The 121,896-nt window shown below is 40.6% G+C and overlaps 1 protein-coding gene across 3 annotated transcripts; it reads right to left on the bottom strand.

Annotated features, from left to right (window-relative positions):
- Nucleotides 1-753: 753 nt before the first annotated feature.
- On the bottom strand, nucleotides 754-70,135 carry LOC126261783 (E3 ubiquitin-protein ligase RNF185-like). Of its 3 annotated transcripts, none has more exons than XM_049958570.1 (7): nucleotides 69,999-70,135; nucleotides 69,780-69,879; nucleotides 69,384-69,596; nucleotides 67,552-67,683; nucleotides 45,150-45,204; nucleotides 15,567-15,681; nucleotides 754-1,083 (listed from the first exon to the last, which is right to left on the bottom strand). In XM_049958570.1, the coding sequence occupies exons 3-7, from the start codon at nucleotides 69,560-69,562 to the stop codon at nucleotides 986-988; spliced, it is 579 nt and encodes a 192-aa protein (XP_049814527.1). In that variant the 5' UTR covers nucleotides 69,563-69,596; nucleotides 69,780-69,879; nucleotides 69,999-70,135; the 3' UTR covers nucleotides 754-985. The 3 variants fall into 3 exon arrangements, with proteins under 3 accessions (XP_049814527.1, XP_049814528.1, XP_049814525.1); XM_049958571.1 differs by lacking the exon at nucleotides 69,999-70,135 and adding an exon at nucleotides 69,963-69,981; XM_049958568.1 differs by lacking the exon at nucleotides 69,999-70,135 and having other exon boundaries at nucleotides 69,780-69,992.
- Between the last annotated feature and the right edge of the window lie 51,761 nt (nucleotides 70,136-121,896).

Raw genomic sequence — 121,896 nt, 5'->3', positions numbered from 1 at the left:
TATTACAAGCAGTATCATCAAACTACAGAGATATCCAAGCTGGAATATTAATTGAAAATATTATCTTAAAAGGTTGTTTAAGTAGAGCTGGGGTGGGGGATGAGCTTTTCACCAATAATAAAGAAGGTCTCAGTTAAAATATTAGTAACTACTCCATACATCTACAGAATACTAACTAAGCAGCCCTGTATATATTTTACGTGAATGTGATGTCTGGAATGCAAGTGGAAATATTTGGCACAAATATATTTCAGATTTATCTTACTGCATAACCAATCCATTGACTTAGTCTGGTAGCAAGGCATAAAATATGAAGGTAATGGAAGCCCAATTTAAAATTCAAATACATAATATTCACAATTTATGAAGGGTTACAAATTATATAATACTGAACACCACTCGATAATCTACAAATAATAAATGCAACATCAACAAAATAAATGGCTGCCCTTAATGGAGTTTAGGATTCTAGTAGCACAATGGATTGCAACTTCATTGTTAGTAAAAATCATAATTTCACTTACAATGGAAAACAAAGAACAGTTTTCTTTGCAATGCCATTCTGTTTTTTATGCCTTGCATATATATGGTAACCTACTATAAAATGACGTATCTTCTTTCAACAAAAAGCTGCTTGAGACAAAATTTTGCATATTCCCAGCCATTTACTGCTAATGCTAATATTATAAAACACTGCATTTATATGCACCTTATTTATATACACCTGAAAAGATGATATGAAAAATCAAGCAATTCAGTTATAAAGAATATTTATCTGTCTATGTTGTGACAATATACATAATAATATATAAGATACATGATAAGAAAAATGTTATACCACCACATATACATTCAGCATTTGACAATTGATAACAATAAAAGTGCTTCATATTTCTCTTTATACATATATAAATATTTGAAAAAATTTAAACAACTTTTACACAAGGCTCTCGCGAAGTGGTTTCTGTGATCAAGAGTGCTGATATTATGCCATCAACAGCCAACATATGAAAATGATTGCAACCCAAAGGAACACTTTCGACAGAAACTGCTCCTCTTCAAACTGGGGTGTTCCACGAGGAGCTAGAAAATACAAAGGAACAAATGCAATTACAACTAAAAATTTACAGCTTTACTACATGCATTAAGACAACTACACAAATATTTACCTAATTTTACTTTACTTTATTAATGTCTTTGAATGAAATGCTAATGAGTTTTCTAATGCTACAGTAATTCCTACTAAAAAGAATTCACACGTATCATCTTCCTGATAGATGAAAAGTGTGTGCTCACGCAAGTGTTCAGGTTCAGGTCTCAGCCTGTCAAGCAATTTTAATGTGTCACAAAGTTTCATAAAGTGCACATTCCAAGGCAGAGTGGTCTATGAAGAGTTACAATTTTGATACTTTTTTCCAAGTGATCCCCCCCCCCCCCCCCCCCCGCCCCCCTTTTAGGGGGAAGACGGTGGCACTCTTATGCTGATATCTTCGTAAATCCATCTCTCTGTCATATTTTGTTCAATGTCACTGACATTTTGCACACTAGATAAGTATCCAATATGCTTTAAATAATTTTTACAGACTTGTTAGTAGAATTTTAATGCTGTGAGAGAATTTTGAATTTTTTTTACATTATTATTTTAAGTAACACTTTTTCGTTATTTCCAGGCAAATTTTTTTATGGTAAAGTAATCTAAAATAATAAATGTACAATTAAGTGCAGTAACGTTTTGGTAAATTATTTCTATTATTTTCTATGATATTTTGGATTTTAATATTTTTTTTGAGGGCATATTTTCCACGTATCAACCATAAAATTGATTATAATGTCCAGATTAAAATTTTGTTCCTCTTAAATATTGTTTCCATGTAAAAGAATAGGTGTGCCAAATTTCAACAAAATCCTTCCAATAATTTCCGATATGTGTGTTCTTGAAAGGAGAAAAACTTAAGTTGCAGAAAATCATTTTAAAGTTTGGATGAAGTATTTAAAATTTTTAAAATCATACCTTTGCTAAAACTACCCATGTCCATATTTCGGTTCTTCATCATCATCATCCTCTGTAGCTCTTAACTCCGCTGCTCCTTTGCCTAACAATTTTTTCTATATTCTCGACTGAAATCTCCACCTTCACGATCCGTTGCTCATCGACGATCCGCAGTATCTGCTCAGTGAAGACTCCAGGTGTAAGATGTAAAGTCTTGCCACATTACCATCATTAAACACTGCTGCAGCTTCCAAAGCAGAAAGCTTCACTACCAAATAGGAAACAAACACAGTCTTTGGACATCTCTTCCAAATAAACTTTGCATTGAAACTTTCATTTTGGTTCTCCGTTTTGCCATGCAGATGTTTTTCTAGCAGTTCTGACGAAGCCAGTCCTTGTCAAGTTGGTTTAATAGTGAATGCAACCTCCAAGGGAAGGTTATTTTTATGGCTGTAAGCTTCCCCATTTTCCTTGCTTTTCAGAAATTTGTACCATTAACTAGAACACAGGCCATGTTGCGGTATAGTGTCTCTTGACAAGTAATGAAACCAAATAGCACATACTACCTTCCGCATACTTTCCAAATCAGTGAGGTTATTTCAAATTACAGCAGCATAATAGACTTGCAGAATGTCAGTTCTCTTCTTTGTTAGTCTGTTTTTACCTCCCAATGGGTTCCCATCCTTTAGTAGCTCGCCTTTATTGTCTGCAACAAGCCATCTAAGACGTCCACCCACCTTCTTCTGAATATGGTCTAAGCACTCCAGATTTTTAATAGTGCAATGATTTCCGTAGGGCTGACTTTAAACTACATTCTTGCAAGCTCTAGAGTCTCCAGCTCCTAAATACTGTGTGTATCTTAACACCATACTTTCGCGAAGACCTATGGAAAATGATTTTCATACCAAAAGCTTCTATACCACCACTGGAGCCTACATTAATTACTGCTATAAACAGCTTTGTGAGCTTCTTGCCATTCTGTTTCTTTACCTGCATCATTGCGTTTCTTGTGCAAGGAACATGCAGAACAATATTTAGACACAGTTGTAAGTCTACCACTTTTTCAGGGTAATTAGTGTTGACTGTTGAAGCTCCATGCAGTGAAGTATGCTCCCCTTCATTCCGGAACCATCACAGGAAACAGCTATATCTATGACATTAGTTGCATCACAGTTTTCTTGAATTGTTCTCTGGACTGCCATTTTCATGCTCTCTTCACTTACTTCTGCAACTGCAATGAGGAGAGTAGTGTACATTGCAGTAAATTTTGGGGGACAACCAGGCACATTAGTAACACCACATAAAAGGTTTATACCATCTGTTCCAATCCCTATACATCTTCACCCATAAGTAAATCTCATATTGGCTTCATACATTCTATTACTGGCCTTTGATGTCTTGAATGGTGTGTCAGCATCACAGTTTCGATATAAAATGTGCTATGTGCAAACCAAACTTTCTCTCTTTCAACCATCCACAAAAAGAGCACGTGCAGGTTTTTTTTAAGTGCCTCTGCCCACAATTCTGAAACCTGTATTTCTGTCATGATTTGTTTCTTCTGGCACATTACTTTTCCCAGGTTTTTGTTTGGATGCACTTCATCAGTTATTCACTTTATATAGGAAATATATATAGACTTTCTATATTTTTTTAATACTTTACCAGACCCTTTGCACTGTTAAAAATGATCAATATATTCAACTTTGCACAAAGAATGACACAATAAATCCAATTTCACTCGAATTCCACTGCTTACGGCTTTAATTATTTTTTTAAACACAATCTGTAGTTTAAATTTCAAGAAAAAAAAATAGAATAATCTCAATTATATTTACTTTCAAATAAGCAAATATAAAAAATTGTGAGTTTTTTCATGATTTCTGCCACCGTCTCCCTCTTTTAAGGGCCCCCATGCATGCGCACACACACACACACACACACACACACACACACACACACACACACACACACACACACACCTGGTGTATACTTGTGGGAGGGGGGGGGGGGTCCTGAGAGAGAGAGAGAGAGAGAGAGAGAGAGAGAGAGATTGGTTGTTTAAAAGTTAACGGAGTTAACAGTGAGTTCGTTAAGTTCCTTGCTCAAGAAAATTCTTCTGCAGTTAATGAGGTCTGCCAGAAATTTGGATGAATTATAAAAGTGATGTAGGAGTGGTAAAACTGATGTCCTAAAAGCAATATTGGTGCTACAGCTGAGAAATAATTGGAAGAGAAGTCAAAGTACATGATCTGGGCTAGTACATGGTTCAAGGCAGCAAGAGAAGCCCTACCCATGTGACCCCCATGCGAAGCCAATTTTGGGTGAAGACAGTTACAGAGTGAAGATTGCCTTCTGGCAGGGAGATTCATAAAGCCCTGTTTATACCAAAGCGAACATGAGTGTGCACAGGTGAACGAGCATTCGCTTGCAATGTGCATCCCATATTCACTATGTAATGTCTGTTGATGTGCTGGAGTATTATGTGTAGACAATGTCAACTGGCAATACTTTTGTGATGAGGATTAGGATCCCACAAACACCTGTGGGGTATGTACTCTTCAACTAAAAGGAAAACAGTATCATCTAGCCATTCCTTCGCTCCGAAATCACTCAACAAAATACTATATCACAGCAGTTTGCACGAAAAAAAAAAAAAAAAAAAAAAAAAAAACATTACACTCTGGAAAAGCAAGTGTCAATTACCGAAGATTGTGTCGAATCGGTGAGGACGTGAACTTCCTTTGATAGTTTGTCCGGAAACCAAGAACAACTAAATCACAAGTGAACACATGCGAATGCAACCTGCACACAATCCAATGTCATGCACATAGCGTTCACACCAGAGTGAATGCGCAATCATTTGTGTGTGCTTTGGTGTAAACAGGGCTTCAGAGTAAAAGTGAGAAGGCTAATAATGTAATGGATATCTGTTGGAATATCTGTTGGACTGACAACAATAAAATAAGGTGAGATAAGTAATCAGGTCAGTGGGTAGATGGGGCAAGGCAACTGTCCCCAGGGCTTCTGTAACAGTGAAAGTGATGATGAGGGGAATAGCATCCACTATTCATCAGAGTGCTACCCCTAAAACAGAAAATAGGGTGTAGCAGGAAAAAATAGGCTCAACGTATCCCCAGGCAGTTAAAACAGAGTAAAATAGGGGCAGTTGGAAAAGGAAGTAGCGTCAATGGTCTGCCAGCAAAGGACATTGATTATTTGCATGTGGCCTATTGCTTGCTTCATGTTCTTCTAAACCAAAGTTAAGCATTGTCCATCCACTTTATTGTAATAAAAACCATTAATGTGATTTGCTTGAACTGTTGTATCGATCCAAGTCCCACATACTGTTCCTGCGTTGTTGCTTGGCTCATGAAATCCTTCCTAACAGCCTTACCATCAAATTACCCATCTCTGATTGTCATCCCTCCTTCCACAATGGCCTCCACCTGTTCAGATTCCAGCAATCCATAGCCCTCACCAACATAGTCCTGCAAAACCATATCAACCAAGCCCAATCCTCCTTGAAGTACCTTCTCTCCATCCGCAAAATTCTCCTGCTACGTAATCCCAAATTCCTGGAACCCATAACACACAGTGAAACTCTTGCCATGCAGGAACTTGAGCAACATGCACAACCTGCAGGAACTTGAGCAACATGCACAACACCACCTCAAAAAGCTCTCCATCCCGCTCACTTCCTATTCCAACCTCGCAGTACCACTGCCCACCACCTCTATAACAACCGCCAAACCTCCCCCATGTCCCCTCACAAATGACAAACCCTGTCTCGCAGACCTACTACACTTACCCCACCCTCCAAAACTCCCTCCCACCACCACACAGAACCCAGAACCTAAACAGACCCGCAACACAGTAATGAACCTTTCCTCCAGAAGCCTTAGTCCCACAGAAAAATCAGTCCTTTCCAAAGGCCTCGCCTTTTGTCCCACTCCCAAATACAATCATGCAGGACTAGTCAAAGACCTTCTCTCCTTCTCCCAGTTCCTACAGTGGAAAAACTTTTTCGCCACCAACCCGACCAATCAGACTCAACCAAAGACCAACACTGAACCTTGCATAACTCAGTGCACTCCTTTATCCAACCATGATCCCCCCCCCCCCCTCCACTGCCTCCATACCACCCCCTGTTAACTTTCCAGAATTTCTTAACCTCGAACCTTGCCTCACCATCATTCCCCAAATCCCTCAACATGCTAACTAATGTTACATCCGCAGAAAGAACCGCAGTCCACCATCTAAAAACTGATCCCAACCTTATAATCCTACCTGCAGACAAAGGCTCCACCACCACTGTTTTGAACTACAAGTGTTATGTGGCAGAAGGACTCCGTCAGCTGTCAGATACTTCCACCTACAAACCTTGCTACTGTGACCCCATTCCAGTAATCCAGCAGGATCTCCGGTCACCACTCAAATCCTTAGGCCCATCCCAGAACCTCTCCCCAGAGTCCATCTCTCTACTTACCCTTACCATTTCCAGCACTCCCACCTTCTACATGCTTCCTAAAGTTCATAAATCCACCACCCAGGATGCCCCATTGTGGCTGCTTACTGTGTGCCCATTGAGAGAATCTTTGCTCTCGTAGACCAACACCTTCAACCTATTACCCGGAACCCATCTTCCTATATAAAAGATACCAACCATTTCCTCCACTGACTCTCCACAGTTCCTGTCCCTTTACCACACAGTGCCCTGCTCGTCTCTATTGAGGCCAACTCTCTGTACACTAACATTTCTAATGCCCATGGCCTTACTGCTATCGAACACCATCTTTAGACGCCCTATGGATTCCAAACCAACTACCTCCTAGTCACCATGACCAACTATATCCTCAACCACAAATACTTCTCCATTGAATGCATTAAGTACAAACAAATTCGGGGTATGGCTATGGGCACCCGCATGGCACCATCCTATGCCAACCTATTCATGGGCCACCTAGAAGAATTCTTCCTAAAATCCCAGAATCCTAAACCCCTCACCTGGTTCAGATTTATTGATGACATCTTTGCTATCAGGACTGAAGGTGAGGACACCTTACTCACATTCCTCCAGAACCTCAACAACTTCTTCCCCATTTGTTTCACCTGGTCCTACTCAACCCAACAAGCCACCTTCGAAGATGCTGACCTCCACCTCAGAGATGGCTACATCAGTACCTCTGTCCATATTAAACCTACTAACCACCAGCAATACCTCCACTTTGACGGCTGCCACCCATTCCATACCAAGAAGTCCCTTCCATACAGCCTAGCCACCTGTGGTCATCGCATCTGCAGTGACGAGCAGTCCCTTTCAAAATATACTGAGGGTCTCACTAAAGCCTTCACTGGCCATAATTACCCTCCCAACCTTGTACAAAAAACAAATCTCCCATGCCTTATCTTTCCAGTCCCCCACCACCTACAAAAGTCCCACAGTCAGGCCACAGAAGAGCATTCCCCTCGTAACTCAGTACCATCCGGGACTGGAGCAACTGAATTACATTCTCTGCCAGAGATTAGATTACCTCTCGTCGTGCCCTGAAATGAGAAATGTTCTGCCCACTATCCTTCTCACCCCTCCTACAGTGGTATTCAGCTGTCCACCGAACCTACACAATATACTCGTCCATCCTTACACAACCCCTGCTCCCAATCCCTTGCCTCATGGCTCATACTCCTGTAATAGACCTAGATGCAAGACCTGTCCCATACATCTTCCTACCACCACCTACTCCAGTCCAGTCACTAACATCATCTATCCCATCAAAGGCAGGGCTACATGTGAAACCAGTCATGTGATATACAAGCAAAGCTGCAACCACTGTGCTGCATTCTATATAGACATGACTATCAACAAGCTGTCTGTCCACATGAATGGCCACCGACAAATTGTGGCCAAAAAAGAAGTGGACCACCCTGTTGTTGAACATGCTGCCAAACATGATATCCCTCATCTCAATGAGTGCTTCACAGCCTGTGCCATATGGATACTTCCCACCACCACCAGATTTTCTGAATTGCGCAGGTGGGAACTCCCTGCAATACATCCTATGTTCCCGTAACCCTCCTGGCCTCAACCTTCATTGGTCACTGTCCTCACCCATCCAGCCCCCTCCCTGCTCCCATTCCAGCACTACACAGCTATCATTTCACCGCCACACCCAGTCTTTTAATTTCTCTCCTTTCTGTTACTTACCCCCCCCCCCTCCCCCTTCCCTTCCCTTCCCAACCTTCTCTCCTGCCCTCCGTCTAAGCTGCAGCACTTCACTGTCTGCCACCCCCACCGTACATCCCTCCCCCTCCTTGCCCCAGCCTTCTCCTTACCCCCGCCCAGTCGCCACTCCCCTCATGCACTGGTGCTGCTGCTTGCAGTGTGGTTTCAGCTGTCTCAGACTGAAGACATGTATGCAAGTTGCATTTACGCGTGTGTGTGTGTGTGTGTGTGTGTGTGTGTATTGCTGACGAAGTCCTTAATGGCTGAAAGCTATAATTGTGTGAATCTTTTTGTTGTGCCTATCGTGACTCAGCATCTCCCCTATATGGTGAGCAGCAACTTTCCTTCTCTAATATTGTTATATTCCATTGTGGATTTTCCACTGTTTGATATATTCAGATCCTTGAGACAGTCAGCAACACCTATCCCGAATGCCTGGATTGCACTGGGCTGATTCCTGAACAGCCACTCAAAGTTGGGGTGGGCTGCTGCACTAATTGTCAATAACTGAGGCAATACTGAAATTTTCAAGGCTTGTCGGGCCAGAAACAGGTGCCACCAAATTCAGTGTGCTGGTTCACCAGCCTCTGCACACAACCTCTGAACTGGGCTGATCCACAATGATCCAGTTGATATCCAAATTCCTCATGGTGGACAGTGTCCAACATCTTGAAGGAAAAAAATATGGGCTGACCCATAAACCACACTACTGTAATCTGACAAATGCCCTCTAAAACTGCAGGAGGCATGATTTGTTAGCTCCACTAGTCTTTTCACTGTGGCATATCAAATTATTCAACGATTTGAAGCCCTCACCTGCAGTTCTTTAAGGAGCCAGGTTAATTTCGAGTCAAATAGTAGGTGCCTGAATGTTATCCTTAAAATGTAAAATACTGCCCCCACTGTGAGCTCTGGTTGGCTAAAACTTCAACAAGCATGGTTAAAATTGACACCCATAGTCTCCTCTGATGAGAACCTAAAACCAGTTTTACTGGCTGGTCAAACTTCCATTCTCCTGATGGTCAACTGTAGCTGCCTCAGTGTTATCGTAAAACCAAAAGAACAGGAGAAGATTGTGAAGTCATCCACAAACAAAGATCCACGATCATTGTAGAGGGCTCCTGACAGTGCAGGAGATGCCACTGATAGCCGTTGTAAATAGTGTGGCATTAGGTACACTGCCTGGGGGGACTCCATTCTCCTGGACACAGACCAGGTATCACCAATGTGATATTGAAAGCAATAGTCCTTGAGGAAGGTCTGAGTAAGACATGGCAGATGTTGACTTAGTACCGGTTTATGAAATTGGTAAAGCATGTTGTACTTCCAAGTGGTGTCATACTCGTTTTCAAGGACAAAAAACACACTTTCCAAAACATGCAGTAACTGGGGAGCAAAAAGTGTTATCTGACCAGAGTTAAAGGCAGATATTATCTGGACACATGAAATGCTTGATAAATTCAACCACTGGAGCAAATGGTAACTGAGGCTGACAGCACATTGGGGCACTGAAGTCACCTTTGAGGAAGAATGCGTGAGGGAGTGCCCAGAAGAGTTCTAGCAGGAGAAGGAGTTTAGTGGTTAACATCCTGTCAGCAATGATGTCATTAGAGATGGGGCACAAGTTTGGAGCTGGGAAGGATGGAGAAGGAAATCGGCTGTGCCATTTCCTGCCATTTGCCTTAAGCGATTTAGGGAAATTGTGAAAAAACCAAATCTGGATGGCTGGACACAAATTTGAACTGTCGTCCTCCTGAATGTGAGTCCAGTATGCTAACCACTGCATGACCTCACTTGCTCGGAAGAGTTTCGTCAGTGCATCTACATCCAACGGATTATAATGTAGAAGACATAAAGAACACACTGTGATTTTAACTGGTGTGAAAAATTGTACTGCAACTGCTTGTATGGCCACGGTAAGAGCAGAGAGGGAGAGGAATCTCATCTGTCACTGATGGAAACAGCCACTCCACCCTTAGCCCTGTCTCCAGGAACATCTTCCTCCCTGTAGGGTGTGGTACCTTAATGCATGTGTGTTGGAGAATTTAAAATGAAGTTTCTTGCAAGTACATATAAAATTGTCTTAATTCTTTTAAATCTAAAGTCCCTGTGGGAGCCACTGATTAGCGTTAGTTGTAGCTCTCCAGTTCTTCTATGTGGATATCAGTGTCCTCAACTGTAAAATTACCAACAGAAAGGGACAGTGCTCGTCAATCCAACGGTTTTGCTACTATTGCTTTCAATTTTGAACAACACTTTATGTGAGTTTTTCCTTACTTATGGCTGGGGTTGCTTGCATGGATGGAGTTGGCAGCTTAGTGGGCCTCTGATGGTGTGCAGTGGTATCTGGCTGAGGCTTCAAGTCCAACACTGACAGATTCTGAATAATTTTGGGTTCCAATGTAGCTTCTCCTTCTTAGGTGCCCTAGTAAGTGCATGTACCATACTTGAATCACTGGTCTGGGTTCGCATGGAGCCACCACGTTGGTGCCTGACATTTTAAGGGATAATGCACAAGAAGTAGCAAACACTGCAGGTTGCAGAGCTTTGAAAGCTTCCTCATCTTCATCATGGGGTATACATCTCAAAACTTTCAACTCTAGCTTTATAGCCCAGCCTTTGGAATTGTTTGTGTCTGTGATCCATTCATTTAAATTAGGCTGAGAGAATATAATTTTATAGTTATGAGCAGTAGACATCAAAATGTGTGTGTGTTTTGGTTCAGTTGAATAATACACTGAAGTGCCAAAGAAACTGGTATAGGCATGCATATTCAAATACAAAGAGATGTAAACAGACAGAATACAGCGCTGCGGCAGGCAATGCCTATGTAAAACAAGAAGTGTCGAGTGCAGTTGTTAGATCGGTTACTGCTGCTACAGCGTCAGGTTATCAAGATTTAAGTGAGTTTGAATGTGGTGTTATAGTTGGCACACGAGCGATGGGACACAGCATCTCCAAAGTGACAAAGTGGGGATTTTCCCATATGCCCGTTTCATTAGTGTATCACGAATATCAGGAATCCGGTAAAACAAGAACGGGACCAACAATGACTGAAGAGAATTGTTCAACTTCACAAAAGTGCAATCCTTCTACAAACTGCTGCAGATTTCAATGCTGGGCCATCAACAAGTGTCAGCGTGTCAACGATTCAATGAAACATCATTGATATGGGCTTTCAGAGCCGAAGGCCCATTCGTGTACCCTTTATGACTGCATGATACAAAGCTTTACGTCTCACCTGGGCCTGTCAACACCGACATTGGACTTTTAATGACTGGAAACATGTTGGCTGGTTGGACAAGTCTCATTTCAAATTGTATTGAGCAGATGGACATGTATGGGTATGGAGACAGCCTCAAGAATCCATGGACCCTGCATGTCAGCAGGAGCTGTTCAAGCTGGTGGAGGCTCTGTAATGGTGCAGAGCGTGTGCAATTGGAGTGATATGGGACCCCTGATATGTCTACATACTATTCTGACAGTTGTCATGTACGTACGCATCCTGTCTGATCACCTGCATCCATTCATGTCCACCCCACACATCCAGAATTGCTACAGAGTGGCTCCAGGAATACTCTTCTGAGTTCAAACACTTCCGCTAACCACCAAACTCCCCAACATGAACATTATTGAGCACTTCTGGGATGCCTTGCAATGTGCGGTTCACAAGAAATCCCCCCCCCCCCCTCCGTACCCTTACAGATTTACGGACAGCCCTGCAGGATTCATAGTGTCAATTCACTCCAGCACTAATTCAAGCATTAGTCGAGTCCATGCCACGTCGTAGTGCAGCACTTCTGCATACTCATAGGGGCCTTACACACTTTTAGGCAGGTGTACCAGTTCCTTTGGCTCTTCAGTGTATTTATAACTACGGTACCAGTTCTGTGACTTTTTTCTATTTTTTAACTTAAATTCTGGTGAAGCAACTTATGATCTTTTCATTTGTACTGCATGCACTTTTACTTTCTGAAGAGAGAACAAATATTAAGTTCTGTATATATCCATACTATCTACTGTTCGTAAACCTTAATAGAGACTGTAGGAAATCTGGTTATCACTAGTAGGATAATGTGATTAAAGATGGGTGAGCTTCCAATTTTGAAAAGCTTCTGGCTATTCACTTTAAGGGCAGATCCTACAAAATTAATTTCAGGTGATGGTCAGTGAAATTGCACAGCTACCAAAGGCTTAAACCACAACAGGCACGTTTAATTACGATGATAATAATAATGGCGTGTGACGAGGGCCTCCCGTCGGGTAGACAGCTCACCTGGTGCAAGTCTTTCGATTTGACGCCACTGCGGCGACTTACGTGTCGATGGGGATGAAATGATGATGATGATGACAACACAACACCCAGTCCCTGAGGGGAGAAAATCTCCGACCCAGCCGGGAATCGAACTCGGGCCCTTAGGATTGACAGTCTGCCGTGCTGACCACTCAGCTACCAGGAGCGGACAATTAAGATGATAAAGGACTGCCTGATTCATGAGCTGAGCCTCCACAATTTCCACATGCAGTCCTCCTGTTAAAGGCCATAGTGGCATGATTAAATCTTTGACACCTGAAACTTAGAATTGAGTTGGGAACAAATGGTAGACTCTTAAGACAGATATGGTCTGCTAGAATATCTTCAAGTAATTCCAGAGTCTTGAACATTAGAAAAAAAGTTGTAGATTTTTTTTCAATGTGCCTTTGACACTCCTCACGTAGTTTTGCATTTTTGTCACACCATATTTTTCTATTCTTCAAGTAACTCCTCAAGGTCCAGCTCTATTATATAAGAGCAGGTAACCATGCCTTTACAGAAGATAAGGGTATTATGCAGCTCAGCCACAACAGGTTTGTCTTGCTTCCCAGAAAGTTAGGGATGTGGTTTGACTAGGAAATTTCAACTAGAAGTGTTCCACTAAGAAGTTGTTTAACACTTTTTTAAGTACTCATACTCTTCAAAGCCTTGTGAATATAAAAATGGGAAATCTTCTTGCAAGTTCTCTCTACTCTCTTGATTACAATGAAAGTGTTATAGCAGACTAGTGCCCTGTTACTATAAATCTGAGACTACTTCTCAGGTGGACTGTCCAACCAAGTCCTCTTTGTTGGGTGGGTGTAGCTACTACCTGACGCTACACCCATCCTGCCAGGAGTAGGTGTGAATTTATGTCACTCCATGGAAATCTGAAGAGCTGCTAGGGAAACATATGTTAACTTAGACAGAGGCCCACCTGCCTGATCAAACCTATAAAGCTCGGGAGGGGGTGCGGGGGAGGGGGGAAGCAGTAGGTACCCCTGGGGTGCCCACTAGGGACTGTTTTAACTTAACAGCTATTCACCTCATCAAAATGTAGCGCTCCTCGAGGCTGAGGTTTATTTTATAGAGGTATATGCCTTTCTTCAGAACCAAGTTGTAAAGTGAAGGTCCCCACTCTCCGAATCTCACACCACTCCACTGACACATTAAAAAAGTGTGAATGCAACATTTGTTTTACATCACTTCAGCCACAGCAAAAGGTCTATTGTACCACATCTCAAAAACTGTGGTTCTAATTTTTTTCATTGGAGGTACTGGTATGGTGTGCCAGTGCATACTGTCACAAATCAAGCACTGCCTGTACGCAACCATTGTTGGAGGAGCTCCCTGGGAAAAACGTAGCCTTCCCTTTCCTAACTTGAGAGATGTACTGGCAGAAGTAAAGCTGTGAGGGTGGGGTGTGAGTTGTGCTTGGGTAGCTCAGATGGTAGAGCACTTGCCCGCGAAAGGCAAAGGTCCCAAGTTTGAGTCTCGGTCTGGCATACAGTTTTAATCTGCCAGGAAGTTTCATATCAGCACACACTCCGCTGCAGAGTGAAAATCTCATTCTTGAGAGACATTCTTCATGAGGCGCATCTGCTAAGGCCTGCTGGCATAGTCCTCAGCATCAGTGAAGCATGCAAACACTTCTACGAGCACTATAGGTGTGTACAATGAGGTTGTGTCCTCCAGGAGGGAGAAACTAGTTGAGATGGATCTACATTCACCATCAGCAACAATTCATGTAGAGTTTGAAACCAACTGTCATTGACAAGGTATGATACTCATCTCTGGCTCTTGTCACTTAGAATCTTTTTATGATCACATGTTACTTGGCAGCGAATAGTACGCCATTCCTTGCAGTCATGTTGGACTGTCTCTGCTGATACAATGGCAAATCGAGCAACTTAGCAACTTACTTCACGGTGTTATGGGGACATCACAACACAATAGATCTTTCTGTCAGTCTTTCGCATCTCCTAATTGAGTCATTTTACTGTGCTGGTTCTATGCAAGCAATTGTCATGTAACGCCACTTCACCGCCGTGACTTTTGTCAGAAATAGAGGGTGGCATGATCACCTGGCACCAGTTCTACACTGTATAAAGTTTTCTAAAGTGAGCTGTGTGCTCTTTTAACTGTGTAATTACGACTTTCGTGCTGTGAGATTCCTATGGCAGTTATTTGCTGGTGTCTTACCATATGTCCTATTACTCTGTCCTTTCTTCTGATTGGTATTTTTCACACATTCCTTTGCTTGTTGATACTGTGGAGCTGTCGGTCATGTCAGAAATTATTTTTACAGATCCACGAGGCACGATGAAGTGCCGTGGTGCTATGAGTAACAACCTCCCCCTTAGCCCCTCTCAGTGCAGCTTTGCCTTGCTGATTAAACCATGTCTCCAGATATCTGAGGGATTTCGGAAGCCAAATATCCAAATATTATGGTGGTCTCTACCAGCCAGAGACCACCAGGGGCCAAGGGTCAAGATAACCTACTACAGAGTCCAGAGAATCATCAGAGGTGAGATGATTAACTGAAAAGGAGTTTTGCAGTGTGGTGCGACAAGTACTTGTGGGTTCCATGGCTAAAGTATAGATCATCAGTCACATGATATTTGTCTTAGGATCCACGGGTGGAGCTGGTTATGGATAGTGTCTGAGACTAATTTCTTCGCTCTTGTACATTGACTATTCAAGACAAGCACAACTGTCATCTTCAGCTCATTAGTTTCTTTCTCTGGGGTGTTCAGGGTAAGTAAATTTGGGTTGTATGGTTTGAGGTTGAAAAGTCTCTACGAAAGCATGCAGGCAACTCTTGATGAAAGATGGAACATTAGCCTCAATGAATGTGTTGTTGTACAATATATTACCAACAAAAGAGTAAGAGTGAATCAATATGTCTGGCAATACATTGCAGAATCAAATGTGATCTCAAAAAACAGTTTGAAATTCATTAGTATGCGAGTCTATACAGTTCCTACATACTTTTCTACAACTGGACTTCAATTTTTGACTTAAGAGTTGTTATTAGTGTGTGCAGACGCACTATCACTCACCCGCACTAGGTCTAGGATCACCAAAATTGAAGGTAGATGTGAAGATACCAAAGGGAAAGGCACCAATGCCAAATGACATGTGAAGGCCATCTCCAAAGCCAAAGCCCGGGAATCCCTGCAAAAACACACTTATCAGCAACTGAGGGACAAAACTAAAAAATCATACACTTGCTGTAAAGAGATGGATACAATGGCCACACCAATGAATCACCCTTCTGAGTTATCACAATGTAGGGATGAAATAAGGCAAACTGATTGTGTGTAGTTAACTATAACATCAGAAGACATACACATTAGTTTCATCAAATAAATAAAGATATTTACATTTATAGTGCATAGTCTGACTGCACTGTATTAGCATTAAAGTAATATTTAAATTTCTGTATCCAAGAGCAAACTGTTGTTGCTAAATGTGTGAAATCCATATAACTTTTATGCAGCTTACAATATAAATTTTCTAGTGGAAGAGTAGAAAATGTATATCTAATGTCTGACCCTATTTACCTGAATATACTGGAGCTGATTGAAGCCACATAACTACAACAGCAGCACTGCAATGCGTACTCCATGACTGCCAAATGCCAGTTAGCAATGTGGTACACTTATTTATTTATTGAACATTGCAAAATTAGAGTCCTCAAGTCATCTCTTATATCTAATCAGGCACTCTAGATACTATACATTAGATTCATTAAGACATACATATTGTAAATTACATCTAATATAGAATACATCATTTAAAAATTACTCTGGTATAAAGAGTGCAGGAATAAAACCATGGCTGATTTTCATTCCTGGTTAGTATAATATTAAAGACAAATTACAGGGATGTAGATTTAAACTACGAACAATAACAGCACTGGATGTGAGAGATGGGGTGAAGAGGGAAAGAAAGAAGAATCTGATAAAAACCCAAGCAATGAAGACAGGAAAATGGTAGTGGCATGAATGATTCCAAAATTGAGGGGAGGGGTGGGGATATATAAGATGACAGCACTTACATCAATTTTTAGGGACAAGGTACGACACAGACAGGAAGTACTTCAGCTTTTCCACAAATGTAACAGGGCACTGACTTGTGCACTGAATGCAGGGTAGCTTGTTCCAGAGGCAGACAGTAATAACACAGATGGAGCCTGTGAAAGCTTTTGTTTCGTCTGTGTGTGTGGTTGGGGGTGGGAGGACACAGTTAGGATGCTGGGTAAGACAGACCTTGTGTTTTGATTATAATGAGATGACAGGTTCTTACGTCTCATTCAATATACTGTGGTGTATGAACACTTAAGATGCAATGAAGTAGACACAGTGTATGGTAGTCATATAACTTGTCAAGCCACGAAATGAGAGTATGAAACTCCGACATTGTAAGACCTTAGCAGCTGTCCTGGCAGAAAGGTTGCCACACTATTGCCTCACTTTGCTTAATTTAATGTCCAATGTTCCAAGTGATGTGTTTATAGCTAAATCATCCCATCACAACTTATACTGTACTTGACACTGGCTAGAGGCTTACTTTGGAGGGATCGTAAATCTTCGCAAAATACAAAGTTCACAGCAAATAATGGGCAAACCTTAACAGTCATTCACTTGTTGTGAGAAGACTGATATAAGAGCTACTGCTGGACTGCTTAATTGTGCCTTGACGAGTTTCAGTAGTGTGCCATATGATTCTCGGTGCGCTAGAATAGCAGCAAATTATTGTGCTGCCAAATTAATTTTCTAGACATGCTATGACTTCCAAAACTGATGCAGTTATATTAGTCTTAACTCATATGAGTGGTTATTAGTTCCATTGACTGAGGGTATTATGAAACGCATATTACAGCAAATTTAAATTCAATGTATATGACCAAGTCCTGATTTCACTTGTTTTTTTGTCACATTTTTCCTCTTCTCTGACATATACAAAATGTGTGTGTATTTATGAGGAATTTTAAAAAAGTCATCTAAACTAGACCAGCAGTACTATGAGTCATGAACACGCTACTCGCACAACTGTATGGCACAATGTGAAAATGTGCGGACATAATCTTACCAAGTCTTAAGGCAGCATCCACAATAGGCTGCCACTGATATGCAATGCACTGGATATCATCAACTGTAATAAGTTTGAGAGAAATTTTGCCTTCTTGACAGCAAACTCAGAGTCTCTGAAGCAACAAACTGCAAATCACAGTACACACTGCAAAGTATTTATTTGCATTCTTAATCTAGATCCCAACCAAAATTACAGGTGCAGGAGAAGACTAGTAAGAAGACACTGGTGGTTAAATAAGACAGGACTCATGAAAATGGTATGATCTGCAGGGCATGGGACTGGGGAGCCAGAGGGGTATTGGGATTAAACCAAGATATTGTGCAGACTATGTACATGACAGAGCATCAATTTGAGAGATGTGAAGAGGATGTTAGGAATTGAAGCCAATGCAAAGGTGTTAAGATGAACTATTCAAATTCTGGATGGTAATTACTAACAAGAGGAGAGCTGCAAGATGCACCATGAAATCAGCAGTATACCAAATGGAAGATCTGGTTTTGGGTCACATGAGGATGATACTTCATGCTAGGTAGTTACATGTTCCATACATCATTTGAATTTTTATATTTTTTTATCAAAATTATTCAATTTACAGGATGCATAATAATTATTAGTTTTCAAGTGAAGCTTTGGCTAGAGCTCAAACATTTTGGAATGTAGCTTTCTGTCAATGCTTATGTAAACACACATCTGATTCTAGGGATAGCATGTTTTTTGTTTTGTTTTGTATGAACTGGGATGGCAATTGTGAAAGTTGACATGCTATTGGTGACTGGTGGGCTACACATGATCAAAGCTTCTTACAGACCCATGAGAAGTGGAAACCGATACAATAAGATGCTAAAAGTTCTGGAGGGGCAGTGGATGGATATTCAGCCATAGGAGTCAAGATAATGTCCTCAATGAATCTGAATTACAAACGTAACTTATTAGTTTGTCTGGAGAAATTACTATTTTTCATTGCTATATACGCATATATAGACACACACACACACACACACACACACACACACACACACACACACACACACACACACACAAACAGGTGTGAACCGTATGCACTTTCTTAATTATACTGGAAATTTATTTGAAAACCAGATTTTTACAGATACATTATTTATTTATTGTATGACAACAACAGCAAGCACTGAGAAATACATACAGTTTACAATTATACATTTAAGGTTTTAGGCACAGGGCTAATATATTCAAATTATTAAAGTTAATAATTCAAGAATAGTAAAAGGAGGACACTATAAAATTAGGACTGTTAATTAAAACAAATACATTTAATCAGAGTTCAGCATCTGCTGAATGAAGCCAACTGATAGCAGATAAGCAGCATTAATAAAATCAGTGAAAGGCCCTGGGTACTCTCTCAGAGGGCAGTCGCTGGCAATACACTGAATGGTCTGTTCTTATGCTCCACAGTCACAGGTTGGAGAGTGAGTCCCCACTTGTGCATCAAAACACTGCACCTGGCGTGACCAGTTATCCTGTTCAAAGGCGTCCACTCACTTCTCTTCAGATCAAATCCTGGTACACTGGCAGATGCATCTTCAACACCTTGAGGTTTTATTGTTGCCGCATTTCATCTCTTGCACCACCCTTCTTTAAAAGTCAAACTTCTTGTTCCTTCCATTATGCCGCAGTGGAATGCGTGATATCGGGGGTCATTTAAGACTGTACGAAATGGAAGGTCTTGGGGGTAGTCAGGGTGAGGAAGCTTCCTCCATTCTCTATAAGGATATAATTCACTGTATTCTTGAAGATAAAGGCCTCATATGTTTGGAGTTAGTAGTATACTGGTAGTAATGCTTTCCAATGATACTGCTCCCACATGAATGGGAGATGTATTGGTGTACAAGCATATGGCTAGGTGACAATGGGATGAAGGTAGTGGAAAAGCATTCACAAGACGATGTCTTACATGTATGGGATAGGACAGAAACAGAGTTACTTTTATTGTGAGATGTTTCTGTATTCCTATTTCTGTGTTCTCTTTCCCTGAAATGACATCAGAGAGAGAGAGAGAGAGAGAGAGAGAGAGAGAGAGAGAGAGAGAGACACTCTCTCTGTGTGGTGTGGTGGCAAGCGTCAATTTGTCGAAAGAGTTCAGAATCATAGCACTAATCACAAAAAGATTTAATGGCCTGGCATGGCACAGAGGTGGTAATGATATCAATAAATGTTTTTATATGCATATGAATAATAAAAAAAGTGTTGTTTTTGCACATTTTTAAAGCATGTTGTGTTGTGCGGTTTTATTTGAACAGAAATTTATCTGAAGTGGACACAATGTAATAATGACTGGAAATATAAAGGGACTCAACTATATGGTTATTAGTTCCTCAAGCCTCTCATGGTGTCCAAAGATGTAGTTACAAGCCTCTCTACTTTTTTAATAATCGCAACAAACTTATCTGATTTGCACTACACACATGACTGGATAATTAGGCTACTAAAATTCAACTGTAAAAATACGACTAAGATGATTATATAAAAAGTTAATTGGCAGCCTAGTATATGTAGTTAGTATACTATGTTTAGTAATAGAGATATTTTGTCGTCTGTGTCGAGTTCCAGTTGTGTAGGAGGAACTGGGTGGCACCTCGGAGTCATATTGAAGGCAAGAAGGCCCCCCTCCCACTCCTCAGCCAACATGACTGTGTTGACTTGAAATCTTATTGTAATAGCCAATCCTTCATAGGTAGTGTAGCTCATGGTTTATAGCTGTTTTGTCATACATTAGAACCTATGATGGGTGGTGTCCTACGTCTGTTTTCACGTTACAGGTCTTGAGTAGCTGTACAATATTCAAGATGTGGCAAACCATTAATGTTGCTCCACAGACGCACTGCAGGGGCTGTCCTTGCCGTAGTAGAAATTCCAGGGTGATGCCCAATTCTGAGATGACCTAAGGCAATACCTTCGCTTCTTGACTTTCGTTGTGAAGTCTGCCAAACCTTGGTGGTGCGTTTGATAGTCTGTACTCCACTGAATTATATACTACCTTGCCATTTCTTCAAGACCTAGCATCTATTGTATGTTCTTAAGTCAGCATTTGGAATACCTAGTTCCAGTGTTATCAACCCCATTGCTCTGTTGGCGAGCTTCTCAACCAGCTCGTTACCTGGAATTCCGATGTGACTTGGTGTCCAAAGAAAAACACTGGATATCACTGTACTGGGGAGGATATATAGTTGATCATGGGTGTTTCGAATAGCCAATGGGAGTTTTGAATAGCACTTGTCTAAATTTGCAGTCTACTTATTGAAGGTGTTCGATGTGATTAGTGTACAATCACTTCTGCATGCTCGTTCTGTGTTTAGTCTATTTTTGCCACATATGTGATGCGAAAAGATGGTCTAAAAATTGTAATTCTTGTATTGCTATACATATTGTTGGATAGTTTGTGTTTGTTAAATTTCTTCTGGGTAGTGTAACATAACATATCACTTGGGTGTGATGTGTTGCACAAAATCTACCAAATCGCTGATCAACACAGTAAAAGTATCACTTTTTTAATATAAGTCTAGAATAGTGTAGCCTTTGGAAGTTCATGGTTGGCAGTACATGTATATGGGTATGGATGGTTGCCATATCCTGCAAGGCAGCATGAAGTCAGCAGCTTTGATACACTTCATGGTACTTATGAGTTTAGTGGTTTATTCTGTGCTGCAGCTGACCTGGGTTGGAGACGTGAGGTGTGCCACACAACAGTGCTTCTCTGACAAACTCATATTACTGAAGGGGGGGGGGGGGGGGAAGAAGAGAGAGAGAGAGAGAGAGAGAGAGAGAGAGAGAGAGAGAGAGAGAGAGAGAGAAGAAGAAGAAGAAGAAGTTGGAGGCTACATGTCGATCAGAACTGAATGGTCATATATCAGTGCTGTACAGAGGGTATTTAATGCCATTGTTCCTGTACAAATTCACATTCTTATGAAGTGTTATCTCATTGTATTTGACAGAGCAATGTAATAAGATTAACTGACAGAAAATTCAAAATGGGTAAGAGTCTTAAGATTTCCAGCAGACATAAACTGCAACAGAGAAGTATTCAATAAGAACATGGTTAGTCTGAACATTAAATCAAGAAGCATTTCGGGATTGAAAAGCAATGGCAATCATAATCTAAAACCAATATATTCACATCAGGAAACACTCCATTCTGGCAACCATGCTGAAGAACATTTAATTTGGCATTCAACCTACAAGAAATTGTTAAATTCAAATTAAGCTGTGCCACATAGAAATTCTAAGTTACGTGCATTACAACATCAACCCAGAATGAAGTTTTTCACTCTGCAGCATAGTGTGCGCTGATATGAAACTTCTTAGCTGGTTAAAACTGTGTGCCACACTGAGACTCGAACTCGGGATCTCTGCCTTTCGCGGACAAGTGCTCTACCATCTGAGTTACCGAAGCATGACTCATGACCCATCCTCACAGCTTCCATTCTGCCAGTACCTCATCTTCTGCCTTCCAAACTTCACCATCGTTGCAGAACTACCAGCCCTGGAAGTTTGGAAGGTAGGAGATGAGATACTGGAAGAATTGAAGCTGTGAGGATGGGTCATGAGCCGTGCTTGGGTAGCTCAGATGCTAGAGCTCTTGCCCGTGAAAGGCAAAGCTCCTGAGTTCGAGTCTCGGTCCGACACACAGTTTTAATTTGCCAAGAAGTTTCACAGCAGCGTGCACTCCGCTGTAGAGTGAAAAATCTCATTCTGGAAACATCCTCCAGGCTGTGGCTAAGCCATGTCTCCGCAGTATCATTTCTTCCAGGTGCGTTAGTTCTACAAGGTTTGTAGAAGAGCTTTTGTGAAATTTGGAAGATAGGAGACGAGGTAGTGGCAGAACTAAAGCTGTGATGACAGACTGTAAGTTTAAATCTGCCAGGAAGTTTGACATCAATCCATTCTGGTGCCCCAGTGAAAGGACCCAGAATATTTCTTTGCTGAAAAGTCAATGAAATATGAATAAAAATAATAAAGAACATCAAGAAGGAATTAATAATTTTTGAAATAAGAATGTAATACTAATAGCACTGTTGTCCTTGGTAATGGAGTCAACAGCAAAAATTACACTGCATTGCACAATCTATCATCAACAATGCAGTTAAAAAGTATGGATATGGATGTATTTGTTCAGGAGTTGTTATAAATTCATCAATAATAATTACTTCACAGAAGAACTAAGTGAAGTTGACGAATCAGTGGTGGCCGTGATCGACAATGAGGACTACAATTGTTTCCTCAGTCCCACATCTACGCCGCGGCACCGAGCAATGGCAGTACCAGTCATGGATCAACTCACAGAAATGCAATTTGCCCAGCACAGATTCCAGCTTGTTGTGGTGATGGTGGTGGTGTGCTGTGTAAATAGTTACAGGGCACTGGTGTGTGGAATATTGTTTAAAAGAATTAACCTTGTCAGTGAGTGAGAACTCTTTACAAGAAAACATTAGTGGAAAACCTAATCTTGTTGTCACTGTTCACTTGCAGTGATGAGAGGTATGGATGTGCACTTACAAGATTTGTTTAAGAATTTGGGTGAAAAATTAATGGCAAATTTAAAAGGAGTTTTTCAAGTCACAAGGCTACAAATTCAGTACTAAGTTATTCGCAAATAAGGCTGAAAGCAGATCCAAAACAGTTAAATACTGATTTAAATGGTCAAAGATTAGAATTGAAGGCTGAAATACAAGCAACTAATGCCATTCTTGAAAAAATAAAATAGATTCACTCAAAGAAAATTTACAAATCAATAATCAAAGATCTAAATCAGACTCTACTATTGTAAGAATAACACAGGAGTTGTATTTTCGCACATTTAAATCAAACTGGTGGAACCCACATGTAACATGACTCTGTTGACAATTTCAACTTAAGTAGTTATCAATTTGCTATCAATTTCTCTGATATTTACTAAGATTAAAGATTATGTACTGATATTTTCACAAAAATTAAGTAAAAGCAACATTGTGTTAACGTTTTGTAAACTACCTACCTACAAAAAGGACAGAGTCGTGCTCAGCTATGCATTCACGTGTAAATTTTATATTAAGTCAAAGACTAATTTTAAATATTTAAACACTGTTAAAAGAAGGTGAAAAGGTAAATTTCAGATGGAAGGTCGATTGCCTCAAGTCTATAATTAAGCTAAGTGAAAATTGAGGGTCTATTAGGGATATTCAGGATACTATCTGGGGTGCTCTTTTCCAAGCTACCAACACAGGAATGACAGTTAACTGCTGCTGACCTCAGAGGGTTCATGTCTTGTATGAATTATGTGGAGTGATGCTGACAAGGTACTTAGGTGTCCATTATACTTCTTGTTATTTAGACTTCCTTATCATGGTCTCTACTTCTTACACACAATAATCTTTAAATGTACATTTTGCTATTCTATTTGTATTATTTCAATGATGAAATGCTAGCTACTCTTTCACTGACAGCGAAGCAGTTTTGTGGTTTCTCATGTCGCAAGTATTTCCTATCACTGTACATATAAGTAAGACGAAATGGAGAGTGGCGACAGCATCACCATATTTATTGTGATTTATCTTACTCAGGAAACTTCCTGTATATTTCCATAATCAACACAGGTAACGACTGACACCCCCCCCCCCCCCCCCCGGGTTTTACATAGACGGCAAACAACCTGCCCTTAAAATAACAAACATATTTCATACATTAAGATAGTGAACTCTGTGGTCCTACATTTTTAGAGAGAGAGTTTGAAAATGCTGTAAAAGAGAACCACTGCCCAGTATGACATCATATTTGAACAGCATTAATGACGCAGAGATTAAGTCATGGAACAGGATGGTCCTGTAGTCGTCAAACTAAATGGGGTCAACTACAGATGATGGATGAAATGCAATATTATGGCTATGGTCTGAGTTCCACATTACACAATCTATTCTGTTCAATGTGCGTAACTGCACACGTTTGGCAGTCAACAGTTGTCACAATGTTTATTAAGTAAGCCTACCCACCATGGCAAGACTGTAAATAAGATGGCAAAAATCAGTTTTCCTCTGCCAAAAACTGCATAAAAAGCACAATGACATTGGTTTCTAAGTGTTGTTAGAGTGGTGCAAACATGTTCAATTTGCTGTCCACCATTTTCTGCCACAAGATGAAACTGAGAAACAGCATGTTCCACAACAGATCGGAGCTTCTCGGGACTCACATTCAGAATGTGTTTCGCAGCATGTGCCTTCAATTCAGCTATGTTGTAACTGGAGCACTGAATACATCATTCAGATAACCTCATTGCCATAAGTCACAAGATTAAGATCAGGTGATGTCGACAGTCAAGCTTTAGGGGAATGACAGTTGATATTTCTGGCATTTCTGCAATGCCTCTGCAGCAGTCACTTGACTGGCTGTGCAATGTGCAGAGGAGCACCTTCCTGCATAAAAACGATCCTACCCACACAATCATGTTGGTGAAGAGTTGGAATGATATTGGTGTGAAAAAGACACTTGTAGCATTTTCCAATTAGAGTACTGATAACAAGACCTGCAGGACTCATCTCCTTGAAAAAACATGGCCCTACAATAAACAACGCAATCAACCAGCACCACAGTCACCTTTGCACAATGATATCGTACTGGTTGATGCGCATGTGGATTTTCTGTTGCCCATGTTTTGCAGTTCTAGTAATTGACATGTCGTTTGAGCTATGGAAATGGGCTGCTTCTGACCACAGAACCTTCCATGGCCATTCATTGCCCTGTTCCATGCAAGCAAGACATTACAGAGCAAATGATTGTCTTGCTGGCAGGTCAGCAGGAAGCAACTCCTGAACATTAGTGATTTTCTACGTACAGCAATGCAGGGTGTTTTGAGGATTTTATACACCTTGCTCGCAGGTATGTCCAATGTTCAGACAAATCCTTGTGCACTGCATGTTCCTACACACTGCTTGCACCTCCTGCAATGCTATGGACACATCTTCAATAGACATTGGATCAACTGGTTTCCTTCCTCTGCCACATTGTGCTCCATAACAAACTGTCTTTTCAAATTTTTTAATCGTTTTCTCCAGATCCTTAGCAGACATTGGACAAATGCCTTTCTTCATATCCTTCAGTGTCCAAACTGCTGCAGGGCTACTGGCACAGTGACCAGGCTTGTGAAAGAGTTTCACCTGCAACATGTGGTGATCCTTCATGAGGACTGTCATGTTAAGCATCTCGTTGGACGCAAAATGAGGAACAGCCGTGTATCTGTTGGTGTGCATATTCTGACAGTGCCATCTATTTCTATTGGTCAAAATTTCATTCACCCCCCCCCCCCCCCGACGTTCCCCCCCCCCCCCCCAGCATCAATAATATGCTGTTCAAATCTGACGTAATCCTGAGCAGTAGTTCTCTTTGTACAGTGTTTTGAAACTGGATCTTTAATTACGGACATCCTGCCTACATATACAGGTTGAGTCCCATAAGATGTTACAGCCCTTTTACTTTGGGTATGGTTCCAGGTATCAAAATTATGTTTTCAGCAAATGATAGTAAGATAAGAGCAATTACTTTGGTATACGATAAAGTGACTTAACTCTTATTGATCGAGATATTGAAGCAAGTATGATTTTTTTTTTTTTAATACAATGGCATACCTTCTTTGAAGGCATCTGAATGTCCTTGAAACTATGAGCATAGTGAAATAAAGCTTATTAACATTCAGGCTGAAACTCTTCGCAAAAGAATCCAAAAAATGCATTTAAATTGGAAAAAATGTGGCCAGAGTTAGCCACTGCGGTCTACAGAAAACCAAGCACAGCTGTCGTGCAAGGCTTCGTCGTTATACGCAGCAAGACAGGCCTACACAACTAACTTTAAACCTCATTCCCTATACACGTTAAACAGAGTGCCAGCTATGATTTTTGTATATGAAACTATGCATATGCTAGCCTTTGGCACATCAGGTGGGGCTTAGGAAAATTATTTCACGTGCGCGTGCATTTCCAGGGTCTTGTGGAAACAACTTTTTTTTTTGTCAGGAAGTTTCCCCATTTAAACACCCCTGTTGCTGCTTACTTTTCAAAGACAAAACAGAAATGTCCATCATATATATATATATATATATATATATATATATATATATATATATATATATATATATATATGGAAACATTCCACGTGGGAAAAAAAATATGGTCTTTAAATATGTCTGCTTGTGTGTGTATATGTGTGGATGGATATGTGTGTGTGTGTGTGTGTGTGTGTGTGTGTGTGTGTGCGCGCGCGTGCGTGAGTGTATACCCGTCCTTTTTTCCCCCTAAGGTAAGTCTTTCCGCTCCCGGGATTGGAATGACTCCTACCCTCTCCCTTAAAACCCACATCCTTTCGTCTTTCCCTCTCCTTCCCTCTTTCCTGATGAGGCAACAGTTTGTTGCGAAAGCTTGAATTTTGTGTGTATGTTTGTGTTTGTTTGTGTGTCCATCGACGTGCCAGCGCTTTCGTTTGGTAAGTCACATCATCTTTGTTTTTATAATGATAAATGGTGCTATTCAAGGGGAAAAAGGAAACTGCTGTATAACTTTCCTAGATTTCGGGGGGGTGGGGGTGGGGGCAGAGGGGAGATACCAACTCCCATATAACCTGTCTTCACCTGCAGATGCCTGAATGCTTCTTAAAGGAAGCCACGTGCTGTCGGACAAATGTGTCTATAAACACAACTCGAAACTGTTATAAAACAGAACGCACTTTAAATAATCCAAATTGTTTGTTCAGAATGAAAAGACAACATGTCACCCACAACACAGATACTTTCTGCAACGGGATGTAGTTTCTCACTTGAGTATGTGCTCAACATTATCTTCAAGCTACAAGGCACATTTGTAATCTTCATTTGAGAGATAGACAATCAAACGAAAATACATTTGATGATACGCTGCAGCATGCTGAGGCAATTTTAAGGGGCATTTGTGGGAGGCGTCGAGTCACATACAGCCACAATGAAAAGATTGCTGACCATTTAAACTTTCATACAAAAAGCCCTTCTTCAGAAGTGTGAACACACACACACACACACACACACACACACACACACACACACACACACACACAGGCAAGCAAGCAAGCAAGCACTACTCCCGCATACATGGCCACTGTCCCCGGCTGCTGTTGCTCAACTTAAATTGACTGGAGACAGAGACCATGTGTGTGTGAGTTATGCTTGTGTGAATGTGTGTCCTGAAGAAGTATGTTTCTATCCAAAAGCATAAATGTTTAGCAGTCTTTGCACAGTACCTGTCTGTGATGTAATGCCTCCAATGTGGTGAGTAGCAATCTATCTTTCTCATAATATACTGAAGAGCCAAAGAAACTGGTACACCTGCCTAATACTGTGTAGGCCCCGTGCGACCACACATAAATGCAGCAACACGAGGTGGCATGGGCTCGACTAATGTCTGAAGTAGTGCTGGAGAGAACTGACACCATGACTCCTGCAGGACTGTCCATAAGTCTGTAAGAGTATGAGGGGGTGGAGATTTCTTATGAACAGTAAGTTGCAAGGCATCCCATAAATGATCAATAATGTTCATGTGTGGGATTTCGATGGCCAGTGGAAGTGTTTAAATTCAGAAGTGTGTTCCTGGAGCTGCTCTGTAGCAATTATAGACATAAGGGGTGTCACATCGTCCTGCTGGAATTGCCTAAGTCCATTGGAATGCACAATAGACATGGACGCAGGTGATCAGACAGGAGACTTATGTACGTGTCACCTGTCAGAGACGTATCTAGACATATCAGGGGTCCCATATCACTCCAAACGCAGATGCCTCACATCACTACAAAGCCTCCACCGGCTACAACATCCCGCTGCTGACATGCAGGGTCCATGGATTCACGAGGTTGTCTCAATACCCAAACACGTCCATCATCTCGATACAATTTGACGTGAGACTCGCCTGACCAGGCAACATAATTCCAGTCATCAACAGTCCAATGTTGGTGCTGATGGACCCAGGCGAGGTGTAAAGCTCTGTGTTATACACTCATCCCGGGTACACGAATGGGCCTTCAGCTCCAAAAGCCCTTATCGATAATGTTTCATTGGACTGTTCACATGCAGACACTTTTTGATGGCCCAGCATTGTAATCTGCAGCACTTTGCGGAAGGGTTGCACTTTTTGAAGTTGAACGATTCTCTTCAGTTATTGTTGGTCCTGTTCTTGCAGGATCTTTTTCTGGCCGCAGTGATGTTGGAGATTTGATGTTTGATAAAACACACTGATATTCACAGTACACTTGTGAAACAGTCATAATGGAAAATCCCCACTTCATCTCTACCTCGGAGTTGCTGTGTCTCATCACTCATGTGCTGACTATAACACCATATTCAATCTCACTTAAATCTTGACAACCTGATACTGTAGCAGCAGTAACTGATATAACAAATGCACCAAACACTTGGTGTCTTACATAGGCATTGCTGACTGCATCTCTGTATTTGAATATGCATGCCTATACCAGTTTCTTTGACGATACAGTGTATTTACAACAAAGGAAGAGATGGATTGCTACTTACCATAAAGATAACACACTATGTTGCAGACAGGCACAATTAAAAGACACCTACACATAAGCTTTTGTCCACAGCCTCTGGTGGAAAAAGAGAAATGCACAACATTCACTCACGCAAGCAAGCACACCTCACGCACACATGACCAACTCTGTCAGCTTGGGCCAGAAAGCAACTATCACGTGGGATGAAATGAGCAATCTGGAGGGGGCAGGGAAGGGTAACGGATAGCAGTGTACAGGTGAGAGAAGAGAGGAGCATTGTCTGGTGTAGTTTCCAGGAATTAGAATGACAACAGGTACAGCATCAGGAGGTTGTGGGGCAGGGAGATGGGGAAAATTTTGCGAAAAAGGAGACGAGCGGAGAAAGATGGGCAGCCTATAGCAAAGTAGACAACCCTGTGGCACAACATGCAGCTGAACATAACATCCTTGATTTAAATGGCCGCTTCTATACTCGAGCCATCTGATCACTCCCTCCACCAATGGCCTTACTGAACTGTGCAGATGGGAGTGTTCCTTACAACACATTCTCCACCCCTGTAATTATCCCAGCCTCAATCTACAGTAACATACTGTCCCCACACCCTCTACCCAACAGTTCCTATCCCTGTGTTCTACCACCCCATTCTCACATCCCACATTCTTTGTTTGTCACCCTCTGCCAATGTACCCATTACTCTTTCCCTGTTCCTCTCCTTTTTCACTCTATTTTCCCTAACTCCCTGCCCCACAACCTCCTGACACAGCAACTGTTGCCATTCCAGTCCCTGCACACTCTGCCAGACAGTGCTCCTCTCTTCCCCCACCCATACACTGCTACCTGCTCCCATTCCCCTTCCCCATCCCCTCCAGATTTCTTCTACCAACCAATGTGATAGTTGCAGTCTGGCCCGAGCTGCTGGAGTTGGCGATCATGTGTATGAGGTGCTTGCTTGTGTGAGTGAATACTGTGTGTTTCTCTTTTCCCGATGAAGGCTGTGGCTGAAAGCTTATGCATAAGTGTCTTTCAACTGTGCCTATCTGGAACTTAGCATGTTATCTTTATGGTAAGTAGCAATCTATGTTTTCCTACACTGTTGATATTCTGACCTGTAGTTTCCAGTGTTTGATTTCTCATAATATTGTAATCTACTACTAAAAGCAAATGGATACATATGACTTGAGATGTATACCTATTTCGCAACTGTACCTTAAGATGTTCTGTACAGTTTTGTATCCTTTTCTCATGGTTCAAAGTAACCTTGTTCGTGAAGAGTTTTTGTACTATCATAAATTATATCATTTTTGATTTGTTCAGTTGCATGGTCGAGTTCACATATATTTTTAGGGGCTGTTAGTTTAACTTACAGTAAGTAGGTTAGCTACCTGCTTACCTCGTCTCGTTTGAATCCAATGTAGAGCAAGTAAGACTTATTGTTCCTAAGCCAGAATTTCTCAGAATTTCAGCTAATGGGAGGAGGTTACTGTTTGTGTTGCTATGCTTTCTGTAAGCTGTCAATAGTAGGGTGTTAGATATATTTTTTGGGGCTTGTGGAGGTGAATATGGTGGTGACCATACTGTAGGATTGGCAAACACCTTCGTCCCCCAGCTCACTGGTGAAGTACCTCCCAGGGAGGGACCCTGAGGGATGATGGATGAGATGGGTATCTCTCTTTTGGATATACTATTTTCCCCCAGCTCACTGGTGAAGTACCTCCCAGGGAGGGACCCTGAGGGGTGATGGATGAGATGGGTATCTCTCTTTTGGATATACTATTTTTCTTTCTTCAGTTTTGACATTCCTAGTCTTTCTTTCTTCATACCAGGCCTATGCTCCTTCTTTCCATATTCGGTAGTTTCCACTGTGGAAACCTTTCTCTTATCTGTCTGTTAGAACTTATTTCCAAAGGACTGCCCGAGATGTAGTGCATGCATGATGGCTTCTGGATGAAGTTATGGCAACAATCAATATGTAACAGGAACTGCTAATTACTTCATGTCCAATGACCATTATTACATGATGAATAGTAATCCTGTTTAAATGAGGAATTGACAGTTAAACTAGAGGTGCAACTGATTTAGCAGCCCCATTGCAGCTAGTCCACCTACACTATGTGACCAAAAGTATCCAGACATCTGGCTGAAAATAATTTACAATTTCGTGTGCCCTCCATCGGTAAAGCTGGAATTCAATAGGTTTGGCTCACCATTAGCCTTGATGACAGCTTCCAGTCTCACAGGCATACGTTCAATCAGGTGCTGGAAGGTTTCTTGGGGAATGGCAGCCCATTCTTCATGGAGTGCTGCACTGAGGAGAGGTATCAATGTCACTCGGTGAGGTCTGGCACAAATTCGGCATTCCAAAACATCCCAAAGGTGTTCTATAGGATTCAGGTCAGGACTCTGTGCAGGTTAGTCCATTACACGGATGTTATTGTTGTGTAAACACTCCGCCACAGGTCGTGCATTAGGAACAGGCTCTAGATGTTGTTGAAAGATGCAATCGCCATCCCTGAATTGCTCTTGAACAGTGGGAAGCAAGAAGGTGCTTAAAACATCAATGTAGGCCTATGCTTTGTTAATGCCATGCAGAACAACAAGGGGTGTAAACCCCCCCACCCCTCCATGAAAAACATGACCACACCCTAACACCAACATCTCCGAATTGTACTGTTGGCATTTCACACGGTAAATGTTCAACGGGCATTCACCATACCCATACCCTGCCATTGGCTCACCATATTGTGTACAGTGATTCGTCACTCCACACAACGCTTTTCCACTGTTTAATTGTCCAATGTTTACACTCCTTACAGCAAGCGAGGCTTTGTAGGACATTTACTGGTGTGATGTGTGGCTTATGAGCAGCTGCTTGACAATTAAATCCAAGTTTTCTGGTTGGTTGGCTTGTGGGGTTGAAGGGACCAGACTGCAAAGGTCATCGGTACCTATTTTCCACTTCCATGAAACGTCCACAAGGAATAAAAACAAACAACGGAGAGGACAAGGGGCGATACAGAACAAGAAAGACACAGACAAAGACCAGCCAAAAGGAAATAAAAGCACACAGAGCATGACCATGGAAACAAGAAAAGGAAAAGCCAACCACCAAGAGACACAAAAAAAAACCCAATTTAAAACCGTAGGCCAAAGGCCAGATGCAACACACAAAGAGAGACAAACTCTCAGATTGAGCGATAAAATCCCCCTGCTCAAATAAAACTCAAAACTAAGCCTGCCATTGCAATGTCATTGATTAAAAGTTCAGGGAGTGTATCAGGCACCACAAACGTCTGCCTGAGCACAGTGAAAAGCGGACAAGATGTCTACCACTGTCAACGCTGATCCAGCGACATAGAGGTGGGTTCTCGCAGCACAATAAATGACCATGCGTCAACCAGGTGTGGCCAATGCTTAGCCGGCAGAGAGCAACTGAGTCCTTGTGAAAGGCTTACATGGAGGAGTGCCACACTCCTGTAGTCTCCTTGAGAATCCAAAGTTTGTTGGGTGAAGGCAGGGTGCGCCATTCAGGACTTTCTGCCGCAATATTGGCTGGAGATCAAAAACCACGGAGCGGCGGCCACAATGGGCAAGAGTATGGGTGGACTCCTGGATAGCCATCACCAAATGAGAGCGAGTGAAACACCGGTCGATAGCCTGTTAACCGTTCAGGGAGTCACTACAGATGACGAAGGACTCGTGTGAGCAGTAGCGGATATACTCTAGGGCACGAGATATGGCTACCAGCTCTGCAGTGAAATCACTGCAGACATCCAGCAAGGAGCATTGTTCAGATTGATCCCAAGAGTAAAAGCATAACCAGCTCGACCAGCAACCATCGGTATACACTATGTCAGACCCGTGAAATGCAGCAAGGATGGAAAGAAGGCATCGGCAAAGGGCCGCAGGAGGGACTGAGCCTTTCAGGCCTTACATGACAATAAGTAGCATGCAAGATCTTGGTGCATGATGGACAAACAAAAAACACCACGTAAGGTGTCCTTCCCCAACTAGCACACACACTATCAACAGAAATTTGGAAAAGGTGGAGGTCAAACCTGAGAGGGGACCACCACAGAAAAGCTGAAACATTGGAGACTCCTTTTAGTCGCCTCTTATGACAGACAGAAATACTGGGACTATTCTTACCCCCGGACCCGCAAGGGGGGGGGGGGTGTTTCCAATTTTTCTCACCTGCCGCCTAACTGTCATAGTACTTGCAGTGGATCCCGATGCATCTTGGAATTCCTATGTGATGGTCTGGATACATGTCTGCCTATTACACATTACGACCCTCTTCAACTGTAGGCGGTCTCTGTCAGCCAACAGACGAGGTCAGCCTGTACACATTTGTGCTGTGTGTGTCCCTTCACGTTTCCACTTCGCTATTACATCGGAAACAGTGGACCTAGGGAAGCTTAGGAGTGTGGAAATCTCGCATACAGACATATGATACAAGTAATACCCAATTACCTGACCACTTTCAAAGTCAGTGAGTTCCGCGGAATGCCCCATTGTGCTCTCTCATGATGTCTAATGACTACTGAGGTCGCTGATGTGGAGTACCTGAAAATAGGTGGCATCACAATGCATCTGATATGAAAAAGTATGTTTTTAGGGGTGTCCAGATACTTTTGATCACATAGTGTACAGAGAGAAACAGAGGCAATGTAAAAAAGTGCATGATCAAACCATTCTAACCTTCTAAACTCCAGGACAATGTTGCGTATTTTTAACGCAACTCATTTTTTAGGTAATGTGTCGTTTTCAACATTTAAGTACACTTTTTTAAATATACAATTTTATTAAATGTTTTGGAGAAACAAAGCCCAATTGTTAAGAAATAAATGCCAAAAAACATACTATAAAATGCAAGTCTAAAAAAATGTTGAAAACCCAAAAACTTTTTGGAAAAAAAAAAAAAAGTTTCCACCTCCTATGAAATATTTTTCAAAATTACATGAAAACTTAGTCTAAAATTATACAATCTTATAAAATTCAAAATAAATAATGTAAATTTACAAATGATACACAGAATCACAAAGAAAAAAGTAACAACTGTGTAACATAAAGACATAAGCAAAATTATATTACAAAGAAAGCAAACATTACTTAACAACTATGTCAACATATGTAAATGACTAGGTACAACTAGATTAGGTAAGTTATATATTCTTCAGTCTTCGAACACTTACTCTGGTTCAAATCGAAAGCATAGCCAATTAATTTTCTCATGTAGACTACAAACTGGAAAGCCACAGGACTCCCAGGAATTGTGTGTTTTTCTGTCGTTTGTGTACTGACAGCATCTCTTTCTGGCTCCTTGGTGGCTCCGATGGGTGGGGGGGAGGGGCAGTTTCACCAGGCTCTGGAAGCCCTAGAACTCCTCTTATTTAAGTTTGTATATTTCTGGGTAGCCTTTCACTGGTTACCCTCAGGTTTCATGAGGGGTAAAGCAATGTGAATGTCAACAAATTCATAAAATTGGATCGGCTACCTTGTGTCATGCAATATTTATCCGATGCAGTATGAAGGCATTTATTTCTGCAGCATCCAGTGACCCCGTAGAAATAGTGCACTGGCCATCTTCTAGCAACTCTTTTTGTTGGATAGCTGTGACACAACTTGCTGAAAACATGAACTCCACCTTCTGTGGAGTTGTAAATTTCAACAATATCATGTTTTTGGTGTCTGTGTTCACAGATATAGTAGTGTGTAGCAATTATAGTAGAACCACTTTCTTTTCTGGTGGTATGAAACTAACATCCTGACAAGCTGCTAAATAAAACATACAAGTTCCCAATGATATGCCTTTGGTTGCAACGAGTCCTAGAGGAATTTCATAACCCCCCCCCCCCCCCACAGTGTACCAACCATGGTGATCTTGCATTTACAGAGCTCATCATAAAGTTCTACAGATGAAAACCAGTTGTCACAAATGGAAGATGGAGAGGTTGTCTCAGCAGAAGAACATATTGGGTAGGTGATAAACTTTGTCAAGTTATTGTTCCTTTCCTTATTTATGAGATACCTGAACAGAAGGTGGTGCTTCTTTCAACCCAGAGTGAAAAAATTTTCATCCCATTCAGGTTTTGCTGGAATGTACATCTTGAAGGGGCATTTAACCCTGAGACTGAGAATTATTTCATCTGCTGTCACATATTCTGCAGCAGTATAATATACAGAACAATTTTGGTTGAACAACTCCCCAAATTCCAGAAATGCTGCACATTTTTCATTTTCCTTTTTTCATTCTGCTTGGGATGCTTACGAGTCAAATCTTAGGCAGCAAATTAGGAACACAAATCTGTTTTTCAACAGAAATGATCACAAAATTGGCACACACTGGATTGAATTCCTCTTAACACCATTAAAAAACAGAAGGCCAAGTAAAGATTTCAATTTAGTGGCACCTGTAGGTCCCATATACCACTGGTCAGATTTGTATTAAGCTTTACTGCATTCAATTTGTCCATTAGCAAACTGAACACTCTTGGCTTGGTTTATGAATAAGGATAACAATTTTAACTCACCTACCAGGTTCAGAGCATCTCCTTTGGCACTAAGTAAGTGAGTAATGATGTTCCTTGATGGGATCTGACTTTTCTGGACGGTAAAAGAGTGACATCAGTACAGATAGTTTTTCTTCATTGCCCAACATGAAGTTTTCTTTTGTTTTAGGGTGCAACAACAACTACTGTCATACGCGCCCATGTCAGAACCATAGAACACAAAAACAAAAAAGGAGTTAAAAACAGTTACATGTTAAGCCCAATTGACAGAAGGAAATACAGCTAAAAATAGGACTTGGAGAAAGAGACAATGGAGGTCCTGAACTAAAGATTAAATGTCCTTCGCCATATCGCTACAACTGATAAAAAAGTAACATGCGGTCAACAGCCCGAACTTTGTTTGCTAAAACAGCCGATAACTTAGATGGAAAACATAAATGAGAAACTAAGTTTGTTTTTTTAAAAAAAGGGGAGGGGGTGAATTCCATAATGAAATGGCGAATCTTCAAAGGCTGACAGCAATGAACACAATGTGGTGGGGGATCACCATTTAACAAATGGTGATCATTAAAAAAGAGAGTGCCAGATACCCAACCTAACTAAATGATCTCTCAGCGAGAGGGCTTAGAGGAGGTCATCCAAGCCACTGGGAGAGGTTTAGTTCCCTGGAGCTTTCCCCCCATGAAGGGAAGACCAGTGGTGATGCCGAAGTGTCACCACCTGCTGACAGAAAGCAACACAGAGATCACTGGAGGAAATGGAAGAACTAGTGGGCCGAGGTACGAGAGGACTGCAGCCTTGGCAGCAGTGTCAGCGGCTTCATTTCCCATCAGACCAACATGACCAGGGAATAAACACCACAGTGGCTCCCCCAGCATCAAGTTTAAGCTCTGTTCATCAGCTTCTGATGTTAAGGTTGAAGAATCTTGTGGAGTAAAAATGATGCTTCAATATAATGTTGTCTTCTGCAAGGACTTCAAAGGCATTCTTGTTCATTGACGTCTTTTTGTGTCGCATTATTTTTATCGTCAGTGCTAGATAATTCTTCAGGAATGTGTTCCACATCATCAAAATTAGCACTGGTCAATCTTTTGAATTCTTGTCGAATTTCTTCATCGGGTAGGAAACGTGTGTTGTTCGCCATGGCTGAAACAATTCAGATGGGCTTCAAAATGTAAAATAAAGGAAAACCACGGATTCACTCACACAATTTTATAAAAATGAAATTGGCTATAAAGAAACAAGTACAACATATGATACAACATGCAATCATATTGACCCAGCTCACGATTTCTTTCACTATTTGTTAATAATAAACACTCACTCACCTCTGACTATGATCCAACTGCGTCCACAGCTGCAGAGAGAGTGGGCGGAATGCTACTCGAGGCCACAAGCCTCTCCTACCACCTGCCACTGACGCACGTGTGTTTTGACACTTTTGGATCATTTTGACCCACACATTGTAGAGGAAACAATGAGACTATAACATACTTCACAAACTTAAATTCATATTGAAGAGATGGTTACATTTTGGCAATGTTCGTATAACTTTGATCGAAATACTCTAAGATCAGGTACACTGCAACAATCAGTGTTTTGTGGGTAATTGAAAGGTAATGATTAAGTAACATTAGGACTATGTCACGGTTAAAGACATTTCGAAATGGAATAATATGAAATATTACTTAGCACAAACACTATGAACAGACTATTTTTAGCTTCCAAAGTTTAAACTAATTTTAATTTGTGAAGGCAAAAATGTGTTTGTAACTACCACTACTATTTATTTTTGTATGTTCTATAGCTGTGATGACATCATCTCAGTCTACCGAACTGACGATTGATGGCCTCACAGTGAAGGTATTTTTCTATTAATTAGTTTACAGAGCTTATTAATGTCATTGTCCATGCATGAATTCACTTTCTTATGAAGTGTTATCTCACTGTATTTGGCAGAGCAATGTAATCATATTGAATATGAAGAGCTTTCTATTAATTGCTAGAAAGTTAAAAATAGATGAGAATCTTATGATTTCCAGCACAGATATAGTTGCAATGGAGAAGTCCTCGATAAGGAAAACTACATGGTTAGTCTGCATTCATCAAAAAATCCTTAAAATGTAAGTATTCTAGTGGGTACAATAACATATCAATGTAGTTAATCAAAGAGTGCTCATGATAGTTGAGTTCTGTCTAAAGTTATTTGTGGAATCAATCTCTTATCAGCATAACATTTCTGGACAGACTAAAATATGCTGTGGTTAAGCCTCTCCACAAGAAGGGGGATAAAGAGATACCATAAACTATTGGCCAATTTCACTTTTGCCGGCTTTTTCAAAAATATTTGGAAAGGCTGTGTTCAAGCTTCTCCTTAAGCATCTGACTGCAAATAATATACTGTCCAAGTCACAGTTTCGGTTTCTTAAGGGTTCCAACACAGAGAAAGCTATTTACACTTACAGTGAGAATGTACGAGGGTTGGAACTTAAAGTATTGGCAACTACTTATACACAACCGATACAAAAGAGTTACAGGTTTGCACCTGTCACTGTCCTTCAAAGTGGCCACCAGCTTTGTGTAGAACCCGTTACCAGCGATGTGGAAGGTGTAGTATACCGTTAGCAGAGCCAGTTCTGCTGATGGTGCGAATCGAGTGGTCTAAAGTTATGGTGATTCTCGTGTACGACTGTGATGGCGTTATCATAACGCGTTACATTCCTCCACGGCAGACCGTCAATGCACAGTATTACTGTTCATTTTTGGAGCATCACCTGCGACCAACTTTGCAAAAGAAGCGGCGACACTTTCTGCGCAACCCACCCATCATTTTGCACGACAATGCACGAGCGCATGCAACACAAGCTGTGGTTGCTCTGTTTGGTCGATGGGACTGGGAAGTACTGTACAATCCACCATACTCATCGGACTTTAAGTCCTTAAGTCCGTAGATGAAGGAACCACTTTGTGGCATTTTCGCTTCAGAACTGTTCCAGAGATTTGACAGGCAGTAGACTGTCCCATTCCCACCATGAACAGAACAGGCTCTGCTAACGGTATACTACGCCTTTAACATTGCTGGCAACGGGTTCTACACAAAGCTGGTGACTACTTCGAAAGACAGTAACAGGTGCCAACAAGTAAATCTTTTGTATCGGTTGTGAATAAATAGTTGCCACTATTTAAGTTCCAACCCTCATACATAACTGATTGGCCAACAAATTAAAGGCTACTGGCATTTTCTGTAACTTGTCAAAACCCTTTGACCGTGTGAATCACAGCATTCTCTTAAGCAAAATAGAATACTGTGGCGTCACTGGCAATTCTGCGAAATGGTTTGTCTCACCTAACTAATAGCAAACAAAGGGTGTCATTGCAAAATACCCATTCAGTAAGTAATCAGACTTCATCTCACTGGAAATTAATTACATGTAGTGTTCCTCAAGGTTCCATCTTGGGTACGTTGTTTTTTCCTGTGTACATTCACTCCCTCTTGTATGTTACATTGCCAGATGCTAAGGGTTGTTTTTAAGATGATACAAACATTGCAATAAGTAACAAGTCAAATGCCAAATGCAGATTTAGAAATAGCTGCTATTAAAATTTACACTGACATTAATAAATGGTTTAAAGCTAATTCACTGTCATTAAACTTTGAAAAGATGCACTACATGCAGTTTAGAACCTGTAAGATATCTCCTTCCAGCATGTGTATAACATATGAAGACATGCACATCAAAAGGTCGACAGTGTTAAATTTCTGGGATTACAACTCTATAATAAGTTCAGTTGGAAAGGGCATACCACAGAACTCTCGAAGCGCCTTAACAAGTCTGTTTTTGCAGTGATAATGATGTCAGATATAGGAGATCTAAATTCACAGAAGTTTGCATACTTTGCTTACTTTCATTCTATTATGTCACACGAAATCATATTCTGGAGTAACTCATCAAACCGAGCAAAAGTTTTTAAGAGTGCAAAAGCGAGTAATAATAATCATTTGTGGTGTAAATTCAAGAAAACATCTTGTAGAAAGCTGTTCAAGGAACTGTATTCTAACCACTGCTTCTCTGTATACTTATTCCTTAATAAAATTTGTTGCAAGTAATATATACTTATTGTCAAGATGGCCGCCGAGTAAGTGACGCCAGAAACCATTTCCAGAAAGTTAAGTGATTTAGACAGGAGTATAATTTAGTTTAACGCCGACAACAAATTAAATACGTGCATTAGTGTATCGTTTAGTCTTGCCATTGAAGGTTTGACTTTTCTTTGCGTATTTTTTCAGAAAACACGAAAAGATCGTAACTACGCGAAGTCGCGCTTAGGCTTAAATTTTGTAAACGTGTTTGTTTCTTGTTTCACGGTAATTTAACTAGTTTCTCGGTAACAAATAAGTAAACTACCGTAAATAGCGTATAACTTCATTGTTTTAATACAGATTTCAGAAAAACAGCGTAACTTTATATCAGAAACTTGCCTATATACATTTGTTTATAGGCCTAATTCTCGTAACGTTTTTGGAGAATCAAAGTTAAAGTACCTCGTTTAATTGTCCTTTTTTTCATTCAATCGAGTGAAATATATAATAAATAGCGTATACCTTCATTGTTTTAATACAGATCTCAGAAAAACAGCGGAATTTTAAATCAGAAACTTGCTTATATACATTTGTGAATAGGCTTAATTCTTGTAACGCCTTTTTTGATTTTCGGTAATTTAATTGATTTATTCTAGCTAAAGTATTATTTTTGCCATGAGTGAGAAGTGCCTGACTTGCCGTAGAATTGTTAGTTCCGGGGTTTGGTGTGATGGATGTAGTAGTTTTTTTCACTGGGGGGATTGCAGTGGCGTGGGTGTTGGGAAAGTGGATCAGGCTCATCAGTGGTTATGTAGGATTTGCAGCAGAGATAGGAAGATAGTGGAACAGGAGGGGAAAATTGCTGCCCTTCAGGCTGAGCTAGATCAGGCTAGGGAAGATCTGGACAGGTTAAGGAGGGAGAAGGGCAAAGAGAGGTGGGAAGTGGCAACAGGTAGCAGAAGGAACAGGCCTAGAACTAAGTCTGACAGTTTTGTGGTGAATGTCAAAAATAAGTTTGACCTGTTGCTTCAGTTAGAAACTGATGAGCCTCAAGCAGAGGTAGGTGTAGACAGGACACAACAAACTTTCAATAGGAAATTGAAAAAGAATGTAGGAAAGTCATCGAAAAGGAAGAAAGTTTTGTTGTTAGGCAGTTCTCATGCCAGAGGTGTAGGCCAACTTCTGCAGGAGGAATTAGGACCAGAATACCAGGTCACAAATTTTTTCAAACCAAGTGCTAGTCTGGATCAGGTGACAGAGGATTTAGGTTCACTCTGTAAAGGATTTACCAGGGAAGACACCGTGGTTATTGTGGGAGGGCCAGGGAACAGCATCGACAGAGATCCTGGGTACAGTATAGAGTGTGACCTGGTAAAGATTGCGTCGGCATCGAGACACACCAATGTTGAATTTGTATCTGTCCTGAGACGCCTCATTTGAACTCTTCTGTTGGGAGAGTTAATTTGGAGTTGGAACGGCTGCTTGGGTCGGGTGCGGGGGCTCATATTGGTGTGGTTCCTGTTGATTATCTCAGTAGGTGGGACTATACCAGGCACGGCCTACATCTCAACAGGAAAGGGAAGGGGAAACTGGCTGGGGTAATAGCAGGAAATTTAAGGGGGGAGGCACTGCCATGAATGGTAAAATACCAGTGGTTACAGGTGTTGGAGCAGCACCTTTTTTAGGATAGGTAAGACAGAAAGATGTCAAGTTCTACGAGAGGACAGGATTGAAACAAATCTTCAGTTTAGGAAAGAAATTAAACAGCACAATTCTAGCACATTGGATCACCAATCACAGCTATCAATTATAAATTTTCACCAATCACCAGAAATTTTATCTCCACCAAGTTGTATCTCAGTCCTAGGTAATTGCATTGATGAATTAAAGTCACCCAACCCAGTTGACATAATCTGCCTCTCTGAACACCGTGTGGGGATAGATCTGATGTCAACAATTACCGTCCAATCTCCTTTCTAACAGCTTTATCCAAAATTTTTGAGAAAGTAATGTATTCAAGAGTAGCTTCACATATCTGTAAAAATGAAGTACTAACAAAATGTCAGTTTGGTTTCCAGAAAGGTTTTTCAACAGAAAATGCCATATATGCTTTCACCAGTCAAATTTTGAATGATCTGAATAACTGAACACCACCCATTGGGATTTTTTGTGATCTTTCAAAGGCTTTTGATTGTGTAAATCATGAAATTCTGCTAGACAAGCTCAAGTATTGTGGCATGAGTGGGACAGTGCACAAATGGTTTAATTCGTACCTAACTGGAAGAGTGCAGAAAGTTGAAATAAGTAGTTCTCGTAACATGCAAAGATCAGCACATTCCTCAAACTGGGGAACTATCAAGAATGGGGTTCCACAAGGGTCAGTCTTGGGTCCTTTGTTGTTCTTATTATATATTAATGACTTGCCATTCTATATTCATGAAGAGGCAAAGTTAGTTCTCCTTGCTGATGATACAAGTATAGTAATCACACCTGACAAACAAGAATTAACTGATGAAATTGTCAATACTGTCTTTCAGAAAATTACTAAGTGGTTCCTTGTAAACGGACTCTCACTGAATTTTGATAAGACACAGTACATACAGTTCCGTACAGTGAATGGTATGACGCCATTAATAAATATAGACCTTAATCAGAAGCATATAGCTAAAGTAGAATATTGCAAATTTTTAGGTGTGTCCATTGATGAGAGATTAAATTGGGAGAAACACATTGATGATCTGCTGAAACGTTTGAGTTCAGCTACTTATGCAATAAGGGTCATTGCATATTTTGGTGATAAACATCTTAGTAAATTAGCTTACTACGCCTATTTTCACTCATTGCTTTCATATGGCATCATATTTTGGGGTAATTCATCACTGAGGAATAAAGTATTTATTGCACAAAAGCGTGTAATCAGAATAATAGCTGGAGTCCACCCAAGATCATCCTGCAGACATTTATTTAAGGATCTAGGGATATTCACAGTAGCTTCTCAGTATATATACTCTCTTATGAAATTTGTTATTAACAACCAAACCCAATTCAAAAGTAATAGCAGTGTGCATAACTACAATACTAGGAGAAAGGATGATCTTCACTATTCAAGATTAAATCTAACTTTGGCACAGAAAGGGGTGAATTATACTGGCACTAAAGTCTTTGGTCACTTACCAAATAGTATCAAAAGTCTGACAGATAACCAACAAGTATTTAAGAAGAAATTAAAATAATTTCTGATTGACAACTCCTTCTACTCCATACAGGAATTTTTAGATATAAATTAAGCAAAAAAGAAAAAATATTAAAAAAAAATAAAGAAAAATAAAAAATAAAGAAAAACAAAAAAACACAATAAAATAAAGTTGTTATATTAACTTAAGTATGTTGTTAAATTAACCTAATTATGTCATGTATTGGAAAATTCGACTCGTTCCACATCATTACGAAATATCGTATTCATGATCCATGGAACTAGTATTAATCTAATCTTTCCAACCAATAGCTCAATACATAGTATCAATACTAGGAATACGAAAAATCTACATACAGATCTAAACTCACTCACCTTGGTCCAAAACGAGGTCCAATATTCAGGAACACAATTTTTCAATACATTTCCAGCAACCATTAAAAACTTGGTTTCAGCTAAAGCATGGTTTAAACAGAGTTTGAAAGACTTTTTGATAGGCAACTCCTTGTACTCTACAGATGAATATCTTAACAGGGACTGTTAAACCAGCTTAAGTAAAAATATTTTAGATTTCAGTTCTGACAGCACTTGGTCACAACAGTCAAAGATCAGGTATTTTGTGTAAGGTAAAGTTATTGAAAGTATGTAACAATGTTTCATTCTGACAGTGTATTAATTCTGTAAATATTAGCAGTTTCCGTTCACTGTAATGTATTCACCTGTTTTGAAAATCTCCTGACAAATGATCAGGATAGTAAGTATTATATTCAAATGCTTTAGGTTTTTTATGTTATACTTTCTGACATGTTCCACACCCATGAGTATCATCTCATCTTTGGGTCTATGGAACAATCTAATCTAATCTAATCTGAACATGAATCAAGAAGTAGGTGTTCAGAAATGACGATCGTATTCCATTGTAAAACCCCTGATAAAGGGTCAGTATGGTGAGTGAAGATGAAGGTGATAATATGATGATCTGCTAAGTTTTCTAATGCGCCCTGTGTGGTTGGGGTAGTGTCTATAGGTTCATCTGCTGACAAGGAGAGTTCTGATTTTGACACGACCGATGAGTTAGTTCTCTTGTTTGATCTTTTTCTTTTGTTTTCTCCTGCACCTGTTTCTTTTTTGTAGATTTTCAAGTTAGCAGGTCCGAGTAAGAAGCTGACCAGGCAGTTCCTTGTCCCAACGTCTTACTCTGTCTTCACCACTGTTGAATATCTGATTGTACATCTGTTACATTTTGGGAGGAAGAATGGGTGGATTGGAGCTTTCTCTATTGTGCTGTTTGAGGTATATGAAGTGTCTCCTGCTGTATCTGCTTGGAGGCTCCTGCTGGGTCTGTAACATTGGTCGTCAAGAAGGGCGGAGATCTCTCCTCCTCATAATTTTTTGTTCTGTCTGCTTCTTCTTTGGCTTGTAGCACATGTTAGATTTGGTTTCAAAAAAGTTGAGGAAGGCTGAGTGATAGCTGTATCATCATGTCCACTAGATGCATTTTTTCATATTTTTTCCTTGCCTCAGTATATGTTAGGTGTTCAATCATTTTATATTCTTGTACTTTCTTTTCTTTTTAAATTCTGGGCAAACCAATGAATGTGGAGCATGGAGTTCCATACTATTTACACACAAATGTGGTTGTTCACAATGATAACCTTTGTGAAATGGTCATCCACAGTTTCCTCATTTTCGATCTGCCATGCAGTGGAATGACGTATCCAAAATGTAAGCATTGGGCACATCTAGTGGAGGAGGAGGAAATTAGTGTTTAACGTCCCGTCGACAACGAGGTCATTAGAGACGGAGCGCAAGCTCGGGTGACGGAAGGATGGGGAAGGAAATCGGCCGTGCCCTTTCAAAGGAACCATCCCGGCATTTGCCTGAAGCGATTTAGGGAAATCACGGAAAACCTAAATCGGGATGGCCGGAGACGGGATTGAACCGTCGTCCTCCCGAAGGGGAACATCTAGTGGTCAGTGAGATGTAAGGTTTAATGTCAGTTCTATATGTTATAGAACCTATTATTTCTCAGTTCAAAAGTTCATTAAAAATATAATAATAATAAAAAAAAGTCTTCCAAAGTTCTGACAAATAAGACAGAAAGAAATGACAATATAAACAAATTGTAATATTCAAACAATTAATGCTGTGTAAAATGTGTACAGAAAGGCAATACCTTCTACTAATTAGTGCTACACATAATGAAATGTGGAATTATTGTGACTAACAAATACATACCCCATTATTTTCAGGTTCAGTACGCTGTCCAGGAGGGCGTGGCGGAATCTTGTACCTGAAAGCATTAATTGGAACATTCACAAAATTACTGACTTACGTGTGTTCGTCATTTATAGTGCTTTTAAAGTACCAGCGTAACACAGATGTATTATTCTATGTATCTGTAGAACATCTTCAATGTGTTGTATTAATAATTATTTAAATAAAGGTAAAAACAAAGTATAAAATAATTTCTCCTAGCCCTATTCAACTTCCTAACCCTTTACAGATAGTTCTGAAACTATGGAAATACTAAGATCTGAAATGAAAAGCATGGGGCACAGACAATAGATAACAGTACGGAAATGAACTATTCTTGCATCAGTTATGTTACCAATATTTTCACAGCTACTAAAATTTCACAATAATAAATTATCAGGACTATCTGTATGGGGTTATGAGTCTATACAGGGCTAGGAGAAATTATTAAATATTTTTAGATCAATTTAAAAACTTGGTATATTCAAAATATACTTATATTTAATAACTTTTCTGTTTTGTCTTGAGTCTGAAATATTTCGATCGATTTTGAAAATGTTGAGAGATTATAAGAGAGAAACATTAAATTTCAGGTTTATTTCAGTGTTTTTCCACCTGATAATATCTGTTTCATTGTTGTTATCCTCCAAAATAGAACAATAAAACACGCAGAATAATTTTATATGAATTTTTTAAAAAAATTTTGTTTTCATACTAGCTTAATACCTGCAGCTTTGCCCTCACATACATGTATAACACATCACCACCACCACCACCACCACCACCACCACCACCACCACCACCACCACCACCACCACCACCCCCATTTCACCCCCTCCCTCTACTACCTATCTCTGACCGCCACCGCCCCCCCCTTTCAGCCATGCCCATTTGCGTGTATACCCTATGAAATGCCTTCTGATACTATCTGCACAATGTGCTGAGTATCAAATGGTCAGACAGAAATGAAAGCAATCTAACAAAAACTTGGTAAAAAGCATGAGAAACAGAAAATGATCTCGGATCATTTACGATGAGCTGACAGTAAACAGACAATGAATCACGACCATGAAGGGTAAAACACACACGCACACACAGCACTTTCATATTCTGATGCTTTCAGCTAATGCTTGTAAGTAGTGATCACAGAGGGGGTGGGTTGGTGGTGGAACAAAGGGGAGCAGTGGGTTAGGAAGTGGGTCGAGGGAAGAACAGGACAAGTGAGCATTAAGAACTATCATGCTGGAATGGAGCAAGCAGTGAGTTGCTGCACATGTTTACGCATAGATGTGCTGGAGAAAAAGAGGAGGGTGGGTGGAACAGTAACATGTAGAAAAACACAGTAAGAGTGAAAGATTTGAGATAAAGAAATGATTCAGGCAGGGAGCTGTGATGGATGGATGATGGTGGTGCTTTTGGATGTGGAGCACTCAACAGCATCATCATCAGTGCCCTTACAAAGAGTTTACCATGTCATTCTCTTGTGGGGGAGGGGAGGATGCGGATGAAGGTTGTCCCCATAGGTGGCGTTGTTTATAATGCACTGAAGTCCTTCCTACCCAGCTTTTCAGGGAGGAGGCCCAAAAGTTCACAACATCTCAAAAACAAAACGTGTCATACTAGAGGACAGTTGGCTGATTTCCAGCCAAACTGAGGCCTGCCCTGATGCCAATATATAAGGCACACACAGCCAAAATACCGAAAGTGGCACCCACAAATTTCACAGAGTGGTCATGGCTCCTTTTGGAAGAGGAAACTATGTTGAAGGGCTATGTTATATGTGCAGTTTGGTGAGCAGCACCTCTTATCATAGGTGCGGCCGGCATGAAGTCTGCCCTGCCTGTGTCATCAATCTGAGCGGCCACAGTTTTTTGCCTGCCGCCTCCATCCATTCAGTCCCCTACCAATGCATGATTCATCCATCACACAATGAGAGATGATTGCGTGCAAAAGGACAACACACTGGCATACAATACCATCCCAACATGCTTCTTTGGCTGCTTTGTTGCCTATGTCACTTCCCCGTATCCCCGTGTGTTCAGATATCCAGCAAAATACCACCTCCTTACTACGGTGTTAGAGTGGCACTAAGGTGTCATGGATGAGCTGAATCTCTGGTCAATGACTTACATTTGGTGAGTCCCTTGTAGCATACTGGGCAAGTGAAAACATATGAGAAACTGTGTACTGTGATGCCTGTCAAACTGTTCTGGAAGGCACATTTCTTGCGCTGCTTGAAGCTTACAAGCACTTAGGGCCTATGAAAATGCCAAGGTGGCAATTTGTTCTGTACCTGGTTGTGTATTCTGAGGTGCAACGTACCCAGATCTGTAAGACAGTCAGTAGCACTTATCCCAAATGGCTCGGTTGGTTTGAGGTGATTCCTGACCAGGCAATCAAAGTTGAGGTGGACTGATGGACTAAATACCAATGACTGACGCCAACCTGTTATTGTCAGGGTCTGTGGAGCTAGACGGAGGTGCCACCGAATGTGGAGTGGTGATTCACCAGCCTCTGCACAGAGTCTCTGAACTGAGCTAGTTCGAAAGGCTCCAGTTGATATCTGAATGCCTTCACGATGGACAGCATCTACCATCTTCAGATAGGAAATACAGACTGATCCATATGCCATACTGCCGTACTCTAACCTTAATCTGACAAACGTTATGTAGGAATTTTACGAAGGAGGATCAGGTAGTGATAGTGGGTGTAGCAGGGAATAGTCTTGATAGGGATGGGGAATATTATGTAGGCGGTGACCTGGTACAGATAGCTACTCAAACTGGTGGCACTAATGTGCACTTCGTGCAACTGATTCAGCATCATGATCGGCCTCATTTTAATGCGACTGTTAGGCACGTTCATATGGGGCTGGAGAAGGCATTGATGGCAGAGGGCATGGGTCACATTGCAGTGGTGCCCATTAGGCTATCAGTAGATCGAGTTTCAGTAGGCATGGCCTGCACCTCAATATGTATGGGAAGGAGAGACTGGCAAAGCTTAAAGGTGACAGTGTGGTGGGTGGTGGTGGGATCACTCACGGAAAAATTCTACATCTACACAGTTACTCTGCAATTCACACTTAAGTGCCTGGCAGAGGGTTCATTGAACCATTTTCATAATACTTCTCTACCGTGGCGCGTGGGGAAAAAGGAAAACCTAAATCTTTCCATTCGAGCTCTGATTTCTCTTATTTTATTATGATGATCATTTCCCCATATGTAGGTGGGTGCCAACAAAATATTTTTGCATTCAGAAGAGAAAGTTGGTGATTGAAATTTCGTAAATAGATCTCGCCGCAAAGAAAACTGCCTTTGTTTCAGTGATTGTTGCCCCAACTCGCATTATCATATTAGTGACATTCTCATCCCTATTTCGCGATAACACGAAACGAGCTGCCCTTCTTTGCACTTTTTCGATGTCCTCCATCAATCCTACCTGGTAAGTATCCCACACCGCGCAGCAATATGCCAGCAGAGGACAGACAAGTGTAATGTAGGCTGTCTCTTTAGTGGGTTGGTCGCATCTTCTAAGTGTTCTGCCAACAAAGCGCAGTCTTTGTTTTGCCTTCCCCACAACATCATCTATGTGGTCTTTCCAATTTAAGTTGCTCGTAATTGTAATTCCTAGGTATTTAGCTGAATTGACAGCCCTTAGATTTGTGCGATTTATCATATACCCAAGATTTATCGGATATCTTTTAGTACCCATGTGAGTGACCTCGCACTTTTCTTTGTTTAGTGCCAATTGCCATTTTTCGCACCATACAGAAATTCTCTCTAGATCATTTTGTAATTGGAATTGATCGTCTGATGATTTTACTAGACGGTAAATTACAGCGTCATCTGCAAACAATCTAAGGGGGCTGCTAAGATTATCACCTAAATCATTTATGTTACTCAGGAACAGCAGACGGCCTATGACACTACCTTGCGGAACACCAGATATCACTTTTTTCTACGCAATGATTTACCGTCTATCGCTACGAACTGTGACCTCTCTGAGAGGAAATCACAAATGCAGTCACACAACGAAGACGACACTCCATATGCACGCAATTTGATTAATAGTCGCTTGTGAGGAACGGTATCAAAAGCCTTCTGGAAATCTAGGAAAATGGAATTGATCTGAGATCCCTTGTCGACAGCACTCATTACTTCATGGGAATAAAGGAAAACTGTATTCAGTAACTCCACTTTAGTGGCACCATCATCGGTAACATTTCCATCACTATTGCAAAGCGACGGTATTGACTGTTTCTTGCCATTGGTGTACTTTACATATGACCAGAACCTCATTGGGTGTTCTACCATATTTTGAGGCAATGTTCCATTGTGGAAACCATTAAAAGCATCTCCCATTGGCATACACACTAAATTTCGAGCTTCAATGAAACTTAACCAGTCTTGGGGATTTTGCGTTCTTCTGAATTTGACATGCTTTTCTCGTTGCTTCTGCAACAGTGTTCTGACGTGTTTTGTGTACCATGGTGGATCAGTCCCGTCTCTTATTAACTTATGCAGAATGAATCTACCTATTGCTGTCGATACTGTATCTTTGAATTTGAGCCATATCTGGTCTACACTTCTATAATTAGCTTGGAAGGAATGGAGACATTCTCTTAGGAAGGCATCAAGCGAATTTTTATCTGCTGTTTGAAATAGATATATTTTGCATTTATTTTTAGTGGTTTTGGTTGATATGGTTTCGAGTCTCGCTACAATTATCTTGTGTTCACTAATCCCTGTATCTGTCATGACGCTCTCTATTAGATCAGGATTATTTGGGGCTACGAGGTCAAGTGTGTTTTTGCAACCATTTACAATTTGTGTGGGCTCATCAACTAATTGACCAAAGTAATTCTCAGAGAAAGCATTTAGTACAATTTCGGAAGATGTTTTCTGTCTACCACCGGCTTTGAACATGTATTTTCACCAACAAATCAAGGGTAGATTGAAGTCTCCACCAATTATAGCTGTATGAGTGGGGTACTTATTTGTAATGAGATTCAAGTTTTCTTTGAACCGTTCAGCTATTATATCATCTGAGTAGGGGGATTGGTAGAAGGAGCCAATTATTATTTTGGTACGGTTGTTGAGTATAACCTCACCTATAGTAATTCGCAGGAACTATCTATTTCGACTTCACTGCAAGATAAACTACTACTAACAGGCACAAACACACCACCATGTACTTTATTTAATCTATCGTTTCTGAACACTGTTTGCGCCTCTGTACTAATTTCGGCAGAATTTATCTCACATTGCAGTAGTAGTTGGTGTTAGAGCTGCACCTTTTTTAGATTGAAGTCAGCTGATAGGTATAGCTGCTTAGAGGAAGTCCATCTACCTAAGGGCTCACCTTCAGAGGACATCATGTTTCCAAGTAGAGAAGGAATTAGCATATTTCATCAAAATATAAGCATTATTAGAGATAAAGTTAGTGAACTGCTTATAGATGCTGACTCTGAAATTATTGGTATATTGGAGCACCATTTAAATAATTTGGCGATTCAGAGACTTCCTTTACCAGGATATAGATTAGCTGGCTGTTTTTCAAGGAGTTCCTTGAGGGGTGGGGGAGTGGCCATGTACGTACAAAACAGTATTCCATTTGAGTCCATAGACGTATCATGGCACTGCACTGAACAGATATTTGAATGTTGTGCACAGACAGTTGAATGTAGTGAAACTAAACTTCTAATTGTTGTTGTTTGTAGGTCCCCTAACTCTGACTTCAGGGCATTTCTGCTCAAGCTAGTGAGGGTTATTGATTCACTTTATAGGAAGTAGCAGAAATTAGTTATATGTGGTGACTTCAATATTAATTTTGAATATGATGTTGCAAGAAAAAGGATGTTGGTAGATCTCCTAAATCCATATGATCTGATGCAGATTGTGTTTTTTCCAACTAGGGTGCAGGGGAACAGTAGCACAGCCATAGAAAATATTTTTGTTCATTCTTCATTACTAGATGGGCATTCTGTTAGTAAAAGGGTGAACGGCCTTTCAGATCATGATGCACAAATTTTAACACTGAAATGCTTTTGTACTCAATCAAATGTCACATAAAATTACAAACTATGTAGGAAAGTTAATCCAACAGCAATTGAGAGTTTTTTAAACCTCGTCAGGGAACAAGAGTGGCAGGATGTTTATAGTGCCGATAACAAAGATGACAAATATGCTTTCCTTAATGCATTTCTCATGCTCTTTGAGAGTTGCTTTCCATTACAACATACCAAAGGGGATTCAGCAGTAAAAGACAGCCTGGGTGGTTGACTAGTGGGATAAGGATGTCATGTAGAGCAACACGGGAATTATATCAAAATGTTAGATGAAGTCACAATCAAGCTACAAAGACAACTGTAAGGTGCTTAAAAACGTTATTAGGAAGGCAAAGAATATTTGGTACACAAATAGAATAGCTAATTCACATGATGAAATTGTAACCATATGGTCAGTTGTGAAGGAAGTGTCTGGTCAGCAGCACAAGGTGAACGATATAAAGTCAGTTTGTAGTAAAAATATTCCTGTTACTGATAAATCAGATATATGTAACAATCGTTTCTGAGCATTGCTGGTGAATTAAATAAAAATTTAGTTTCTACAGGGAATCTTATCACTCTCTTGGCAAATGCCTTTCCGAGATTGATGTCTGAATAACTCCTCTGTGATACAGACAAGGAGGAGACTGAGTCAATAATTAAATCACTGAAGACTAAGGACTCTTATGGATATGATGGAGTGTCTAGCAGAATATTAAAGTACTGTGATGCACATGTTAGCCCTGTATTCAGCCATATTTGTAATTTTTCCTTTAGGAATGGTCACAGTTTGCTGAGTGATTAAAGTACTCAGTAGTAAAGCCGCTTTATAAAAAGGGAGAAAGGGATACAGGGACTAGCACAATTGGTTCACCTCTTACTTTAGCAGCAGACAGCAAAAGGTCATTATTCACAATGTTGAAAATGGCTGTGATGTGGGGTCTGAATGGGGTTCAGTCAGGTGGGGGGTGCCCCAGGGATCAATGTTGGGGCCCCTTCTGTCCCTTATTTGTATAAATGATATGCCCTCTAGTATTACGGGTAACTAAAAATATATCTGTTTGCTGATGACACTAGCTTGGTAGTAAAGAACGTTGTGTGCAACATTGGCTAGGTTTCAAATAGTGGAGTTCATGACCTAAGTTCATGGCTTGTAGAAAATACACTAATGCTACATCAAAGTAAGACTAAATTTTTAGTTCCTAACATACAATTCAACAAAACCTGATGTTTGAATTTCACAGAATCAGCATATGATTAGTGAAATTGAACAGTTCAAATTTCTACGTGTTCAGATAGATAGTAAACTGTCGTGGAAAGCCCATGTTCAGGATCTTGTTCAAAGGCTTAATGCCGCCATTTTTACTATTCGAAAAGTATCTGATGGGCTCTGAGCACTATGGGACTTAACATCTACGGTCATCAGTCCCCTAGAACTTAGAACTACTTAAACCTAACTAACCTAAGGACAGCACACAACACCCAGCCATCACGAGGCAGAGAAAATCCCTGACCCCGCCGGGAATCGAACCCGGGAACCCGGGCGTGGGAAGCGAGAACGCTACCGCACGACCACGAGATGCGGGCGAAAAGTATCTGATGTAAGTGATCGTTCCACACGAAAATTAGTCTACTTTGCTTATTTTCATTTGCTCATGTCATATGGTATTATGTTTTGGGGTAATTCTTCACATTCTAAAAGGATATTTTTGACTCAGAAGGGGTGGTTCGGTCAATAAGTAGTGTTAAGTTCATGAACCTCTTGTCGACACCTGTTCATGAGTCTGGGTACTTTGACATTGGCCTCTCAATATACAGGGTGTCTCATTTATCTTGACCACCCTAAACAACTGTTTGTGCAGATGCAAAATACAAAATTTTTCAAGCAAATGCTCTTTAGCCACATCAAACAGCACGATGCCTTCATTGCGGCTTTGTTTTTTACAAAGATATGAACAGCGGTATGACTTTTTTTAAATGGCACCCTGTATTTTTCATTCAGTAATTCATTTCCTCTCCTAAAAGCCTATTCAAAAATGTATCACAGTGTACCATTCACTGAAACACAACATTATTAATTACATAACACAACACTGACGTTGACGCTCCCAGCGCTTAGTGCAGGTACTCGGAGTAATGGAACACATCCACGTGCTGACATTGACAGAGGACAAATGTAAACATAAGGAGAATGCACACCCATCATTCCATCAACCATCATCAGTTGAAGAGTTGTGTTGAGTAGAATGTACACCATTGAAGAGAAGGTAGAACTGCTACTCATCTATAGGGAATATATGTTAGCAGAACAGTAATTGCAATACTAATTTCTTATGTACAGGTACATTTAGTACAGTAGTTTAGTCCTTTTAAATACTGTTGTGTAGAGTTGGCATATAGTAAAGGCTGTTCTTACAAACTGCATCAACATAACGTTTCTTTTATTGTTGTCGTTGAAGGTAGGCGAAATGCTACACAGGCAGTGGAACTGTAGAGAGAGTGATATCCTGACAACAGCCTACCTTCCCAACGGATGTTTTCTCGTCTTGTTGCGACGCTTCAGGAAACGGGAAGTTTCAACCCACGACAATGCAATCATCGTAGCACTCGCACAGACGAAGCTGCTAAAGTTACTGTTCTCGCTTCCGTTGCTATGAATCCACATGTGAGCACACAGCAACTTTAACACGAGATTAGCATTCCTAAAACCAGTGTACATGGTATTCTTACATGTCACTGGTTCCATCCTTAGCATGTACAACTACATCAAGAATTGCATGGAAATGATTTCCAGAATCGTGTACAGTTCTGCGAGTGGGCACAGCAGCAAATCCTCACCAACCCGAACTACTTCTCCAATGTTCTATTTACTGATGAATGTTCCTTCTCAAACAAAGGACAGGTAAATACAACGAACATGCATTACTGGTCCAGTGACAACCCACGATGGCTTATGACAGGTGGAACATCAGCGTAAATGGAGAGTTAACGTCTTGTGTGGGATGCTTGGTACTACAATTATTGGCCCTTATTTCATTAATGGTAGTCTAAAAGGCACTGCATATGCCAACTTCCTCAGACGAATTGTTCTTCCTCTTCTGTATGAAGTGCCGCTAAGAACCAGAATCCTTATGTGGTATCAACACAATGGATGTCCAAGCACATAATGCCTTGCGCACATGTCGTGTTCTGAACTGAAGGTATCCTGCCAGGTGGATTGGTCGAGGAGGAACAGTTACTTGGCCTGCTAGGTCTCCTGATTTAAATCCTCTGGACTTTTTTCTTTGGGGATGGATTAAAGACGTTGTCTATCATGATATTCCAACTCCAGAGGACATGCAGGAATGTATCGTGCTTGCTTGTAATTCTTTTCAGCAGGCAACAATGGAAGCAGTATGTAATTCTTTCATTCAACATGAGCACCTTTGAATGTTCTACTCCTGGGCAATGGTACAGGAGAGTCAAAGACAATTTTGTGTTATGTTTTTACTTAGTTTTCATTTGCTTTCTGACAACTCCAGAAAGTGGACGAGTTTGTGACCCTGGGCTCAAAATCAATGTTGTGTTATGTAATTAATTAATGTTATGTTTCAGTGAATGGTACATTGTGATAAATTTTTGAATAGGTCTTTAGGAGAAGAAATGAATTAACGAATAAAAAAATACAGGGTGCCATTTACTGTTCATATCTTTGTAAAAAAGTTACAACGAAGGCAACCAAGCTGACTGATGTTCCCCTGACAGCTAAAGAACATTTGCTTGAAAAATTTTGTAATCTGCATCTGGACAAACCCTGTATATATATATTCCCTACTGTCATTTTTTGCTAACAATATTAGCTTATTCCCAAGAATAAGCAGCTTTCACTCAGTTTATACTTGGCAGAAATCAAACCTGCATTTGGATCGGACTTCTGTAACTCTTGTGCAGAAAAGTGTGCAATATACTGCTTCATCCATTTTCAATAAGCTACCACAAAAATTCAAAAATCCTAGCAGTAATGCACGTGCTTTCAGATCAAAAATGAAGAGTTTCCTCATGGGTCACTTCTTCTATTCTGTCGAGGAGATCCTTGAAAAATAAGCGGATTCTTGTTGTATCGTTGATTGGGTTTAAGCAAACTTATGGCTTGACTTTTTTTGGGTTCATAAACATTTTATTTTTATCTGTTGTAATTTCATGTACTGACACTTTCCATGACCTTGGAGATTTGCTCCTCAATTTGGTCCTACATAACTTGACATGTAAGGGGGGGGGGGGCGGGGGGGGGGGGGGGCGAGGGGAACCCACTGGAGGTAGGACCTGCTTTCTGTAGAGGCATTTCAAAATATTCAGTGATTTGAAGCCCTTTGTTCACAGATGTGTCAGCTGTTGAAGCCATGTTCATTTCAAGTCAAATAGTAGGCCCAAAAGGCAGATACTGCCCTTAAAATTTAAAACAGTGTCCCCCGTTGTGAGCTATGGTGGGTGAAAACTACGATGAGCATGGTTAAAGTTGACACAAGTAGTCTTCTCAAGTGAGAACCTAAAACTAGTTTTACTGGGCCTCGTTTCCACCCTGTTATGGTCAGCTGAAGTTGCCTCATGAACACTGTACAATTACAATTGGAGGAGTAGAAGGTCATGAAGTTATCCACAAACAAAGATCTTCTAACTGGGCTTCTCACTGCAGAGGAGATGCCATTGATAGCAATTGCGAACAGTGTGGCACTTAGTACACTACCTCAGGGACTCAGTTCTCCTGAACAAAGCAATCAGACAAGGAATCATCAATGAGAAAGTAAAGGTGGCTTTCTTTGAGAACTGATTGACTAAGGAGTGGCACACATCCACAAGGTCCCCACTCATGAAGTTGGTGAAGGATGTTTTATCTCAAGTGGTTTCTTATGCATTTTCAAGATTGAAAAGCATAGTGACTAAATGATTGCAGTGTAAGGGAGACTTCTGTATCTCAGTCTCCAGAAGAATTAAGTTGTAAAGGGCAGAACAGCAACACATGAAACCACACTAGTAGAAGCAAAGGTGATCCCAGCATTAGAGGAGCCACGTGAGGCAGATACTGAACTTGCGCTCTAATGTCTGTCTTATTCAGCTGATAAGGGATGCAGTCCGACAACTATTAGGGCTGGCACATTTCTTGCCTGGTTTCCATAAGGGAATTAATAGTGCTTCTTTCCAAGTGACAGGGCACTGTCCACCAAAACATGCCTGATTGAAATAAGATAGGACTTTGTCTTTGGCTCTGAAAGCATGGCATAATGAATCTGATCTGTTCCTGGAGCAGTGTCTCTGGCCAGGTGCAGAGATGGTTACAATCGCCAAACATGCAAGATTGTAGACCATCTCATTACACCTGAAATAGCAGAACCTCCTCATCTCCACATATCTTACAGAACATCTGAAACTAAGGAAACAGTTCAAGTGATGCAGTGATGGTAAAAACATTTTCAACTAAAACCTGAGCCATGTCTTTGGACATGTCCACCAAGATTCTATTTCTCAGCACGGCTGTAAGACGAGGTGTACTGCCCTTGTCTGAAATCAATCTGAGTCCCAAACTTGTGGAGTGGAAGCGAAATGATTAATGGAAATCAAGAATTCCTTCTCAGAGTTCCCCTTCCATTCTCTTATCACTAATCTCACTTGTGCTCTTACTGATCCGAAGGCACACGTTTTCTGTAGTAGGATGGTGTTCGAATAGCTGCATAGTTGTCTGTCTGGTTTTGATGACTGAGCATCATTCTTCATTCCACCAAAAAGCATGCTGTCACCTGAGGTGGTTGCCAAACTGGGGAATGCAAATGGTGGCATCTCATTGGATTGTACAGGTAACAGGCTTTATCACCTCCTGAGCACATTCCTGCTGTTTGAAGGTGGCATGTTGACTGTACTGTGACCAATCTGTCCTTTGAAGCTTCCCTCTTTGTGGTCTCCTGACTACCTCCATCAAAGTCAGCAGTTGGATCTAGACCAGAAAGTGGTCACTGGACTGGAACTTTGTGGCCACTTCCCACTGAACTGAGTCTGTAGAAGCTGGGGAGCAAAAACAGATGTCACCGAGTGAAGATAACGCTATAACTGTAGAAAATTATGTCATCTAAGCAGAGGTCAAACAGCAGATACACTCTAACCAGATGAGGTGCTCGATAATTTGACCCCTGCAGCAAGTGGTAGCTAAGCCCCATAGCACATTGTGTGCACTGAGGTCATCCATGAATAGGAATGGGCGTGGAGTGCCTGGAAGAGTTCTGTCAGTGCATCTGCATCCAACAGATCATGAGGTGGGAAATGTAAAGAATACACTCTGATCTTAACTGGTGTGAGAACTTCCACAGCAACTGGCTGTATTGGTGAGGAGTGTCATCTGTCTTTGATGAAAGCAGCCATTCCACCCTTTGCCCTGTCTCCAGTATCATCATCATACCTCCGCAGGTGGTAGTCCTTTAATGCAGATGTGATGAAGAATTTAAAATGAGTTTCTTGTAAGCAGATGAAGAACCATCTTTTCTGGACCAGGATCTATAATTCCTTCAAATGCAATCAGTACTCATCTAAGTTTCACTCAAATACAGAAAGACCTGTGTGAGCCATTGATTAGCATCAGCTGTTCTTGTCCTTCTCCCTTGGTGACGGTGATTTAGAGAAGAGGTCAGAGGAAACACTACACAGATGGTGCCTAGCACTCTAGTTCCTCCACGTGGAAATCAGTATCTGCAATCAGGAAGTGAGAGTGCTTACCAATCCAATGAATTTGCTGCCACTTTCTTCGATTTTGAATGACTTTTTTAAGAGTTGTCCTTACTTATGAGAGGAGTTGGTTGCATGGGTAGAGAGGGAAGCTTAGTGGGCTCCTGATGGTGTGAATTGGTATGTACCAAGTCCGTTGTTAATGCCTTCTGAATGGTTTCAGGGTGTAACCTTCCTCACTGCCCAGTACGTGAAGGCGAGGCGAAAGATGTAAAGAACACACTGTGATCTTAACTGATATGAGAACTTCCACTGCAACTGCTTGTAACGCCATGGTAAGAGGAAAAGGTGAAGAGTGTCATCTATCGCTGAGAAAAACAGCCATCCCACCTTTAGCCTTGTCTCTAGTAACATCATCCTTCCTGTACGGGCAGTAGTCCTGCACTCCAAAAAATACAACAGTCCACTGGTGAGCCTAACGGTAGTCCCTGAAGTAGGTCCAGAATTCATGGAAGAAGAGGTTTGGTGGTCCTGGCCAGCACCATCTTGGGAAACCCAGGGCCGCTGTGCCTTTATCCAACCACTATTGCTGGAGCTTCCTGGAAAAAACACAGCCCTTCCTTAAGTAGGTTGTGTGACATTCATTTTCCGATCCCTCCGCTGAGAAATGTCTGACTTGGGTGACCCTACAATTAGCTATGCAACTACTGGCATAGCCCCTAGCCACAATGGTTATGCGAATTCTCCTGCCTGGTAAGCAGGTGCCTACAGTAAGGTTCTCTCTCCTGGGGAGTAGCCGAGATGGAATTAAAGAGAAAAGGAATGAGGGGAGATAGAACAAGCTGCGGAACAGGGTGGGATTAGATGAGATACGATGTACTTTTCATTCTATAGATATATAACAAGATGATTCTCCAGCATGAAGAACATGACAGGAAACAAGAATATACAATAAATATTTACAAACAAAATCAGATTTACTAATGAATCTTCCACATATTCCAAGTGAAATGATCTTCACAGGTAAGGAGAGGAAAAAAAAAGTCTTAAGCATATTTTCATTCAAAAGGTAATAATAAATCTGTCAGAAAATATGTAAATATTCAACACAATGAAGTGCATATGATAATTATTATGCTATTGTAACCGCATATCATTAAGGGAGATGTAGGCAAAATTGGGTTTTAAGGGAGAGGTTAAGGAGTCATTCCAATTCCGGGAGCGGAAAGAATCACCTTAGGGGGAAAAAGGACGGGTATACACTCGCACACAGACACATATCCATCCACTGGTCCTGCTTGTGCCTGTGTATGTGCGGATGGATATGTGTGTGCGCGCGCGCGCGAGTGTATACCTGTCCTTTCCCCCCCCCCCCCCCCCCCCCAAGGTAAGTCTTTCCGCTCCCGGGATTGGAATGACTCCTTACCCTCTCCCTTAAAACACACATCCTTTCGTCTTTCCATCTCCTTCCCTCTTTCCTGATATATATAGTTGTATAGCATATTAGAAATACTGTCTCCAATTTTCACGGATGCAATAATAAAAAATCTGCCTTGTTTCAATGCAATGATAAAAAATCTGCCTTGTTTCAATCACTGCGCAGCACCATGCCCACTTTTCTAGATGACACTCCTCTTGTTTGTGATGTTTTATTACTTCCTGCTGTCATAAAAGCATCGGTAGATTATAGAATGCTGAGGACCCGTGTAAGTCATGTTATCTTTGCCTTTCGCTAGCTATCTTTGGCAGCTGTTATTGTCTGTGGTGCCGAAATATAAACATTTGTGTGTGAATCAACAGTTTCTACAAGTGAGTCAACATAATCACTGGAAGATAATTGTGAAGCTAAGATGATGATCAGTTCACAGAAGAAACTTGGAACTGGTGAAGAGTTTCAGTCCACTAAAGAGGAAGTGAATAGTGGTTTTAGGATAATTGATTTAGAAATTATGTGTAATATTATTAGTAATTCGTGTGCATGTGGTAACTGTGGCAATAAATCTTTAAGATTATATGACAGCAATGACAGAGATGGTATTGTGAGTAATATACACTTTTTTGTGACAGCTGTCAAACTGACATTCAATTCAAAACATCAGCTGCTAAGAATTGGGTGTATGAAGCCAACATATGATTCTGCTATGGGATGTATTGGTGTTTTATGTTACAATAATGGAAATGCAGAATTGAAGTGCTGAAGAGAGCTGGTATAGATCCTGGTGTGTTTACAACGAAAGCATTCTACACCATCAATGAGAGGGGCTGTTAAGTCAGTTCTTGGGAGGGGGAAGAGGCACTCTTCCAACCTTCAGTCTCATTTAGATGAGTACTGTTGGTGGAAGAGTGTCCCTGCTATTGTGTTTTTCGGGTTTTTTAAGGGCTGTTAGTAAAATGTATAGGCTGAAAGTGGTTTGTTAGGGTGGTCTGGGTGGGTGGCTGCAGCTCAGGGTGCGGTGGGTGGTTTTCTTTTGGTTGAGTATTTTTTCTCAGGGTGCGGTGGGTGGTTTTCTTTTGGTTGAGTATTTTTTCGTTGGTGTGTGTGTGTGTGTGTGTGTGTGTGTGTGTGTGTGTGTGTGTGTGTGTGTGTGTGTGTGTGGGCGCGTGCCTGTGTGTGATTGTGGTGGCCAACCTAGTTTGTGGTGCCAAGACTTATTTGTGGTAAGTTTTTGTTATTTTGTTTTTAGTGTATGTGTTGTGTGTTGGGGTCGAGGGAAGTGTTTTATTGAAATTTGTGGCTGTGAATGTTGATATTGGTATCGGGAGGTGTTTTTGAGCTATATAGGTCACGGGAAGTGTTTGATCCTAATTTATGCGATCGGGAGCTGATGTTGAGCTGTACAGGTCAAGGGAAGTGTTTGATCCCAATGTGTGGCTGTGAATGTTGGTATTGGTACTGGGAGATGTTTTTGAGCTTTATAGGTCAAGAGAACTGTTTGATCAGGGTGTATACGCGTACAAGGAAAAAAAATTCCTGGATTTCCCGGTTGAAATACACTTTCTCCCGGGTGAAAATACACTTTTTCTGTGTTCAGTAACAGTATACTCTTCTTTGGCACTGGAAAACTCATCAATCCCTTGAATGTTTAAGGTTTTATATACCGACGTAGCATTTCCCGGCACATTAGAAAACGAAACCCAGGGGGGAAAAACATGTTTTGAAAGACCTTTGATGTGCAGCAACATGTACGCTGCATATTTTTGTGTTACAAAGGTATAAATCTGAATTCCAACAAACATCACACGTCACTTTCCGAAGCATTGAAATAGAGATTGCGAAGCACTTTCGTAAGCCAGTCATAGCTCATGTCACGTGATCTCGCCAGCTGATGACAGCATAAAACAAGTGATGCAGTCAGTCAATACCAAGATCACTCTTAAGTAGCACGAACACACAAATAATGAAAGTTAATAGTTTAAATTAATATACATAGCAGTCACGTAAGAAGATTAATACGCTGGAAGAGAAGCTAAGCTGCCACATATTATGTTGATCTTTTTTGCGCTTGTTACACTTTGTAAGATACATCACACAAATGTGCCAGTAAAATTTTTAATAACGACGTAAATGTCTGATCTTCTGGGCTCGAAATTCTTCTAAATGGTCGTCCTCAGAGAGTTGATTTTTAAATGAGTGTCAAACGCTTTGTGATTTAAGAAATTCATCGTACATTCTCGCACACAGTTCATCTTGCGTAAACAGAAATTTACTTTGAATGTAACGCTTTTCAAAACACCAATCGCAACATTTTCCCGCGACGTGTTAGAAATAAGTTCGTTTCAGCAGTTGCCAGAGAGTGCCAGATAACAGGCGTCACCGCGCTTGCGCATCTACGATGATGCAGGAAACCCGATGTTCCTACGTGTAAAACATTAAAAGATCTTACACTATGACATAAAAGAAACAAGACATCAGAGGATACTTCAAGAGCATCGGAATTTCGTGAACCATACTAAAATGCATAATTCGGCTTAATGTGCACATTCGTATGTCCAAGTTCGGATGCAAATTTTCTTGGAGTACCAGTACTGTATTATCTTATGTTTGGTTCTTTATTATGCATAATGCCATGCGTGCACTTGAAATGCAGCGAACTGTTGGAACTAGCCAACACTGAAATTAAACACTTTGTTTCAAATAAACTGACTACCTCAGCAGAAAAGATTTAATAAAAGCCAAATCTCTTTAGCAAACCGACAAAAACAACTTCAAAGGCAATTAATGCTCGACTGTCAGAATGGTGGAAATAAAATCTAAAACTAATAACATATTTCAGCCTTCCGTAATTATGCGAGCGCATTTTAATTTATTTGCTAGCTCCTGGCCACAAAAATCTGTTTTGTTTTCATTTAACGTGAGAGCAATAAACGAAGAGGAAACAACAAAATCACTGAACATAAACAAAGGTCACGTGAATACGACCCACTTCCCCACCATAACTCTGACTGCTCTGTGCATCAGCTCCGGATCTACGATATTTCCGAACCGGGACAATACTAGATAGTAGCACCTAGCCACACTTCTGTAACCAGAAGCAACTGCACAAGCCCAGGAGCCTGCCCGTAACTGCTCAAACGAATGTAATTTAAACAGTTGTCACGTCACGCTCATCGGAGGCAATTTGTTGTTATGAAGCATTGCAGTCTTGCACACTTTTCTGTTGGCAGACGCTCTTCTGAGCATTGTGTTTCGTTGTTGTATATGACTCATTTCCTTTGCAACTTAAATTTCATTTCCGTTTTCTACTTTTCTCTTGTTCATGTTTTGTTGCTGCAGAATTATTCTGCAGTAGAGTATCAGTTCTTACCAGCCAAAATCACAAAAATTTAACTGAAAACTACAACAATGAAAAATTCCCGAGTTTTTCCCTGTTTTCTCCCGGATGAAAAAATTCCCGGGTTTTTCCCGGTTCTCCCGGGTCGTATACACCCTGTTGATCCTAATTTATGGGATCAGGAGCTGCTGTTGAGCTATATAGGCCAAGGGAAGTTTTCGATCCCAATGTGTGGCTTTGAATGTTGGTATTGGTATCGGGAGATGTTTTTGAGCTACAAGGGAAGTGTTTGATCCCAATTTATGGGATTGGGAGCTGCTACTGAGCTATACAGGGTAAGTCACGTAAGACATAACACCCCCTTTATTCCAGGGGCGATTGCACGTATCGGCATGCGGTTTTCGGCAAATCATAGTGGACTATGGGGCACATAACGTTGGTACATGCAACAACATTTATACTGACCAAGATAATGAGGCAAGTACATGTTTTTTAAATGGGACGCTATACCTTTTTTCTTCCCCCATGAACCATGGACCTTGCCGTTGGTGGGGAGGCTTGCGTGCCTCAGCGATACAGATGGCCGTACCATAGGTGCAACCGCAACGGAGGGGTATCTGTTGAGAGGCCAGACAAACATGTGGTTCCTGAAGAGGGGCAGCAGCCTTTTCAGTAGTTGCAGGGGCAACAGTCTGGATGATTGACTGATCTGGCTTTGTAACATTAACCAAAACGGCCTTGCTGTGCTGGTACTGCGAACAGCTGAAAGCAAGGGGAAACTACAGCCGTAATTTTTCCCGAGGACATGCAGCTTTACTGTATGATTAAATGATGATGGCGTCCTCTTGGGTAAAATATTCCGGAGGTAAAATAGTCCCCCATTCGGATCTCCGGGCGGGGACTACTCAAGAGGAAGTCGTTATCCAGGAGAAAGAAAACTGGCATTCTACGGATCGGAGTGTGGAATGTCAGATCCCTTAATCAGGAAGGTAGGTTAGAAAATTTAAAAAGGGAAATGGATAGGTTAAAGTTAGATATAGTGGGAATTAGTGAAGTTCGGTGGCAGGAGGAACAAGACTTTTGGTCAGGTGATTACAGATTTATAAATACAAAATCAAATAGGGGTAATGCAGGAGTAGGTTTAATAATGAATAAAAAAATAGGAGTGCGGGTTAGCTACTACAAACAGCATAGTGAACGCATTATTGTGGCCAAGATAGACACAAAGCCCATGCCTACTACAGTAGTACAAGTTTATATGCCAACTAGCTCTGCAGATGATGAAGAAATTGATGAAATGTATGACGAGATAAAAGAAATTATTCAGGTAGTGAAGGGAGACGAAAATTTAATAGTCATGGGTGACTGGAATTCGTCAGTAGGAAAAGGGAGAGAAGGAAACATAGTAGGTGAATATGGATTGGGGGGAAGAAATGAAAGAGGAAGCCGCCTTGTAGAATTTTGCACAGAGCATAACTTAATCATAGCTAACACTTGGTTCAAGAATCATAAAAGAAGGTTGTATACCTGGAAGAATCCTGGAGATACTAATAGGCATCAGATAGATTATATAATGGTAAGACAGAGATTTAGGAACCAGGTTTTAAATTGTAAGACATTTCCAGGGGGCAGATGTGGATTCTGACCACAATCTATTGGTTATGAACTGCAGATTGAAACTGAAGAAACTGCAAAAAGGTGGGAATTTAAGGAGATGGGACCTGGATAAACTGAAAGAACCAGAGGTTGTAGAGAGTTTCAGGGAGAGCATAAGGGAACAATTGACAGGAATGGGGGAAAGAAATACAGTAGAAGAAGAATGGGTAGCTCTGAGGGATGAAGTAGTGAAGGCAGCAGAGGATCAAGTAGGTAAAAAGACGAGGGCTAATAGAAATCCTTGGGTAACAGAAGAAATATTGAATTTAATTGATGAAAGGAGAAAATATAAAATGCAGTAAATGAAGCAGGCAAAAGGAATACAAACGTCTCAAAAATGAGATCGACAGGAAGTGCAAAATGGTTAAGCAGGGATGGCTAGAGGACAAATGTAAGGATGTAGAGGCTTGTCTCACTAGGGGTAAGATAGATACTGCCTACAGGAAAATTAAAGAGACCTTTGGAGAGAAGAGAACCACTTGTATGAATATCAAGAGCTCAGATGGCAACCCAGTTCTAAGCAAAGAAGGGAAGGCAGAAAGGTGGAAGGAGTATATAGAGGGTTTATACAAGGGCGATGTACTTGAGGACAATATTATGGAAATGGAAGAGGATGTAGATGAAGATGAAATGGGAGATAAGATACTGCGTGAAGAGTTTGACAGAGCACTGAAGGACCTGAGTCGAAACAAGGCTCCGGGAGTAGACAACATTCCATTAGAACTACTGATGGCCTTGGGAGAGCCAGTCATGACAAAACTCTACCATCTGGTGAGCAAGATGTATGAGACAGGCGAAATACCCACAGACTTCAAGAAGAATATAATAATTCCAATCCTAAAGAAAGCAGGTGTTGACAGATGTGAAAATTACTGAACTATCAGTTTAATAAGTCACAGCTGCAAAATACTAACGTGAATTCTTTACAGACGAATGGAAAAACTGGTAGAAGCGGACCTCGGGGAAGATCAGTTTGGATTCCGTAGAAATGTTGGAACACGTGAGGCAATACTAACCTTACGACTTATCTTAGAAGAAAGATTAAGAAAAGGCAAACCTACGTTTCTAGCATTTGTAGACTTAGAGAAAGCTTTCGACAACATTAACTGGAATACTCTCTTTCAAATTCTGAAGATGGCAGGGGTAAAATACAAGGAGCGAAAGGCTATTTACAATTTGTGCAGAAACCAGATGGCAGTTATAAGAGTCGAGGGGCATGAAAGGGAAGCAGTGGTTGGGAAAGGAGTGAGACAGGGTTGTAGCCTCTCCCCGATGTTATTCAATCTGTATATTGAGCAAGCAGTAAAGGAAACAAAAGAAAAATTCGGAGTAGGTATTAAAATTCATGGAGAAGAAGTAAAAACTTTGAGGTTCGCCCATGACATTATAATTCTGTCAGAGACAGCAAAGGACTTGGAAAAGCAGTTGATCATAATGGACAGTGTCTTGAAAGGAGGATATAAGATGAACATCAACAAAAGCAAAACGAGGATAATGGAATGTAGTCAAATTAAATCGGGTGATGCTGAGGGGGTTTGATTAGGAAATGAGACACTTAAAGTAGTAAAGGAGTTTTGCTATTTAGGGAGTAAAATAACTGATGATGGTCGAAGTAGAGAGGATATAAAATGTAGACTGGCAATGGCAAGGAAATCGTTTCTGAAGAAGAGAAATTTGTTAACATCGAGTATAGATTTAAGTGTCAGGAAGTCGTTTCTGAAAGTATTTGTATGGAGTGTAGCCATGTATGGAAGTGAAACATGGACGATAAATAGTTTGGACAAGAAGGGAATAGAAGCTTTCGAAATGTGGTGCTACAGGAGAATGCTTAAGATTAGATGGGTAGATCACGTAACTAATGAGGAGGTATTGAATAGGATTGGGGAGAAGAGAAGTTTGTGGCACAACTTGACTAGAAGAAGGGATCGGTTGGTAGGACTTGTTTTGAGGCATCAAGGGATCACAAATTTAGCATTGGAGGGCAGCGTGGAGGGTAAAAATCGTAGAGGGAGACCAAGAGATCAATACACTAAGCAGATTCAGAAGGATGTAGGTTGCAGTAGGTACTGGGAGATGAAGAAGCTTGCACAGGATAGAGTAGCATGGAGAGCTGCATCAAACCAGTCTCTGGACTGAAGACCACAACAACAACAACAACAACAACAACAACATACCTTTTTTACAATCATTCGAACGCTCTGAGAAAGACGTGTATAGTGATGTAACGCATGTTGCTATTGTGATTCAAACTTTGCTTAAAAGAGGGCGGATGAGGATTTACCTACGTAGCGTAGGACGAGCATGCTGCATAGAGTACGGCAACTCGGCCTGCGGGACGTGCGAGGCGTGCTTACAATCTGCAGCTGCTTCCGACCGCCTTGACCTTCAATTGTACAATATTTCCCAGCGTCTTTTAAGCGAAGTTTGAATCACAATAGCAACATGCATTACATCACTATATGCGTCTTTTCCAGAGCGTTCGAATTATGGTAAAAAAAGTATAGCATCCCATTTAAAAAACATGTACTTGCCTCATTATCTCGGTCAATATAAACGTTGTGATTATTGTGCATGTACCACAGTATGTGCCCATAGTCGGCTATGATTCGCCGAACACCGCTTGTCGATACGTGCAATCGCCAACGGAATGATGGGGGTGTTACGTCTTATGAGACACCCTGTCTAGGTCAATGGAAGTGTTCGATCCCAATTTATGGGATCTGGAGCTGCTGATGAGCTATATAGGTCAAGGGAAATGTTCGATTCCAGATGATATTGTGTTTAGAGGAACTTGGGGAGTTTTGTGATGTCTTTTTTTCTTTCGTCGTTTTGCATGGTTTTGTATGGGGGTGGGTATCTAAATTTGTTTACATTTAGTTTGTCCCCACCCAAAAACCCCCAATTTCCCGCGCTTGTCCTGTTAGTGTCATTGGGCTTTTTGTGGAACGTGTGGGTGTTTGTTTTTCGATGTATTTTCGTGTTTATAATGTGTACGTAACGAGTTTATATGCGCCATATTGGTATCGTGGTTTATGGCCGTTTCCGCCATATTTATGACATCATGGGTCAAAGCAGACGGGCGGGATCGGATGCTTCCGTATTTCCCAACGTAATCTCTACCACCTTCTAAGCAAAGGAAACAGGTCAGATAAGCCAGCAACAAGTAGATACAGTCATATACAACTGCATAAAGTAATCATGAACTACGCAGCAACAAACTTACCTAGGATCCTCTTGTTTGGTGCTCCCTCTTCCATACAATGGAACTACTTTCTCCTTGCTGATTGCAGCCTTACATACAGGGCACATCTGACGGTTTGGCCTCGTTTCAAGCCATTGGTGTAAACATGGCCAACTGAAATAATGTAAGCATTAAGAGAATCATGTTTCAAAACACAAAGCAGTATACACATTAAATATCTGATATTATATTTAAGCATATAGGAAAGTTATATTTCCAGCATGAAGATCAATGCTAATAATAAATTAAGATTACAAAGTGAATTCCTACACAGAAACTACAAAAAGGTGGAACCTCCACTGTTAATGCTGATGGTGGCATGAAATAACAACATAAATTTCAATTTGTAATAGCTTGCCAATAACATGTCCTTTAATTAGTTGACATCTGTTCAAGATACTAAATCCCTGCCGCTAATTTCATACCAGTAGCAAAATAACAGAACCAAATACAAATTTTTGAGTCCCATATAAATCTACTATCCACAGTTAAAGCTGAACAGTGAATTAAGTTTTTAATGGAAACACTGAACCTACCGAAACTATCTTCTTAACCTCCTGACACAAACAAATTAACATTCAAATCTATTATGTGAAAACTTACACTGTACTAAGTATTATCATTATTCTCAATGTTCTACCCCTAATTGTGCACATTTGCCACATCATTACATCAAGACTACATGATAATTTCAAATATCTATCCGACCATCCTGAATTTTTAATAGCTTACGTACAGATACAAATAAACAAGGTAGGGAAGATCATACTGAACATTGACAGTCAACACAGAAAACTATACTGCACAGACATCTGTAGAGCAATTGTTTTATATACAAGTGCTATACAAAAGTGAGTGGTTTTCCTGTAGGCTCTAGTGTAATAGTTATCGGTTCTCTTGTTAGGTACCTCTGCTGCACAGTTTTGAATTACTTGACCAATGTGTTAAAATGACGGTTGGATCTAAATGGCAGTTTTTATACAGATAGTTTCACAAGTTCAAGAATTTTGTTATTGTGAACATTACAGGACAATATGCTAATTAAAAATTTTTGTAGAAAATCACTAGGGAGACATGTTGCTATGGTTGGCTGATTTAAGGAGCGGGGGGGGGGGGGGGGGGGGGGCAAACAGCGAGGTAATTTGGTCCCATCGGATTAGGGAAGGTTGGGGCAGGAAATCGGCCATGCCCTTTCAAAGGAATCATCCCCGCATTTGCCTGAAGCAATTTAGGGAAATCACCAAAAACCCAAATCAGGATGGCCGGATGAAGGTTTGAACCATTGTCATCCCGCTTCATTGGTGTTATGGGTGTAGTCAATAAAACCAGTAACAATTCAGTCAATGGAATAATACTACTAAAACAATAGTGGGAGGCACTAAAGAAAAGAACTATCAGTAGAGTAGCTTCCTAAGAACTACCTCCTCAAACATATCAGTCTAGTAACAATGCGAGCCATCCAACATAAAAAGAATTGAATAGTAGCAGTCTTACACCCATCCTGCTAATCAGATCTGGGTTCTTGTATATCTGAGTAAGAACCAAAGGGGAAGTGTTTCACAACAATGTGAATTGGAAACACTAAATCACTGAATATGCGGAATAATAGTTACGAAGACACGATAAACTATTTGATATTAACCAGCAGATGACAGATCGTAACATAACTAAAATACCGGTACACTGCAAGGAGAATCTGTTTCTATTGCTACTCCAGTGTGTGTGTGTGTGTGTGTGTGTGTGTGTGTGTGTGTGTGTGTGTGTATGTGTAGTTATAACAAAGTAGGAAACGACACAAAAACGTAGCAACATACCAAAACAGATGACCACACAAGCTCACTACAGCATCTCTTGCAGTATCTAAACAAATGTTACATTCGAACATTCGTTCGTCTTTTTCCTTGTCTTTTTCTTTCTCCTCGCCATTGTTACTTCTGGAAGGTCCTGGTTCACTGCCACTACGGGAAGGCCCTGCTTCACTTGTGATTGTCATTTCTCGAATTTGGTAATGAATATGGGCAATATTCCTGAAAATATAAAAACAAATATCACGGTATCAGTGACACTGTTTTCGAAGATGGGTGTTGAACAATTACGATGCACAGCATCCTGTTTATGGGTAATCAGCGAATGATAATCATGACAACGCTACCACTGAAAATAAACTTTTGTTCGTAACACAATCTGACAAATCACGATACTGTGCTTACCGGCCAAGTAACAGCTCGACATTAACATCATAAAATTCTTCAAACACTTTCAAACTACTGCACCATACTTCTACAAACGTAAAAGCTTAGCTCATTTTCTCTGAAAAGTAATAAGCAAAGATCAAACATATACCACCGTCAGCAGCAAAAAACTTTAATAAAAATGACACTGAACAGTCCAACCCCAAATTTTAACAAAAACACTGTCTATCAAATTACATTCATCTGATCACGTTATTATCTTTGACCTTCGTGTTACAAACAACACCAGCCAAACGTTTCTGATTGGTGAGTACAAGGTTGTCACAGATGAACAATAAATACAACTTTATGTAGAGCCGACGTGTATCAATCAGGGAGTTTAGAAAGCAACCTCCTTGATATACAGTCATAAGCTTATATAAAAACGTATTTTTATAGAACTAGCAAATAATAGTTCATAATACTGGTTACTAACGATTAACATTGTTTAATATTCTAGATGGATATATTACCTTTTAAAAAGTTTCCAGTATTTTGATCACTACCCAATTTTTTACTTTGGCAGTTATACGCAAACTACAGTATTAGAGATGTTCTTATTTCACCTAATATAAGTGTCTGCTGTCTTATCTAGGTACTTTTTCAATGCCGATATTGTGTTTTAATAATTTCGGAATATTTAAGAATTTTCCTATACTGGTCTTACATATATTATTTTTATAAACCACGTAATTGACAGATAAGGTTGCCACATGCCTCGATTTTGTAGGGATCATCTCTACCTTTCCATAACTGTCCCGTGGCCCTATAACGGGACACACAAGTCCCTAATTTGTGGTTAGTTTTACAGTTTTATATTTTTGTATCATATTGCATAATTTTTAATTCCATATTCTTAAGTTCATCATCTTTTTCTTCTTAGCCAAAGCCAGCATGTATAAAATAGACCAGAGAGCGACAAAACAATGCATTAGAAAAGCCAATTATTTCGCGTCATCGTTGCCATAATGATGCAGACGAGGTAGGTGAATTTACGGAGTGAGCGAGTGAAGGAGTGTTTACATGTTCCGTATTTTGGCTGTTGGATGTCGTCAAATGTTTGTACAATATTTCTCATAAAATAAACATATCTATAAAATAAACATGACGACAAAGTCTCGGCAGCGAACGTAATTTATGTAGAGTAGAGCTGTGTATAACCACAGTTATGTTTCTACTGATCGTAGCATTAAGTTATAAGCACAGTTTTCAAAGCCGCGAAGTTACGTCCAAAATTTCATTCTGGGTGCACAAGATGTGCAATCTCGGTACAAAATGAGCTGGCTCTTGCATTTGGTAGAACTGGTAGAAAATTGATTAAAAAGTGATACATTTTTACCTGTTTTTACAGATGCTTCCAATGAAAGCATCATTAAATGCTTTCCTGTATCGATACGATATTTTTCTGATGTATCTGGGTTGAAGGAGAAATAATTAAGCTTCTATGATGACAGTAATAAAACAGCTGATGCTATTTTCGGAAAACTTAAGTTTATTTCAGATGAACACATTTTGGAAGTTTCTAATATACTAAGTTTCTGTGCAGACAATGCAGCAGTAAACCTTTGAGAACATTAAAAATTTAAATCTTTAAATAGTAATATAATACGCTACTTATAACTGTTTTACTGCAGATAATATGGCGAAAAATGCATGTAAAACGACGAACTTCTAATTAAAAGTCAAGTGTCTAAAGTCAACAAAGGGTTCTCATCTTCTGGTATGGAAACTCATGAATCCAAAAAATGTTTATATTTGTTGAACAAGAATATTCAACAGTTTTATGGCATATCCCTGTACAATGGTTGTCCTTGTTGCTGCATCTTGTGTGTTTACTAAGACAATGGAAGCTATTCGATCGCACATTCACTCTCAAGGGGAAGAGAAGACCAATACTTTAATAAGGACTTTCGTGAAAGCCATAGATGAATAAGGTGAATAGTTACTTTCCTTTTTTGTATACAGTTCATATACAACTGTATGAGTTTTTATACACTAATAGTTTTTCAAGTTGAACACCCAAAAACACAACCTACAGATCTTTATGTCATTTAAGAATTATTGTAGTAAAACGCTGAATCTAGATTAAATTGCGTTTTTTGTGTTAAAGTGAACCAAAATTTGAAGAGTTTGAGCAAATCAGACCATGAGTTATTTAGAAAAAAAAAGATGTTGTTAACATATATCAGAAAAGCCTAAATTATCCAAGAAAGAACTTCAATTTCGAAACTTTGCCTTTTGAGAAATTCACTGTCCTGAGCATGAAAGATGAGGCCACTTTGACAGTCTTATAGATATTGTAAATGACCATAACTTTGAAGTTAACTACGACTAACTGCCTAATAAATTCACAATGTTGAGAAGAGTCATTGAAACTTTTAAAACTTCAGATTTACCAGCAGACAATAACAGATTCATTGCTATAGTAAAACTGCAGCTCCAAACTTATTAAAGATGGTGAAATTTGTGTTTTGTATTGGTCTGAACAATACACACAAAGAATGAGTGTTTACTCTGGTGAAACTTGTGGACTAAAGAGCGAAACACACATAAGGTAAACTTCTCATTAACATAGAGTATGATATAGATATTCAGTGTTCTATCAGCATGGTCTACATGACAAGAAACTTCTAAAGGCCACTAAAGGAAAACTAAACTCCTCCCAAACAGGCCGTGAAGGCCCAATGGTACCGACCAGCCGTTGTGGCATCCCCAACCCACAGGCGTCTCTGGATATGGATATGGAGGGGCATGTGGTCACTATACTGCTTTGCCAGCCGTATCTCAATTTCCGAGGTCGGAGCCGCTACTTGTTAATCAAGTAGCCCCTCAGTTTGACTCAGAAGGGCTCAGTGCACACCGCTTGCCAACAGTGCTCAGCAGACTGTCTGGCAGCTCTTAACTTCAGTGATCTGACAGGAATCGGTGTTACAATTGCGACAAGGCCGTTGGCTCTAAAGGTCACTGCATCAGACAATATGTACATCTATAATTTACATTCCCAGCCTCATTGATTTGTAATTTAGTTTCGATGTGAGAATAAAAACGGGCGCACTTTAGTAATACTTTCACATTAAAAATATAAACCCAACTTTTAACTGTAGTGGCAAAACATATCTTGTTGGCAAGTTGCCAATGACAAACAAAGTGTGTTCAGTCACAAATAAGCCAATAGAAAGAATTGTACACATATCTGACCATAAGATTAACAAGACTCTGACAGTGCAGCTTATTATATTACACTACCCACTATGCAACTGGGAAGGTTATGCCTCCACCCTCCTTTTCTTGTGACTTTGTCCTGCATCTGTGTAGGGTCGTCATGGTTATTAATGGTTAATGTGAGGGGTGCCCAGATGCACTTCCATTTTCCACCCTGTTACCCCCTTGGGATGTGCCCCAACTGTCTGTATGTAGTATGAGTATGTGCAGGTGTGTGAAAGTTTTCTAAATGTTTACAAATCATGTAACTAATTCATCTAGTTGTATGTGGGAAGCCACCAGGAAACCACATTCAGACTGACTGGCACACCAAGCCTCATTTTTAATTTAGATTAGATCCAGTTTTAGTTTCATAGACCCAAAAAAATGGGATAGTTCTCGTGGGTGCGGAACGTGTCAGAAAGTATGACATAAAAATATAAAACATTTGAATATAATAGTTACTGCCCTGTTCATTTCTCAGGAAATTGTCAAAATAGGTGAATACAATGTGGTAAACTGGAACAGGTAATATTTACAGAATTTTCTGTCAGAATGGAAATGTTTTTACTTAAGCTGGCTTAACAGTCTCTGTCAACGTATTCATCTATAGGGTAGAATGAGTTGCCCTGTTTAAACTGTGCTTTATCTGAAACCAAGTTTTAAATGGTTGCTTGAAATTTATTAAAAATGTGTGTTCCTGAATATTGGATGCATTTTTGGACCAAGCTAAGTGATTTTAGGTTTTTATGTAGATTGTTCTTATTCCTAGTATTGATACTATGTATTGAGCTATTGGTTGAAAATAGAGATATATTACTTGCAACAAATTTCATTAAGGAATAAATATACTGAGAAGCAGTGGTTAGAATATGAAGTTCCTTGAACAGGTCTCTAGATGATGTTCTTGAACTTACACCACAAATGATTCTTATCACACACTTCTGCACACTAAAAACTTTTGCTTGGTTTGATGAGTTACCCCAGAATATGATTCCATGTGACATAATAGAATGAAAGTAAGCAAAGTAGGCAAGTTTTTTTTATTTATATGTCCTACATCTGGCATCATGCTCAATGCAAATACAGACTTGATTAGGCACTTCAGCAATTCTGTTGTATGCCCTTACCAACTGGGTTTATTATCGAATTGTAATCCCAGAAATTTAACACCGTCGACCTTTTGATCTGCATGTCTTCATATGTTATACACATGGTGGAAGGAAATCTCCTACAGGTTCTGAACTGCATATAGTGGATCTTCTCAAAGTTTAATGACAGTGAATTAACTTTTAACCACTTATTAATGACAGTGAAAATTAGATTAGCAGCTATTTCTAAATCTGTACTTGACTTGCTACTTATTGCAATGTTTGTATCATCTGCAAACAAAACAAACTTGACATCTGGCAATGTAACAGATGAGAGGTCATTAATGTAGACAAGAAAAAGCAATGGACCCGAGATGGAACCTTGAGGAACACCACATATAATTAATTCCTAGTGAGATGAAGCCTGATTACTTACTGAACAGATATTTTGCAACGACACCCTTTGTTTCCTGTTAGATAGAAAAGACTCAAACCATTTCACAGCATTGCTGGTGACACTATAATATTATAATTTACTTAAGAGAATGCTGTGGCTCACGCAATCAAAGGCTTTTGATGGGTCAGAGAAAATGCCAATAGCCTCTAATTTATTACGTAATGAATTAAGTATCACAGTTTATTTTTTGACTTCTGTGTGAGTTGAGTTACCTTTAGGGGAAAAATATTTTCAAAAGTGGAGGTAACTTTACTAATGAATGCTTTGTATTTTCCTTTTCAGTCAGAAGTATTGTAAACATCTAACCAGTTCATGTCTTTGAGCAATTTCCTGTATTTCTCAATTTTTGACTTATTTATTACCCTCCTGTACTCAAATTTAATAGATTTTTTTATTTTGACATCTTTCAACTTTTAACACAAGATGCCATATGTCATGATCAGATAGCCCATTTACTATTGGGTTTGTGATATGACTTTTTTCCCTAGATTTGTGTGCAAAGATATTATCAACAGCCGTCTTGGAGCATCTACATATCCCAGTAGCAACGTTCACAGTAGGAACTAAATTGAATAATAGTGTTACTGACTGCAATAACTGTTCACTGACAGGGCTTTTTAATTAATCCACATTAAAATCACCAGCAACCACTATTTCCTTGTTTTTTTTTTTTTTACCATGAGATGGGAGAGCAGAGCTTCCAGATTTTTTATGAAGAGGTTAAAATTTCCTGAAAGTGATCTGTATATACCTACTATTATATATGACTTATTATGAAAGACTACTTCTATTGCACGAGCTTCTAAGTGCTGCTCTGAGCAAAATTTATTAATATCAGTATTCTTGAAATCAAAACAGTTTCTGACAAATGTGGCAACTCCTCATTTCTCCATATTTCCTCTATGGAACTAAGAAGCTAACTCGAATCCTGTAATATTTATCATAAATTATATCATATGGTTTGCTCAACTGTAATTCTTCAACACAAATAAGGAACTCTTTAAGCTTACCTCTTAGTCTTCGAATTTTCTGATGCAATAACGATGATTGATTTTGTGCACTGGCTGAAACTAAATTTCCTGCCATTTCTTTTATTGACTCTAGTTTCAATCAGAGGCTGTCTGCATCAATTGCGTGAATTAAAATTTGCTTTCTGGCTGCCTGTTTTATCAATGTGAATGTCTTTTTCAGCCCGTCTATGAAACTTTTTTTTCTGCCCTTACTACCCTAAAAAAATTGATGATCTGTCACTTGTAACCACTGGTACGTTACCACTTGTGACAGTGCCCCCCCCCTCCCTTCTTAAGTTATTTGCTATTAACACAGACAGTTTTTCCATCCCTTTCCTGTTAAGGTAAAGGCCATGTTTAGTATTAGTACTACCGGCTGATAGAGTAAACAGGAACCACACTGATATGAGATCCCATATCTGATCCCAGCAGCCGATCCACGTTTAAATTAACTCTCCTAACAGAAGAGTTTAAATGAGACTGGTCATGGCGCCCTAGAACAGTCCAACACCAGAAAGTCTTGTTGCTGAAGCTATCTTTACCAGGTCAATCTCAGTTGAATAATTAGGGTTCCTATCTGTGTTGTTGCCCACCCCACCCACTATTACCATGGTGTCTTCCTTTGTGAAGTCTCTGCAAAGTGAACCTACATCCTCTATCACCCTATCTAGACTTGCACTAAATAAAAAAAGTCTTGTGACCTGATAACCTGACCCTAGTTCATCCTGCAACAATTGTCCAACACCTCTACCATGCGAACTACCTAACAAGAAAACTTTCTTCTTCTTTCGGACTTCTTACTTTTCAAACACTTCTTGATAGTTTGTTGTGTTCTGCCTACTCCTACATCTATTTGTGACTCATAAGTTTCCAACTGTGACAACAGATCAAACCTGTTTTCCACATTCACAACCACACTGTCTGAGAACGTCATATTCCTATTTCTTCTATAACCTGTTGCATCTTCCCACCTCTCTTTTCCCTTCTAACCCCTTAACCTTTTCCGATGTTGTTTCGCTTTATCTACACTCATGTTCATAAATTAAGGATAATTGCAGAATGTGGTGCCACACAACGTGGCACTACACAAAACTGGCGCTAATAGCATAGGCACATAAGGAACACACATGACACAGATCTGTAAGTCCATGGTATTGGTGATAAGTTGAGAAAACCATCCCGAAACACATGTGCTACAAAACATCACTGTTTCCTGCCCATGTACCCTGACATCAATATGGGATATGATCACCATGCACACATACACAGGCCGTACAACAGGTTGGCATACTCTGGATCAGGTGGTCGAGCAGCTGCTGGAATATAGCCTCCCATTCTTGCACCAGTGCCTGTCGGAGCTCCTGAAGTGTCGTCGGGGTTTGAAGATGTGCAGCAATAAGTCGATCGAGAGCATCCCAGATGGGCTCGATGGGGCTTAGGTCTGGAGAACAGGCACGGCACTACATTCGCCTGATACCTTCTGTTTCAAGGCACTCCTCTATGGTGGCAGCTCGGTGAGGTCGTGCGTTATTATCCATCAGGAGGAAGGTGGGACCCATTGCACCCCTGAAGAGGTGGACATACTGGTGCAAAATGACATCCCGATACACCTGATCTGTTACAGTTCTTCTGTCAAAGACATGCAGGGGTGTGCATGCACCAATCAAACACCATCAAACAGTGGCCTCCACACAGGTCCCTTTCAAGGACATTAAGGGGTTGGTATGTGGTTCCTGGTTCACGCCAGATGAAAACCAACGAGAATCACTGTTCAGACTATGCCTGGACTCATCTGTAAACATTACCTGAGACCTCTGTTCCAGTGACAATGTACTGTATTCTTGAAACCAGGCTTTATGGGCTTCCCTGTGACCAGGGGTAAGTGGAATGCACCTTGCAGGTCTCTGGGCGAATAAACCATGCCTGTTCAGTCGTCTGTAGACTCTGTATCTGGAGACAACTGTTCCAGTGGCTGCGGTAAGGTCCCAAGCACGGCTACCTGCAGTACTCCATGACTATCTGCGGACACTGATGGTGGGATATCGGTCTTCTTGTGGTGTTGTACACTGTGGACGTGATGTACTGTAGCGCCTGGACACGTTTCCTGTCTGCTAGAATCGTTGCCACAATCTTGAGATCACACTTTGTGGCACACGGAGGGCCCATCCTACGACTTGCTGTGTTTGACCAGCCTCCAGTCGCCCTAGTATTCTACCCCTCATAACGTCATCAATATGTGTTCTTTGAGCCATATTCGACACACAGTCACCATTAGCACGTTTGAAAACGTCTGCACACTTACTCGCTGCACCGTACTCTGACATCCACCAACACACCTGTGCATATGTGGGCTGCTGCCAGCGCCACCATGCGACGACTGCAGGTCAAATGCCCCACATGGTAATACCATGAGGTGATTTAAACCCAAAAACCGCCCACCGGAGCGCTGTTTCACCTTGTATCAGCATTATCCTTAATTTATGAGCATGAGTGTAGTTCCACCTGAAGGGCAGCAATCTTCTCCTCCTGTTCCACTATCTTCCTATCTCTACAGGAAATCCTACACAACCAATGAGCTTTGTTTATTTCCCCAATTCCCAAGCTGCTACAATCAACCACATGAATGAAACTGCAACAACCCTCACACAACATCCCAGAACCAACAATCCTAGTTATACACTTCTCATTCATGGCAAACAACTTTTAGCTTTAGTCTAAGTTAAGACAAGAATAACCTCATAGACTACTCAATCAATATATTAAATTTCTTAGAAAGTTTAGGCCTGAAGTTCGGATACTAATTCAAAATTTCTAGAGAAACAAAAACGATATAACCTGTATTGTTCACATGACAAAACAAAAAGTAAACAAAGAACTGAGTCTACTCTATGTAAACTTTTCACTTATTTTAGAACTTTTCACTTCAGCTACTTACTAGAGAATCAAATTGATAGCATATAAGAATACAGCAACAACACAAACCTTTACTTTACTGTAACAATCACATAACTTACAGTATATCACAATGTAAACAAATCCCAGTCCAAAATTCGTGTCAATGAAATGTTCACTTTTTCAGAAAGTATGCAAAAAAACGTGAAACCTTCAATTGATAGCTTACAGCAGGCATTAATTTACTTAATTATGATGTAACATTGCCTTAATTAATTTTTATTACTCAATTAAACACTTATCTTTATGAGTGCTGTAAATGTGCACGACTCGCCAATCAAAGATTAGTTGATTCGATCTGGGGCTGGGCAACTCCCCGTCATGGAAGTGGCACTTTAACATGCATGGCTACCCAGTTGGGTCAATATAAACCTCCATCATGAAGTGGTTTATGTCAGTTTATGGGACATATGGAAAATGTATGTAGGACTTTTGGGTAATCTGTGATATTGTCATTCAGTGGACACAGGCTCCATCTCTAGTCATATGTCACATGCTATGTTATGAACTTCAGCCTAAAAATTGTCACATGCACTTATTGTAGTCCAATAGATATTTATGTATTTCTTACAACAATATAATACCTCATAAAGCAAATAAATTTCAAATTTCCACTTATTTCCTTATTCCACATATATGATGACCTTTTCACTAAGGATGTCTGGAAGGAACAATCTGAAATCTCCTTTCTTGTAAATATTTATTAGTATGTATTCTTGGTTGATGCCATGTTCTGTGTCCTTGAGGATCTCCTCAGTATGTGTATATCATATGAAAATAATATGTAATCGAAAAACGTTTAGATAGTCATGTACTAGGGACAATAAATACTTTGACTGTGAAGTTTCCAACGATGAAATGCAATCATAAAATGAATATGCACCATATGTGAGTAATTGAACTCCAACTCTTTCCTCTGTGATGTTAAACAGTTTCCTTCTGCCTATTACAATCTCCATTACTTACTCTCCCATAACTGACCTGACTCCATGAGTCAGTAATATGAAGTGTTCAAAATTTGACACAGCCTTATGGAAGAGTCTTTCTCTTTTGGAGGAGATATGATCCACAATGAAGTGAGGAAGAAATATTTTTGTTCAGGCAAGCACCAAACCCGTACAAAATTTATGAAAGGACAACATTTCTGCTATCAACTGTAATTATTGTTTACATTTCACTACTGGCCAATTTCAGCTGTTGTGCTATTTTCAGGTGATGCACAGAGGCATGCCACTAAGTTGTCAAACCAGCAGCATATGGCAGACAAAAGAAAAGAACTCACAAAAAGTAGTCATTGTAATATATTGTTCCTACCCTGGCGGCAACATAACTCGTTCCATTTAGTTCTATGTAGCAGTTTGATCTCTGTTTTTCTCATCAAGTGTCCTTTACTATCACTTACGGCTCATTTGAGCAATAATGTCACCATGTCTGTCTGAATTTCAGTTGTCTAAAATTGTCTTTAAACAAATGAAAAATGCAGATGTAATTTTGTTTTCTGCTGGTGGAAGATGAGCTGACGAGGGGATGGCTCAATAGGACATGTCGAAACCTACTCTGAATTTTTTCATGCAGGAAGAAGACAATAAAAGAAATGCACTACAAAAATTTTAGCGGCTAAGAGGTTCTGCAAGTATTTCGTAAAAAAAATGTTGAAATCACACATTTTTGCCACTTGAAGAACAGCTTATAACAGCGGTTTGTGCAGCCCTGCCCGCCTAGCGTGCGACTTGGCGAATCACTCAAGCAGTGCCATGTAGTGGAATTATCTGGAATTCACAGACACCAATTTTAAGTACCTAAAACCTGATTTAAAATGGAGCAAATGGAAGCGAACATGTGCAAATGAGCATTTACAGAAAATTCACTACCATTTGCTTGTGTATGGGTAGAATCGTTTATACTAGATGGAACAGAAGAGAACACAAGGTAGGTAACATTGCCTGTGAACGCTGTGTTACTAGTTTTTAGTTTTTGGAGCTAATATTCGGCATACAGGATACAACTCCATATTGTTAGAGCCACAATACGAAACTTTGTTATTCAGTGAGGATTATTTTGCATAGCGAGTGCATTGTTGTTGTCAGAGTATGCAAAATGGCGCAGGGAAGGAAGCATTTAAGTGTCTCAAATTGTATGGAAGCGTAACATGCGTGGAGATCGTGAACTTTTTTTCACCCTGAAATGACAAAGTGCGGTGTGCACGCAGTTCTTCCACAGAAACTGGCTGATCAGCATTATATACAGCAATTGCGAGGATAACAGCAAGTTTCGTCTTTACGTCAGCTATGAATTTCTCTATAGCAGTGTCTTTCACTGGCAGCTGCTCTACACGTTTACGTGACGTAAACTTGGTAATTTTGCGACTTCCTATTATGTACGATTTCTTGAACCTGCTTAGCCACCCTGAAAATTAGCGATGTTCATGTCAGATGCAATTTGGAGCATTGAGTCTCGTAGATCTCCATCGGTGACGGTGTATAGCTTCTCACGAGCAGTTTTGAATCTTTCGAACAGTTTTTCATTTGGATGGTTTCGGGTTTCCGTTTGTCGCTTATTTCTTACTGCATGTAATTCATTTTTCCATTTGTACAGTTCACTCTCCAATTTTACGAAACGAAAACGCCTTTGTACAATGCATAACTTTTTGGTAGTAGTAGCAGTAGCTTTATTCATCCGTAGATCTCTTTTTACAGGGATATAGGACATGTCAAAGTATTTACAAGTTTAGACCAATTTAAAATAAGCTAATTCGTATATGCATACATTTTCAGACTTCTAGTTAATCATTAGATTTACTCCTGGTATACAATACTTTTTAACAAATAACTTATTAATGTAATGTCACAACTGGAAACGTTTTTCTGCTCCTTCATTTAACCAATATTTCACTGCCTTTTCTTTGTCGCTGAAAGATGTTGTAGCACATATTTCTCTTTTAGGCTTGGAAGGTATTTTTCTTCAGAACTGTTACTGGCACAACTGAAGTTGTCGGAACCACAGTTCATGGAACTGTCACAGTTATTCCCTATTTCTTCTAATGTATCCACAGTTTCAAACGAAATGGATTTATCATTCGAATAAAGATGACGGAAATCAACTAGAAGTGACACATATGTATGTCCTCAAGAGTAGTACGTGATTTCGGCTGGAAACCATGGTTTTCATATTTCATCGTTGCTAAAGTGAGAATATTAACTGGATTCCACATTGCCGTGAAACTGGAAGGAAAAAAACAAAGGGTACCGTACTATTAACAGGCATGCCTTACAAAAGCACAATAAATATTAATTCAGCTTTATCTGCATCGTCAATAATTACCAATACTGCAAAAAGCAACTCATAACTTGAAATAGATGTTACTTTAGTGGCTAATTCGAGAGAATAGTAACTATGTACTGCAGTGTCAGAGGAATTATCAACGGACGGTAACCTGAAACGTCCTTTACAAATTACGATCGGGCTGTGTTTCGTGTTTACATATTTCCTCCCGACTTCTTGTGTGTGTGTGTGTGTGTGTGTGCGTGCCTAGTTACGCATGCGCAGTTGCTACAGCGCCAGTAGGGGTGTACATTTCTACCGCCGCCTGGCACACTACGAATTTAGCAACTTTCAGCTTTTGGTTTTAATACTTGCACTGCCTTTTAGCAGCTAAAATTTTGACAGGGCATTTCTTTAGTAGTCTTCTTCCTGTGTAAAAAATTTCAGGGTGGGTTTCGAATGTATTATTGGACCATTCCCTAGTGAGTGGACATAAAGTGAAGTGAGACTACCTTTTGCAAAGTATTTCATTAGCAAATTGTGAGTACTAAAATACTTTGGTACAGCTGACAGTATGTTAATTAATTACCTGTTCAATGATATTACGTAGAAACTCCGAATGCCTTCATAGTACAGTATCTATGGATGGAAAAAACTGGTCCACCATCGAAATTACAGAAATCACTGCAACAAAAGCGAATGACTAAAAGTTCTAACACTATAAACACTGATCGATGTACAAGCTGCATTTCTTTGCTTTCCATGGAGTCTGTGTGATGACTCTCTATCCATTCTTGTCTTTCCACTGCTAGTGTCCAGACGGCATTTTACAAGTGGTTGATGATACAAATATGCGGAATTCATGCAGGGGAATGAAAACTTGTAACTGTCTCTAAAACTTTTAAAAAATTATATAATCCTTGAATTTTCTTGATTGCAAACAAGCATTACATTACAATTGATTACTAGTTTCGATTGCTAGCTAACCATCTTTGGAACATTCATGGTAAAGACACTGTGGCTGCTTATACTGTAGGCTGCATTTTGTACAAAGGATATGTAAATTTTATACTCAGTTACACTTCTTTATAAACGTAGTTGAGAACTGTACTCTGAAAATTCCTTGGTAAAACCAACAGTGTGCTGAAATCTGGCTGTTAATGATATACTCTCAGAAGATGGTGTTCTGGCTTGCAGTGTATGTAGACACAGTCTTTACCATTAGTGACCTGAAGGTGGTTGTTTAGCAAGTGAAATTAGTAATTAGTTGTAATGCAATGTAGTTTTGTGATGAAGACAATTAAAAAAAATATATGTATAAAGTTAAAAGTTTTAGAAATGCATAAGACCATTTATCTTCACGAACTGATAACCTAAGGTTTGTACAACTATCTGTCAGGGATTCATGTTATCTTCAATGCCAGAAGCAGAGGACCCCGGTGACTGGTTTTGATCTGACAAGGCGTGGTTCCACTTGGATTGATATGTCAGTGCACAGAATTATTGCATTTGGGCTATGAAAAACTCATGCCAGCTTCTCAAGTCCATTCTGTATACACAAAAAGTGAGATTTCCTAGTGCACTATCGTTTATGTGACTGTATTGCTTACAGTCATGGCACAGTGGACAGCAAACACTACATACAGGTGTTAGAACATTTTGTGAGCATTAGATGTGAAGATGAGCGGGAAACTGCTATGGCTCATACCTTCAACTACTCCATGACTTTATTGGATCATGTTTTCTTGGGTAAGTGATTTGGAAAAGAGGTGTGGCTCTCTCAGACTATAGACTTTTGTTGTTGCAAATTATTTGTACAAAATTAACAAATAGCATATATATTTGTATATCATCAGTTGTGAGAGTAGTTGTAGGGACTGGGCTTCATCTCTGTAAAAAATGTGGGTTGCTGCAGCCACCACAGACGCCTACTGCAGCGGCAACTCCGCAGACAGACCAGTGATGTGGGTTGCTGACTGCACTGTGAAGTCTGGCCAACGCAGGAGTTTTTACAAGCAATTACTACAGTTGACAAGAAACACATAGGTATGGCCAACGTCTTTCAGAGGGCATCAGCCAGCAGCAGAGAAAGGGGCGCGACGATAAATGAACTATTTCTTGGCGATCACATGTGTGCAAATAGTCCCAGAAATATCCCTCCACCTGGGGCTAGATATGTGGCAACTAGGCATTGAGCAGGCAGTTCCTGACTTGCTGAGTGCAGAGACGATTGGCCAGTCCAGTGGTATGCCATCTCGACAATCCTCTCTTCTGTAACGATTGTGAGTCATCACTTCCATTGTGTTAGGCTATCTACCAGCTGCTAACAGCCAACTTCGACATGAAACAGTTGTGTGGGTATAGAGTCGAAGGGATATCTGATTATAGGAATTAGTTGTTATTTGCTTGATCTGCGGAAGGGATCCTTATTGTTTTGTTGGTTTTGAAGAGTTTTTTACTGTTGTAGTTTATTGTAGTTCCCTTAATAAAAAAGTTGGCAAGGCGAGTTGATTCTTGCTCCATGGATATAGCATAGGCACTAAGAGAATAATCCTGCAATTGGCACCATCCATAATGGTAAGGTGTGCACCAGGTGAAATTGGTTGTGGATGTAAAACTGCTAACAATATTTCATAATTTTGAAGGCTGTCAAAACTTTCTTGTGCTCTGGTGGTATGTACATAAAAATTGTACCTTTGCATTATATGAGAGATAGGCAGTAATGGATACAAATGTTATGTATTTGAAGCCTGAGCATAGGATTTGCTAATAATATTGATATATCTGGAATTTTGCCTACTGTATAAATGGTAAGCACACTTCAACAATATGCAAACCAGGATGTTTTATGCATGTGTTGTTCCACAGCTTGTATGTATCTGAAGGAGACAGTAATTATGCATAGAAAATTTACGTAAGCTGACGATAATCATGTTCATTGAAACTAATAGCAAATGCAGTATTATTCATTCAATAGCTTCTGGTGATTAAATGTGATGTGCTTGAATTATATACATCATTTTTTAAAAAAAATATGCTAAGTAGAAGACCTCAATAACAATGATTTAAATTATCATACCATTTTTTAAAATTCCCTTACTTTGTGAAACATTATAAACTGAGAATTTTTATGTGTTCTGTATTAAGAAATAATTGTTAACTGTCAGAATTTTAAGTTGCAAAACATGTCTATAGAATTGGAGGATTATATTTCGATAGCACTGATAATATTGATTACTTGTTTTTACTCTATTTCGGTCACTTGAGTCTGATTTCTATGCTTTGGAATTCCTGCTCAAGATGACAAAAGTTGTTATGTTATTAAAGTTGAGATAAACTCATTGTTAATGCCATGAATTAAGTTATATTTCAACAGTAATCGCTGCATTCCATCAGAACTCACAAAAATCGCAGGTAATCAAATTAAGGGGAAATAAATTATTCTTTGTTACTATGAAGTAAAATTGAAATATGGTTTGTAATTTAATATTCAAAATTTTTAGTCTTTGTGTACAGTAAGGAAAATTTGTGCTTTCAATACAGGCAACATTTTATATGCTATCACAAACATCAAATGTGTCAATGCCCTCAAAATTAAGACATATGTCTACAATATTGATCATTATGTATATTTGAGTACTGTTACAACCATGGAAACATTGTCAGTATTGCATAACAAGGAAAAAACTACACATTTAAGTGAAAGATGTGATAACATCAACATTTAATCACAAATTGTATACAAGAGCTAATATGTCGAATCTACCATACCCTAATCAAATTCTGTTTAACTAGTAGTGAGATTCGCTGGCTTTAAAATGAAGCCTTGAGAGAAATTATGTAATACATAACAGCCACTAGTAATGATCAAAGAAATTTCACAATGGACTGAACTATTTCTGCTTAACAGGAGACTACAAATGAAAAACAGAATTTCCAGTAAAATAGGAAAGCAAAATATGAAACTGATATTTGTATTGCACCATGACTCAGTCTGGTGAAGCAGCAGCTGTGACTGTCATACCAAAAGACATCATAGAAAGGATTGTGCAAAAAATCCGTAGTAGGTATTATTGTGCCAGAAGATGTGTTCTGTACATTGACACTGCGGAAGTCATCGGCCGGGCCTTGTGAAAGGAGAAGTTGTGACACCATTACCACACTGCCAGGGCTGTGAATTTGCTGACATGATAAGAAAGCTGGAGCAATGATGTCATGATTACTCAATGTTTGGGCCTAGTGCCTCAGTCCTGTTATGATTTAGAGGACAAAAGTGCTACCATTTCAGAAATGATTGTTGACCATATTTACATGTACGCTGTCAAATTTAGACACTCACTGTCAGGCATCAACAGACACTAGCCACAAGGGGAGATCTGTTCTAGAACTGAGATGAATCAGGAAGCTGCCAGCACCAAACTCTTTCTTCACTAGCTGCAAGTCACCACCCTCTGTGCTGTAGGAATGCTGCTGATTTAGTGACTTCCAAACAGTGGGGCACCTGCTGGGTGACTGTTCAAATGGCTCTGAGCACTATGGGACTGAATTTATAAGGTCATCAGTCCCCCAGAACTTAGAACTACTTAAACCTAACTAACCTAAGGACATCTCACACATCCATGCCCGAGGCAGGATTCGAACCTGCGACCGTAGCTGTCCCGCGGTTACGGACTGTAGCGCCTAGAACCGCTCGGCCACCCCGGCCGGCTGGGTGACTGTCATTTGTCATTGACAGTCCACCCTCATAAGATGTGGTAAGAGCCTTTGTCCTCTAGATACCGAGCCATCTTCACCCTGAATGGGCAAAGACTATTGCTGTTCATCACCCTATGCAGGCATATTTTACCATTGTGGGCTGCCTTCATCCACGCTGTGGACCTCAGTTTGGTTCAGCCTGCCCCAGCACACTTCATGCTGAGCAGCAGGAAGGAGCCCAGTTGCCGCAGGCTCTGTGCATTGTCCTGCATGTACCATTCACACCTATATTAGCACTATGGCAGCATGCCTTCGCCAACTGTCGCCATCACGCTGTCCATTACTGGCAAACAGTACACTTTTGCCAGCCGAGTCCATCTTTCATCAACTTCAAGTATCCTCGTCACTCTGTAGTTTGTTATGAAGTAAAGAGATTAGCTGAAACCCTATTTTCATCACCATTGGACAGCCACCTCACTGCAGCCATGCTCAAGGAGGTGATTTGTGGGCATCTTGACCTATGACTGCCAGCCTCACCACCCACCATTGCAATCACCAGTGCTGGCTACCATATTCTCAAGCTTTTATCAATTACTAATTCATACATGATAGACGTTCGAAATTCTGAGAAAAGTAGATGTAAGCCGTAGGAAAAGACTGATAATATACAATATGTACAAGAACTAAGAAGTAACAAGAAGAGTGGAAGACCAAGAACGAAGTGTTTGGATTTAAAAAGCTACAAGATAGGAATGTAGTCTTTTGCCCCTACTGTTCAATCTATCCATTGAAGAAGTACACAAAAGAAAGATTCAAGAGTGGAATTATAATTCATAGTAAAAGGATATCAATGATAAGATCTGCTGATTAAGTTTCTATCCTCAGTGACAGTGGAGAAGAATTACAGTCTCTGCAGAATGGAATGAACAGTCTAATGAGTACAGAATATGGCTTGTGACTAAATCAAAGAAAGATGAAAATATTGAGAAGTAGCTTAAATGAGAATAGAAAGAAACTTAACATTGGGGTTGGTGATCACAAAGTAGAAGAAGTTCAGGAATTCTGCTACCTAGGCAACAAAAGAACCCACTGACAGATGGAGCAAGGGTGACATCAGCAGCAGACTAGCACTGGCAAAAAGGGGATTCGTGGCCAAGAGAAGTCTACTAGTGTAAAACATAGGCCTTAATCTGAGGAAGGAATTGCAGAGAATGTGCGTTTGGAGCACAGCATTGTATGGAAGTGAAACAAGGACTGTGGGAAAACTGGAAAAGAAGAGACTCTAACAAGGGAACCTCCCCATTGCACCCCCCTCAGATTTAGTTATAAGTTGGCACAGGGACAGGCCTTGAAACACTGAACACAGATCAATCGAGAAAACAGGAAGAAGTTGTGTGGAACTATGAAAAAAAAGTAATCAAAATATACAAACTGAGTAGTCCATGCGCAAGGTAGGCAACATCAAGGAGAATGTGAGCTTACGAGCGCCGTGGTCCCGTGGTTAGCGTGAGCAGCTGCGAAACGAGAGATCCTTGGTTCAAGTCCTCTCTCGAGCGAAAAGTTTAATTTTTTATTTTCAGACAATTATCAAAGTTCAGGCACTCACACATAATCAACTTCGCTCTCCAAAATTCCAGGACATGTACAGATTTGCTTGGACATAGGCAGTATTTGACGGTCTACACACGGAAACATTTGAAAACGTAAAAAACATATGTTTTGACAGAGCACAGGGAAAACTGTGCGACTGTGAAACTGTTGCATTCATTTGTTGCAGTTTATGTGACAAACTTTTATGTTTTCATCACTTTTTTGGGAGTGATTATCACATCCACAAGAAAACCTAAATCGGGCAAGGTACAAGATTCTTTTTACCCATTCGCCAAGTGTGCAAGTTATGTGGGTCGACAACATATTCCTGTCATGTGACGCACATACCGTCACCAGTGTCGTACAGAATATATCAGACGTGTTTTCCTGTGGAGGAATCGGTTGACCTATGACCTTGCGATCAAATGTTTTCGGTTCCTATTGTTTTTTTTTTTTTTTTTTTTTTCTTTATTGTGATTTCATTCCCCTGCCCCATACGGGCAGGGGAGGGCTGTCAGCAGCACAATCCGCCGCTCTTCAGCCGAGTGATATGACAATTAAAACAAGAATAAAATAATACATACATAAGGAGGTAAAAAGGGGGAACATAAAACAGAGTAAGGGGAGAAAATGGAGGTAAAAATACACTGATATGTAGACGTTCATTGGGGACAGTTAAAAAAGTCACCAGAAAGTTAAAAAAACACAATTGGTGACATGGAAGTCACTAGATGCACAGGCACAGGTTAAAAGTCGGCCACAGTATTAAAAACACTCCGAAACAACACACTTAAAACCCACTCGGAGCACACACGACGAAGAATAAAACTACCAGGTGGGACCTGCCGAGGGAAAGGGCAGAGAGGATGGAAAAGGAGGGGAGAGCATGGGGCAGCTGGGGAAGCGGCGGGAGGAAGGGAGGAGGGGAACCGTGGGTTCACGAAGAGGCAGGAGACACATGGGGCGGGAGAGGAAAAGGGAAGACAGGGCAGGAGGGAGCGCAGAGACACTGAAAGAAGGCACAAGAGATGGAGGGGGAGGGGAAATCCGCTCAGAAGGAGGGAGGAGGAGGAGAGGGAGCCCTGAGGAGGAGGCAGGAAGAGGGGGTTAGAGTTGGTAGGAAGGGTAGATGTCAGGGCGAAGCTCATCATCCGGGAGCGGTAGACGGTGGAAGTTGTGGTGGGAAAGGAGATGGAGGGTGTGGAGATGGAGAGAGGGAGGGACACAACGGTAAAGGCGCGGCAACTGGTCGGGAGTGGAGAGGAAGGGAGACACCAGGGGGTGGGGGGGATCAAGGCGACGGACAACATAGAGTGTGCGGATGTGTTCAAGGAAAAGGAGAAGGTGGGGGAAGGGGATGAGGTCATAGAGGATGCGCGTGGGGGACGGAAGGCGGATGCGGAAGGCGAGGCGGAGCGCATGGCGTTCGAGGATTTGGAGGGCGTTATAGAACCGGGGAGGGGCGGAAATCCAAGCGATGCTGGCATAACAAAGGATGGGGCGGATCATGGATTTGTAGGTGTGGAGGATGGTAGAAGGATGCAGACCCCATGTCCGGCCGGACAGGAGTTTCAGGAGGCGGAGGCGGTTGTGAGCTTTGTTTTGGATGGTAAGGAGATGGGGAGTCCAGGTGAGGTGGCGGTCGAGGGTGAGGCCAAGGTATTTGAGGGTAGGAGTGAGGTGGATAGGACGGCCATAAATGGTGAGGTAGAAATCATGGAGGCGGAAGGAACGGGTGGTGCGGCCTATGATGATCGCCTGTCGGTTCCTATTGGAGAGGCACGTCCTTTTGTCTACTAATCGCGCGGTTTTGCGGTACGGTAACAAAACACAGACACTAAACCTATTACAGTGAACAGAGACGTCAATGAATGAACGGACAGATCATAACTTTGCGAAAATAACCATGGACCTCTCGTTCCGCAGCTGCTCACTCTAACCACAGGACCACGGCGCTTCGTAGCTCACACTGTCCTTGATGTTGCCTATGTTGCTCATGGACTACTCAGTTGGTGTATTTTGCTTATTTTTTCATAGTTCCATACAACTTCTTCCTGTTTTCTCGATTGATCTGTGTTCAGTTTTTCAAGGCCTATCCACTGTGTCAATTTATAACTAAATCTGAGGGGGGTGCGATGGGGAGGTTCCCTTGTAAGTACTTGAAATGTGATGTTACAGAATAATGTTGAAAATTAGGTGGACTGATGAGATATGGAATGAGGAGGTTCTCCGGAGAATCGGCGAGGGAAGCATTGACAAGAAGAAGGGACAGGATGGTAGGACATCTGTTAAGACATGGGGGAGTAACTTTCATGGTACTAGAGGTAGATGTAGAGGGTAAAAGCCGTATAGAAGACAGATATGGGAATATGTCCAGCGAATAATTGAGGACATAGGTTGAAAATGCTGCTCGGGGATGAAGAGGTTGGCACAGGATAGGAATTCGTTGTGGGCCACATGAAATCAGTCATAAGACTGATGATTAAAAAAAAATCATACATTCAGTGTTGGTCCTCCAAGACAACATTTTGCATTATAGTGCGTTCAAAATTAGTTGCGACTTTTGAGGTTTGGCTCTCTAGAGCGGACGTGATGCCATTGTATGGGTAACACCAGTGACAAGCCGGCTTTCCCCACCGCGCAACCAGCAGTTTGGTTGGCAAACCACCCTTGTCGCTACACCATGGATGAACAGTAACAAGTGGTATCGTGCATTAGATGCATTATGTTCCTCAACTTTCATTGTGAAGTGGTATCTTTTGGTGTTGAAGTGTTCTGCAGTCATCAACTGTTGAGAACGATTGTTCTATGAACATGAGATTCACAATAAAAGAGGTCATCCAAGGACACGTTCACCGGCTGTGTGGATATCGAACGTTGGAACGGGAATTCCGACCTGTAGAAAAGGCTGTGAATTTGTGTGCTCAGTGCGCAGTTACTTTTAACTCGAATTTAATAGTAGCGATACGATTTTATATGTAACAAAAGTGGTGGACAGAACAGCTGCTGCATTTAACATTCAGCGATCTATGGTGCTGAGAACTGGGAAGAAGAAGGAAAGAGAGCAAGGCGTGAACGAAGAAGCAACACCTGCTTTTTCTTTACTACAGACTCCGGGCAAGAAAAGAAAACATGGTAATCAAGATGGACACATTCCAGTTGATCGCAGTGCACAGACATGTGTATGTTTATTATCAATGCCAGAAATATCCAACTTTAAATAAACATCTTTTCAGCCTCAAAGAAGCAGATATGTTCAGTTGGGATAGGTCGTCACTTCGAAATTGTCCCCAGCACGTAAAGTTTTCGTAGCGGACGTGTATCATCAAGAAAAGCAACATAGTGGTTTGGAGAAACTAATATCTGAATGCCCTGAGGAGCGTTTCGTTCGAAGACATGGTGTGGCTGGAAGAAACGTGGGTTAATCTGTGTCATACATGGACAAATGGGTGGACGCATTACACAGCACAAGCACCGTTAGGCAGCAGTAGCAGGACAATCATCCTTCACGCTGCCTCTGCTTGCATCTTCATTCCAAACCGTTTATTGCTGTTCCATTTCAGGGAGCAGGGAGACTACCACTAGGAAATCAACATCAAAATTTTCACTGAGTGTTTTTCTAATGTTCTGCTGCAAAATATTCCTCCCGATCGACAATAGTAATGGTCAATACGCCACATTACTTGTTTGTGATGGATGAAGCTCCAATAATCCAGTGGAGGAAAACAGACATTTTTCCCTGGGTACAAAGAAATGTTCAATCAGATGAAGTTGAAACTGAGATGAATAAGGTGGAGTTAATAGAACTTGTGGCACTGTACAAAACAAAACCTCCATGCTACCACGGCCGAACTGGTGAATGTTAGAGGGCATAGCGTCATTTGGCTTTCTTTCATGTCATGTTCATTTACATCCAGTTTAGAAGATATGGGCACAGGTGAAAGGTTAATATGATAAAAAACAACAAGAAGTATAAGCCCAGTGAGTTTGAAATGCTAACAACAGAAGCCACTGCAAGTGATACCCCACAGGACTGGTCTCGAATTGACAACCATAACAAAATGGTGTAAGGACAATAAAATGAAACTCGAACACCTACCACAATGGGACCACGGAATGGACCAGTTCAAATGTAATCACCACACACATTAAGACATTTCCTGTTTTGTAGAGCACAGTCGGCTGCTGATGGCTCCATAACCACATACACTCTAGCACTTCCGCCTCTGACTGAAACCGATGTCCACAAGTCTTCCTTCAGGTCGCCAAAGACGCGAAAATCACGTGGTGAAAGATCCAGGTCGTGTGGAGGATGTTGCAGTGATGCCCACTCAAGATGCTGAACAGGATTATTCTGCCCGACAGCATTTCTGGATGTTCTGACTTTATGGCATGTCACAGTTTCTGTAAAGCGTCTTAATAGCAGTGTGCATTGATTGTACGGGAGTTCCATGCTCAAGGAACTGGACGAACAGAGGGCCCCTGCAATCGAAGAAGAACTTGTATCCTGAGCTTCGGATTTATTTGGTACTGTTGCCGGAGGGTAGTCGGAGTGCTGTCAGGTGCAATCTCCTTTTGCAAATAATGCCCACACCCATACTACCAACTGGCTGAAGCCTATGCTTTAGTGATTGGTTGGGAAACACAGCAGCATCCTTCACACAGCCTGGTTCTTTTCCTGTGTAATTTTCACATCTTTGGAGACTTTAAGGTAGACCTGGGTAGACGTCCCTTTCAGTCAAATGGAGAATTGCCAGAGTGTGTGCAGTCGTGAATCCGTCAACAGCCGACCAGGATATATGAAACAAGAATCGATCGTCTCATCTGATAGGGGGATAAATGTCTTAATGTATGTGGTGATTACATTTGAGTGGAAGCACACAATGGTCCTGCTGTAGTGGGTATTTGGTTTTCATTCAATTGCCCCTCTTGGTTGAAGAGTCATGGATTCGTGAAGGGCTGCTGAAAGAACAGGTTGAAGAGATGGTCATTTCAGTTGGTTCCAGTACCAGTTCCAAGGAAGAGGATAGTGACGATTCTTCTATTGGGATGACTCCACTTACACTAATCCTGTGAGTATATATAAAAGATTCACTGGTGCAACTGCTTTGTTAAGTAAAGTTGTTTCGTTGCTGCCAGGGAATGTTTACCTGGTGGCCGACTGGCAGCCATGACCTAAGGTAGGTGTAGTGTTATTGCTGTCTGTTGGCATGTTCAGCTTCCCTACAACCGCTCAATACTGAACTGTAAAAGACTAAGCTTATTTTAAATGCACCATAAAACTGTTTGTAAAATATTATGAAATTCTAAAAAAAGAGGTTACTACAACTAGTAACAGATTATGTTGAGTGAAGTTCAAACATATTTTCTACCATAAAGCACAAGGCACTATATGCATTTCACAGCACTGGATAAAGTTTGTGAAAGGTCTTATTTAAAGAAATTGAGTAATTTAAGAATGCTATATATTTTTGTAATATACACTGCCCGACCAGAATGTGAATCACCCAGAAGACACGATTGCATATCAATGTAACGTTGTATATATATATATATATATATATATATATATATATATATATATATATATATATACCATTGGTGGTATGTGAATGACTAGAGCACCAACCTTCTGTGACAGGTAAAACAGCTAACACAATGAATTAATGTTGTTCACGTTTGGTGATATTACCAATCCTGGTAGGGTACACATGGGGATTGAACAGTGTCAGATATGGAGTGATCACAGTGAAGGAGATGGAGATGTCGCGTACCGGTATGAGACAGCGTTATCAGCACCTGATGGTGCTTGAAAGGGGCCTCATTGTGGTTCCTCATTTGACCAGATGGTCGAATCCAAATTTGTGGGACATTTGGATGCGAGAACGCGTCGATCTTGGACTGCATGGAAGCGTGTGAGCAGACATACTTGTCATCAGATCTGACCGCCAAAAGGATGCACCAAGCGCATTGTAACCCCTTCACATCAGTTCTGCAACGCAAGAACAAGTAATAGACTCCCTAACACATTTTTGCCGTCTTGCACTATTGGCCAGAGAGTAGCAGCAGCCAGAACAGGAAATTAACATCCCGTGCATAGGCTGCCGTCAAAACCACAACACAAACGGTTGTGTTACGAGTTGTGCCGTGACTAGGAAGCGTAGACAGCTCATGAATGATGCCACATTATGTCCTGCTATGTACCACGGTTCTGCACTACCAGATGACCATCATCGGCGACTATGGCAGTAAGCTGGAGAGAAGACACATTCTTCCAACGTTTGGAGAGGTACAACGGTGTTACTCTTGGCAGTATGGTGTGGGGGGACATTGGGTATGATTTAAGGGCATGAATGGAACTCTGATGGCACAACGATAGATCATGAACATCCTGCATGGTCATGTGCTAACTATTACTTTATCATGGTGCTACTTTTCGACAGGAGGTGCAAATGGGATGTGTTTCTATGAACTGTCTGCATGATGCTGAGGTACTTCTGCGACCAGCAAGATCCCAGGTCTGTGGGACCAGCTCGGATGTCAACTCTGTCTGAGTGCCAATATCAACGATATCAAGGACACTTTTGGGCGAGATTGCCTGAAGACATGATACAACAGCATTATGACACTCTTTGCAGCCGAATCAGCGCATATATCCAGGCCAGAGGGGTGCAATGTTATATGGATATGAATGTTGATATTGCCAAGTTCTTTTTATATTTGATCCGATTTTCTCATGACCGAAATAATGTCTTATACCATCTCAAACCGTGAAGTTTCATTTCGTTTCTTCCCCCCATTCTGGGTACTCCATTTTTTTTGTCTGGCAGTTTATTAATACGAGTTTATCTCAGTTTATGACTAAATTACTGTGTTGTTTCCAAATTCTGTATAACGTAATACAAAATAAGTGAAAATATAGACAAGAACCAGCTCAGAGACAGTACAGTGGAAATGCACATAATTTTTCATAAGAAATAATACGGCCTTCTCTGTTGTACATTGTTAATCACATAAAGGGAAAATTAAAAGAAAAGCAGAAACACACACGCACACACACACACACACACACATTCAGATAGATAGATAGATAGAGAGAGAGAGAGAGAGAGAGAGAGAGAGGGAGAGAGAGGAAAGAGGGAGGGAGGAAGAGAGGGACAGAGACAGAGGGAGAGGTGGGAGGAAGTAAGGAGGAAGATACCGGTTAGAACTGTCGACAGTTGTGGTGATTCTGAGACAGAGAGAGAGAGAGAGAGAGAGAGATTTGGGGAGGAGGATGGGGAGGAGGAAGAGACCCGTAAGAATTTTCGACAATTTTGATTTTATTAACTCTGTCACTTAATTCATAATAGTGTTAACATTGCGACTGATAATGAAAGCAATAATTAAGAAAGATCAAGAAACGTTCATATGACTTCCCGACCAGGAAAAAGGGTACGACAGCGTAAAATTGTGCAAATGTTCGAAATTCCTAGAAATGTAGAAATAAGCTCTAGGAAAAGACGGATAATATACAATATAAACAAGAGAGGGAGAATTAAGAACGGAAGACCTAGAACGAAGTGCTCGGATGAAAAAGAACGTTAGGCAGATATGCAGTCTTTCAGCTGTACTGTCAGTCTAAACGTCGAAGAAGCAATGATGGAAATAAAACAAAGCTTCAAAAGTGCGGTTAAAATTCAGGTTGAAAAGATATCGGTTATAAGATACACAGATGACATAGCTATATTCAGTGAAAGTGATGAAGAACTGAATGACCTGTCGAAAGGAACGAACTGTCTAATGACTATAGAATATGGATTGAAAATAAAGCAAAGAAAGGCGAAAGTAATGAGGAGTAGCAGAAATGAGATTAGCTATAAGTCTAACATCAAAACTGGTGACCACACAATAGACGAAGTTAAGTCACAACAGACGAAGTCAGGAGGGCATAAATAGTAGGCCAGTACTGAGTAAAAGAAATCCACTAGTACGAAACTCAGGTCTAATTTGAGGAAGAAATTCCTGAGAACGTACATTCAGAGCACAGTTTACTATGGTAGTGAATCACGGACTGTGGGAAAATCGGAAAAGAAGAGAATCGAAACATTTGAGATATGGTGCTCCAGGAGGATGTTCAAAATTAGGTGGACTGATAAGATAAGAAATGAGGAGGTTATCGGCAAAATCGTCGAAGAATGGAACATATGGAAAACAGGGACCAGAAGAAGGGGCATGGTGGTAAGACATGTGTTAAGATATTAGGGAATAACTTCAGCGGTAATGGGTGGAGCTGTAGAGGATAAAAACTTTAGGGGAAGATTGGAATGCATCAAAAAATAATTGAGAACGTAAGAGACATTTTAATGTATTTAATAAATAATTGAACGTGTGGTGTAAGTGCTACTCTGATATGAGGTGGCTGGCACTGGACAGGAATTCATGGTGGACTGTATCTCACCTGTCAGGAGGCTGATGATTAATGAAAAGTGGTATAGGCAACAATGGCACCATTCTGCCCATTTTTTATTTTCTTATGCTGAATTATATAAATTAAAATATTTCTAGTGTTTCCACTCTGGCTGTATTAATTATTTAGCCTCACTGAAAAGTATGAGCCTATAAAATGTATGAACTAATGTGGTCTGAAATTAATCAATGGGAATCCCTGGAGGAAAGGCGACGTTGTTTTCGAGGCACACTACTGAGAAAATGTAGAGAACCTGCAATGGAAGCTGATGCAGAACGATTCTACTACCGAAAACAAAAAACATCGCATAAGGACCTTGAAGATAAGATACATGAAATTAGGGCTCATGCGTAGGCGTAGAGTCAGTCGGTTTTCCGTCGTTCTCTTTGCGAGTGGAACAGGAAAGGAAACGACTAATAGTGGTTCAGGGTACAGGGTACCCTCTGCTATCCACCATACGGTGGCTTGTGCAGTATGTACTAGATATAGATGCAAATGTACCTATGCTGTACGTCAAATTGTTGTAAAATCTTAACTTTTTCACTTTCATCAAACTGAGTTAATGCAACATCTGTAATGATCTCACTCGTCATGTGACCATACAGTACACAAAAAAAGATATTGTTTCCTCCTGCAAAGCGTGTCACCTGCATAAGTGTTCATGTTGTTGTTGTTGTTGTGGTCTTCAGTCCTGAGACTGGTTTGATGCAGCTCTCCATGCTAATCTATCCTGTGCAAGCTCCTTCATCTCCCAGTACCTACTGCAACCTACATCCTTCTGAATATGCTTAGTGTATTCATCTCTTGGTCTCCCTCTACGATTTTTACCCTCCACGCTTCCCTCCAATGCTAAATTTGTGATCCCTTGATGTCTCAGGACATGTCCTACCAACCGATCCCTTCTTCTAGTCAAGTTGTGCCACAAACTCCTCCGCAATTCTGTTCAATACCTCCTCGTTGGTTATGTGATCTATCCATCTAATCTTCAGCATTCTTCTGTAGCACCACATTTCGAAAGCTTCTATTCTCTTCTTGTCCAAACTATTTATCGTCCATGTTTCACATCCATACGTGGCTACACTCCATACAAATGCTTTCAGAAACGACTTCCTGACACTTAAATCTATACTCGATGTTAACAAATTTCTCTTCTTCAGAAACGCTTTCCTTGCCATTGCCAGTCTACATTTTATATCCTCTCTACTTCGACCATCATCAGTTATTTTGCTCCCCAAATATCAAAACTCCTTTACTACTTTAAGTGTCTCATTTCCTAATCTAATTCCCTCAGCATCACCCGACTTAATTCGACTACATTCCATTATCCTCGTTTTGCTTTTGTTGATGTTCATCTTATATCCTCCTTTCAAGACACTGTCCATTCCGTTCAACTGCTCTTCCAAGTCCTTTGCTGTCTCTGACAGAATTACAATGTCATCGGCGAACCTCAAAGTTTTTATTTCTTCTCCCTGGATTTTAATACCTACTCCAAATTTTTCTTTTGTTTCCTGAAGTGTTCATAGCAGCTTTTATTCAGAATGGGAAGACGACTCTAGTTTCCAGATCTAACAGACATAGATAACGATTTACGCAGGTCAGGTAGACTGACTGGTAATCACCCGTGGCATTTGGCGTCATGTCCAACGTGCCCCCCCCCCCCCCAAAAAAAAATCCCCATTATCTGTAAGTATTCAAATGTGGGGAATTTGAGGGGCAGTAAAAACGTACACTAACTCTTGATCGTATAAACTGTTGGACTTGAACACTGAATGCAGATGTGCTAATGTTACAAATGTACAAATGTTGTTAAGACGATGGCAAAACAGAGGTTATCAACCAGTTTGAAGTAGGGGTGGAGGGTGGTGGTGCGAGGAGGGGACCATGGACCGTTGATAGTAAATTAGGCCGGTAGGAATTTGCGTGATTACAAGTTCAAGCAAAGTTTCTTGCCTGAAGTTTTTCGTGGGTAGAATGTCAGCAGGGTTTTGACTGGTGATCAAGTCATTATCAATCTCGACATGGATACAGTCTTGATAGGCATCGTTGTTGATGTGGGACTATGCCGCGGAGTAGCGAAATGGACTTTAGGAAGGAAAAGTATGAAACATATCTCTTCTACTATTTCTACATGCTTCCGCCATTAGTGTTCTCGTCGAACGCCTGTCTTCACGAATCGGAATCTTTCTGCCTGAGTACTTGTGCATGTCGAGACGGACCCGGCAACAGTGCGATCAATCAGTGCCGTCTGGCACACGTATACACAAGGCGTTCACCTGACACTGATACGATAACCGAAATCGGCAGATAGCAGATTGCAAGAAAGATTTTATAACCAGAATCGGACAATGAATTATTTAAAAGAATTTTTTTTATAACTGCTAAATCATAAACCTACATCTACGTCTACGATCCGCAAGCCAAATAGGTGTGTGGCGGAGAGACTTTGTATACCAGTGTCCAGTCTCTAGTCAAGTGCCATTCGTGGGAAGAACGAGAGCTGGTAAGCCTCCATGTGGGCTCGAATTTCTCTAAGTTATCTCGATGGAATTTTCACGTAAAGCATTATATTGGTTGAGTCTCCTACGAACGTACGCTCTTGAAACTTTGACGGTAGACCATCATGTGATGCAGAACGCCTCTCTTGCAGCGTCTGCCACTGGAGTTAACTGAGCATCTTTGTGACGCTTTCTCGCTTACTAAATGAACCTGTAACGAAACGTGCTGCTCTTCTCTGCATCTTTTCTATTTCCTCTGTCAGTGCCATTTTGTACGGACCCCTTACTGATGAGCCATATTCAAGTGTTGCTCGAAAGAGAATTTTGTAAGCTACTTATTTTGTTGATGGACAAAAGTTCTTGAGGATTCTTCCAATGGATCTCATTCTGGCATCTACCTTACTCGTGATTAATTTTCTGTGGTCGTCCCACATCAAATAACTCCGTACGCATACTGATAGATATGTTACGAATGTAATTGCTTCCAGTGTTTGTTCTGCAATTTTTTAATCATACAATGAAGGGTCTTCCTGTCTTTGTATTAGCAATACATTTTTTTATATTGAGAATCTGTTACCACTCCCTGCACGAAGCGTCGACCCTCTGCACGTCTTACTGCATTTCGCTACAGTTTTCTAGCGTCGCAGCTTCTCTGTGTACAACAGCATCATCCGCGTAATGCCTCATGGAGCTTCCGACGTAATCTGCTTCGTCATTTAATATTTACTATGAAAAGTAATGGTCCTATAACACTCTCCTGGAGCATGCCCAAAGTTAATTTTATACCCTAAGACTTCTCTCCATTTAGAATGAGAGCCTTTTTTTCTTCTGTTTGCTCGAAAGTCTTCAACCCAAACATTCCGCTGATCTAATATTCCATACAGTCGTATGTTTTTCATTAGGTGGCAGGTCGGAACTCCATCGAATGCATTCCAGACGTCAAGGTACTACAAGAAAATGTTTAGAAAATACAGTAGTGAAATAGCAGCCTCTCCATATTAATGTATTCTCGCAAGATTTATGAGGTATATTGCTGCTCATCTGTTAAATTATAAAGCTAGTTTCGATTATTTGAACATTTAAGTATTTCATAGTTTTACATGTTACTTTTAAACACGGTAAGAAAGCAGAGATACATGTCTTTTGTTCCCCCTGTCTGTCACCAACATACTACCTCCACAGGCGGTGTAAGCCGGGCGGCTATACTGCATAGTATTAATGAGAAGAGAGTAAAAGAGTAAAAGGGAAGACGACTGGAAGGGGATCGGAGAGAAGGAACAGTTTTTACAGCTTTGTAGGAGGGGGGGGGGGAGGGGCGGGGGTGGCGAGGGGGAAGAAACAGGAAACAAAATTTAATGGAATTTATTGTTATTTAATTTTTGTGTCCTGAAAAACGAGCATTCAAAAACTCAGTATTCAATAAGTCATTTGAAGCAATGACAATGTTTTCAACTAAATTTTTTCAGGTGCCTTCCTTTAGTAAGCAATTTTCTCGTACGTACCTAATCCAGTCTTCTACTACGACGTCAGCAATGTCTTCATCATGAAAATTCTTCACATCTTTCATTACGAATGTGCTATGATGAAAACTTTCGCTTCAGTTAGGCCTGTACATTTTCTGTCAGGTTTAACTGGTAGTGATAAGACCGTCGTGTTGTGTTCAGCCAATTGCGTCACTGGAATACAGTACGGAGGGCCTCGGGTCTTGTCGGATTTGTAGACCTTGGAGCCGCTACTTCTCATCAAGTTAGTTCTCAGCTGGCATCACGAGGCTAAGTGGACGCCAGTCAAGTGCTCCCACCAAGGGAAAATCCCTGGTGTTACCAGGAATTGAGCCCGAGCCCTCCGCATGCCAGGCGGCCATGCTGATTACACAGCTGTGGAACTGGACACGAATATAATAAACTATTGTTTAAATACATTCCGATTCATTCCTCAGTGTTAGTAACTGGATCTAAATATTAACCTTATACCTTTCATAAATCCATATTCAGGTGATTCTGTATGACAGAACAAAGACTCTTTCTTTTGCCAGTGGGCACTTTTAAACACCCATTGTCCCTCGAATCTTGTCAGATGTGCTTCCTAGCGAGATTGTAAATGTGCCAGGCCTCATCAAGATAAACAGTAACAAAGCGACGATGATTTTCTTTTGTGATGTTGTGCATTTTTCTCAGGAAAGTTGCCTTAGCTGTTACATTATCGGAGTTCACAATTAGAATGCCTCTTCCGTCGTTGCCTTTTCTGTGCCTGAATCCTACAGATTTCAGAATTCCACTTGAATGGCACGCCGTTATGAAAGCCATCGTGTTGTGTAAAACATCTGCCACATTTGCCTTGTGGGATAGCCCACTCTTCACTGTAGTAAAATTCCAATACAGTACGACTGAATAACGTGAATCTGGAAATCGTAAAAATGAGTGACAGTTCTTCTTCCAATAATATCTTTCCTCAGAGATTGGAACTTCTATCTTGGCTACAGGTTTCCATTCCCTGTGGTTGTGTAATGTTCGGAGTAAAATACCAAACGCCTTTGCTCTTGCAGTCTACGTCGATGATAAAATTTCGTCTCTTTTAACACTGTCTTTAAGGTCGTGAAGAAATTTCTATACTTCGTACATGAGTCCCTCTGTTTGTCTCAGAGTGTCTTTTAACTTGCAAGGGAACCTCCCCATCGCACCCCCCTCAGATTTAGTTATAAGTTGGCACAGTGGATAGGCCTTGAAAACCTTAACACTGATCGATCGAGAAAACAGGAAGAAGTTGTGTGGAACTATGAAAAAATAAGCAAAATATACAAACTGAGTAGTCCATGTGCAAGATATGCAATATCAAGGACAGCGTGAGCTCAGGAGCGCCGTGGTCCCGTGGTTAGCGTAACGAGCTGCGGAATAAAAGGTTCTTGGTTCAAGTCTTCCCTCGAGTGAAAAATTTAACTTCTTGTTTTCAGTTTATGTGACAAACTCTTATGTTTTCATCACTTTTTTGGGAGTGATTATCACATTCATAAGAAAACCTAAATCGGGCAAGGTAGAAGAATCATTTTACCCATTCGCCAAGTGTACTAGTTAGGTGGGTCGACAACATATTCCTGTCATGTGACGCACATGCTGTCACCAGTGTCGTATAGAATATATCAGACGTGTTTTCCTGTGGAGGAATCGGTTGACCTATGAGCTTGCGATCAAATGTTTTCGGTTCCCATTGGAGAGGCACGTCCTTTCGTCAACTAATCGCACGGTTTTGCGGTGCGGTCGCAAAATACAGACACTAAACTTATTACAGTAAACAGAGACGTCAATGAACGAACCGACAGATCATAACTTTGCGAAAATAAAGAAAGTAAAATTTTCAGTCGAGGGAAGATTTCAACCAAAGACATCTCGTTCCGCAGCTGCTCACGCTAACCACGGGACTACGGCGCTCCTGAGCTCAAACTCTCCTTAATATTGCATATCTTAAGCATAAACTACTCAGTATGTATATTTTCTTTATTTTTTCATAGTTCCACACAACTTCTTCCTATTTTCTCGATTGATCTGTGTTCAGTTTTTCAAGTCCTATCCACTGTGCCAACTTATAACTAAATCTGAGGGGGGTGCGATGGGGAGGTTCCCTTGTTAGTAATCTTAACTCGCAAGCAAGAATAACAGTAGTACACGATGGAATAGCTATAAAACGCCTTAGCGTAGGATCTGGGTGGAGTGGGGTTCGTGCTGGGGATCGTGCAGGTAGGGAGACAGTTTTACAAAGAATTTGCTAAACGTATAATATTCTTCTTGATAACGGAAAAATGATAATAACACTTTTCACCCAGTTCAGTTCATGGCGCCCGCATCTCGTGGTCGTGCGGTAGCGTTCTCGCTTCCCACGCCCGGGTTCCCGGGTTCGATTCCCGGCGGGGTCAGGGATTTTCTCTGCCTCGTGATGGCTGGGTGTTGTGTGCTGTCCTTAGGTTAGTTAGGTTTAAGTAGTTCTAAGTTCTAGGGGACTTATGACCACAGCAGTTGAGTCCCATAGTGCTCAGAGCCATTTGAACCATTTTCAGTTCATGGAGGCTGGGTTCAACGAGAGAATAAAAACATAGAATGCCTTTAATTCCATGAAAAAAAATTCGAATAGACTTCGCCGCAGCAGATAGAATCAGACCATCATAATTTACAATATGTGACCCCTAGCCACAGGGAGAAAAATAACAATCAGTTTAACTTCCTCAATTAACCGCAGGACAACCAACTAGAATACAACTCTCTGATTCAATTAAGGTTATTTACATTAGCACGTAACTAAATATAGATGTACCACCATCTCCATCCCCAACTGGTCACTAACGCAAAGCTACTATCAACCACCTAGAGGACAACCTAAGCCAATTTCTTAATGGATTTTTCTGTACAATATGACATACAAAACAGGTCACTCAGACAGGGTAAAATAGCAAGATAATTTTCAGCAAAACGGCTTAAACAAAATCGTTTACGTTCACAGAGTAATACTGACAAGATCACCTTCTGTACGACATCCATCACGCTCAAGGCGTATAAGTAACAAAATCAATATGGCCCTTGCTTTTAGAGAATTATCCACATGCTCACCTTGCCACCACACAGCCTCAACACACCACACTTTACTCATGAACCTTCAGCATGTAATATTACTTATCATCTGATACACTCAATGCACAGCCTAGACTCTTCACTGTACACTATGTTGCATCACTCGACTGACCAAAATATTACTGTCAGTCGCTAAAGCACCCAGATAGTGCTCCTCTTGTAATATGGTAGCCCCTGTCTGCATCCCCACAGGAATCGTTGTCCTTTCGCTACCACTCGATGACCTTCAGTGACGTCCTGTAGACGGCTCCTTGGTGTATCATCTTGGAGAGTGCTTCCTGTTCTTGGCTTTACACCAGGTGACTGCCTTTAACTGCTCTGAAGGCAATCATTGGACAGCACGCATGGCACCAGAAAGAGCCCCGTGGGCTGCTGCTCGCAGTCCAGGGCCTAATTTCTCTCTCAAGCTAACCCACTAGCCAATCCATTACTTCAGCTTGAGTGCTGGTCAGCTCAGGACCGCCTCTCCTCTCTCGCACTGCCCCATTCAGCCTCGGAGCGGCGTCACAAACGCTGCCGACCATCCTCCCAATCCAAGCACTAGCACGAGAACTGCAGTAATACAACTTGTAAGTAGGCTGTTTAGGTTTTTATGTTGGCAATGCCATGTAGTGTTGAGTATGAAAATCACTGACTGCGCTGTGTGCAGTCTGTGGCTGGTTGAAATCATTGTTGGAATATTCGCTTGTGTAGTGTTGGGCAGTTGGATGTGAACAGCGCGTAGCATTGTGCAGTTGGAGGTGAGCCGCCAACGGTGGTGGATGTGGGGAGAGAGATGCCAGAGTTTTGAGAACGGATGATCTGGACGTGTGTCCGTCGGAAAAAAGAAATTTGTTTAATTGGATGTCACAAAATTATTTGTATATATATTAAGACTTTTGAACGCTATTAAGGTAAATACATTGTTTGTTCTCTATCAAAATCTTTCATTTGCTAACTATATCAGTAGTTCGTGCCTTCAGTAGGTAGAAACTTTTATTTAGCTGGCAGTCTTGTCGCTCACTATATTGCAGTAGTTCGAGTAACGAAGATTTTTGTGAGGTAAGTGATTCATGAAAGGTATAGGTTATTGTTAGTCAGGACCATTCTTTTGTAGGGATTATTGAAAGTCAGATTGCGTTGCGCTAAAAATATTGTGTGTCAGTTTAGTGATTATCAGAATAAGTAAAGATAAAACTGTCTGAGCACGTTCAGTTTTACTCAGCTGTTTCTGGATCAGATAACGTAAGAGTTTTTCCAGCACTGTCATGCTTAATTTTTCAAAGAGGACGTTTCAGAAAGTGACTCACACAACGTGTCTCCAATCCCCCAGCGATATGGGTGACACACAGACTTATATTTCAGTTTAAACCCACATGAAAATACCAAGTACAACAAAAAATATACTGCTAGATCAGAATATGCCATGCCAACAAATAACCACTTCACGAAGTACATCACCAAAGATGATCCTGCTTTCCCTTTCTTATGATTTGGCAACACATTACGCCACGCAAAATCGTAAGGAAGCACGTGACCTGAAACCAGGCAAAATGGCTCAGAAAAACATCACCACGAAGTGTGGAACAAACCCTAACAAAACTGGCAACCTAGTAAAGTAGCTCTCAGTGCGCGACCTGGAAGACGCAGTTAACTCATCACTAATTAAAACTTCTATTGTAGTTCACCTCCAGTAACACAAGCAACACAAACCCTTTTTCCCTGTCATCAACTGTCAATACATCAACAATATCATTCACATACTGTGTGGTCCTGTCTAAAAACCCATACATTTGTCTCACGGAAGTGACACACCTCCTGGAACAGGTGTAGTAACTGAAGCTCAAGGATATTTGTCAATTTTTCCTTTGGTCTTTACGTCATACGTACACAAGGTCAGCATGTTAATTATTGGAATTGGCATTGTTGATGACAGAGGCTGACTGGATGCCCTTCCTGTCACCACCCCATTGCCCCTCAGTGGAATTTGTGTACTGCAACTATCTGCAACTAGTGTTATCCATGTGAAAGTGTGAAAACATTTGTTAATTATTTGTAAATCGTGTAACTGAGGCAGGACGTCGGTATCCCTTTCTCTCTGCACGTCTTCCTGCATTTCGTTACAGTTTTCTAGCGTCGCAGCTTCTCTGAATACTACAGCAACATCCGCGTAAAGCCTCATGGAGCTTCCGACGTAATCTGCTTTGTCATTTTATATTTACTGTGGAAAGTATAGGTCCTATAAAGCTGGATATGGGAAACCGCCTAAATACCACCTCAAGGCTAGCTGGCACGCTGGCCCTCATTGTTAATCTGCCAGACAGATTGAGGATGTGGGGCTGGCATGCCGTTCAAAATACCGGAACCAGCAAGCTATCATGTGACTGTCTGGATGGGTCATCAAGGATGACCAGTCAAGTACTGTTACTCTCACTAATCATGTTCTTGTGCTCTCCAGCTGTCATCTCCACAGGCTCACCCATGACCTGCTGAAGGTGCTGGGATAGCTGTGCCACTGTGCTCGCAGGGCCTCTCCCTACACCGCCATCTCATACGAGAGCTCCTTCTTGCACAGCCAACTCACGCCCCGCACATCCCTGGTAGCCATATCTGTGACAGCACGGGGGAAGGCAAGACACAGACCCTAATGCTACCTTGCTGCGCACCCCATGCCGGCTCAGCGCACAACCACACTCTGTTACCAACTGCTGTGTAAGATTTTGGTGGACTGCGGCTTGGGTTGTGGGTTGTGCAGTTGAGGTCTCCTTTTACAAAGAATCTATTGAGCATAGCCGCACGGAGTGGCCGCGCGGTTCCAGGCGCCATGTCATGGTTTGCGCGGCCCCTCCCGCCGGAGGTTCGAGTCCTCCCTCGGGCATAGGTGTGAGTGTTGTTCTTAGCATAAGTTAGTTTAAGTAGTATGTAAGTCTAGGGACCGATGACATCAGCAATTTGGTCCCTTAGGAATTCCAACTCATTTCAACAATTTTTATTCAGCATAAAGTATTCTTCTTGACAGCAGAGAAATGATAACAAAATTTATAGTGCAATTTAGTTGTTGGAGGCAGGGCTCAACACGAGAATAGCAACATAAAATATATGTAACACAAGGTCTTCTCACGAGATTTCAATTACAAACTTTCTCCTCTGAATGCGAAAATATTTTGTTGACGCCGACCTACACGGAAAGAAACGATCATCATAATAAAATAAGGGAAACAAGAGCTCACACAGAAAGATATAGGTGTTCGTTTTTTCCGCGCACTGTTTGAGATCGGAATAACAGAGAATTATTGTGAAAGTGGTTCGATGAACCTTCCGCTAGGCACTGAGTGTGATTTTTAGAGTATCCATGTAGATTTAGATGGAAACAAATCAAACAAACTTCACTCCAGAATATAGAATTTGGCCAAGAATACTTTACAATAACTTTTTACAGTATATGGCCCCTGGCCACTAGCAGAAAAAAATACAATTTAACTACTGCAATTAACAACAGGAAAACCAACTAGTAGATTACTTTCTGGTTTAATTAAGGCTGTTTACATTAGCACTCAATTTGGTATAGATCTATACCCAATTCGTTAAAGTAAAGCTGCTATCAATCATCTCTAGGATACCTGCGCAAAATTTTAACACACTCTCCTGTACAATTTGACATACAAAATAGATCACTGAGACAGGATAAAATAACAAGATAATTTTCAGTATATTGGCGTAAAACAATCAATCATGCTCTCAGTGTAATAATAACAAGACCACAACCTGTACATCGGTACATACAAAATCAATTATGCTCACAGCACACACACACACACACACACACACACACACACACACACACACACACACACACACACACACAATCAATATGATTCTCACTTTTAGAGAAATATCTGGATGCCCAGCACACCACCACACAACAATCACAAAATGCTGTGTGTAACCCGGGACCTCCCATATGTACTATTACTGATCACCTAACACACACAGTGCATAGCCCGTACCCTTCACAATAATAATATTGCATCAATCAACCGACTGAAATAGTGATGTCAGTCACTAAAGCACCCAGCCAATGCTCCTCTTGTAATCTCGAAAACCCTGCCTGCGTCTTCGCTGGAATCGGTCTCCTCTCGCCAAGGATAGACAGCAAGAATCCTACTAGGTTTCTTGTGTGCACAATGGTCTCCTTGGCGTACGAGCGTGGAGAGGAGTTCCTTTTCATGGCTCTCCACCAACTGACTGCCTCCATCTGTTTACTGCGCAACTTGTGAACTACATGGACAGCCGTGCTTAATGTACAGTCATGCTCAAAAGTATCCGAACGACCTGAATTGCATTTCGCCTGACTCTCATGCAACCCACATAACGCAGCTGTCTAGCAGGTCCTCTGATCGCTCCTTGGTACAGTCGTTTGACTATTGAAAATGGTACCAAGTCACCACTAGAAAACACAGCTCTGTATCGCAATAACTCAAGATGTAATGTAATACCACGATACTAGAAATATCAGGGAACACCTTATCACAGATAAGACTGTGCTTAAGGCTTGCAAACTCACATTTTATTGCTATAAATGATATACCTGAAATGTTACCACTCTCATTATTACGTCAGATAGGCAATGCACGTAGTAAGTTTGTCGTATTCATGATTTCCTCTTCAAAGTAACATACCGTACTTGTTATTTAACACAAAATGACATTAAAAATTTAAGTTATTCACGAGCAGCTAGTTGAGAATATGTATGACCTTCAAATGACACGACGAACCGTCTCGTTCTGCATATGGATTCAAACCCAGGTCATGAAGACTAAGATTTCGTGACTGACGGCAACTAACAGTCATTCCTAACTAGGAACACAGATAGTGATATGCCTCGCATTTAGACAGTATCATTTAGCAAATATCAACTTTAAATTACATACTGTCAACATTTTTAACGGACGCGAATTCCTACCTAGTACGTATTGTCCCTGTTAACGAACTACGAGAGATGTTAAATATTGCTTCTTCACAAGTAACTTACTTGAAATGCCGTGAGGTAAAGCTTTGTGTTGGACAGGGATTCGAACCCAGAACCTAATCGGATTGTTATCGAAGCACAATCAAGTGTGACATGTCGGATTTTCTCGGCAGTAGCTAGATGTTTTAACTGCAATGACGAGACGAAACATTACTTTTTTCCTTCCCAGGACTCCAACCCGGCACCTATCGCTATTATATTCTGGAGAAAACGAACGTTAAATATGCTTTTGTTACACCAGCAGCGACATGTGAGCATTTCTGGGCTAGAAATAATATGACGAAGAGTTCAGTGCTGACTGGGAATCGAACTCCACACATATCGTTGTTGCCTGCACACAAAGAGACGTCAGCTACCGAATTTTTCTCCACCAGCAGCTCGGAATAACATCCTTGAACTTACAGTGATCTCTCAAATAGTTCTGTGTCTCACTGGGAGTCAAAAACGTCAGATATCGTTGGAGTTGACAACGAATGAAAGTGCATTAAAAATCAAAATTATTATCCACCAGCAGATAGGTGTTCTCATGCAAGAGCTTGATTATACATAATGAAAACTTAAGTGCCAGACCAGGATTCGAACCCATTCATGCGCAATATGTGGTGATGTTGAGAAATCTGCAATTTGGAACAAACAACAAATTGTAGTCGAGCTGTATTGTCACGAAGGGATCAAATTCCGCGTTAAGGACGGTCTGAGTTCCATTCCCAGTTCAGAACCAATTTTATCGACACACAGAAGCTCAAATAAAAGATGGAATATGTGTCCTGTGATCCTACATAGCGTTTGTTTCGTCACTAGAAATAAATGACTAGTATAAGAAAGGTTACTGGTGATAGAGTTCCCACATTTCACCACTCTTGACTTTATTGTAGTTCAACCTAACGTCTAATTGGTAGAGAAGGAATACCATGTTTAATGTGAATTTCAGAGCACAATGCCATTATACCTTCTTCACTTGGCGTAGCCAGAAGAGAATAGAATCTGACCCTCCCTATTAAAAATCATTGGAAGAAGTTAGAATCGAACCCAGACCATAGTCATAGGAACCTATATCATCAATCCAACAGACCACCATATCCTTTTCTCTGAGACCCATTTTCCTATCATAACACCAATGCGGCACACTCGATGAGAATTCTGACACACAGGTTTCGTGTAGTGGTTCGCAGCATGTTCAGTACATTCATTTACTTGGTTGTCCGATTCGCCATGAACTAGCTGCCTCGGCTACCCAGTGCACACATTCGATTCTATTTTGTAATCACCGAAATAAAATCACGAAACTGCCACCTACACATAACTGCCAACAGTGTAGAATGCAGAAATTTAAATAGGAAGTGTTCCTTCCCATTTGGGTTAGTCTATTGGGCTATCTGTTTGCTGAAAACGTCGTGCAGTGCAGAAGAAAAGCTGTAACTGTCTGTCCCTCAAAAGTCTAGATCCGGCCATATGCATTATCAAACAGTACTTTGGAATGCGAAAGTTGTGGAGAAACTCATCTTTACTCCATGAAGTGCTGTAGCTACATGACAACTTGTAGCGTAATGGTAAGTGTCGCGCACCGTAAATAATGCGTAATGAGTTCTATTACATTCGCTGCTGCATCTTTTAAAACGCAATTCTGCTGTCTGCTGTAGTTATCAATTTAATGGTACTTTGAACATAAGTCTCTTCACTGCTCAACCTAAAATAGTCCCATGTGGAAAAAGGGCTAACTTTCTGCGACATTTTGTTCTTTTCAGGTTTAATAGATGGCCAGGCGGCAGATGCTCCTTGAAGCTTTTGTATTATGTGTGGGGAGACCGCATCGTGCCAAAATAGTCAGAAAAGTATTAGCTGTCGTCTGGTAGTGGCATTTTATTCTTCTTCAAACCTTGTTTGACAGCTTTAACCCAGAACAAGTTTTCTACATGCATGTAATCAATAAACTGCATGTGCATTGTCAGACTGTTATAGATAACATCAGAGAATTCGCATATATCGTTGACGATTAATTTCTCTCTCATGTTTAGTATTGTTTTAACAACACTAAAAGAAACCTTACGAAAACTGTGCACTGTATTATAAGAAATGAAATAAAACTACCCACGATAACCTTACGACGAAAGTCTGTTTTAATAAAACTGAGTATCTGTACACAAGCGTGTCTCTATCAGCACGAATTAGTAAAATACTACTCACTTAGATTTCGATTGGGTCTGTGTTTAATTGGTATGCTGTGTCATACTCAACAGGTATGCAAATATGGCATTTCATGAATGAAGTTACGTATTCCTAGAAACCCAAGATTTTCTTGTCAGCAGCGGAAAGAGGCGTTACCTGTTGTGCAGCATTGTAATTTTCACCATTTCACTATGAGCTGAAAGTATTTTCTTGCGATTTCCTTATCGATGTTTGTTCTGACTGCTTGTAACTCTTTCACAGAGGGGAAAAGAAAACGTTGCAGGCTGCGATATTGGAACCGCGAACCATAACAGACGCTTTTTCACAGGTCAGTACGTATCCACACAGCTGGCGAAGGTGTATGTGTTGTGCCTTCCTGTTACGAGGCCAATAGTCGCTAGAACTCGTAAACCGCTAATTAAAGGACGATATTAGTTGCGGTTTCCACGTGCAACGACTTTCCTGGGCTGAAAACCGTAAATTTACAGTCTTTTCGTACGCCTCAAGCGATAATACCTCAGATTATTCAATGGAAATGAGAGGAAAAATCAAGTGAACTTTGAGGCTTAATTCCATGCACACCAGGAAGTAACTTGTCGATCACAGAGTTGCCAAATATACCTTGCCTTGTTGCCAAATCTCAGTTACAGTACCAGCAGGAAGAAGACGAACAGATGTCATCCTACAGCGGGCTGGGAACTGACCATAGCTGGCGTCTGAAAGACGCAGCTGCTACGGTTTGGAATACGTAATGCGTCTGATTCGAATTTTTGTAACTAGGTTGAGGGAGTGGAGCGTAATTACTAATAATACCCAGAACTGATTGCAAACTAAGAAACATAAATCAGTAACTCTTATAGTTGTTTTTATATTTATTTCGTAACTGTACTCAATACTAAGAAACTCATTCACGGACGTTTTCGTGCCTCGCCGATAGTTGAGCACACTAAACAAATAAAAATAAAAAAAGAATGTGTGTGTGTGTGTGTGTGCGTGTGTGTGTGTGTGAGAGAGAGAGAGAGAGAGAGAGAGAGAGAGAGAGATAAAAATAAAAGAGAATGAGAGAGAAGGTAATAAATTGTTGTAAAAAAATTGAATACCGGTATGTAAAGAAACCTTTGATTAAAATGACACGTTCAACATCATTACGAAATGTTGTATACATGATCTATGGAACAAGTATTAATGTAATCTAATCTAATCATATCATATTGCTGACTAGCCGTGAAGAGTCATGAATTACCGAAATTTTCGCCAATATCAGTAACCAAATCTAAACTTGAAAATAAAAGACGACAGTTTTTGTAATAAACCGGGACTCCTATCAAAATCCTTTCATCCCTGTTAACTAACCACGGAATATGTCTGATATACCTCTCTTCAGAAGTAACAAAGTGTGTATGCATTTAAAGATGAAGCGCATGATGTGAAGTTCTGTGACAGAGATACGAACCCAACACGTAATAGGATTGTTAACTAAGTAAAATCAAACGTTACTTATCGGTTTTTCATACCAGGTGCTAGGTGTTAGAATCTAAAATAAGGATATAAATTTTTGTGCCTGAGCGACAATCGAACGTGATGTTTATTGCGGATTCTGGATTATAACGTCTTTCTCTTGAGGTTACCAGAGGTAAAGTAAATCTGTTTGTGCCTCTTAAAAGTAAATGCCTGAACCTACGCATTGCACTTGTGATTGTTCGTTCCACCAGACCATTGTGGCCACATTTGCCAGCCCCGGGAGTGTGTTGTATCGGATGATGTGCTGAACTTACAAAATTAGTCACGGTAGAAAACATGCGAGTCTATTAAGTGGTTAAGTAAAAGCAAGCTTCTGAAGCGGAGATTATGCTATTTTCACGTCTGCAGGATGTAAAGACTCTTCTAGGCATCATAGCCTCCATCTGAAGCCATTTTAAAATTTTCACTAATTCAGGAAATTTCTTAGTTCGAGAAAATCTACTGTGATGTGTGAAGTTACGGATAATTTGATTATTACCGTCATTATTACTATCATTTTCTTCATACCGCCGCTGGAACCCATGCCTTTTGGTGATTATAGAAGTAGTTGCTCAAGAACAGGTTCTTTCCCTGTCTACGGGATCCTTTTCATGTTAATATCAAACATCAGCAAATACTTGTAGATTACATTAAAACTAAAGTAATTGATGAAGACGTTACTTGATAACAAAAACGCGCTGCCTTTCTTCATTTACGTGCGCCTAGAAATGGCTGTCGAATATTGCCAAACCAAAAGCCAAGGTATCTTACTGCCTTCCGATATACGTTTCTGTCAGTTCTTCCATGTGATTTGGTCGACGTGACCTGTTTTAAGTTGTGTTCGACAGAGAATGTTTTAGGCAATCAATTGTTTTCCTTTGCAATAAACAGAAAGATTTTCATTCTAAGCTATCCAAGTTCAAAATTTTCACAATATTAGTTCAAATTTAATACTAGCTTCTATAATGTAGGAAAGTATTTCACAGTTGCAAAACCCGCGTCCGACTCATTGTCCTTGCACTTAAGTTGCTGACCATAAATTATAGCTCAGAGTGACACCAGTTTAAGTAACCTAATGTAGCGAAGACTGCTTGCCAGTGCTCTTTCTGACCAGAAAATATGCAATTCACTCATTTTGCTTCATAAGTACACTGTAATTTCTGTGTGTGTGGTGCTCTCTCTTCCACTTCTGTAAACAATATGCCGACCTAAACTGGCCCTTTGTCATTACAGGCCCTGGGTGGTGCAACACCATACTGACAACAGTAATGTGCTTATAATGACAACCTCATTGTTCGTTTCACCTGATTTTGTAATCATTTAAATAAAACATCGTGCCCTTCCAATGGGAGACATTTCGTCCCCCTTTTCCTTCTGTGAAATTTGTCAGTAAGCTTTTTGCCTTCCAGCCAGCAAAATGCGGCAGAGTACGGCTGGTAAGCGATTCACAAACCACGATTTAGTGCCGTTAAGACGATTTCTTTCAACACTGGCGTAGCTGAAGGAATTTAGTTTCTTCTTGAATCGTCTTATATAGCAACGTTTACAGATATCTCAAATAGGAAAAGCTCTTTATCCAGGTACGAAGGTTGTTAAACAAACTTCCCACAGTTTGTTTCAGGTTGATCTTTTCGTCTGATAGCACTGCTTAAGTATTTTGTCTAAGAGGTATCACAAAGTTTCTGTAGCTGTGGGTAACATTGGTTGAAAACTAGTTTAACACCAATGGGTACAGTACTGCTAAATATCCAAAATGATTATCAATCTAAGACTGAGTTCATTCACAAACTGAGGCGTATTTATAATATTGAAGCTAGACTGCGTATCCTTGTCTTCCTTGAGTGGGCATTGGAAGGCATTTACACAGACGTATACAATACTATGAATACTTCGAACGCTATAGTTAATTTTTGCTCTCATAAACTAGTTTTTTTTTAATTATTCTGGTTCTTGAGGGTGCAATATGTGTTGTAGATACAGTCTTAGAGAAAAAAACTGACTGCCGAGTCCTTCACGTAAAGTGTACTATGCATCGTGCTCCCCTCTGAATTCTATGTTCGGCAATATGCTCGATCTGGCAACATTGTAGACTGCTACATTTCCCGGAGGAACCCTTGGCAGCAGTCAGAGGACATCACTTTTGTCTACACTCATAGTATTGCGGTTTCAAGCGAGACTAGCTAATATAACGTCTGGTAACTAAAAGCACACGTCGGCCAAGTTTTTATCGCCCCTTTCCTCTTGGTGCTGAAGCTACGAGTATAATTCAAGCGAATCTACAATATATTTCGCTTTCTGTCACATTAGTAATAATATTTTGGTTCAACAATATTTTAGCGATAGATTTCTTGCTCGACCATCTGCCTCTGAACACAGTATGCGTCTAAGTTCGTTGTGCCCGTTTGCTGCCTACCGGCAGGGGCTGAGGCACTGTGCTGCCTCACCTTCTGCCGACAACGTCTGCTACACTCCTCATTCTAGACGATGTGAAATGTTTTAATGTTGTTGATTGGTGACCCATAAAATATGTCTACGATTTGTGTTTCACACTAGATAGCAATGGAGGCACAAAACCGTTTTTATTTGATGAGTATTTTATTACACCAGTATGCAATACATCAATGTGGCACAGAATTAATTTCATGTTTCTGATCCAGTGCACTATGATTAAAGTGACACATCCTGTTCTCTTTCCTTTCACAGGAGATTCTTCGAATAATTTATTTTTGTCGTGGATTCATATGTGTCAGTCAAGGCACAGAGAGTAAATGCAATGTAATGTGTTTAATTTCTTTCTTTGATTCCCTATGGTAAATGGATGCAAAACATTGTGTCAGTACCTTTCAGGACCTGCTCTATAGCTACTTAGGTAAATTGCTTGTTTTGAGGTCCATACATTTAATAATCGAGAGGTGAACGCTGTTCAGAAGTGATATTTAAAATATTCAATTTGATTTAAGGCGAAAAAATTGCCCAGAGAAAAAGTAAGTTGCTAGAGCCGATGTTAGCAAATGTCTGCATAATTGCTACTGTGGAAATTTAGCATAGAGCCCCTGTAGTAACCAAGAGGTTCCTTTCCTTCATACTTATCACCCTGGCATGTGAGTCTTAAGTGAAGAACAGTATCGAATTTCGTATTGTTGACGGTCGATTCGAATTTCTTCAGAGACGCTCGTATTGTGAAGCAGCTTGGCAGTCAGAAAGCCGAGATCTATGACCAGTAACACAACTTACTGTGTCGAGCTACCAAGAGGATTTGATGTGTAAGGGTTTTGTTCTGATTTCCTTACAAGATTTTTTCTGGAAATTCGCAGCCCCATAAAATAAATCAGAAAAAAAGCTCGCACATGCTCCCCCTACCACAGTTAAAACTGACTACTCCTTGAACTGTTGTGCCACGAGATATGGGCGGTACCACGGGGCTACGGACACACTGCTGCCAGCACGCCACTCTCATCATGGTATTGGTCGCTCAGCTTCATAATGCATCGTGAAAGATAATAAAAGTTGCCACTTATGTGAAGAATAGCATTTCTTTAGCCAATAAGTTGAATTTTCTGTCTCACTGTCTTAGATTGCATGAGGATTACATAGCACGAGTCATTCAAATGGAAAGGGAAATCAAGTAAATTTAGCGAGTCAGTTCAGTACCATACGTGGAAGTGATTGCACTGTCACAGTGTTGCCAAATGTTTGTGACGATGTTGCCAATTCTCAGCTGTGCTAGGAGTAGCTCTGTAGCGTTATGGGAGGAGAATCTTGTGCTCGTGTCATAGAAGGATACGGAGAGGAGGCACGGGATTTGGTTAATATGCAGCGTTTTCTCCTGCCAGTTGTGTGAAACATTCAGGTGTGTAATCTTCCATCACGATTACAGTTTCCCTCAAAATATATACGAACAAAACACTTACCTTGTTACTTTGTGACAAAAGACTATTTCAGCACAATAAAAAGTCTTTGGAAATCAACTTTGCGCACCTGTCACGAAAAGTAAAAAATGCTTCAAATGGCTCTGAGCACTATGGGACTTAACTTCTGAGGTCATCAGTCCCCTAGAACTTAGAACTACTTAAACCTAACTAACCTAAGGACATCACACACATCTATGCCCGAAGCAGGATTCGAACCTGAGCCCGTAGTGGTCGCGCAGCTCCAGACTGTAGCGCCTAGAACCGCTCGGCCATCCAGCCGGCACGAAAAGTATGATAACAAACACTTTGCACCTCGAAATCAATTGCATCTGTGTGCAGTCTTGTGATCATACAAATTGAACTTCATTAATTGCACTAGAATGTAGGAAAATTTTAGTGTGAACGGAAGCTGTAAGAAACACAGTTAACTAATTATTCTGTACCACGTAATAATCAATTCATTTGAAAATTCAGAAGAGAAGAAACTAAAAACTATGCGCATTAAAACAGAAACTTAAGTGCACTTGCAGGCACTGTGCAGATCTGCGCTTTTTCATCTTCAGATCTATACAAATAATGTATACTTATCAGCGCATTCATTGCTTTCGTTATGTTTCCCTCTTGTTTAGTCTTCTAGTGATGAACTGGATCCACACCCATGATTCTGATTGTTTCTTTGTATCCTTCCATCTACTATCTTTTTGTGTTATTGTTCGGTGTTCACAAAGCAAAATATTGTGCTTGCTCCCACGAGGTATTAAAACGAGGTCGCAAGAAGGCTAACGAATTATAATCAAAATACAGTGAGACGCCAATTTGTCTGTCGTCATGGTGTTAAGTCGACCGAAATAGTCGGGTGTTATTGCCTGCATCACCGGCATCCCGTTGTCGTCTTTTCATATTACCCTGAAGACAAGACGCCGAGATAAATGTGTATATTCTCCGTGACGAAACATCCTGATCCACTCGTTACGTGCATCGGTAGCAATGAGTGATAGGAAAGCTGTTGTGAGGTGACGAATAACAATAAAAATGGTAGTAATAACAAATCAGTAATCAAGGATGTTTACTGCATTACAACGATTAAAAAAATAACCAAGAAATGCTGAGTGTTTAATTGGCCAACTGCATACGTGTTCTTACCACTTTGTTACTGAATTCTGTTCTGGTTACTTGCAGAGAGAAAAGAAAGAACCCTGTAGCCATACATATCGCTAGTACAACGAGATATTACCTATCAACTATCCCTGCTTTACATCACGAGACGAACATGGCGTCACCGAACTGATATTTAAACACTTTTCTGTTTTCTCTCTCTGTCTCTCTCTCTCGTTTTACTTTTATATTTATTTTTTGATCGAAGTATCGAGAAGCGCGGATAATAAGCAAGTAGGCATATAACCTGTTTACAGTTATTTTCATTGAGATACATAATGCCAAAATACACCTTTTAAGTGTATAATTGCTTAATTCTAGTTATTGACAGTCTATGCGTGAGCTTGCTCGCATTCAGTGGGGTGAAATCTATCACGGAAGCACGCAAAATACAAATATTTCTTTCGCCATGCGCAACACACAAACGAAATCTCGCTGCACTGACGTGTTGTCCGATATATTGCACGGAAAACATATCTGATTCATGTTGCTAAATACAGCTCTATCAGATATCAATTTGGATGCGTACAGGGTGTATAAAAGTATATCTTGAAATACGCAGAAAGTCACATAGAGGTATTCGACTGAAACATAGCCATGACCAAGATTATAACTGGAGACGACAGCATCGTCGTCTACCACCTTGACAACTTGAACAATGACAGTGCTCGGCCGGTTACTTACGTTTACTAGTATCAAAGCTACAGCATGAAAGCACAAAAATGTTAATAACCCGAAGATCATTAACTTTGGAAGCCATACAATGTAAAGTAGCCATCAGTCAGAAGAGTGGTTTGAACACCACAGGCACGGTCTTGTTGGAGGTCGTATGCCGTTGCTTTCCTCCAACCTTTCAGTTGACTTTCCTAGGGGAACCTACGTTTAACGTGGCTTTCGGAGCACAGTGACACTTGGCATTTTTCACATCATCAAACACTGTCCGAGGGGAAATTTGCGCGAAATGGCACCTAAAATGGCCTGACGAGGGATTGAACCTGAGACGTTCACAGGCGTAGTCTTGCTCTTTATCACTTTGCCACCATGCAGCTACAACTGTGGTTTCTGCTTGGCATTAAAATTAAGGATCTCTCATTTGTGCCTGCGTTGACACTTGCTTGTCTCTTAGGAGACCTTACTTTTGGGATTACCCTCGTATACGTATGGTAAACGCCTTCCGATGCCCACTCAAGGAAGACAACGATACACAGTCTAACTTCAATATTATAAATGCGCCTCAGTTTGTGGATGAACTCAGACTTAGATTGATAATCATTTTGAATATTTAGCAGTACTGTACCCATTGGTGTTAAACTAGTTTTCAACCAATGTTACCCACAGCTACAGAAACTTTGTGATACCTCTTAGACAAAATACTTACGCAGTGCTATCAGACGAAAACATCAACCTGACACAAACTGTGGGAAGTTTATTTTCCAACCTTCGTACCTGGATAAAGAGCTTTTCCTATATGAGATATCTGTGAACGTTGCTGTATAAGACGATTCAAGAAGAAACTAAATTCCTTCAGCTACGCCAATGTTGAAAGAGATCATCTTAACGGCACTAAATCGTGTTTTGTGAATCGTTTACCGGCCGTACTCTGCCGCATTTTGCTGGCTGGAAGGCAAAAAGCTTACTGACAAATTTCACAGAAGGAAAAGGGGGACGAAATCTCTCCCACTGGAAGGTATTGATGTTTTATTTAAATGATTAAAAAATCAGGTAAAACGAACAGCGAGTTTGTCAGTATAAGCACATTACTGTTGTCAGTATAATGTTGCTCCGCCCAGGGCATGTAATGGTAAAGGGGCAGTTTAGGTCAGTTATATTGTATACAGAAGTAGAAGAGAGAGCACACTAAACTCTACAATCCGTATGCATTGCATACACACAGAAATTACTGTTACAGAGTACTTATGGAGCCCAATGAGTGAATTCCATATTTTCCGGTGAGAAAGAGCACTGGCAAACAGTCTTCGCTACATTAGGTTACTTAAACTGGTGTCACTCTGAGCTATAATTTATGGTCAGCGACTAAGTGTAAGGACAATGAGTCGGACGCGGGTTTGCAACTGTGAAATACTTTCCTACATTATAGAAGCTAGTATTAAATTTGAACTAATATTGCGAAAATTTTGAACTAGGATAGCTTAGAATGAAAATCTTTCTGTTTATTGCAAAGGAAAACAATTGATTGCCTAAAACATTCTCTGTCGTACACAACTTAAAACAGGTCACGTCGACCAAATCACATGGAAGAACTGACAGAAACGTATATCGGAAGGCAGTAAGATCCCTTGGCTTTTGGTTTGGCAATATTCGACAGCCATTTCTAGGCGCACGTAAATGAAGAAAGAAATGCTTCTACATAACCACTTAATAGACTCGTATGTTTTCTACCGTGACTAATTTTGTAAGGTCAGCACATCATCCGTTACAGCACACTCCTGGGGCTGGGAAATGTGGCCACAATGGTCTGGTGGAACGAACTATCACAAGTGCAATGCGTGGGTTCAGGCATTTACTTTTAAGAGGCACAAACAGATTTACTTTACCTCTGGTAACCTCAAGAGAAAGACGTTATAATCCAGAATCCGCATTAAACATCACGTTCCTTCATTCCCAACTGGACAAAGCCGCTTTACTTTGGGAAATGATATAGGCGGCGGTCATGGTAAACAGAATTATGTCGCCAGTAAACTTACTTAGACTAGAAAATAATTTTTTTGTTGTTGAACGGATAGCCATTTAAAGAAACAGGGCTCCCATTTTACTTGTACTTGATTGAACTAGACACGTTGAAAAATTTGGTGCTGGACTGTGATTCGAATTTGTATCTTCTCTTTCGAGGATCTGAATCTCTCGGAACAGTATAGTTCAATCATTTCGTTCCTTTTTCCAAGACTGCTATTTCTGGTCAAACACGCAGTCATCTTACTGTTGGTGAGTAAGCAATTGATACTGAAGCTATATTCGTGGATGATATAGAAGAACGATAGGAGTGCGGTTCGATTGTCGCTCAGGCACAAAAGTTTATATCCTTATTTTAGATTCAGACACCTAGCAGCTGGTATGAAAAACGGATAAGTAACATTTGATTTTACTTAGTTAACAATCCTATTACGTGTTGGGTTCGTATCTCTGTCACAGAACTTCACATCATGCGCTTCATCTTTAAATGCATACACACTTCGTTACTTCTGAATGGAGGTATATTAGACATGTTCCGTGGTTAGTTAACAGGGATGAAAGGGTTTTGATAGGAGTCCCGGTTTATTACAAAAACTGTCGTCTTTTATTTTCAAGTTTAGATTTGGTTACTGATATTGGCGAAAATTTCGGTAATCCATGACTCTTCACGGCTAGTCAGCAATATGATATGATTAGATTAGATTACATTAATACTTGTTCCATAGATCATGTATACAACATTTCGTAATGATGTTGAACGTGTCATTTTAATCAAAGGTTTCTTTACATACCGGTATTCAATTTTTTTACAACAATTTATTACCTTCTCTCTCATTCTCTTTTATTTTTATCTCTCTCTCTCTCTCTCTCTCTCTCTCTCTCTCTCTCTCTCACACACACACACACACACACACACACACACATTCTTTTTTTATTTTTATTTGTTTAGTGTGCTCAACTATCGGCGAGGCACGAAAACGTCCGTGAATGAGTTTCTTAGTATTGAGTACAGTTACGAAATAAATATAAAAACAACTATGAGAGTTACTGATTTATGTTTCTTAGTTTGCAATCAGTTCTGGGTATTATTAGTAATTACGCTCCACTCCCTCAACCTAGTTACAAAAATTCGAATCAGACGCATTACGTATTCCAAACCGTAGCAGCTGCGTCTTTCAGACGCCAGCTATGGTCAGTTCCCAGCCCGCTGTAGGATGACATCGGTTCGTCTTCTTCCTGCTGGTACTGTAACTGAGATTTGGCAACAAGGCAAGGTATATTTGGCAACTCTGTGATCGACAAGTTACTTCCTGGTGTGCATGGAATTAAGCCTCAAAGTTCACTTGATTTTTCCTCTCATTTCCATTGAATAATCTGAGGTATTATCGCTTGAGGCGTACGAAAAGACTGTAAATTTACGGTTTTCAGCCCAGGAAAGTCGTTGCACGTGGAAACCGCAACTAATATCGTCCTTTAATTAGCGGTTTACGAGTTCTAGCGACTATTGGCCTCGTAACAGGAAGGCACAACACATACACCTTCGCCAGCTGTGTGGATACGTACTGACCTGTGAAAAAGCGTCTGTTATGGTTCGCGGTTCCAATATCGCAGCCTGCAACGTTTTCTTTTCCCCTCTGTGAAAGAGTTACAAGCAGTCAGAACAAACATCGATAAGGAAATCGCAAGAAAATACTTTCAGCTCATAGTGAAATGGTGAAAATTACAATGCTGCACAACAGGTAACGCCTCTTTCCGCTGCTGACAAGAAAATCTTGGGTTTCTAGGAATACGTAACTTCATTCATGAAATGCCACATTTGCATACCTGTTGAGTATGACACAGCATACC

Source organism: Schistocerca nitens, chromosome 1, assembly GCF_023898315.1.
Source record: "Schistocerca nitens isolate TAMUIC-IGC-003100 chromosome 1, iqSchNite1.1, whole genome shotgun sequence".
Lineage (NCBI taxonomy): Eukaryota > Metazoa > Arthropoda > Insecta > Orthoptera > Acrididae > Schistocerca > Schistocerca nitens.
Note: the sequence above shows the minus strand (reverse complement) of the source record. Positions and strands in the feature narration are given on the sequence as shown.

Excerpts from the sequence above, each read along its gene's own strand:
- LOC126261783 (XM_049958570.1), bottom strand. The coding sequence starts at position 69,562 with ATGACAATCACAAGTGAAGCAGGGCCTTCCCGTAGTGGCAGTGAACCA. Across the intron at positions 67,684-69,383 it reads TTGTGTGGTCATCTGTTTTG|TTGGCCATGTTTACACCAAT; the intron begins GTATGTTGCTAC and ends ACATTATTTCAG. Across the intron at positions 1,084-15,566 it reads TGATCCTAGACCTAGTGCGG|CTCCTCGTGGAACACCCCAG; the intron begins GTGAGTGATAGT and ends TGTATTTTCTAG.